Genomic DNA, 125,162 nt, shown 5'->3' with positions numbered 1-125,162 from the left:
GAAAATGATCCCCCTGGGTCAATAAACCTGCTAGGTACCTCCATATTTTTTAAAAAAATATACTAACCCAAACTCACAAGGATCTTCCCCGATGGCTCAGTGGGTGAAGAATCTGCCTGCAATGTAGGAGACCTGGGTTCGATCCCTGAGTCAGGAAGATCCCCTGGAGAAGGGAATAGCAGCTACCTACTCTAGTATTCCTGCCTGGAGAATCCCATGGATAGAGGAGCCTGGCAGGCTATACTCCAAAGGGTCCCAACAAGTCACACATGATGGAGTAACAATATTTGGGTTTGGAAACTCACAAAGACCTATACTTTTAATTGTGGTTGTGGGCTGTTTCTTAGGTAGGCTATTCTATGCATGTTCAAGGGTGAAAAATGATGTAATTTTATCTGAAGCCATTTTGAAAAAGGGTCTTACTGTGAAATACCCCAGGAGTAGCCCACTTTCTATAATGGATACAATGAAGCTGTTACACCTTTTTTAGTTTGTCTTAGTTTTCCTGAGGTTTATAGATTGCTGGGAGCCAGTGTGAGGAACTCCGCCCGTGGCAAAGGTCATGAGGAAGGAGGCTCGGCATACGCAAAGGCAGGATCGAGCCTCAGGAGACACCCTGTTCCCGAGCATCTACCCCCAAAAACCAGAGTCTGCCTGCTTTACTGTGTTATGCTTTCCACCTACTCTTCTGACATTAACAGGGGGCTGTCCCCTCACCACCTTTTTCTGGAAAAAGTTAATTTAGAGCTTTTAGATAATAAATCTCCTGGGCATAATATGAGTGTTTCAATCCAAAAACCCCTCTGATGGCTTTCTAGCCTGCCTGCTGGACTCTTACAGCTGCACATGTGATTATTTGTGGCCTCCTAACCGCGAGACGCACAGAAAGCTTAAAACATCCTAGGAATGTAGGGGCTTCCAAGGAGTCAAAATCATTAGAATAGGACTGATGAAGGGTTCCATTTGTTGCTGCAAAGTTTTCATGTCTTTTATTTGTAGATATAGTTGGTATATAGAAAAAACAGGTAGTAGCCCTGGTATTTACTTTGCCGACTAAGGTCCGTCTAGTCAAGGCTATGGTTTTTCCTGTGGTCATGTATGGATGTGAGAGTTGGACTGTGAAGAAGGCTGAGTGCCGAAGAATTGATGCTTTTGAACTGTGGTGTTGGAGAAGACTCTTGAGGGTCCCTTGGACTGCAAGGAGATCCAACCAATCCATTTTGAAGGAGATCAACCCTGGGATTTCTTTGAAAGGAATGATGCTAAAGCTGAAGCTCCAGTACTTTGGTCACCTCATGCGAAGATTTGACTCATTGGAAAAGACTGATGCTAGGAGAGACTGGGGGCAGGAGGAGAAGGGGACGACCCAGGATGAGATGGCTGGATGGCATCATGGACTCGATGGACGTGAGTCTGAGTGAACTCCGGGAGATGGCGATGGACAGAGAGGCCTGGCGTGCTGTGATTCCTGGGGTCACAAAGAGTCGGACATGACTGAGCGACTGAACTGAACTGAAGCCCTGGTATTAGCAACATTAGACCTTTAAGTTAAGTACTTTCTTTGTTATAACCCACTGCACCTTTGTTCTACAGGAATGTAACTTTATTTAGTGTTTTGAGGGTGATGAAGATTAAGGAAAAACACTTCAGGGGAAAATGAGTTTTCTTGTTGATAGACATTTATCTAGGAAGAGAACCATATAAATGTTAACAGGCCTCTTGGCCAGAAGATAATGTAAACCACCTGAGACCTTTTATATACAGGGAGGTATGCAAAAGGAAAGCCTAGTCTCAATAAGGGTCAGGACTGCTGCCCCTGCATAACTGCATATTCCATTATTTCTTTATGTACAACTTGGGGTATATAAGCTGCTTTCGAAAATAAAGTTGTGGGTCTGGCACCGATGCTTGGCTCCCCCATGTTGTTCTTTTCTCCCTTTTCTGGCTGAATTCCCATCTGGAGCATGAAGGCTCACCGTGTCTACTTATTTGCCCTGGCTTCTAAGACCCACGCGAGAGGGAGCCCAAGGCAGGGCACCCTCTGCTATTCAAGAGGGCGTCGGTGGCCTACGTAGACGATGCAAGTTCCTTGTCTTGGAACTTTATTGGTTTTCCATGAAAACCTAGTTATTCAGCCTCTTTTCTCCACTTATTTTCCTACTACACTATTTCTTTCTAATCTCCCTCCATATCTTTAATTAAGCAATTAATTCCTCAAACGCCGACTCTGTCCCCGCTTCGAATTCCCTGGATCCACCGGGGCTGGACCCTGGCAATAGATCACTAACAAGGCCTTCAAGGATTGGATTTCAGGGCAGATTTAATGGCGATCCCTATAGTCCATAGGGTTGCAAAGAATCACATGTGACTAAGCGACTGAACCATGCTGAGATACTGGATTGCAAAAGTTCAAATGTCTGGGGAGAGAAAGGCCTGTCAGAACCAGGTTGGTTTTGGGTGGTGGAGTGTGGTGAGCTCATGGATCAGCTGGGTGAGCAGTGAGAGGTAATAAAGCAGGAGGTCCAGGGAGGGAGGTGAGGTTCAAATACAGTACTGATCTGTCTTCAGGTTTGCCCAAGGTTGGCCCTTTTCAGATTATGCCCCATCAACCAAAAAGAAAGCAAATGAGTGAGCAAGTTTATACAAAATATAGATTAAAAAACATCCTTAAGGAGGATTTCAAATACAGGTTTACTTAAGCTTGTGATTTCTAAGCAAATATCTGTTCTTAGGATGAAAATTTGCTATGTAGTAAAGAAAAACAGTGTTTTTCTTTTTATCTTTTAATATAGTGAGGAAACAGAGCATGATGACTTTATATATCTCTCCATTTCCCAGGCAACATTCTGAGCATCTCCACGTCTTTGTGTCCCCCAAACCCCTACTCTTTTTCCTTCATAGAAGCAGCAGCAGCAACTTTGCACATGGTTTTTGGGAGGAACAGATGAAAGCCACTGACCACATATGAGAAACCAAGGTTCCTATGTTACAGGCAAGGTGAACACACAAAAAGGAGGCAGTATTTTACAGAATAGCTAAAGAAATATCAATAAGAAATGAATACAGCCTGTGAGATTTGTTGCTTATATTACCTCCTCACAATACAAGGTTCCTATAGTTGACTGAATTTGTGTCTGTGGAGTTCTAGACTTACTCAAACATCTCTGTACTTGAATTTTGAGCCTAGAATCATGTTGAAAATTTTAGGGGAAGTATATAATTTAAACTAGTATCTATATGTATGAAGAGAAGAGAATGGGAACTCACTCCAGTATTTTTGCCTGGAGAATCCCACAGACAGAGGAACCTGATGAGCTACAGTCCATAGGGTCACAAACAGTTGGATACAACTGAAGTGACTTAGCATGCATACAAAGATAATAGGAGAAACAGTGAGATACATATCAAACTAATTTTCACTGATGGCTTAAACAGTTAACATTAAAGTATATTTAGATATTACAGTTTAAAAATAACTTTTTTGGTTAGGTAATTTAGTTTATAGTATCTTTAAAATAGTACCTATTGTTAAACTCCCCATAGCCTTTTATTTTAATCTTTATAATTTCTTTTTGTTGTTAGAAAACTGAGCGGATCTTGAAAATTCTCTTCACAAGAAAGAAGTTTTGTAATTGTGTATGGTAATAGATGTTAACCGAACTATTGTGGTAATCATTCTGTAACATATACACAAATATTGAATCATTATGTTATATAACCTAGAACTAATATAATATTATGTCAATTGTATGTCAATTAAAAATGAATGAATAACCACTGCCAAACAGAATAAAACAAAACTTTCTTGTCTTTTATAATTTTTCTAAAGATCACTTTGTAAATATGCCTTGCTTTGTGAGTTTTCCAGTAAGCATAAAAGGGTGTCATTAATGTCTCCATTTGGTTTATAGCAGTCTCAATTTATTTAAATGCTCTTCACTGTGATTTAGAAGATGGAGCTGATTCTTCTGGTTTTGCAGGATGATAGGAATTATGGGAACCACTCACTTTAGAACTTTTCTTGCATAAACATGCTGCGATCATAAAAGGTAAAGGATAAGAATAATGTAGTTATTGCTTCTATTTTGTTATCGTGAATAACCTATAAACCAATACATTCACTGCTGACAAGGAGAACAATTTCCAGTCAGTGGAGTTTAAGAGACATAATTTTCCAACCCAGTTGTTTTAATTGAAAACTGAAAGCACAAAACTTTTTCTAGTCTTTTCTGAGGCTTTGGTTTCTTTTACTTCAGCACATTTGGGGCTTCTCTCTTTTCTCTGCTTTCCTCAGAGGAACTTCCTCTCCAGAGTCTTCTCCTGGGGAAATAATTGTAATAAGGAGGAAGGCGACTGTGTGGACAAAAATATGGATGGAATTGAAAATGGTGGTTCCACGTTGGAGGGGGGTAAGGCCTGTATGGAAACCTAATGTAGACTCGGGGCCATCGTGGTGGGAAAAAATGGAGGGGACACCTGGGTGTCCTGGTGATGAGCTGGATCCTTGTGGCTGGGTTCCTTGTGGCAGGGGGAGGGGTGAGTGTAACGATCTCGCAGTCTGTAGGGTTTGCATTATTTTGTGAGTCTCCAGGAGGAGTGACCACTTCTTCTTGTCCTGTGGGGAGAAAAGTGCATGTCAGGAAATAGGCCTGATGACAGGAGCAGAGGGGAGAGTCTTCAGGTGTCACGGAGGAGAAAGAATGGAAGGGAGAATTCTAGAGTCTCCCTAAAGCATGTTTGAGAGAACTGTCTAGGTCGGTAAAATGAGACATGGACACTCCTTGTGACCCAGAAATTCCATGCTGGAGAATTTACCCATGAGAAATGAGTTCGTATGTCTACAGAAGGTTAGTTCAAGAATTTTTGTTTTTTAAGCAGCTTTTTTTTTGGCCACACTGTGGGGTATGTGGGATCTTAGTTCTCTGACCAAGGATCAAACCGGTTCCCCCTGCAGGGGAAGTGCAGAGTCTTAACCACGAGACCACCAAGGAAATCCGCATAGCACTCTTATTCATATTAACCTAAACCTTGAAACCATCAGTGGGCTCCCTGGTGGCTTGGATGGTAAAGAATACACCTGCAATGTGGGAGACTTGGGTTGGAAAGATCCCCTGGAGGAGGGCATGGCAACCCACTCGAATATTCTGCCTGGAGAATCCCATGGACAGAGGAGCTTGGTGGGCTATGGTACAAAGGATCACAAAGAGTTGTGCATGACTGAAGCAACTAAGTACATACACACAGAAACCATCAATAGGTGAGGATAAATAAACTATGTATTTATACAATAAAATACTACTCAGTAATAAAGACCAAGAATTATGAATACAACAACATGGATGTATCCTATGATGCTATGTTGAGCCAAAGAAGTTAGACACAAAAGAGTATGTAGTGTAAGATTCCATTTATATCAAGTTCAAGAACAAGCAAAATTATGTTAATCTATGAAAGATGTTCAAGCTGGATTTAGAATAGGCAGAGGAATCAGAGATCAAATTGCCAACATCTGCTGGATCATTGAAAAAGCAAGAGAGTTCTAGAAAAACATCTACTTCTGCTTTATTGACTATGCCAAAGCCTTTGAGTGTGTGGATCACAACAAACTGTGGAAAGTTCTTAAAGAGATGGGAATACCAGACCACCTGACCTGCCTTCTGAGAAATCTGTGTGCAGGTTAAGAGGAAACAGTTAGAACTGGACATGGAACAGCAGACTGGTTCCAAATTGGGAAAGGAGTATGTCAAGGCTGTATACTGTCACCCAGGTTATTTAACTTCTATGCAGAGTACATCATGCGAAATGTCAGGATAGTTGAAGCACAAGCTGGAACCAAGATTTCTGGGAGAAATATCATTAACCTCAGATATGTAGGTGACACTACCCTTATGGCAAAAAGTGAAGAAGAACTAAAGAGCCTCTTGGTGAAAGTGAAAGAGGCAAGTGAAAAAGCTGGCTTAAAACTCAACATTCAGAAAACTAAGATCATGGCATCTGGTCCCATCACTTCATGGCAAATAGATGGGGAAACAATGGAAACAGTGAGAGATTTTATTTTTGAGGGCTCCCAAATCACTGCAGATGGTGACTGCAGCCATGAAATTAAAAGAAGCTTATTCCTTGGAAGGAAAGTTATGACCAACCTAGACAGCATATTAAAAAGCAGAGACAGTACTTTGTCAGCAAAGGTCCATCTAGTCAAAGCTATGGTTTTTCCACTAGTCATGTATGGGTGTGAGAGTTGGACTATAAAGAAATTTGAGTACCAAAGAGCTGATGCTTTTAACTGTGGTGTTGGAGAAGACTCTTGAGAGTCCCTTAGACTGCAAAGAGATCCAACCAGTCCATCCTAAAGGAAGTCAGTCCTGAATATTCATTGCTAGGACTGACCCTGAAGCTGAAACTTCAATACTTTGGCTACCTGATGCAAAGAGCTGACTCATTGGAAAAGACCCTAATGCTGTGAAAGATTAAAGGTGGGAGGAGAAAGGGACAACAGAGGATGAGAGGGTTGGATGGCATCACCAATGTGATGCACATGAGTCTGGGCAGGCTCTGGGAGTTGGTGATGGACAGGGAGGCCTGGCATGCTGAAGTTCATGGGTTGCACAGAGTCGGACATGACTGAGCAACTGAACTGAACTGAATGGTTTAAAAAAAGTGAAAAACAGCTTAGGGTTACGTGTAGGTGTTATTTAGTGGAGAAAGGAATCAGTGAATTCTTTCAATCTTGATCTGGGTGATTGTTACATGAATATGGAGATATGCACACACATTTATATTTATACACATACATATAAATATACACAAAAATATATGTGTACACATGATTATATGCACATATGCATATATGTAAAAAGTGATTCATCTGCACTTTTAAGATGTGTGCCTTTTATTGTGCATAAATTATAAATAAAAAAGAAAATTTGGTGGAAAAAAATGTAATGTTAAGAAAAGTAACTGTCCCCACAAAGGCTATTAATCCAAAAGACTTGCTTCACTTCCCCAGCAGTGAAACTGCTCCCTGAAGAGGACAGAGGGAGAGTCTATAGGCAGCAGAGAAATGAGCACTGAGGACCAGATGACAAGTTTCCGAGAAGAAATTTGGATCAATATCCAGTGTCAAGGTCTTTCCTCTAGCTGTATGATTTAATCAAATTGGCTATGAAATAGCAAGATTTCCTTTAGAAAATTATCCCTTCTTTCCTTTAGAAACTTGCCAATACAAGTCTGGAAAGGGCAGCTGAGTGTGAATGATGGAAAAAATGAATTCCTCACAAGACTGTTGTTAGACATTCAACTCTTTCATTCACTGGCCAGTGAAAAATCAGATTTCATCCAAGAGTTTCTACAAAGTGACACAGTGGAGGATGTAAGGAGAAGGTGTAGGGAAGAGGCTGGAGAGTCAGCCGCTGGCCAGTTGAATGTTGAATAAACAACAAGCCAGTCTTTCCATAGCTGTAAAATGGGGAAGGCCTCTCAAAGAGAAAAAGAGACAAGTGCCTATGTGGACACAGGGTGACTGTGAGCATAACTTTGGCTCTTGACTTTCCAGGGTTGGTCTTTTTGAAGGCTGGCTGTACTTAAGTTTCTTGGAAATATCTTTATAATAATCACCCCTATTATTTTGTTAATCCAATTTGAATGGGTGAATTAAATACTGACTCTTTCTCCCAGATCCACTCAGGCTACTGAGTATTAAAATGTTATGATTGAAACTGGATTAAGACATTTCAAACTACAGAAGATGGCTTAATGCCATATCACTCATTCTTTCCTCCTATACAATCAGATTAGTTATGAACCTTTTTAACATAAAACCTTTCTGCTGAGAGTCCACTTGCTAGAGAGGAAGCTAGCCTTATTCTTGAGCTCCATTGGGACATTTTGCTATCAGATCAGGTTTAGCTAGGTCTTGGGCTCTGCCACTCGGTAAATTGGATTCTAGCTTTTAAAACATCCACCCTTTGTGCTCATTTTACTTCTTAAAACTGAGGCTACTCACCAAATCCTCCTGACAATGGGTTATTAGAGTTGTTAGTGTTTGCCTGACTCTGGGATGTCTAGTGTTTTTTAAAATAAAAAAAAAATTTTTTTATTTTGTTTTTTTTTGACCTTGCCATGTAGCATGTGAGATCTTAATTCCTTGACCAAGGATTGAACTCATGCATTCTACTTTGGAAACTCAGAGTCTTAACCACTGGACCACCAGAGAAGTCCCTGGTTTGTCCAATATTAGTCAATGCTCTCTTCTTCCAGGAATTTCTGAGGACTCAAGGTCAAGATATATGTTTGTGCCAGTAACTAGCTCACACAAAACCACATTCTCCCAGCAGACTAGACACATGGTGACTATTTCAGGTTCCTGGTTGGCTAGCTCAAGTGGTGTAACATATGGGAAATTTAGGGACATATTTGGGGAACTGTCCCAGGATTTTGTGAGTGGGTCGATGCCATTCATGGTCTTGAAAGAGTTAATACTGCTCCTGAATTCTTCTGTCTGTCCATGTTCTGATCCATTCTCTTTGTCTTCTAAACCTTCCATAGTCTCTTCAAAGCCCCTTCAACATTCTCATTCTTCTTAATTCAACTCTCCTGACCTTTCTAAGCAGATTATTTTGCTTCATATTTCAGAGGGAAAACTTCAGTGATCTGCCACGCACTTCTTTGTTTCTACTTCTCTCACTTCAAAGAGAAGTCTACACACTGACTCCCTTTTCCCCCACCCATTTAATCCATAGGAATCTGACTCTGTTTCTGCCATCCCACAAAGAAGTATTAGTGTTGTCTCATGCACTCTGCTTTGGAAACTCAGAGTCTTAACTACTGGACCACCAGAGAGATCCCTGGTTTGTCCAGTATTAGTCAAGGCTCTCTTCTGACAAATGTTGACAACTACTTTGACAGCAATCATCAATGGTCCTGGGCTTTTAAAAAGTTGGTTCCAGATGCCAAGAACATCATTTGAATCAAGATTTCTGGGAGAAAATATCAATAACCTCAGATATGCAGATGACACCACCCTTATGGCAGAAAGTGAAGAGGAACTCAAAAGCCTCTTCATGAAAGTGAAAGTGGAGAGTGAAAAAGTTGGCCTACAGCTCAACATTCAGAAAACGAAGATCATGGCATCTTGTCCCATCACTTCATGGGAAATAGATGGGGAAACAGTGTCAGACTTTATTTTTTTGGGCTCCAAAATCACTGCAGATGGTGATTGCAGCCATGAAATTAAAAGACGCTTACTCCTTGGAAGAAAAGTTATGACCAACCTAGATAGCATATTCAAAAGCAGAGACATTACTTTGCCAACTAAGGTCCGTTTAGTCAAGGCTATGGTTTTTCCTGTGGTCATGTATGGATGTGAGAGTTGGACTGTGAAGAAGGCTGAGCGCCAAAGAATTGATGCTTTTGAAGTGTGGTGTTGGAGAAGACTCTTGAGAGTCCCTTGAACTGCAAGGAGATCCAACCAGTCCATTCTGAAGATCAGCCCTGGGATTTCTTTGGAAGGAATGATGCTAAAGTTGAAACTCCAGTACTTTGGCCACCTCATGTGAAGAGCTGACTCATTGGAAAAGACTGTGATGCTGGGAGGGATTGGGGGCAGGAGGAGAAGGGGATGACAGAGGATGAGATGGCTGGATGACATCACTGACTCGATGGACGTGAATCTGAGTGAACTCTGGGAGTTGGTGATGGACAGGGAGGCCTGGCGTGCTGCGATTCCTGGGGTCGCAAAGAGTCGGACACGACTGAGTGACTGAACTGAACTGAACTTGCCTGGTTTATCTCTATGCAGATTTCACGTCTCATTTCCTCAAGGAGGTCTTCCCTCTCCTGAGGCTGCCTTAAGGCCTTTAGCAATATGCTTCCATAACACCCATGAGTCCACTTTCACCAGATTTACCGGTTATGTGATTAGTATTCCGTGGTTATATTCCTCCTCCACTGATGTACCTGCGAGCTCATCGTGCATACCTGGTCTCCTGATCTCTAGCACTGTGCCTACAGGGGACTCGATCAGACTGAGAGAGATCTGTTTCCATAACTGCAAAAGTTATCACTTTCCTACTTCTCAGGGATAATGTGATTATTAACAAGCAAATATTTCTCACTCTGTAGCATACTGACAGGACACCAAAGATACTGAATATCGAAAATGAGAGCTCTTCTGTAACCGTAATTAGACTGAAGTCAGTCAAATATTTAAATGCAGATTGGAAACATTTTGAGAGGCAGAATAGCATAGTGTTTAAAAGCACAGGATCCCTTAAGAGAACAGACTGTATGATTTCAGTACCTTTAGACCATGAAATTTTTGCATCCTGTTTTACACTCCTGGATATGTTCCAGTCTCTCCTGGTTTACAGACTATGGGAACTTGAATAGAATTTGTATTCTGCTGTTGTGTGAAAATTGTATAAATCATAATTATGTTGAATTTGTTCATAATGCTTTTCAGGTCCACCACCTCCTTCTGCTTTTCTGTCTATTATTCTATTAATTTTTGAGAGTTTGCTATTTTAACTCCAACTAAAAATCTTAATTTATCTACTTAAAAAATAATTGTAATATACAATGGAACTATATGTAACTTTGTTCTGCATTTTCCAAGTCACTTGTAAATGTTATCATACTTTCATAATTTTTAAAAACAGCATAGAATCCCTGAGCTCTATGACTTATATGAGCTCTGCCATTTAATAATTGTGTGACTACTGACAGCTTCCATAACTTAATTGACAGCTTCCTCCAAGTCTGCCTTTCCTTATTTGTTAAAATGGAGAAAATAATGCTACTTATTGGCTTGCTGTAGTGTCTAAAATAAGATATGTAAAGTGCTCAGACATGGATGTGAGAGTTGGACTGTAAAGAAAACTGAGCACTGAAGAATTGATGCTTTTGAACTGTGGTATTGGAAAAGACTCTTGAGAGTCCCTTGGACAGCAAGGAGATCCAGCCAGTCAATCCTAAAGGAGATCAACCTTGAATATTCATTGGAAGGACTGATGCTGAAACTGAAGCTATGATACTTTGGCCACCTGATGCGAAGTGCCAACTCATTGGAAAAGACCCTGATGCTGGGAAAGATTGAAGGTGGGAGGAGAAGGGGATGACAGAGGATGAGATGGTTGAATGGCATCACCAACTCAATGGACATGAGTTTGAGTAAACCCTGGGAGTTGGGGATGGACAGGCAGGCCTGTTGTGCTGCAGTCCATGGGTTGCAAAGAGTTGGACACCACTGAGCAACTGAACTGAACTGAACTGAGCTACTAGGTTATTGAACCTCCATGAAGATGAGGAGGACTGTTGACTCTACTGGTCATTGAAAGTGAAAGTGAAAGTCTCTCAGTTGTGTCTGACTCTCTGTGACCCCATGGACTATACAGTTCATGGAAATCTCCAGGCCAAAATACTGGAATGGGTATTATTTCCCTTCTCCTGGGGATCTTCCCAACCCAGGGATCAAACCTAGGTCTCCCTCATTGCAGGCGGATTCTTTACCAGCTGAGTCACAAGGTGAGCCCAATAATACTGGAATGGGTAGCCTTTCTATTCTCCAGCAGATCTTCCCAACCCAGGAATCAAAACAAGGTCTCCCGCATTGCAGGAGAATTCTCTACCAACTGTACTATCCAGGAAGCCCCTATTGGTCATTGCTATAAACAGTCCTTTGCTTAGTGTGAGTACTTATGCCCAGTACATAACAGATGAGTTGAATGAGTGGCCAGGCAGGCAGGTGTGGATTGTATTAATGGATGTTGAGTTCATTTCTGTAGACTTTTGCAAGTCTAAGTGAATCTTTCATTCTAGTCTCAGAAAAATATTTAAAAAAAATTTTTTTTTTGGTTACATGGCATGTGGGATCTTATTTCCCAGGCCAGAAATCAGATCTATGTTCCCTGCAGTGGAAATGTGGAGTCTTACCACTGGACTGCCAAGGAAGTCCTGCCAAACCCATAAAATTTGCAAAAAAATTTACATTCAGAATTAGAGGATAATAAAATAATCAAGCCAAACTATTGCTGGAGTTTGGACATCAATTTTAAGTGGGTTTATTATAGTCTAGACATGAAATTCATAGTACGCCAACTAGTACTTTAAAGAAAGTAAGGATGAGATGACCTCTTTTTAGAAAATATAATTACCTGTAGTCTGTGGTTGTTTGGGCAGACAATAGCTGTTTTGTAGTGAGCTACCCTGATTTTTAAGAGAAGTAAGCTTTATACTTGATGTATAAGTATGCAGTTCTTCTTTTATACATTCTCAGGCGCCTTCAGAGGTGAACCAAAAAGAAATATAAGCCCTGTGATTAACTTGCTCACAATAACTGCAACTTAATTCACTTCATAGACTCACAGAATGACTAGCTATTTTGGTCAAGTCCCTAATTTTACAGATAAAGACTTTGGAGCCCACTTCACACAAGTTCACACAGGCCTCTTTCAGTCCTATGCTGTGAGTCTAGTCGACTCAACAGTGTACAGGTTACTGTGTTAGGAGCTGCGGCAAAGGCAGAGATGAAGAAACAGGACCTATGGGGAGATGCTGCAAACACATGGATCTATAATACAGAGCATAACGCAGTAAGTACCGTGGGCGATGTGCGAATTGCTGTAAGAATTCAAAAATGGCAGATAGAGGGAGTTTGCAATTTTAAAGCTACATATCCTAAGAAAACTGTTGTGAAGGTAGCACCATAGTGACACTAAACGACATCATATGAAGCAGAATTGTAATATCAGATGAAAGCAGGGGAGGGGCTAGCCACAGCTGCTGCAATGGAGATGAGAGAGGATGGTGTGAGTTCGGGGACCCACACACGATCCTGTCTGGCAGAGCCAGGACAGGTATAAGCAAGTGATGACCTGGAGCCAGGCTGCCTGGAGAGAGTGAAGCTGCATCCGAAGGACTCTGAGGCCAGTCTGAGGGACAGTGGGGAAGAGGGAGCCCAAAACAGAAACCACATTTTAGCAGTGCTTAAAAAAAGTGAATAAACCTCTAATTTCCTTATAACTTCTTTAGCTATGTGTTTATAGGGTTTCCTGAAGAGTGGTTCACTTTCTGGAACCACCAGCTCCATTGGACCTGCTCCTCTCCACTCTGTTATGAGCTATGGTGCATGGGCTCAGCGAACTGGTTGGGGGATGACTAGGGTCTACTAGGGTCTGGCTGCACCCCTGCAAAGTTCCAGGGCCACATGAAAGGAGTGGAGGGCTCAGTATGACTCATGGGGCTCTCCTCCTTTTCTTGCCTGTCCCCAGGGTTTGCAAACCAATTCTCTGGCTCAGGCCACCTGGAAATTTTGTAGTGGGGGAAAAGGAAAGAGAAAGGAGCGGTGGAGAAATTGAATCTCATAGAATCTCAAAGCAAGAAGTCTAGGCTCACCTCCGCAGCACCAGGACACAACTGACTGCTTTGGACACAACTTTAATCACAACTGTGATTAAAGCATTAACAAACAGAAAGTGAACACCCACCATGTGCAAATTACCACGTTATTGGGAAATCAAAGAGGTAGACATTGCTGTAATTCATGGGGGATATTGTTAGCTCCACAACAATAATAACTAGTATTCATATACTGCTTGAAGTTTGAAGAGCTTTTCTTGCAGGATAGCTCATTTCGTCCTAACAACCCCCATAATATTGGATGTCATTCATGCTGTCACTTTACACAAGAGGAAATGCATTTCAGAGCAGTTAAGTGCATCTAAAGTTATATAGCTAAGACTGAGACTCAGACCAATATCTTCCGATGATAAAAATTCAGTGTCGTTCTCTTTAACCACACAGGCTGATGGAAGCTGACGTAAATATTTCCAGTTCATGGATATGCATAATCATGGAGCCAAATTCATTCTTTTTACACAGCTTATTAATTAGTGGACCCACAGGGGAATAAAAGCAAAACCCTTACCTTCTGCCACAGTTACCACCAACCAGCAGACCAATAGCCAGTAGGAGAAGCAGGGTCTGTGAGCCATGGCTTCTACCCTGAGCAGTCACTGCCTCGAACCCAACGTGGCTTTAAAGGGGGTGGGTGAGTCACCCACAGCTTGATTCAGGGAGTTGTATTTGCATAATGGACCACAGCCATCAGGGCCTGTGGTGTGAGGGTAAGAAGTCAGCAAGGAAATACCAGACAGTATTTATCAACCAGAGCCTCTTATAATGCCGGCCAAACATCATCTATCCACCCTTGACTGGAGTTGGATTATGGACAATCACTCCCTCGCTATACTTCTAATTCCTTCAAATCTTTTTCTGTTAGTGTCTTCTCTTTACTTGTGTGCATAGGTCTCCTCAGCAAGAGAAAGGATCTGTCCAGGTAGTATTCCACACTCTTTCCTTCCGTATAGCTTACCTCACAAAGCCAAACAGGATGGGGAGGGGGTTATCCAAAGGCTCAGGGACTGAAGCGGTTTGACGAGGCTGTTCACAGATTTCAGATCAGGGATTATGTCTCTTCTGCTTTGGTTCAGGAGGCAAGAGCAACAGTTGAAAAACTGTCTTCTCTAGTAGCCGTCATGGTGGTTGTCTAAACAGACACGAAAATTTTGGGAGATTAACTTAGTTAGTTGTCCTTTCAGGACTCCCTCTGATTCATCAAATTGCCCCAAAGATGCCCAGTTTGTTTCCTGTCAGCTCCTGGAGGAATGGGAGGGGATGGTCACAAGTGATTAAAAGCATGGACCCTCCCTAGCGATGATCATACTAAGTAAGTCAGAAAGACAATATCATATGAAATCCACGTGGGATCTAAAATATGGCACAAATGAGCTTATCTATGAAACAGAACAGACTCACAAACACACAGAACACATCTGCAGTTGCCGAGGGAATGTGGGGCATTGGGGGAGAGATGGATTGGGAGTTTGGGATTAGCAGATACAAACTTATATATAGAATGGATAAACAACAAGGTCCTACTGTGTAGCACAGGGAACTATGTTCAATATCCCGTGATAAACCATAATGGAAAAAAATATGAAAAATGATGTGCCGGGGTCCAGCCCCGGTGGATCCAGGGTGATTCGAAGGTGGGGACGGAGTCGGCGTCTTTGGAAAAATACATATTTAATCACAGATATAGAGAGATTAGAAATGGATAGTGCAGTAGGAAGATTTGTGGAGAAAAAGAGGCTGAATAACTTGGATTACGTGGAATAGCATCCATGCTCCAGATGGGAATTCAGCCAGAAAAATGGGAGCAAGAAAGAAGCGACATGGGGGAATCAGTCTTTCCGGAAACTGATCCGATTTCTTTATTTTTGGGTTTGCTTATATACCTTTTGTTACACATAGGGATGAATACAGAGTTACGCGGGAGTCAGCAGTCCTGACCTTTATCAAAATCAGGTGCTTCACATAAATGTATAAAAAAGGAACATCATCTTCTGGCCATGAGTGAGACCTGCTGACATTTTATGATCCTTTCTTTCTGATAACCAAAAAACTTATTTCTTCCAAGGGTGTTTTTTCTTAAACCAAGCACCGCCCTCCAAATAAAGTTACATTCCTATAGGGTGAGGGTGTAGTGAGTTACAATCAAGAAAGGAATTTATTTAACCCAAGGTTAACATGATTAGTCTTAAAGGTTAATACTTATTTCTCCTATATGCTTAAAGGTTAATACTTATTTCTCCTATATGTTAGTTATATTCATTATAAGGGTAGGGAACATGGAGATTTAGCAGCAAACATCAGCCCAACAAATGAAAATTCTTTCACCAATGCTCCCCTTAAGATCTATTTAGTCTTAAGATATGATAAAGTTACATTCTTACATAGCAAGGACACAGTGATATATAACAAAGTACAGTGATCTATTACAAAAGAGAAAATCCATTAGCTCAAAAAGTCTAGTATTGCTAACATCAAAAACTACTGTATTTCCTTTTCTATATTCCAAATACATTGATTAATATATTCCCAGGTGCCTAAGGGTATGGAGGCCTGGCAGCAATCATTGACTCAACAAGAAGAAAAAGCCCTATGCTAATTAAGACTCTCCAAATACTCCAAAACTCTGTGCTGTTTATGGTTGAGAGGTAGTAAACAATCATGTGGCAGGAGTATGGATAATCCTGTCATACAAGCTAGTCTGTCAGCAGAGAGGTTTGACCTGAGACATCCTTGTCCTACCCAGAGCAGGGAATTAGCAGCAATTATTGACACAACCAATGAAAAACCCTTCCCCAATATAATTCCTAACCAACCCATTATACTAATAATTTCTAACTCCCCAAAAGATTTTGCCTTTAGTAAGTCTAAAACATCTTGTGCCTCTCAGGTTGGGAGGCTGTAAACAATCACATGTGGCCGGACGAACCTATACAGGCGGGCTAGATAACCTTCAGAGGAGTCCGTAAGCTGAAACACTCTTGTCACGCCCAGGAATTTTTATTGCCTTGGAGCTGCAGGTTTACTCCTTCTCCGAGAGAAACGGTTATGGGGGAGAGCCCCCCGTAAAGTCAGAGGTGTAGGTGAGAGCATAAAACAGACTCTGGTTTTGGGGTTAGATGCTCGGGAACAGGGGGTTTCCTGAGGCTTGATCACGCCTTTGCGTATGCCAAGCCTCCTTCCTCATGACCTCTGCCATGGGCGGAGTTCCTCACGCTGGCCCCTGGCAATGATGTATATAGGTGTATAATTGAGTCACTTTGCTGTATAGTAGAAATTAACACATTGTAAATAAACTATACTTAAATAAAATAAAGGTTAAAAAAAGGTATGGACTTCAGAGTCAGGAAAAACTGGCTCCAGCTCTGATTCCTTTTCTTACTAGGTGGGTGACTTGAAGCCTCAGGGATAAAATGGGGCTTGTAGCATTTCCCTCTGAGGATTGTTGTGACGAATAAAAGAGGTAATTGACACAGAGCTCCAACCACAGTGTTTAATTGAAGGCTAATTGCTTAACAATATTGTGGTGGTTTTTGCCATACATTGACATGAATCAGCCATGGGTGTACATCCTGAACCCCTCTCCCACCTCCCTCCTCAGCTCATCCCAAATAAATTAATTAATTAGTTTAAAAATTACTTAATTATAAGGAAAGTTCAGCTGGCATAAAGAGGTTTGAGAACAAACAACACAGAACAGGTTTGGGGACCAAAACAACTCAGGTAGTTGGAGCAGACATACACGAAGGCGCTACAGAGAAGCTTCTGGTTTCAAATGTTCAACATGCTGCAGGCACCCACCAGACTGTTCTGTATAAAGACTGGAAGCTTCCATTAAGCTGCTGAACTGTCTAAGAGAACATCTTCTACTGTGCCAATATAGATATTGATAATGTTTACTGAGCATCTATTATGTGTCTAATAGGCACTGTGCTAAGCATGTAGCTTGCATTGTATAACTGAATGTCCATAATCTGTGAGGCAAATATTATCATCTTTACCTACATGGCAACCAAGGCCCAGAGAAGTACTCAAGCAATGTATCCAAAGTTGCACCACTGAGGGGTGGCAGAGCTGAGATTTTTAAGTTGGTGTGAATCCAAAGCCTGTCTCCCCTCTTCCTGCCCACAATGGCTCTGCAAACAAATATTAAATAAAAGGTGTAAGCAGTGGCCACAGGACTGGAAAATGTCACTTTTCATTCCAATCCCAAAGAAAGGCAATGCCAAAGAAGGCTCAAACTACCGCACAATTGCATTCATCTCACACGCTAGTAAAGTAACCCTCATAATTCTGCAAGCCAGACTTCAGCAGTACGTGAACTGTGAACTTCCAGATGTTCAAGCTGGGTTTAGAAAAGGCAGAGGAACCAGAGATCAAATTGCCAACATCCGCTGGATCATGGAAAAAGCAAGAGAGTTCCAGAAAAACATCTATTTCTGCTTTATTGACTCTGCCAAAGCCTTTGACTCTGTGGATCACAATAAACTGTGGAAAATTCTGAAAGAGATGGGAATACCAGACCACCTGACCTGCCTCTTGACAAACCTATATACAGGTCAGGAAGCAACAGTTAGAACTGGACATGGAACAACAGACTGGTTCCAAATAGGAAAAGGAGTACATCAAGGCTGTATATGGTTACCCTGCTTATTTAACTTATATGCAGAGTACATCATGAGAAACACTGGGCTGGAAGAAGCACAAGCTGGAGTCAAGATTGCCAGGAGAAATATCAATAACCTCAGATATGCAGATGACACCACCCTTATGGCAGAAAGTGAAGAGGAACTAAAAAGCCTCCTGATGAAAGTGAAAGAGGAGAGTGAAAAAGTTGGCTTAAAGCTCAACATTCAGAAAATGAAGATCATGGCATCTGGTCCCATCACTTCATGGGAAATAGATGGGGAAACAGTGGAAACAGTGTCAGACATTATTTTTTGGGGCTCCAAAATCACTGCAGATGGTGACTGAAGCCATGAAATTAAAAGACACTTACTCCTTGGAAGGAAAGTTATGACCAACCTAGATAGCATATTCAAAAGCAGAGACATTACTTTGCCAACAAAGGTCCGTCTTGTGGTCATGTATGGATGTGAGAGTTGGACTGTGAAGAAGGCTGAGCGCCAAAGAATTGATGCTTTTGAACTGCTGTGGTGTTGGAGAAGACTCTTGAGAGTCCCTTGAACTGCAAGGAGATCCAACCAGTCCATCCTAAAGGAGATCAGTCCTGGGTGTTCATTGGATGGACTGATGCTGAAGCTGAAACTCCCGTACTTTGGCCACCTCATGCGAAGAGTTGACTCATTGGAAAAGACCCTGATGCTGGGAGGGGTTGGGGGCAGGAGGAGAAGGGGACGACAGAGGATGAGATGGCTGGATGGCATCACCAACTCGATGGATATGAGTTTGAGTGAACTCTGGGAGTTGATGACGGACAGGGAGGCCTGGCGTGCTGCAATTCATGGGGTCGCAAAGAGTCGGACGTGACTGAGCTGAACTGAACTGAACTGAACAAGAATAAAAATACAAAAGTGAAAAAAAATAAAAAAGAAAGGGAGCTGTTGTGGTTGTAGCTGAATTACAGTGACTTCAATTCTTTGTTCTCTTAGGAGCTTATACTTGCCAACTCATTCTATCGCTCAAAGACCTAATGGTTGAGCAGAACATTTGCAGAAAGAATAAAACAGAACACAGTCCCTGGCTTCAAAAGGCTGGAATCTATGAGGGAGACTGTGCAAACTGAGAACCAAAGTAAATAAGAATGTAAACACTCACCAACCAGAAGAATGGTAAATTCTACAGACTTGATGATAAACCTAGGCAAAAATTCTAGAAATAGATGGTTCAGTCAATGATGCATCAGCAATTTGGAAAGGAAGCAGGGACAAGCTTAGTGCCTGAGATTCCACGGTTCAGTTCTGTTGACCACATGTCCTGTGCCACGTCTAGGGCTGGTATAGGTGCTCGGGCTAAAGATGGAGTTCCTGCTGTCATGGAATGTCTAGTCTGGCAGGGACATTAAATATTAATTAAGGAGTGACAAGAAAGGGTTTGAGTGTTAAGATGAAAAAAGCCCTGGGAGCTGCAAAGCAGAGACACTCATAACTTTATGCCAATGGGTGTGTATTACATATGCTATTAATACTTTGTATTCTGTATTAGAATCACATTGCCATGCGGATCTAACAAAATTAGATCCACATACTCTGTGTAACTACTGCCAGTGTTGTGTTATGGATTTACTGCAAACTATTTAGCCAAACATTTTGTATGATGGACATTTGTATTATTTCTTTTGCTCCTCTTTCTTTTTGTATTGGATTTCTGATGACCTTTCATTTGAAATATTGATGAAAATAAGTAACAAAAGCAAAATGGTAATAGAATTTTTTTTTTCTGTTTGCATTTGTTGTCCTGAAGTTTATGAAGTAAAGAAATAAAACTTCAAAAGGAACAAAAATGTTTAAAGTTTCATACAATTCTTTTTTTTTTTTTTGGCTATACTGAGCAGCATGCAGGATCTTAGTTCCCTGACCAAGGATGGAACCCATGCCTCCTGCCTTGGAAGCATGGAGTCTTAACCACTGGACTGCCTGGGAAGTCCCTCATCGAATTTTTATTTGACAGAAAATCCTAACATATCTTTTAAAAAAACTTTTATTATTTATTTATTTGGCTGAGCGGGGTCTTTAAAAAAAAAGTATTTATTTTTGGCTTCCTTTAGGTCTTCCTTGCTGCCTGTGGGCTTTTCTCTAGTTGTAGGGGTCTACTCTTTAGTTATGCCGGGCCGGTTTCTCATTGCAGTGGCTTCTCTTGTTGGCAACCACAGGCTCTAGGGTGCCCAGGCTCCAGAATTTCTGGCTCCCGAGCTCTAGAGCATGGCAGTTATGGCACACGGGCTTAGTTGCTCCATCGTATGTGGGATCTTCCAGGACCAGGGATCAAACCTGTGTCTCCTTCATTAGCAGGTAGATTCTTTTTCTCAGAGAGCTACCAGGGAAGCCTTACATTGGATTTTTTTTTTTAATTTTTATTTTTACTTTATTTTACTTTACAATACTGTATTGGTTTTGCCATACATTGATATGAATCCACTTAGTTGCGGCCTGTGGGAACTAGTTCCCTGACCAGGAATCTAACCCAGGTGGCCTGCATTGGGAGTGGGGAGTTTTAGCAGCTGGACCAACCAGGAAGTCCCTGTAACATATCTTTACTGCTGGTCTTTATTTGCATGTTATTATTCAGACCATACAAGTTGAGAGCTGCTGGATGTCTGTCCGCGGCTTTGAGGGGTGCTCGGCAGAGCCCCCTATCACACGCTCAAGGACCCCAGCACGACTGCTTGAGGATGATCAGCAGCACCTAGCCTCACTCACCTCCGCAGTCCTGATGGGATGAAGTCCCTGTTTTGCTGCCAGGCCTTAGACAACCAAAGGCGTGACAGACGTCCAATAAGGCTGGTTTCCTGCGGCAGAAACCGCTGAAGCTGTCTGGGGGCAGGCGTTCCCCTTTCCTGGCCGTGTGAATAAGCCGGGAAGCTGCCATCAGGGCCGCCGTGAGTCAGGATTACGGATAACTTGGGGAGAGTGATGGGTACTGGCCTGCCCCCTGAATCAGGCCGAGGGAGTTAGGGCTAGCGCTGCGAGGCTCATTTCCTGGAGGCCCGGGGGTGGATCAGCGTGTTGTGTCAGGAGCACTGAGGCACACACTCCTTCCGGGAATCTATGGGTTTCTGTGGTTGGCGCCAACGTGGAGCAGACTGTATGACTCTCCTGCTAGGCTTGCTAAAGGCGTCTTCGGCTGGGATTTCTCCTAAAAGGGATTGCAGGCACCAGAGACATATCTCCAACTTCACCGCTTTGCAGATCTGGAGACTGAGATGAGACCTGGAGAAGTTTCCTAAAGTCATCTCAGTGATTTAACAACAGAACATCCTGGCCATGGGTGGAGTGATGCCCACCATGTGAGGGCTCTCATTTACCAATGGTCTGAAGCAGTATCAAACCAGTGGGATAAATCAGGGTGCTAGTCTCTGCCTTGACACCCATTAGCTGTGAGACCCTGGACCTGTCAGCCTGACTGACGCAGTTTCATCTGTATAACATAGCATTTGCTGCGTCCTGTGCATCACTGTTCTAATTATTGTGCATACATCAAGCCATTTAATTCTCAGAATAACCCAATGAGGAAGGTAATATTGTGAACCCCACTTAAAGATGAGAAAATTGAGGCACAGAGAGGTCAATTCATGCGACTACTAAGTGGCAGAGCCTTGATATGAACATAGGCAGCTAGGCTCTAGAATTCATGCTCTAATTGTTGTGCTAGGTACACTCTGACCCCCTGGTTGTCAGCTTATTGTTATAAAGGCTCTGTGAAAGTATCCTGAAAATTCAGGCATGCACGGTAGGACAAAAGTTGGTTGTTAACATAATTTTTTTTTCAAGGCTTAAATAAATAAAAAGAGGTAGAAGGAGAACTTACAGATTAAAAGAGATTTAAGACACATAAACAATGACAACATTTGGACCTTATTTGGGTCCTACTTCAAATAAACAAATTGTTAAAGAAAATACAACTAGGGAAATGTAAACACTGGATATTTGATGATATTAAATAATTATTGTAAATATGATGGTGATAAATGATTTTAACAAAAAGATAAAGATGGATTCAGAGATAGTTGCTGAAATATTCACAGGTTATATGTTGTCTGGGATTTACTTCAAAATAATCAGAGGATGGGGAGTATAGATGAAGCAAGATTGTCCATGTTTAATAATGATTTAAGCCTGGTGAAGGGTGTATCTGGGTTTATGTCAAAGCCCCATGGACCTACTTTGCAGGGCTGATGGGAAGAATGACAACTGATAGGGAGGGAGAGAGGGGGTTGGATGCTCTTTCGGAGATTCCCCTTCTAAGGTACCACTGATTTCAGGGTGACCCCAGTGCTTCCTACATGGCAGACTCTTAGTGGATTCTTCTGGCTTGCATGAATGCGTGAGCATATGGATGAATGAATGTGAATGAATCTGGCCCACGATGAGTTGGAGAACCAGTCTGTCACAAGATCAGAAACAGTATCTAATTTCTAGGTCAAATAGAATGATGAAATTATTCTGTATGTTTCCCAGTTAAGCAAATTGCACATTTAAAGGCATCTTTATCTATCACTATCATAAGGACCAAAATACTCCTACACCTTCCCGCCTTATCCTGGTAGACAAACCACATGAGAAGATGTACTAAAACCTCCACTCTGAAGCCATATCCCCACTATTCACACCTCACAGAGACAACACTGCTCTGAGTTCCCCTGCTGTTATCTTTTGCTTGCCCTGCCCAACATCTGTCCCAGTGCTCCTGATTAGCCTAAGTTCCCTGGCTTCAGGACTTCCTACACTTGCAAATCACATTGCTTTTGTATGGCCACAGAAATTGGTTTAGGGTTGGGCATTTGACTCAAGCCAAATCAACTGAGGCCCAGTCAAAACCAATCCTGGAACTTTTGTATAAGTGACTGGAAAAGAGGCACATAAATTTTGCATTTGGACTTGAAGTTGGGAGAGACATACCTACACAAACAGAGAGTCTGCTCAATAAAACCGATTGGAGAGATAGCAGATTCAGACATCATTTGATCCCCTGGATCCAGCTATACCTGAGGCCATACCCAGTGCCCTGCATGTGGTATGGTAAGACTGATTCTAAAGTATTACCAGCACAGTCATTATGGTAGCAAATCACCTAGAGAATAAAGATTCTAGTCTAGTGTTGCTTGTTAAATGGAAAGAAGAGCTATTAATTTTTATATTCTTGTATTTGCTTACAAGCTATAGAAGTAGACAGGGAGTAGAAAATTATGTCAGTTCCGGTGGTTGGGTAAGGTAAGGCATTTGAAGAAATTAAGATGATTCTTTTTATCATTCCATGCATTCTTCCTGAGAGCTGAGAGAAGCCAGGTGACTAGACAGGCTTCCCCGCAGGGGGAAGCTGTGGATACCTGAGTGTCTTGGCTACGAATGCGGTCAGGTGACTTCATCCTGTGTGCTCAGCCGCCCTGTTTATGCCTGGCAGTAGCATCAGACAGATCCAGGTTGCGGTGATGAATCACTATGGGCTTTCCCCAGCTTCAGACACAGGGTGCGTACAAATTTTATCCTTCAACCTTAAACTGCCCCAGTTTGAGCTCCTGAATGGAATGAGTGAAGTCTGGCCTTTAGGTGTTTTCAATGAGCAATTCAGTATTTAGTGAATTGAAATCTCTGGGTTGTAGATTGGGGTTGATAACAATGTATCTCTTTGTAGAACTGAGGAGAATATGTATCATGATACAAGCTGTAAGACCAAGGGGCAAGTTACCCAAGTTTAATTTCCTACTCTATAAAATGAGAATAATAATAGTGCCTACCTCACAGGGTTGTTGTGAGTTTAAATGAGTTAATGCCATTTAAACACTTTCAATGGAAATTGGGGCTATGTAAATATTAACTATAATTACTCTTGAAAAATAATAACTTTCTGTTTCAGACAAACGTTTCTTCTAGAACCTACATATCATATCTGAAACAAAACTAAGAAAAGGCAGAACGAGAGGATTTATGAAAATTGTGACTTGTGAGCGTGTGCAATACCTCTCACACAGCAGTACTTTGAAGTCCTGTTTTTTAATTTTCTGAGATATTGAGGCAGTTGGAAAGCTGAATGGGAAGGTTCTCAACAGGCAATGAAGGGGGTTTTCTTTAGGTTTCTGCTAGGTGGCTAGTCATGGGCAAGCTAATTAAAATCTTGTCATCATACTTACCCAGACAATGGTTTCTATAACTTGCAGTAGTTAAGCTGGCAGGGGTTTGAGAGAGTTCTTTGAAATATTCAGGAATTACAGGAAATGGTAATACTTTAAGACTTGTATCTAACATTCACCAATGTCTGCAGGAGATGATGAGGGTAATGGTAACAAGCAGCTACTAGTTTTTTCAGAAATGGTGTGGTTTTGATTTAAATTTGTAGAATGCTGTTAAAACTTGTTCTTTCCTCCCCTCTCCTCTCTCTCCTCCCCACACTTCTTTCTCTTCCCACTCCCTCTACCCTACAGGAATTATCTTCTTCCTTCTCTATAGAACCAGCCACTTTAAACATTTTATTTACTTGTTTAGGCTGCGTTGGGGCTTATTTGCGGCCCTCAGGCTCTCTGCTGCAGTGTGCGGGCTTCTCTGTAGTTGCTGCATGTGGGATCTTAGTTCTCTGACCAGGGATGGAACTCATGTACCCTGCATTGGAAGGTGAATTCTTAACCACTGGACCACAAGGGAAGTCCAATAATTAACCACTTTTTAACAATTTGCCACATATCCTTCTATTCCTTTTTCTATGTATTTACACACACACACACTTAAAAATTGTTTTGCAGGTGGGTTTAAAAATTTTTTTATAAATGGGATAATATTTTGAGTTGCCTTCTTAATTATTTCTTTTTCTTTTCTTCACATGCCAATTCATATAGATGGATCTCTTTCTTTTGAATTGTTGCTTACTATTGCCTTGTATGGGTGCACCATAGTTTTATTTATCGATTCACTGCCTGATGGAATTTGAGTTCCTTTCCATTTTGTGGTCTTATAAACAATCCTCCCATAGGGCACCTGCAGAGTGCATTTGCCGTAAGGTACATTTAAAAGTAGCTTGCTGAAATTGTTTTTAGATTTAAATTGTAGAATTCATCTTCATTTCATTCTAGTTTTCTGGTCCCTATGGCACTTTGTGGGCTGGATCCTTTGGATAGCCACATTTTATTGCTGGCTAAAATCATTTCATATCCTTTCAACAAGGATATATCCAGATAATGGTGAAGGCCACAGAAAGGTGAAACGTACATCTCAATGAGGCATTCCCTACTCTTAAGACCTACCCACAAGTGTCAGAGAGAGTGTGGCAGCCAAAACATTTTTTTTAAATGCTCAGGATTTCAGAGGTAGTTCCCTTCAGCTGTATAGGCTGGCAACGCTTTGTACCATTATAAAGTCTACCTCTTTTATAAGCACTGGTACCCTTTACTTCTAATTAAATTGTATGTTGAGTACACTTTGCTGGCAAGTCTGCAGCTGGTGCCTGTCTCTACAAGGTGCTCATCTCCAGTATTTGTGGTTAGTGTCCTGCACTAACAGAGTATGCTTCACTATCTCTGTTTAATAAATCATGTCCGCTTTAAAAAGCATGAGACCTAGATTTGCTGAGGCAGATGTGATCTTCTGTATTTTTTTTCAACAGCATAAGCTCTACCACAAGGATTTGGGAAATTTATTATCTGACACAAATCTGTTGGAGACTCCTTGGCTGTCAGCTGACCACAAATCATGGAGCCAAGGTTAAGTTCAAAGTATCTATCTAGTACGTGACTGGATACTATGAGACAGTGCTAACTCTAATTAGCCAGTTCAGAGTGAGATGAGGTGCTCGACCTAGAATGTAGATCAACACGTAGTTTCAGTGGGACTTGCCTGGTGGTCCAGTGGTTAAGACTCCATGCTATCAATGCAAGGGGTATGGGTCAATCCCTGGTTGGGGAACAAAGATCTCTCATGCTCTGGCCAAAAAATAAACAAGTATATCCTAAAAACACATTGCTTTATTCATGGAGAAAATCTCACTATGAAAGTATGTTGACTAAATAGTGGGCTTGGCGATGTAGTTGAGTTCTTTTCTTATGTGAACTCCTTTACTTGGGCACTGGTCTCTGAGCCATATGATGAGTAGCCCTGTCTCAAGGGCTTTATGAAATGGAATGAATGAGTGAATGAGACATATCTAAGGTGGATTAAGTGATCTTTTCAGAGTTGACGTGGGAGGATGTGATTAAATAAAACTTTCCTGACTTTCAGTGGGACGATGTTCCTTGCTTGTCCTTGAGCTGCCACGGAGAGGGAAGGTTTGTTTAAGGCACAAACAGATCGCCTGGCTGCTGCTGCGTGTACTACTCTTATTCCCTATCAAGACCATTTCTCCCCCCTTGAGCTCTGCCCTTCTTCCGGGTTCTTATCTCCTTTCCCCATTATCCTGCCATAGGATTTAAAGAAAGAAAAACAACACGTGGAAAGCTCATTGTATGGTCTGTGTTTTACAACCAGTTAAATATAATTCTCATCAATTATATTGATGAGGAAGGTATATTGTCTACTTCGTAAATGCTCATAGAGGTTCAGTAATTTGGCCCGGGTCCCATCTGTTGCAAACTGGCAGGCTTGAGACTTGAACCCGGGTCTCTTTGATTCTCCCCAGGTGGTTTGGTTCCCTACTCTTACTTCTGAGGAGGCTGCTAATAGAGTCCCAGTCCTGTGACAGAAGTTTATAAGTGTCTACGTCGACACACTCGAGTTCCATTTTGGAGCTTGGAGGCTCCATACGTTTCATAGTCACCTACTTTAATCGCCACGGTCTGGCCACTTTGCTTCTTTTGTGTCATATACGTGTGCATCCCTGTAGACTGCGTATGCCTTCACCTTGTCATCTTTGCATCCCTCACAATACTGTATGGGGCTTTGAAAGCAGCACACGCAATGGGTTATGATGTTAAATTGGCTAGTCTATAAGTTTCTTTCTGTGCCTAAAAAGTGCAAGTGAAAGTCACTCAGTCATGTCTGACTCTGCGACCCCATGGACTACACAGTCCATGGAATTCACCAGGCCAGAATACTGGAGTGAGTAGACGTTCTATTCTCCAGGGGATCTTCCTGACCCAGGGATCCAACCCAGGTCTCCCGTGTTGCAGGCAGATTCTTTAGCAGCTGAGCCACCAGCTGAAGTAAATATTAAATGAAGGAGACCGAGACTCAAACACTGAAACTTTACGATGTTGTGGTATGAATTCTATTGCACATGTGCTTCTACTATTAATAATGAGGCAGTGCACAGTGAGGAGAAAGGCACCAGGAAGCCCTTTCTCCTGAACTGCACTCCTTGGCATTCTCAGATTACTGCTGTTGGAACTTCCTACTAGTCTCTGACCTTGAGGACAGGAACTGGTGTTTTCTCTGTTGGTTATCTAGAGCCTAGTGTATTTTCTGGCATTCAGTTCCTGAAACTTGAAAAATATGCGTTGACTGTGCTAAGTTCTCAGCATTTCCTCTTAAACTGCTGTTACTGGTGCTTGTTATGGACCCCCATGCGGTTCTTATTACAGGTTGTATCTGGCTGCTGCTCCTGGGTTCCCTGGTCCTGATCCAATGTTTTCTTTTGCCAGTTTCATCTCTTCCAGCTCCTGCTTTGCACAGGGTATATTTCTGTGATTGGAAGTACAGCTGGGAGGAAGGTAAGGGATGTGGGAGCATGGGCATCGTTGTTTCTCCTGAGTGTTAGGAGTGCGGTGAAATGAAGTTGGAGGAAGCAAAGTCTGGAGGTAATCAGGTGTAAGCCTCCAAGAGTCATTTCAGTGTAGCATGGAATTGTGACAACATGTATGAAACTCTGTCTACTAGGGAAGCTCATGAAAGATTCAGGTTTACTGGAGGCTGGTTATATAGGCACTCTTTGCCTAAAACATTGTCAAATTCCAGACTCCCAGAGGAAAGCAGGTGTTCTTCACAAACCGCATTGTGTCTACAAACTCTTAAGACACAGAGAAGCCTTATCAGTTAAGGAATGATGGAAATCCTCCTGAAATCCAAATTCCCAGATGCTAGCCAAGAGTCAATTCTACAATCAGGCCTTTCTAAGGACAGCAGTCTCAGGCTTGCTGTGTTAATCCCTTTTTTCAGACGCCTTAGCTTCTGATTTGTGGGTGGGGTTGGTAAAACCTTGGTAAAGCGTCTGCCTGCAATGCAGGAGACCCGGGTTCGATTCCTGGGTCGGGAAGATCCCCTGGAGAAGGAAATGGCAATCCACTCCAGCACTCTTGCCTGGAAAATCCCATGGACGGAGGAGCCTGATAGGCTACAGTCCACGGGGTCGCAAAGAGTCAGACACGACTGAGCGACTTCACTTTCACTTTACAGATCTTACAGGATGTAGGAGTGGCTCCCATCTTATCTCCATTTAATTCACCACCCTGGCTCCTGCAAAATTTAGACAGAGGCTGCAGGATGACAGAAGACTAAAGCAAATTCAACCAAGGAGTAGCCCTGACAACGGCCGAGTGCCAGCTGTGACATCTTGCTAGAGTCGATTAACATGGCTCTGGGTGCACGGTAGGTGACCCAGTGATCAGCTGGGTGCCTGCTTTACCATCCCTATTGAAAACAAACAAACAAACAGGATCAGAAAACAGATCATATTAACATGGAACTAACAAAAAGCAACATTAACAGCCCAGGTTATAGCTCTCTTGTTTCTGTTATAATTGAAAGAGACCTAGACCATGTAGACATTCTACAGAAAATCATTATATTGATAGATTATGTTAATCGAATGGGATGAGCAAGCTGTGACTAGTAAATCTGAAGCCTCGATAAAGTAAAGTATGCTCTAGAGGGTGAGAAACTCATGAAATTCAGGGGTCTGCCACACCAGAAAACGTCTACTTCTGTCTTATTGACTATGCCAAAGCCTTCGATTGTGTGGATCATGACAAACTGTGGAAAATTCTTAAAGAGATGGGAATACCAGATCACCTTACCTGCCTCCTGTGAAACCTGTATGCAGGTCAAGAAGAAACAGTTAGGACTGGACATGGAACAAGGGACTGGTTCCAAATTGGGAAAAGAGTATGTCAAAACTGTATACTGTCACCCTGTTTATTTGACTCATACGCAGAGTACATCATGTGAAATGCAGGGCTGGATGAAGTACAACCTGGAATCAACATTGCCAGGAGAAAATGTTGGGTTGGATGAAGCACAAGCTGGAATCAACATTGCCAGGAGAAATATCAACCTCAGATATGCAGGTGATACCACCCTATGGCAGAAAGTGAAGGGGAACTAAACAGCCTCTTGATGAAAGTGAAAGAGGAGAGTGAAAAAGCTGGCTTAAAACTCAGCATTCAGAAAACTAAGATCATGGCATCTAGTCCCATCACTTCATGGCAAATAGATGGGGAAACAGTGGAAACAGTGAGAGACTTTATTTTTGAGGGCTCCCAAATCACTGCAGATGGTGACTGCAGCCATGAAATTAAGACTCTTGCTCCTTGGAAGAAAAGCTATGACCAGCCTATATAGCATATTAAAAAGCAGAGAAATTACTTTACTGACAAAGGTCAGTACAGACAAAGCTATGGTTTTTCCAGTAGTCATGTATGGATGGGAGAGTTGGACCATAAAGAAAGCTGAGTGCCAAAGAATTGATGCTTTTGAACTGTGGTGTTGGAGAAGACTATTGAGTCCCTTGGACTGCAAGGATATCAAACCAGTCAATCCTAAAGGAAATCAGTCCTGGATATTCATTGGAAGGACTGATGCTGAATCTGAAGCTCCAATACTTGGGCCACCTGATGCTAAGAACTGACTCGTTGGAAAAGACCCTGATGCTGGGAAAGATTGAAGGCAGGAGGAGAAGGGGATGACTGAGGATGAGATGGTTGGATGGCATCACCGACTCGATGGACTTGAGTTTGAGCAAGCTCTGGGAGTTGGTGATGGACAGGGAAGCCTGGCATGCTGCAGTCCATGGCGTTGCAAAGAGTCAGACACGATTTAGTGGCTGAACTCAACCATACAAGGAAAATTTGAGGCGGGGGGTGGAGAGTCCAGTGACCAGAGGCACGCCTGACCATCCCCTCTGAATAAAAGAAAAATTAGTAGTACAACTTCTATCTCTCACTATGTGAAGTGTGAATGTGAAAGTTGCTCAGTCTTGACCAACTCTTTGCAACTCCATGGACTGTAGCCTGACAGGCTCCTCTGTCCATGGGATTCTCCAGGGAAGAATACTGGCTGTTCCCTTCTCCAGATCTTCCCAACCCAGGGATTGAACCCAGGTCTCCTGCATTGCAGGTGGATTCCTTAACAGCTGAGCCACCAGGGAAGTGAAGTGAAGTCACTCAGTCGTGTCCGACTCTGCGATCCCATGGACTATAGCCTACCAGATTCTCCCGTCCATGGGATTTTCCAGGCAAGAATACTGGAGTGGGTTGCCATTTCCTTCTCCAGGAGATCTTCCCAACCCAGGGATTGAACCCGGGTCTCCCACATTGTAGGCAGACGCTTTACTGTCTGAGCCACCAGGGAAGCCCCCCACTATGAATAAGGAAGCACGATGCTTAATAAGCATCTCTAGGTTCTGATGGTAGCACATTTCAAATCTAAGAATACTGCCCTTGCCTATATATTGGTGACATGAAGGCTGCCAGTTTTGAGTGAGGCTGAAAGGAGAGGGCTGAAAGGGGTCTATGGCAGATGCATACTGTGGTGGAAGCAGGCCTGCCACCTGGGTTACCTAATCTAGCAGACTCTAAAAGACAGCAGAGTTATTGGTGGAGGGGAAAAAAGGCAAAATTAAAGCAAAACCACTGTATATATACTCTTGATTTTTCTCTGCTCATTTTATTGAACAACTGAGTGAAAACCACATAGAGCACATTACTAGAAAAAAATTTTATTTTTCAAATACATAACGGATTTTTATCAATTATTTCTTTTATATTCTTAAGACTAAATATATATATTAATAATTTCATCTTTTCTCAAATTAACGACAATGGTATAATTGTGATTATCTTTTAGCAACCAAAGTCTATTTCCAGAGGTTTGAACTTGATATGAGAAAAACACTGTATCAAGTCCATTGTACCTGATTTGGTGCTGAGGTTGGACTGGTGTAATGGTTTGCTCCAGGATCCAGAGGCTATTGTAAGCTTGAAAGCAAAGTGAAACCCTTAGGTTGACCTTGGCTGCTTGAGGATCCTCTGGATGGGGGTGAAGGGTGCCTAGTTCTGTTTTGCACAGGACGGCTCATCCTCAGGCTAAGCTGGAATCTCTGGGAACAGTGTGTGTGTGTGTTTAGTTGCTCAGTCGTGTCTGACTCTTCGCGATCTCATGGACTATAGCCCACTAGGCCCCTCTGTCCATGGGATTCTCTGGGCAAGAATACTGGAGTGGGTTGCCATTTCCTTCTCCAGGGGATCTTCGTGACCCAGGGATTGAACCCAGGTCTCCTGCATTGCAGGCAGATTCTTTACATCTGAGCTAGGGAACTGAGGTATGTACACGTTCAGGCATTTGCCTGGATGGAAGGTGGGGAGGACTCTACTCATGTCACATTTCTACTGGCAATCCTTTCTCCATAAGGGCAAATGGGCAGCTCTGGATTCTTGACGATACCAATACTTTGCCCACAGCTCACTCTTCCTCAATGACACTAAGACCAATGAAAATGAAGACAAAATCTTAGTTCACTGTGAACACAGAACACCAGTAATAAAAGTGACTGTGGTAACTGTGATGACAGTGGCAGAAACTGGGAACTGACTCTTGGAAAGGTCTACTGGGCTTGATTTATTTTAAGCGGCCAGGAGAGATCTAGAATTTGGACATGCAGTGTTTGGATCTATCCTTTTATTTTTCTCCACTGCCCACTGACTTTAGAAACCTAAGATCATACCCAAGCTTCCATTAGCGTGTCCAGCATGAATGGAAAATTAAATAACTCAAATAAATAAAGGGTAGCTAAAGAACACTTTAAAGGTAGTAAAAACATAGCACCTCACTGATTTCTTAGCATAATGCTAATCTTTCAAATGTGGGTAAAATCCCATTTAGTGGGAAGATTTGGAATCTTACATAAAAATACAACATGCATTATATATTTCTTGAATATAAAAAATTCAAGCGACTGTATCCTTACTGATATTAATATAACACAAATGAAATTATAATGAATGTTTTAACACAAAATGCAGTTCATTTCTAGTTAACATATTGAAATAACTGATATTCAAATTCTAACTATTATAGCACAGACATATGAATGGAGCTTATGTATATACATATGCTTCAAAGTAGCATTTGCTTTGGGGCTAGTACTTTTTATTCTAATGCACAGTATTTATGACTCATTTCAGTTGTTATTTTACTAAGAAATCAGGAGATAAATTTCTGACTCTTGGATCAGTCAGAAAATAACTAAAAGTTATTCATCTGTAAATTCAGTAAGAAGTTATTCTAAAATTGTTACTTATCTATTTCTCTAAATGAAATCTCAGATAGCAATCTTGTCTCCTAATTAAAGGAAAATATTATAACCCTCTTTCTAATTCCTATTTTAACTAGAAGAGCCACATCATTATTTTAAATGGTTTCTTCTGTATTTTTTACCTTAAAAAATGTTAGTAATACTACTTTCTGTAAAATACAAAACAGCATTAAAAGTATCCAGTTACTACTGGCATTAAGATTTTGAAGATATACCTTTACGATGAAATAACAGTCATGAAACAAAATGTTCAGAAGAACTGTCAGTAACCATTTAAAAATCAGATTTATGATCCTCTTTAAAAATATGTTAAAGCAATGCTGGTTTACATCAAAGTGCTCCTAGTGAGGAGAATGATGTACCGTATTGAAAAAATAAGACCTCATCAGGGGTTTTAACTTGGCTCCGAACAACCTGAAGAGCCAAAAGATCTGCACCATATGTTGTTCTCAAGGTTACTACCATGGGATGCCTTGTAAAAACATCTTTTGGTATTACTGATAATAAAAGCACCTTGAATTGGATTCTAGATGGACATGTGTTATAAGCAAAGATACTCCTTTGAAGCCAAAAATCTGATCCTGCTGAAGTGTCCACTTTCGACTAAAAGCTTAATGTAGCTGATCTAAAATCATTTCCTTAGTCCTACAGAATTTTCTTGATCTCTTAACATTTTAAAATAGTGACCTGGCACTAGTTCAGGTCTCAAAGTGTTCATCATTCGGTAGTGTCTGACTCTTTGTGACCCTGTGAACTGTAGCCTGCCAGGCTCTTCTGTCCGTGGAATTTTCTGGGCAAGAATACTGGAGTGGGTTGCCATTTCCTTCTCCAGGGGATCTTCCTAACCCAGGGATTGAACCCAGGTCTCCTGCAATGTGGGTAGATTCTTCATCTCTGAGCCAGCAGGGGAGCCCATATAGTTTAGGCCTATAAAAACATAACTCTCACAAATTACTCCAAAACATGATAACTAGCACAAAATTTTTATGTATCTTAAAAAAAAAAGCCTTTGGATAATAACTCTAGTGCATCAGGCTGCAGAGGACCCAAAGGGCACTCTAAATGATGGAATGATGGACATTATTTAATGATGGTAAATGAGAATTATTTCCTTAAAAGCCAATATCAATTTTACCAATTTTAAGTAGAACATAACATGAGATTATTTCATGAAATATAGTTTTGTTCTATGCTCTCCTGACACCAGTCCCAACAGAAAGCTTCCAGTCTTTTTGCTGTTTCTTGACTGATGAGACATTCATCCTTTAATTCCCTGATTGTCTTCCTCAATGCTTTTTGGAAACGTTTTTCTCGGTCTAGAACATTCTGCAGACTTTTCTTGGTATCCTCTAGCTCGCTGATCACATGATCTAATTTATGCTTAAGTTTCTTCGGGCTGTCCATCACACTGTAGCTGTGTTCCTAAAAACATAAACACCAAGTTATTAAACCAGACAGACAAGCAGTTAGATAAAAAATTGTAACTAGGCCTCAGTTATTTCTCCAAATACTATGCTTAGAGAACATTTTTAAGTTGGTGATAGTAAGAGGTTCAAAGACCACAGGGAGAGGACAGGGATATTTCAGGTGCCTAGAGTCCCCATCGTTGTCTAAGGTCTGGCATACACAAGGAGGGCAGAATCCTGGGGGGAAGGCACTTCTCACCTGGAGGTAGGCATCTGCTTATGAACAAACAGCATGACACTCACAACGACCATAACAGTTTTGGTCCCTAAGTGTGGGCTGCTAAGTTTAAGTTTTACCTATCAAACAAACTTACGTTTTTAACCTTTTAATGGAATTGCTTTATTTGATGAATATTTCACTTTATAAGGGATGACAGGAAAGCACTGAAGCAGGTCCTCAGGCTGGGTGTGATGGATTTAGAGAGGACTCTGGTCTTGCATTTATAAAGAGATAATTTAAGCACTCAGTACTTATTTTGGTTATGGTATGTTTGTTGGGTATTTTTTCATTCGAAAACACCACTGACATAATTTTGAAAAGCTGTTACTTAAAATTAGTGAAGATGACTTTGCTTTCAGCTTTGTGAAAATTAGTGAAAATGACTTTGCTTTCAGCCAAGATGAAATAAGAGACTGGATTGACAAAAGAAACCCAGGACTTCCCTGGTGGTAAAAGGCTATCTGCCGGCTAAGGCAGGAGACTGGGCAGACTTCACATGCTGTGCAGCAACTAAGCCCGTGTGTCACAACCACTGAGCCTGTACTCTAGGGCCTGCAAGCTGCAGCTACTGAAGCCCAAGTGCCTTAGAGCCTGTGTTCTGCAACAAGAGAGAAGCCACCTCAGTGAGGCCAGTGCACTGCAACGAAGAGCAGCCCCTGCTCACTGCAACTAGAGAAGGCCTGTGTATGGCGACGAAGATGCAGTCAGACCTCAACACACAGCCAAAAGGTATTAAAACAGTTTTGCACATAAGGACATCAGGCAAGGAAGGCAGAGACTGCAGAGAGATGGGAAACAAAGAGATGAGCCTTATGACTGCCCAACTTACTGCCTGGAGAGAGTTCTAGGCATCAGTGCAAGGAGAGGAAACCCAGGCAGAGCTGGTTGGTCAGAGTTGAGGAGGCAGTGCAAAGTATTTGGGGAGACCAAGGTGGCTACAGTTTACAGAACAAAGTATCGATAGGAGAGAGGAGAACCTGGAGACCTTTGGAAGCTCCCTGTCAAGTATTGCCCTGAGTAAGATCAGACTACGTGTGTAGGGAACTGCTCAAGGCTGAGGAAAGAGTGGCCAGAAAAGATCAGGAGTACCCTGAGCTCACAGATTTCACTCCCACCAGCCAGACCAGATTCATGGGGAACTGAGAAGAGTACACAGAAGAGTCTTGCCTCAGTGGTGGAGAACAAATAGCCTGAGAATTTCTGGTCCTGCCTAAAAAAAGCAAAACCTGAAAGGACCAAATTGTTTCCAAATAACTATACCTCATAACAATGCTCAAGCATATAGGACACAAAAATATCCAGCATCCAGTGAAGCAAAATCCACAGTAAGTGGCACACAAAATTTACCAGGCATGCAAAACAGCAGAAAATATGAGCCATAACAACAGAGAAACCAGTCCATAGAAACTAACCCAGAACTAGCAAATGTTAGAATCAGTAGACAAGGAAATTAATGAAATTATTAAAATTGTATCATATATGTTAGAAAGTTAAGCAGAGACATGAAAGACATAAAAAAGAATCAAACAGGACACCTGGACTTAAAAATTACTATGTGTGAAGTGAAAAATATATTAAAGAGAACTAATGGCAAATTTGGAGAAGGCAATGGCATCCCACTCCAGTACTCTTGCCTGGAAAATCCCATGGACAGAGGAGCCTGGTAGGCTGCAGTCTGTGGGGTCGCTAAGAGTCGGACACGACTGAGCGACTTCACTTTTACTTTTCACTTTCATGCATTGGAGAAGGAAATGGCAACCCACTCCAGTGTTCTTGCCTGGAGGATCCCAGGGACGGGGGAGCCTGGTGGGCTGCCATCTATGGGGTCACATAGAGTCGGACACGACTGAAGCGACTTAGCAGCAGCAGCAATGGCAGATTAGAAATTTCAGAAGATTGGTGAAGGTGAAGATACAGCAATAGGAACTATCCAGAATGGACTACAGAGAGAAAAGGGAGTATTTAAAACACAAAAAAATGAACGGCATGAGTGAGAGGTGGCACAACTTCTGACAGCCCAATATACGTGTAATTAGACTCCCCAAAGGAAAAGGAAGAAAAGTTGAGGAAGAAAGAAATATCTGAAGAAATCATGACTGAAATTTTTCCTAGTTTGATAAAAGCTATAAACTCACAGATAAAGAAACAATAAATCCCAAGCATAAGAAACATAAACAAAGCTAAACTATGGTATAATCAAATTATTTAAAACCATTAGCAAAGAAAAATTTTTAGCAAAGGAAAAAGATAAGAATGATAGATTTTTGATTAGCAAGCATGCATATGAGAATATAGTGGAGCAACATCTTAAGAAAACTAACAACAACAAACTCCCAAACTGTCAACCCAGAATTTGTCAATATCTTTCAAAAATGAAGACTAAATGATTGTTCAGAATTTTCCAGACTAAATAATGACTATTTAGAAGACTAAGTAATGATTTTATAAAAGCTGAAAGAATTTATCACCAGCATAGCTGCACTGTAAGGAGTATTAAAGTTAAGTCCCTCAGACAGAATGATACCTGATGGAAATATGGATTTACACAAAGGAATGAAAAGCCCTGCAGTGGCAACTATATGGGTAGCATTTACCTTTTTTTCTTATTATTTAAATCTTTTTAAAAGATAATTTACTGCTTAAACAAAAATAATATCAATGTAGTATGTGGTTCGTAGCATATGTATGACAGCTGTAGCAAAAAGGTTAGAGAAGAGAAATAAAAGTATACTATGGTAAGATAAGTATACTATACACTAAGTGGAATAATACCACTTATCATGTAGCCTGTGGTAAGTTAAACATGGATGTTATACACCCAAAAGCAACTAACAGTTATGGTGAATGAATCAAAAAAAGGAGGTAAGATGGAATTATAAAAAAATTTAATTAATTGAAAAGAAGACAAAAAAAGAAAAAAATGAGAACAAAGACTAAATGGAATAGGAAATAAGTATGATGACAGATTTAAACCAAACCATATCCTATTAGATAATTTGATATAAAGTAATATAATCATATTATTATAATGATGCTAAAGCTGAAACGCCAGTACTTTGGCCACCTCATGTGAAAAGTTGACTCATTGGAAAAGACTCTGATGCTGGGAGGGATTGGGGGCAGGAGGAGAAGGGGACGGCAGAGGATGAGATGGCTGGATGGCATCACGGACTCGATGGACGTGAGTCTGAGTGAACTCTGGGAGTTGGTGATGGACAGGGAGGCCTGGCGTGCTGCGATTCATGGGGTCGCAAAGAGTCGGACATGACTGAGCGACTGAACTGAACTGAACTGAACTGAATTGAGTTTAAATAATCCAAATAAAAGGCAGAAATTATATATAGAAAAGATTAGTGATTATAAATAACCAAGTTATATTAAAAAAAATCAAGAACCAAAAGTACACGCCGCCAAGAAAAAACACATCTTAAAAACAAAAAGAAACAAATATGTTGAAACTAAGTTTCAACTAGGATAACACTAGTAACAGATAACTACGGTGGGTATATTACTATCAGACAAAGTAGATTTCAGAGCAGAGAATATTACCAGGGATAAAGAAGGCCATTTCTTAATAATAAAGGGGTCAATTTATTAAGACATAAGAATTTTCTTTTCCAATGGGTTTGAATAATTTGATTATGATGTAGCCTAGTTTAGTTTTCTTCATGTTTCTTGTGCTTGGGATTGCTGAGCTTTTTATCTGTGGGTTTATAGTTTTTATCAAACCTGGAAAAATTTTGGCCATGATTTCTTCAAATATTCCTTTCAACTCTTCTTCCTTTTCCTTTGGAGAGTCTAATTACATGTACATTGGGCTGTCTGAAGTTGTGCCACTTCTCAATGATGCTCTGTTCATGTTTTTCATTTTTAAAATATTCCCTTTTCTCTCTGTAGTCCATTCTGGATAGTTCCCATTGCTATATCTTCACCTTAACTAATCTTTTCTTCTGAAATATCTAACATGCCATTCAGTTCAGTTCAGTCACTCAGTTGTGTCCGACTCTCTGCGACCCATGGACTGCAGCATGCCAGGCCTCCCTGTCCATCGCCAACTCCCAAAATTTACTCAAATTCATGTCCATTGAGTTGGCGATGCCTTCCAACCATCTCATCCTCTGTTGTCCCCTTTTCCTCCTGCCTACAAACACGCCATTAATTCTCTCCAATATATTTTTCAGTTCACACACTGTAAGTTTTTTCTAATTCTTAGTTTTGCTTATATGAGATGATAGATGTTCATCTAAACTTGCTTACATCATGAAGTGATGATCGCTTCATGATGAATGTAAACTAAATCATTATTTTACACTTTAAACTTATACAGTGATGTATGTCAATTATAGCTCACTAAAACTGAAAGAATAAAACAGAAAGGTACTTCCTCAGTCTGATAAAGGGCAATTATGAAAAATCCACAGTTAACATCATATGAATATCTTCAATGGTGAAAGACTGATGCCTTCCTCCTAAAATCAGGAGCAAAGCATAAAGATCAGTTCTCAGTACTTCTACTCTGCATAACTTTGGAGGTTCAAGGTAGTGCAATAAAGCAAGAAAAAGAAATGAAAGGTATTTACATTGGAAAAGAAGAATTAAAACTGTTTTTAATGATAGACATCATGATTATCTTTGTAGAAAACCTGACAGCCTTTACAAAAAAGCTTTGATAATTAATGTGTGAGTTTAGCAAGTTTTACAGATGGAAGATTCATATACAAAGGTCAATTTATTTCCATATACTAACAGTAATTAAAACAATGCCATTTATAATAGCATCCAAACATACAAAGTACTTAGGGATAAACCTGACAAAAGAAATGAAAGACAGTACACTGAAAATGACAAAACCCTGCTAAGAAAATTTAAAAGTTTAAATATATGAAGTGATGGGCTGGAAGACTTAAAATAGTTTTATTAAGATGTCAATTCTTCCCAAATGGATCTGTAGGTTCAACAGAATCCCAGTCAAAACTCCAGCAAGAATTTTGTAGAAATTTATGAAAGTGATTCTAAAATTTATATAAAAAGGCAAAGGACCAAGACTATCCAAAACAACTTTGAAAAAGAACAAAGTTGGAAGATTTAACATTGATAAACACTGCCTGATTTTAAGCATTATTATAAAACTATAGTAATTAAGATAGTAAAACAGATCTGGATTCTAGGCTTGATTCTAACATGAAAAAGCAATCAGATGAATAAATAAATGCAAGCTTCAATACTGTGTGTATGATAGTCCTTCAAGAAAACCTAAAGACATAGTTATTTTTAAAATTAGATATTTCCACATAGAACCTACAATACCAATAACTAAAGGGAGGAATTATTTATTGTATTTTATTGGTTGACATTACTTTGCTAACAAAGGTCCATCTAGTCAAAGCTATGGTTTTTCCAGTAGTCATGTATGGATATGAGTTGAACCATAAAGAAAGCTAAGCACTGAAGAATTGATGCTTTTGAATTATGGTGTTGAAGAAGACTCTTGAGAGTCCCTTGAACTGCAAGGAAATCAAACCAGTCAACCCTAAAGGAAATCAGTCCTGAATATTCACTGGAAGGACTGATGTTGAAGCTGAAGCTCCAATACTTTGGCCACCTGATGTGAAGAACTGACTCACTGGAAAAGACCCTGATGCTGGCAAAGACTGAAGGCAGGAGGAGAAGGGGACGACAGAGGATGAGACAGTTGGATGGCATCACTAACTTGATGGACATGAGTTTGAGCAAGCTCTGGGAGTTGGTGATGGACAGGTGTACTGGTATGCTGCAGTCCATGGGGTCACAAAGAGTCGGACACAACTCAGCAACTGGACTAAACTGAACTGACTGGTTGAAATATTTTTGTGAAAGCATTCTTTGAATTAAATATGTATATATAAATTATAATGGCCCTTGGAAGCAATATTACTTTTGGTTATTATATATTAAAAAAAAATCTCAAAAACCTGTAAGTCCTAGTTTTTCAGTAAGATTTTAAAAAGCTTAATCCGAAGGGAGAGGGCATGTTCATCTTTAAAATATCAACTTTAGCCCAGTAATTTTACTTACAAAAATGAACTGGGACTGGAATTCTTCAACACACGAGGAAGCATCAACAAGCTTGTGATTGTGGTTTGTAACTGGAAGGGCTTTGAGGGTGAAGTTTTTCCTATAATGAAGCTTTTCTCTTTTCCCCTGTTAAGAATAGTTAACTGTTAATCAATCATCGTAGATATTTCTGTCCTTTTGTAAACTTTTAAATTTCTTTTTTTGTAGTAAAATTATTATATATATTTTTAATAGAAATTGCTTTTAAAAGTCAGTAAAGTTTAAATTCACTGAGATTAGTTTAAAGGAACTTCCCTAAAATAACTTTAAAGTTTACCTGGAAACATGAATTTTCCTTAAAAAAGAATGATAGTGAGGGAAGATACATCCTACAAGGTATTAAAATATCCTACAAGGTAACAATATTTAAGATAGTGTACTATTCTTTTGGCTTCCCAGATGGTTCAGTAGTAAAGAATCTGCCTGCCAAGCAGGAGGCACAGGAGATATGGGTTCTAACCTTGGGTCAGAAGACTATTCTCTAAGAAAAATATGAGTAGATCATGTAGATAAAAGCCTTCAGGATAAAAAATGGCATTCTAAATAAGTGGAGAAAGGCTATAAATCATGAAAAATGAACTAATTATGAAAAAGTTATATTCTTTATGTACAGTAAATCACAATGAATTTCTATATAATGAAAATTCATGTAAGAATGAAAACAACGAGGAAGTAGAAAAATACATGGGAAATATTTATAAAATCTTAAATCAGACAGCACAAGAGAAAATATAGGACTACTTAAAAAAATGTATTTCACACAAAACAAACCAACACCATAATTAGAACTAAAGACAAAGAACAAAAAGTAACTGCAACATAGTTAAATGATTCATACCCTCAATATCTATTGTTGTTACAAAACAGCTTAGAAAAAGATAAAACTAGAAGACTTGAATAAGTTATTCACAAAAGAAGAAGTAAAACTGTCTAATGAACACAGGAAATAACGCACAAATGCACTAATATTCAAAGATGAATTAAAACAATAAGATGTCATCTATGCCTATCAATTTCAGCAAAGGTTAAAAACACAACTTACACTGAGGATTAGGATGGACGCTTTAATGCATAACTATTAGTATGGCAGTAGACTGATACAAACTTTATGATGGGCTTTTGGGAGGCTTGTATCAAAAGCAAAAGACTTAAAAATGTGTGTAATTTTTGGTCTAGCTATTTTATTTCCAGGAAATTAGTTTGGGGAAATGAGGATATGTACATAGATTCAGCTACAATAATGTTCATTCGAATGCTTTTTAAAACAGTGGAAGATGATAATCTATATACATTGGTAAGGATTGATTACAGAAAGTATTTATTGTCCATACATTGGATCAACCACTATATGGTTATTAAAAATGTACTGTAAAGATGACATCACTAAATATGAGAAAGGATATAGAATCATAGGAACTCTTATAAGCTGATGGTGGGGGTATAAGTTGGTAAAACCACTTTCAAAAACTATGGTGATATCTACTCAAGCTGATCCTAGGATTCAGCAATTCCACTTCTAACAGAAATGTACATATACTCTGTAGAAATGTGTATATTTAACTGCATCAAAAGGCATGGACAAAAATGTTTGTAGTTGCACCATTCATAATAGCTCCAAAGTGAAAATCCAAACGTTCATCAACAGTAGAATTGAAATTATAGTTTATTTATACAATGTGCTGAAGAACTGATGTTTTTGAACTATGGTGCTAGAGAAGACTCTTGAGAGTCTCTTGGACTGCAAGGAGATAAAACTAGTCACTCCTAAAGGAAATCAACCCTGAATATTCATTGGAAGGACTGATGCTGAAGCTGAAATTCCAATACTTTGGCCACCTGATATGAAGAGCTGACTCACTGGAAAAGACCCTGACGCTGGGAAAGATTGAGGGTAGGAGGAGAAGGGAGCAGCAAAAGATGAGATGACTGGATGGCATCACTCACTCAATGGACATGAGTTTGAGCAAACTCTGGGAAATGGTAAAGGACAGGGAAGCCTGGTGCACTGATGTTCATGAGGTCACATAAAGTTGGACATAGCACTGAACAACAACAAATACAATAGAATATTATAGTGCAAAGAAAATACATGGACTAGTACCACATGCTGCAATGTGGATGAATCACAAGAACAAAATGTTGAGTGAAAGCAGCCACAGAACAGAGTATGTACTATACGACTCCATTTACAATAATTGACAGTGATAAAAGTCAGGACAGTGGTAATTTTGAGGGTGTAGGGACTGGGAAAGAGCATCAGGGAAGCTTCTGGGGCACTGAAAACTTTCTCCATCTTGGTCTGAGAGGAGTTACATGAGTGTATTCACTTTGTGAAAGTCCAATGGTCTATACACTTATGATGTGTGCAATTTGTTAGATGTAGGTTGACTTCAGTATAAAGTTTAGTTAAAAAAATTGATATTCCATATAGGTTTCTCTTAAAAATGTGATCCATTGAGCTGCAACACAATCATGCAGGGTGCCTATTACAAAATGCAGATCCTAGACTCTTGAATCAAATTTTTTGGGAGAGGTGGTTAGAATTCTGCATTTTAAGCCAAGCTCCCTGGATAATATTTAGGTAGACTAAATTTGAAAGCCATTGTTATAGAAAAATATTTAACATCATGGAAAATATTATAATAGTTAAGAGTGAACTTTGGAGCTATAATACCTGGGTTTAAATCTAGCCTCTGCCATTTAACAGCACTGTGACTTGGGGAATGTATTCCAGCTTTCTGGGTCTAAATTTCTCAAGTAGTCAAATGAGAATAAGATTATTTAACTCTTATGGCAGTTTGGGGGACTAAAAGAGTCAAAATGTATGTAAAGTGCTTAGATTAGTGCCTGGCACACAGTAAGCACTGTATGAATGTTAAAAAAAGGGCAAAGCAAATAATAAAAAGGATATACAATATAATCCTATTTTGTAGGAATATATAAATAGAGATGTATTTATATACAAACATACACATACAAATGACAGAAAAGATCCACATAGAGTGTTAACAGTGTTACTTCTGGATTCTGTGATTTCCTTGTTATTAGGAAATAACTTTTGGAAGTTAGTAATTTATTGTTATTTGACTTACTATGTCCATATTTTTTAAGGTCCTCTTAACATTACAGATGACACCATGGTATCGGAAACAAACCCTTTAGAGCAAATTGCAGAAGATACTGTACATTTATTAACATCGAAGAAACTGAGTCAGTTTCCACTTTATAACTCAAGTACTGAGATACGAACATCTGCAAATGTGGCCAAGACCCCTATGGGAGTAGACATCTTCTGAACTACTTCCTCTGTTTCCAGCTGTCAGGAAGGAGATACCTTTCAATAGCGGTTCATTCCTATTGGTGTGGGAACCACAGGCTCTCCCTGAATTTTCCACATTGGAATCAATCTCTAGAGTTTCTGAAAGTGAGTACGCATTCGGGTATACAAAGTCAAGAGAGATACTCAGGGTGAAGCAGCTCATCCATGGCACTAAAATCACTGAGAAAAGCCACAGAATACAACTAGAGTTTCCTTAAACAATCCTTTTATTTTCTTTTTTTGACCTCTTCTTTCCTTCTCATCTTTTGGTTTTCTACCTTCCAGTTATACTTAGGTTTTAAGTGTGAATGTATGTGGCTCTCAAAGTATACTTTGTGTCTGTTGTGGCTCTGCTCTTGACTTTTGCTCCAGTGTGAGGTGCACTGCCAGCTTGGAACTTCAGTTCAACTCTAACATTCCTCCAATTTTTAGACCCAAATCTTGAGCTATACTAACTCAAGTTTGCTTCACCAAATCTTAGTAAGGTACAGATATTAACATTTCTGAGGGGCTACTGGTAAAACACTCTTACTATTCATTAGAAAAGCTTACACAGCAGTTTACAAATCTAAAAAAATCTTGAGAATGTTTTCAAATCAATAAGCAAACAATAAAAAATGGTAGCAAGTGTGTGAAGGTTCTTAAATAGTCCATAAACAGTGAGTAATGATGGTAAGCAGCATCTGATAAACAAACCTGTAAGTGAGATACGGAATCAAAAATGGAAGGTACGACTCCAGGTTTCAGTTTAATATTTGGAGAACTTCTGTCAAAATCTGTCTTCTTAAAGTGTCTTGAACATAACACATCTCCTTTTTTAGGCTCCCAAATGCCTGCAGCATTCACATCAAGTCTTTTCATTGCTAATACCCATTTTCTTTTGATGTTTTCATCTGTAGGGAATCTAGAAAAAAATACATATTTATGTTTAATTTAACACATATACTTGAATTAAAAAGCTGTGCCGAAATTGATTCTTTAACTGGTTTGTTATTACTTTTGAAACTGGAATATTTAGGAAACCACTGCGATTTACGGTTTTATAACTTTCAGTTTTAACACTCAGATTTCTGTACCAAACATGCTGCAGGCAAATAGCCCTCATTTAATTCTTTCTCATATTATAAAGAAGAAAAGCTTACAAAGACATTTAATACCTTAGAGTAAAATTTACACCTGAAGGTTTTTCTTCATCTATAGATGATGAAGAACATCACTTGGGCCTTTTCCTATCTGATGAATTTATCCCAGATGAACAGAGACATTTGTAGTTCCATTCTTCTATCAGCATCAAAAAGTTGTTTAGTACAACATTTAATACAAAACAAGGGTATAAATGCTTGGTGAATGAATGTAGAGAACACCTGCGGAGTTTGCAATTTTGGAGATCAGAACGATTTTGAGATCTGGAAGTTAGCCATATCTTTTCCAATTTTCCAAGCTGGTTCAAGTCTTTTTTGGAATAAAGTGGGGTACACATGTTCATTTTTGATGTCCTTATACTTAGCAAAGTAGCTGGCAGATCTTTCTCTGGCACATAGTAGTGCCTGGTACAAAAGCAACAAAATAAAACTTCAGCAAATGAATAATTATTAAACCTTATTGCTCCTTCTTTCCTATGCTGTCAGAAGAATGACTAAAATACTAAATTAAGACCATCCTAATTTATCTGGGGAGGCCTTCCAAATAGCTGTGAAAAGAAGAGAAGCGAAAAGCAAAGGAGAAAAGGAAAGATATAAGCATCTGAATGCAGAGTTCCAAATAATAGCTAGAAGAGATAAGAAAGCCTTCCTCAGCGATCAATGCAAAGAAATAGAGGAAAAGAACAGAATGGGAAAGACTAGAGATCTCTTCAAAAAAATTAGAGACACCAAGGGAAGATTTCATGCAAAGATGGGTTCGATAAAGGACAGAAATGGTATGGACCTAACAGAAGCAGAAGATATTAAGAAGAGGTGGCAAGAGTACACAGAACTATACAAAAAAGATCTTCATGACTCAGATAATCACAAAGGTGTGCTCACTCATCTAGAGCCAGACACCCTGGAATGTGAAGTCAAGTGGCCCTTAGAAAGCATCACTATGAACAAAGCTAGTGGAGGTGATGGAATTCCAGTGGAGCTATTTCAAATCCTAGAAAATGATCCTAAAAAAGTGCTGCAATCAATATGCCAGCCAATTTGGAAAACTCAGCAGTGGCCACTGGAAAAGGTCCGTTTTCATTCCAATCCCAAAGAAAGGCAATGCCAAAGAAGGCTCAAACTACCACACAATTGCACCCATCTCACATGCTAGTAAAGTAATGCTCAAAATTCTCCAAGCCAGGCTTCAGAAATACATGAACCATGAACTTCCAGATGTTCAAGCTGGTTTTAGAAAAGGCAGAGGAACCAGAGATCAAATTGCCAACACCTGCTGGATCATCAAAAAAGCAAGAGAGTTCCAGAAAAACATCTATTTCTGCTTTATTGACTATGCCAAAGCCTTTGACTGTGTGGATCACAATAAACTGTGGAAAATTCTGAAAGAGATGGGAATACCAGACCACCCGACCTGCCTCTTGAGAAATCTGTATGCAGGTCAGGAAGCAACAGTTAGAACTGGACATGGAACAACAGACTGGTTTCAAATCAGGAAAAGGAGTACATCAAGGCTGTACATTGTCTCCCTGCTTATTTAACTTATATGCAGAGTACATCCCGAGAAACGCTGGGCTGGAAGAAGCACAAGCTGGAATCAAGATTGCCAGGAGAAATATCAATAACCTCAGATATGCAGATGACACCACCCTTGTGGCAGAAAGTGCAGAGGAACTAAAAGCCTCTTGATGAAAGTAAAAAAGGAGAGTGAAAAAGTTGGCTTAAAGCTCAACATTCAGAAAACTAAGATCATGGCATCTGGTTCCATCACTTCATGGGAAATAGATAGGGAAACAGCGGAAACAGTGTCAGACTTTTTTGGGCTCCAAAATCACTGCAGATGGTGACACTGCAGCTACGAAATTAAAAGATGTTTACTCCTTGGAAAGAAAGTTATGACCAACCTAAATAGCATATTCAAAAGCAGAGACGTTACTTTGCCAACAAAGGTCCGTCTAGTCAAGGCTATGGTTTTTCCAGTGGTCATGTATGGAAATGAAAGTTGGACTGTGAAGAAAGCTGAGCACCAAAGAATTGATGCTTTTGAACTGCGGTGTTGGAGAAGACTCTTGAGAGTCCCTTGAACTGCAAGGAGATCCAACCAGTCCATTCTAAAGGAGATCAGTCCTGGGTGTTCATTGGAGGGACTGATGCTAAAGCTGAAACTCCAATAGTCTGGCCACCTCATCCGAAGAGTTGACTCACTGGAAAAGACTCTGATGCTGGGAGGGATTGGGGGCAGGAGGAGAATGGGACGACAGAGGATGAGATGGCTGGATGGCATCACTGACTCGATGGACATGAGTTTGAGCAAACTCCGGGAGTTGCTGATGGACAGGGAGGCCTGGCATGCTGCAGTTCATGGGGTTGCAAAGAGTCGGACACGACTTAGCGACGAAACTGAACTGAACTGATTTATCTGCAGTACAGCTAAACTTGGTCTGAAGTTGTAATTTATACCTTTTTCTCTGTAACATAAGCTTGATCTATTTTTAAACATCAATCTAAACATAAGCTCTATTTATTTCTCTGTTACATAAGCTTGATTTATTTCTAAAGGACAGAATATATTTGAGCAGAGATCCTTGATTTGGATTGTAAACTACAACACAATTTCTTTGAAGGTATGTTAAAATGCAAAATAGTAATATTAGCAAAAAGGTGTGATGATATTTTTGTTAACCTGTCTGTGATACCTTTGCAGGTATCTTAAGCTTCTGCACTAATTATAAAAACGTAAAACTGTTATTGTCACTTCAAATTTAACTAAAAAGGTTATTAAAAAAGAAGTTGAGAACTAAAGTTCAAAATCAAAGTTCTAGGCGGCATAGCTCAGGGGAAGAGCAACTGGCTGCAAAATTGAAGATTTAAGTAGACCTGTCTTTAGCTTTTTTTACCAGTCAAAAGTACTTGGCTTAACTACAGCAGACTCTTACACGTGAAATGTCAGTCCTTTTAACTTGGAATTTGGTAAACAGCGAGAGGCACATCCAACGGCCGAGCAACATTTCACCATGGTCTCAGCAACTCATAGGAGAACTGAAAGAAAATTAAGGGGGCAAGCGTCAGCAACTTCAAAGCTAAGGGGTACATATTTACCTTTCCCAGTACATTCCACGTAACATTACATGAGGTTAGAAAGCCAAGGGCAAATATTTTCTTCTAAAACCCGCAGCTCTCCTCATAAAATTTTCTAGAGGTTTGGCTCTTTAACAAGGCAGGTCATATTCAGCTAGGCCGTCTGTCAGTTTCAGGGGCGGGTACATTTCCCTCCCACCACTTCTTAAGAGGCACGTGTTCCCTCATCACCAGATCCTGGCACACTGATGCCTCCTAGAAAGCTCATTCTGAGCTCTCAGCTCAAGCGTTGCTTCCTCAGGGAAACCTTCCTTGACACCGGATTAAGTCAGATTCCCTCTGGTACTAGCTCTCTTGGAACACACTTCCCCTTCCTAGCACTTCTCCAAGCTGTAAACCTCATTTATTTCAGGGTGTCTGTGGACTCTCTTTCTCCTTCACCAGACTGAGTTCCCAGAACCGTTTTTGGTCACGTTCGTTTCCATGGCGTAGCTGGTGACTGGCACATAGTAAACGTTAATATACTACTGAAGGAATGAAGAGGAAGTAATGAACAAGGGGACAAAAAAGCATTTGGGTCGCTGACCAGCGCCTGGCTGCTCGGCCGTGGCCGCGAGCGCGCCAGGATTCGCTGCCAGCCGGCAGGCCAGGCAAGAGCTCCGCCCATTTCTCGAGGCTACGGCCGCTGCCGGGAGAGGGAGGGGCCTCCGTGTCACAGGTGTCGCTGAGGCCGGAGAGCGGCCCTTCCCCAAGGGCCACCGGAAGTTTCCGCACTGCTGCGGTTCTCCTCGCCCCGAACCGCGCCCAGGGTGTGGGCGGGTAGCGATGGAGGGAAAAGGGGAGGCAACCTAAGAATTATTACCGTTAGCGGTGAAGGCAGCGACTAACGACGACAACGGAGACTGTGCCTCCTTTCGCTTCCGCCCCGTGGTCCCGGGCGCCGGAAATCCGGCTGCCCCGGGTCACGTGCCCTGCCGCCATCTTGGCTCCGGAGGCCGCTGCAGCCGGGACGGGGTGGGCTAGAGCGGCGCTGCTTCTCTGGGAGTAGCTTTTGGCCTGGGGGAAGGGGTCGTGGAGTTTGAGGGGAGGTGGAGGCGATGGCTTCCTCGTCGCTGGAAGATGGCGCCCGCGGGCAAGCCCAAAGGCGGCGGGGCTGCGAGCACTATGACAGGGGATGTCTCCTGAAGGTGACGATTTCACTGGGCTCTTAAGCGCTTCCGCCGGGCTGGGGGTGGGGTGGGCCGGGACATGAAGCTTGGGCTTAAGTTTGTTGTCGGGCTAAGCTTTAGTCAGGAAAACTTCACCTCTGACTGGCTTATTGCCGTAAAGAGCATGTTTTGTCAAGGCGACCACTGGCTCCACGTTTGTGTTGTAGTTTGCAAGCAAAGTTCTTGGTTGGCAAAAACCTGGCCTTGCCCATCGGTTACCTTATCAGGGGGTTCATTTATTTAGTGTTTTGGTGCTGGAAGTAGACAGAGGTAGCCCCGGGCCTGTGCTGGCTTTTCCCAGGATCACTTTCAGGTGTGTGATGAAATAATGGAAGGCGGGTAAGCGAGTGGAGACTCGGAATACACTTTGATCTCGTATAGTAAATAAGTTTTATAGCTTGCCAGCTTCATTTTAGCGTGAGTAGGCCTAAGTCTGCCAGGCAGAAAACGTAAGCGGAAGGAATGAACTATGTTATGGTAAGTCATGGCATAGGAAGTCTTCAGGAATGAGTGGATCTCAAAGTTCACAGTGTACTGGAAGGTATAATATAAGGTTAGCTTCCTGGCCTAGAGACTTTTTGAGGTACTAGTTAGGGTAAAGCTAAGTTGCTGTAACAAAAAGACCCAGTAGTAATGTGAGTTAAAGAATAAAAGTTTATTTCTCCTCGCCTCACGATTCAAGGTGAATGAATGATCTAGTTTGGTAATGAGGCCGTTTCACATGACCACTCCTTGGACAGATTTTCTCTATTGTGTTGTTAACCATGCTTTAGGGCATATAGTCATCAACTGGGCTGCTGCCATGTCCAGGTTTCATCTGGTGGAAAGGGAGAAGGGAGCGTGGGGGAAGAGGCATGCTTAGCTTCTTAATACGTACGCCCAGGAGAGGCACTGATTTTATTCTGTGCGTATTCTGTTGCTAAGAACTTAAGTCATTTGACCACAAGTAACAGCAAGGAAACAGTAGTATAGCTGGGCAGTCATATGTCCAGGAAGGAGAGAGTCGACTTTCTTGCCTTGGACAACTGGCAGTCTTTGCCAGTCTTGAAAACAAGGACTGTCTTTTACGTTTATTGTGTCCTCCAAACTTTAAGACACAGAGTTGATACGTGGTAAACTTAAGTGGACTAAAATATAATCATAGTATTTAATGCTTCAGCGTTAAAGTTGGTAAATGAATTTATCTGGAATGTCTTAAGTAGAAATTGCCTGCGTGCTACTTAATGCTGAGAATGAGTTTAGGGTATTGTGAGATTAACTTTTCAGTTTAGGGATGGCCGTCTTTCATAATTCTTGTTTTGAACTGCAAGGTTGTGTTCAACTTGATAGAGACCCAGATGTTGATGGGAAAACAGTGAAATGTTACGTGTAGTTATCAGTTTACCAAATGATCCATTGGTTGTAATCTTTGACCTTGTTCCAGGAGGAGGAGAAAGAAAGAAATTTCTTTTTGCATTATTTCAAACTTGCCTTGTCTTGCTGCTTATACCTTTTTTTTCTTTTTTTCCTCACCTGGGGATTAGGCACCTTGCTGTAACAAGCTTTATACTTGCCGATTGTGTCATGATAACAATGAAGATCATCAGCTAGATCGCTTTAAAGTAAAGGAAGTGCAGTGCATAAACTGTGAAAAAATTCAGCGTGTAAGATTTTATTACATATTTCTGTTTTTTTAAAACATGTACTAAGGTGGTTTTAAAAAGTTAATAAAGAATATTGCAATATGCAGTGTCTTGGGTTTAAATGTAGGAAAACATGTAAAGATAAAACTGCATGTACATTAAGAAAAAATCAACATTTAAATTAGTAATTCAAAATGTTTTGGTAAATTGTATATTTTTAGTTACTTTTTGTTTTTTTAGGCACAACAGACTTGTGAGGAATGTAGCACATTGTTTGGAGAATATTATTGCAGTGTATGCCATCTGTTTGACAAAGACAAGAAACAGTATCATTGTGAAAACTGTGGAATTTGTAGGTACTGTATGTAAAATGTTCTTTTTATTCCTAATATATCTTAGCAATAATAATTTTTAAAATCACCTTATTGGAATATAATTATATCAGGAATGGCTACTACCCACACCAGTATTCTTGCCTGAAGAATTCCATGGACAGAGGACTTTCAGAATTACATCTTATGGGATGCATTAATGTTAAATGTTCAGTTCAGTAACTTTGACAAATATATCTCCTAACCCTAACCATCATCACAAATCAAGGTTAAAAAAAAATTTCCATTGCCCTAAAAATTTCTTCATGCCTTCATCATTTAGCCCATCAACAGTTGTGTGTTCATTTAAAATTTAAATTTGGGGTAGAAATTATGCTTTTATATGAAGTGGCTTGTAGGAAGCTAAGGTAAAAAATTAGGGTAGATTTTTCCTTTTTGAAAATTATTTTAAAAATTTATCAAAAGTTTTGATAAAATCAGTATAGGCTTAAGAATTGGATAATACAGGAAAGTAGAAAGAATGAAAATAAAATAGTCTTTAGTCCAGCCACCCACTGACAAGCTGCTGTTGACATGTTGGCATATAGAAATTTTTTTCTTTCTAAAAATCCTAAAGTGTTACGTCCAGAAGCTTATATGTAACAAATGTATGTTTTAAAGTATACTAATACATCAAACCACTGTTTTTAAGAATTAGAATGTTAACCAGTGTTGGAGCTCCAAGTGTCCTATGTCAGTCCTTTCTCCTTGTTTCTATTGGAGAATTTTAAATCACTTTCCATTTTTATGTAGTGTTTTGTTTTTTGGCTGTGCCATGTGAGATCTTAGCTCCCTGACCAGGAATTGTACTTGTGCCCCTTGTGTTGGAAGCCTGGAGACTTAACCACTGGATCACCAGGGAGGTCCCTTAACGTGTTTTTAAGGAAGGATAACAAATATACCAAAAGATGTGACAATCATAAGCAAACCCCCTTTTCTAGTTTTTATGTCTAGAAATTTGACTTGGGTCTTTTTAAAATTTTTTACATCTGTAGAAGGAAATGACAGCCCACTCCAGTATTCTTGCCTGGAGAATCCCATGGATGGAGGAGCTTGGTGGGCTACAATCCACGGGTCGCAAAGAGTCGGAGGACACGACTGAGCGACTTCACTTTCACTTTCCTCTTTGGACACATGAAATGTAGTAATAATAATTGGTTTCATGTTCTTCTCTGTTAATTCTAACCTCTGTGTCAGTTTGGATTGATTTTGATTGTTCAATTACTTTTTTAGTTGATTTTCCTGTCTTTTGGGTGACTGGTCATTGTTGGGTACCAGACATTGTGATTTTTACCTTGTTGGGAACTTTTCATATTCCTGCTAATCTTCTTGAGCTTTATTTTGGGATATAGTTAAGTTACTTTGAACAGTTTGAAACTTCTGGGACTTGCTTTTATAATTTGTTAGATGGATCTGGAGGTGTGCTTATTCCAGGAGTAATTATTCCTTACCACTGAGGCAGTACCTTCCTGAGTAATCAGCCCAGGACCCAATGAATTCTAAGGTTTTCCAGTCCGGCTAAAGGGAGTAAACACTGATACTGACCGTATCTGAGTGCTGAACACTGTTCCTTCTAGTTCTCTTGAACGGTTCTCTCCCTGGCCTTGGGGGGTTTCTTCACATGCATGAGCTGATGTGTATCCTGCTAAATACTTGAGGGGCTCCCCCGTGCAGCTCTGTCCTCTCTGGTGCTCTGTCCTGTGAGCTGCAACAGTCTTGGGTTGCTTCGACTCTCAGCTCATCTTCTCCATCAGCAAGTCTTTTTGGCTCTGCTTTTGTTCCTCCAACTTGTCCTACTGCCTGAAAGTGCTCTAGGCAGTAAACTAGGGCAGTGTTAGGGCTCCCCTAATTTCTTTCCTGTATCTCGCAGGTCACTGTCTTTCATTGCTTGGTGTTCAGTGAAACTTGTTTCATATGTTTTGTTTGGGTTGTGTGGTGGTAGTTTTAGGTAAGAGGGTAGATCCAGTCTCTTGTTGGTTGTTCTGTCTTGGGCAGCAGTGGAGTCTCCTGCAGGGGTTTTACCTGTTGAATTGGACAGACTGATAGTAAATTTCATCTGAAAGAGAAAATATACAGAGCTGAGCAGATTTTGAAAAGGAAGAACAAGGGGATTGCCTTTCCATATAACCAAAACATGACAAAGTGAGAGTAATTTAAAAGGTATATTCTTTGTATAAGAATAGACAATAAAGGGAGAAACTGTGTGTGTGTGTGCACACACATTCACATATTTAACATACGAGTTTATAGCAAAAATGGCATTTCAGATCAGGAGAACAGGTACTAAGATAACTGATTATCCATTTGGGAAACAAAAAATTGATTACTAAAATTCTGTGTATTCATTAGAATATGGTTTTAGCATGTCGTAACAGAAATGCTAAATAACAAGTGGCTCAAAAAAGACATATATGTTTCTCAGGGAAAAGTCTGAACCATGTAGTTAAATAGAGCCCAGGTTTATCTTATTTTTGCCCTGCTATCCATAAGATTGGAGAAGGCAATGGCACCCCACTCCAGTAATCTGCCTGGAAAATCCCATGGACAGAGGAGCCTGGAAGGCTGCAGTCCATGGGGACACAACTGAGCGACTTCACTTTCACTTTCACTTTCATGCACTGGAGAAGGAAATGGCAACCCACTCCAGTGTTCTTGCCTGGAGAATCCCAGGGACGGGGGAGCCTGGTGGGCTGTCGTCAGTGGGGTCGCACAGAGTCGGACACGACTGAAGTGACTTAGCAGCAGCAGCATCCATAAGATGCTTCCTTGTCTACACAATTTAAAAGAACTCATATTCTTGTCAGTGGAAAGGGGGAAATAGGTGAAGGGAAGGTACACCCTTTTCTCCGAGGGGCACAAGACAGAATTTCATTTGTGTCTTCTGTTCACGCTTCCAGGGAAGTTGGGAAGTAGTTTTTATTCAGTACAGCCTTGTGCCCAGCTAATATTGTGCAGGAAGAGAATAAGAGAAGTTTGGGGACAACTAGCAGTCTCTCCTTTACTATACATAGTAGATTTCAAATCGATGAAAGAAAAATATAAAAATTATAAGCCATAGTATTAGAAGTATATAGGAGAGTATGTATATGAGCAATGGGTTTCAAAAGTTTTTTCAAAATAAGAGGCATACCCTGAGGAAACCAAAAATGAAAAAGACACATGTGTCCCATTGTTCATTGCAGCACTATTTACAATAGGTAGAACATGGAAGCAACGTAGATGTCTATCGACAGATGCATGGATAAGGAAGTTGTGGTACATATACACAGTGGAATATTCAGTTCAGTTGAGTTCAGTCAGTCAGTCAGTCATGTCCGACTCTTTGCGACCCCGTGAATCGCAGCACGCCAGGCCTCCCTGTCCATCACCAGCTCCTGGAGTTCACTCAGACTCGCGTCCATCGAGTCAGTGATGCCATCCAGCCATCTCATCCTCTGTTGTCCCCTTCTTCTGCCCCCAATCGCTCCCAGCATCAGAGTCTTTTCTAATGAGTCAACTCTTCGCATGAAGTGGCCAAGGTTCTGGAGTTTCAGCTTTAGCATCATTCCTTCCAAACAAATCCCAGGGCTGATCTCCTTCAGAATGGACTGGTTGGATCTCCTTGCAGTCCAGCGGACTCTCGAGTCTTCTCCAACACCGCAGTTCAAAAGCATCAGTTCTTCGGCACTCAGCCTTTTTCACAGTCCAACTCTCACATCCATACATGACCACTGGGAAAAACATAGCCTTGACTAGACGGAACTTTGTTGGCAAAGTAATGTCTTTGCTTTTGAATATGCTATCTAGGTTGGTCATAACTTTCCTTCCAAGGAGTAAGCGTCTTTTAATTTCATGGCTGCAGTCATCATCTGCAGTGATTTTGGAGCCCCCCAAAATAAAGTCTGACACTGTTTCCACGGTTTCCCCATCTATTTCCCATGGAGTGATGGGACCAGAGGCCATGATCTTCGTTTTCTGAATGTTGAGCTTTAAGCCAACTTTTTCACTCTCCACTTTCACTTTCATCAAGAGGCTTTTCAGTTCCTCTTCACTTTTCTGCCATAAGGGTGGTGTCATCTGCATATCTGAGGTGATTGATATTTCTCCTGGCAATCTTGATTCCAGCTTGTGCTTCTTCCAGCCCAGCGTTTCTCATGATGTACTCTGCATACAAGTTAAATAAGCAGGGTGATGATATACAGCCTTGACGTACTCCTTTTCCTATTTGGAACCAGTCTGTTGTTCCATGTCTAGTTCTAACTGTTGCTTCCTGACCTGCATATAGGTTTGTCAAGAGGCAGGTCAGGTGGTCTGGTATTCCCATCTCTTTCAGAATTTTCCAGTTTATTGTGATCCACACAGTCAAAGGTTTGGCATAGTCAGTAAAGCAGAAATAGATGTTTTTCTGGAACTCTCTTGCTTTTTCCATGATCCAGCGGATGTTGGCAAATTGATCTCTGGTTCCTCTGCCTTTTCTAAAACCAGCTTGAACATCTGGAAGTTCATGGTTCACGTATTGCTGAAGCCTGTCTTAGAGAATTTTGAGCATTACTTTACTAGCGTGTGAGATGAGTGCAATTGTGCGGAAGTTTGAACATTCTTTGGCATTGCCTTTCTTTGGGATTGGAATGAAAACGGACCTTTTCCAGTCCTGTGGCCACTGGTGAGTTTTCCAAATTTGCTGGCATATTGAGTGCAGCACTTTCACAGCATCATCTTCAGGATTTGAAATAGCTCAACTGGAATTCCATCACCTCCACTAGCTTTGTTCATAGTGATGCTTTCTAAGGGCCACTTGTCTTCACATTCCAGGATGTCTGGCTCTAGGTGAGTGATCACACCATTGTGATTATCTTGGTCGTGAAGATCTTTTTTGTATAGTTCTGTGTATTCCTGCCACCTCTTCTTAATATCTTCTGCTTCTGTTAGGTCCATACCATTTCTGACATTTATCGAACCTATCTTTGCATGAAATCTTCCCTTGGTGTCTCTGGTTTTCTTGAAGAGGTCTCTAGTCTTTCCCATTCTGTTGTTTTCCTCTATTTCTTTGCATTGATCACTGAAGAAGGCTTTCTTATTTCTTCTTGCTGTTCTTTGGAACTCTGCATTCAGATGCTTATATCTTTCCTTTTCTCCTTTGCCTTTTGCTTCTCTTCTTTTCACAGCTATTATTAAGGCCTCCTCAGACAGCCATTTTGCTTTTTTGCATTTCTTTTCCATGGGGATGATCTTGATCCCTGTCTCCTGTACAGTGTCACGAACCTTATTCCATAGTTCATCAGGCACTCTATCTATCAGATCTAGGCCCTTAAATCTATTTCTCACTTCCACTGTATAATCATAAGGGATTTGATTTAGGTTATACCTGAATGGTCTAGTGGTTTTCCCTACTTTCTTCAATTTAAGTCTGAATTTGGCAATAAGGAGTTCATGATCTGAGCCACAGTCAGCTCAGATAATGATAATGGAATATTTTCAGCCATAAAAGGAACGCATTTGAGTCCTAATGAGGTGGATGAACCTAGAACCTATTACACAGAGTGAAGTGAGAAAGAGAAAATACCATATTGCAATGCATATATATGGAAAAATGGTAATGAACAATTTATTTACAGGGCAACAGTGGAGAAACAGACATAGAGAGTAGACTTATGGAAATGGGGAGAGGGTGAGATGTATGGAAAGAATAACATGAAAACTTAATTACATATGTAAAATAGATAGCAATGAGAATTTGCTATATGGCTAAAGAAACTCAAATAGGGGCTCTGTATCAACCTAGAGTGGTGGGATGGGGAAGGAGTTGGGATGGAGGTTCAAAAGGGAGGGGACATATGTATACCTGTGGCTGATTCATGTTGAGGTTTGACAGAAAACAGCAAAATTCTATAAAGCAATTATCCTTCAAAAATAAATAAAAATATTAATAATAAAAAAGGGGCAGAAGCATAAGCCATAAGTTGAAATATCATGTCTTTTTATTACCTAGGAATTAAAATGAAAATATGATAAAGGATATAAAAAAGATAGTTGACATACCAAAAAAGTAATTTTAATATATACAACTGAAAAAGATTAATATCCAGGATGTATAAAAGTGTTGCTCTCAGTTGTGTCTGACTCTCTGTGACCCCGTGGACTGTAGCCCACACAGCTCCTGTGTCCATGGGATTCTCCAGGCAAGAATACTGGAGTGGGTTGCCATGCCCTCCTCTAGGGGATTTTCCTGACCCCGGGATCAAACCCAGGTCTCCTGCATTGCACATGGATTCTTTACCATCTGAGCCACCAGGGAAGCCAGCATGTATAAAGAACTTTAATTAGGTTCCTCAAAAAACTAAAAGTAGAAGTACCATATGATACCATGTGTAGTTCCATTCTTGGGGTGCTATGTGTGTGTGTGCACTTGCGTGCTCAGTCTTGTTCGACTCTGCAACCCCGTGGACTCTAGCCTGCCAGGCTCCTCTGTCCATGGGATTTTCCAGGTAGGATGGGTTGCCATTTCCTTCTCTAGGGGATCTTCCTGACCCAGGGATTGAACCCGAGTCTCTTGTGTCTCCTGCCTTGGCAGGCAGATTCTTTACTCCTGCGCCACCTGGGAAGCCCCCACTCTTGTGTACATATCCAAAAAAAGTGAAAACACTAATTCAAAAAGGTACATTTGTTCAGGAGTTTATAATAGCATCATTTACAGTAGCCAATATATGGAAGCGAAGCAAGTGTTCACCAACAGATGAATAAAGAAGATGTGTACACACACACACTGTCTTCTCTCTCACACACACTCTGGAATATTACTCAGCAAAGTAAGGAATGAAATTCTGCCATTTTCAGTATTGTGGGTAGACCTAAAGAGTATTATGCTTAGTGAAGGAACTCACAGAGACAAATGCTGTATATTATCACTTATATGTGGGATCTTTTTAAAAAAATTAGTGAATATATATAACAAAATATAAACAGGCTTAGTTATAGAAAACAAACTAGTGGATACTAGTGGGGAGAGAGAAGCAGAGAGGGCAAGATATAGAGGTACGGGATTAAGAGATACCAGCTACTATCTAGGAAATAGATAAGCTGCAAGAATATATTGTGCTTCCCAGGTGGTGCTAAGTGGTAAATAATCCTCTTGCCAGTGCAGGAGATGTGAGAGACGTGGGTTCGATCCCTGGGTTGGGAAGATCCTTTGAGTAGGAAATGGCAACCCTCTCCAGTATTTTTGCCTGGAAAATTCTGTGGGCAGAGGAGCCTGGTGGGCTATAGTCCATGGGGTCACAAAGAATTGGACAGGACTGACTATAGTGAGTTGCCATAAGGAAGCACAGCGTGCTTCCCAGGTGGTGCAGCACAGGGCAACAGTAGCCATTATTTTGCAATAATTTTAAATGGAGTCTAATGTATAAAAATACTGAATCACTATGCTACATCCTTGAAACTAATATAATATTGTAAATCAAGTATATACTTGAGTTAAAGAGCTTCTTTAAAATTATAAAAGACAAATACCCTATTAAGAAAAATGAACTGAGCACGTGAACAGACAATCCACAAGAGAAGTCCAAATGGCTCATAAATAGTAAAATATGCTCTGTGTATCATCATTTGAGAAATTCAAATTAAAGTGATGTTTTTATTTGTCATATAGGTAACCAGTGTTGGCTAGGGTGTGGGGAACATGGGTGCTGTTACACATTGGGGGGAGTATAAATCAGTACTGTCTTTGGAGGTCAGTTTGATAGTATCAGAACTGATGATGCACTGCCCTCTGACCCTACAGTTCCACTTCTAGGAATTTTGTGAAAAATCACCAATATGTAGTTGACTGATATCTGTAAGAGGTATTTATTGTATCATTGCATTGGCTAAAGATAGTAAGTTTTATCAATAAAAGAATATTAAAAAATTAAGATATATCCATATCATTTAATATTATGTAACTCTGAAGAAGAATAAAGTGGTTCTGTATGTTCTTACATAGAGTACTCTCCAAGGAATACTGTTAAGTGAAGAAGAAGTTGCAAAACAGGATAGAATCCATTTGTGTAAAAAATAAAACTCAAAGTGTGTGTATCTGTATGTATGTGTATATGCAGTTTTATGGAAGAAAAGAATACTTGGAAAGATAGATACCATTCTGTTTGTAGTGCTTGCATTTGGGGAGTGATGTTGGGGAGGTAGGGATTCACCTCATATTCTTCAGTGTGGTTTGAACTTTGTTTATAGTGAATCTGAACTTATATATAATAAGTAACTATGTAATAAAAACATATGTAATCTTTTGTTTTCACATTATTTTTTTAGAATTGGTCCAAAGGAAGATTATTTCCACTGTTTGAAATGTAACTTATGCCTTGCAGTGAATCTCCAAGGGAAGCACAAGGTACGTACTTCAGTTTGTATGATTTAAAAAGTATTACATTTGAAAACAGCTAAAATCCTAATTTGTTTAAAAGCATGCTAACTTTCAGATGTTACTGAGTATTGTCATGTTACTTTTATTTTTAAGCAGTATTAAGTAAATGTTCTAAAGTACAGACCTTAGAATATTTGATCTACAGTTCCCTTTTCTTCTCTATAGTGTGTAAGAATACTTAACAACAGTTATTAGTATAACGTAGACAGCCTCTAAATTAGCCTGTGGATTCTTATCATTGGAACTGGTTTTGAGAATAGCTTTTAAAATGTATGGTACAGGAGAAATACAGAGCAGTGTAACCTTTTGTTAATATAGCATTCCTAGATAATTCAGTATTCCTTTTCAATAAAAATATTTTTAACTTGGATGTAGAATTTTGACCTATTGCTTGACCTATTTATATCATGGTCTTAGGTCTTTTAAAAATTACTTTTCATTATTTAGGAGAAAATCTAATAAGCTATCGCTTATAGTACTGATTCTATCCAAGAATTGAGAGAATGGAGAATCTGATGAGGGTGTTTTTAAAAAGATACTAGATAATGAAAAAGTGAAAATTAGTCACATAGTTGTGTCCTACTCTGTGTTCCCATGGACTGTTAGCTTGCCCAGCTCTGTCTGTGGGATTTCCCAGGCAAGAATACTGGAGTGGGTTGCTATTTCCTTCTCCAGGGGATCTTCCCGACCCAGGAATCGAACCTGGGTCTCCCGCATTGCAGGCAGATTCTTTACCAGCTGAGCCATGAGGGAAGCCCTGCTAGATCCTAGCTAGCCTAAGATACTGAGGTAGGAAGAGAAGCTGAGGTGAATAATGACAATAGGGAGTACAGTGACAAGTGTAAGGGAGAGAGAATGGGGGCTGAATGAAGACGACTCCTGAGGATTTTAGTCCTGGCTTTAAGTACTTTATTAATAGACTGTAGGAGATGGCAAAAGATTGGATCTGGTTTTACAGACTTGAGTTTAGGCTGATTAACTATGCTGTGTTGCCGTTAGATATGCTGTGTTGTCTTTAGAAAACTATATACTCAGTTTCTCTTGTGGTATTTTTGTTTTATTTCTCAGTTATTTTTTTATTGTCTCTGTTAGTAAGTGGTAGGATCATCTACTCAGGTGTTTGCTAAAAAGCCTGGGTATCATTTATGGCTTGATGCTTTTTCTTACCTCTTCACACCTAATCAGACCTTGTCTTGTCAAGTTAAGAACTCAGGAGCACACATATATTTCCATTTCTTGATAGCATGTAATTTGGGGAGTTATTTAGCTTCTCTAGATCTCAAAGGGATTTCCCAGGTTGTGCAGTGGTAAAGAACCCGCCTGCCAGTGCTCGAGATGTGGGTTCAATCCCTGGGTCAGGAAGATCCCCTGGAGAAGGAAATGGCAACCTACTCCAGTATTCTTGCCTGGAAAATTTTATGGACAGAGGAGCCTGGTGGGCCACAGTCCATGGAGTTACAAAGCCTTGGACATGACTGAGCACGCTTGAATGCATGCACAGGCCTCAAATACCTCATCTGTAAAATGGGGTAAATAATTGTATGTGTTTCAGTGTTGTGGAAATTAATTGAGAATAACAGGTAATGAACTTGACATAGGGCATGTAGTAAAATCTCTTTAATATGAACTATTACTATTTATTTATCTGTAAAATGAAAATAATTTGAATAATTAAGATGTATTAGGCAATTTTATTGTTTCAGGTAATGTGTAAAGCCTGAAATAGTTGTGAGAGTTAACTGTTCAGTTCTTGTCTGACATATAAGAAACATATTAATGTTCATTATTACATTTAGTAAGTTGGTATTGTTTCCTTTGTTTTTTGTTATTAATGCTGTGGTTATATAATTAACATCTAGTTAAGCTTTTGGTAATTTTAATTTTGCTTTTAAACAGTGTATTGAAAATGTTTCCCGGCAGGATTGTCCGATATGTTTGGAGGTGAGCTTAAAATATTTTTTGCTTTGGAAATAGCCCCTTTTGAATTTAAAATACTGGGTATTTATATTGTATTCATGTAATTAACCACCAACTTTATTTGCTTTTACAGGACATTCACACATCTCGTATTGTTGCTCGCGTCTTGCCATGTGGACATCTTTTACATAAGTAAAGCAACTTTGGTTTTTTTCCTCAAAAATGTTTGGAAATGGTGGAGATACTTTTTGCTTTATTAAAATAATTTTATATTTTCTTTCAGAACGTGTTATGAAGGCATGTTGAAAGAGTAAGTGTTTGATGGGATTATAAAAAATTGTTACTGTAAGATGTCTGTTTTTGTTTTTTGTTTTTTTTGCAGGCGAGTGGGGAAGGGAATGGACAAGACTCCCAGTTACTTATACCATATTTGGATATGGTGGATATTTCCTTTGAGATGGGTAGGGTAGATGAGTACTGTTAAATTGGGCAAAGCATGTTGGGAGAGAAACACTGGACTTTGCCTTAGTCCTCATGTTTCTATTATGTCATATCTCATTTGCAGTTTGAGACAGATACCTTTCATTCCCTGGCTACTAATTGGGAAGCTTGGTGTCTGCTGAGACAGTCATACCATTGTAAAAATAAAAATGCTGAGACATGTTGCCCAAAATTATTAGCTGTTGTATTAGTCCACTATGATGAGCTGCAAAAAAATCTAAAACTCATACCAAGATTTATCTAATGCTAATTTTGTTGTGGGGAAAGGATGCTAAAGTGAGATGCAGATAGTTAGAGGAAATTGTGTAAATGTATTTTGGTCCTGCAAACTGATGAGCAGAAATTTTAATTTAAGAGCCAGATAAAAGGGAACATTTTCAGAATTTTTAGAAAGAAAATAGCATGATCTGAATAATTTTTAAGGAATACAATCTCTTCTTTGCCTGAATATATTAAGAAATTGAGGCTGTTTAGCTAAAAAGCAGTTTAATTGGTTTTTAAAATATATTGTGTATATTCTACAAAGAATATTAAGAAATTCCTCCCCATTTGATAGAACTGAGGAAAAAGAAGTAGGTTTAAAAAATACCCTATGATACAGGATTTAAATGAAAAGGTTTGTGAGATGGTCTTGAAGTATAGAATAATGCTTGTTTTAGATGGTTTATATACCAGTTAGCTCGAGTTGATATACTCTCCATTTAATACTGGGAAAATGACTCTTTTATATCTCTCCTAGAGGCTACAGATGTCCATTGTGTATGCACTCTGCTTTAGATATGAGTAGGCACTGGAGACAACTGGATGATGAGGTAGCACAGACTCCTATGCCCTCAGAATATCAGAACATGACTGTGGATGTGAGTAGAATCAATGCCTAAAAAGACTTTTCAGGTTGCTTGCTGATGCTCGTGTTTATTTTTGTCCTTTTGCTCAAATCTGTCTAAAAAGTACTATTTCAGCATAGATGTCACTGTGATGATTAATGGGAGGAACCAAATAACCTTTAAATTTTAGTTATTCTGAACTCAGAGGAAAAAAGAAAATCTAAGAATATCTTTGTGCAGTACTTGCCAACACTAGATGGCAGGCAAAAACTTCATTCTAAATTATTTACTTATTACTTAACAGAGTCAATTGATAATAACTGAGTAGAGGTAGATTATTGGTCTGCTATTTTATTTTGATTATGTTTTAATTATTTTAAATTTTATTTAAGGCAAACATGTTTACTTTTTTTTTGAAGATTGCTTTTTGGTTTTTAATGTTTGCTTTTTATTCTAAGACTTTTTAATTTGGTCTTAGCCTGCAGTCTGAAATGTAAGAAGTATTTCTGTGCCTTTAGTCTTATGGAGAATGATCATCTTTTCTCCATTAGTTGAGATGTGCTGCTGTCTAGTCTCAGCATAGCATATTCATTTACAGATTAGAATTGGAAAGTAGATAGCTTTCTGGTGCTTTAATAATTTTTGGACATAAAAATTTTCAAAAATCTTCAGTTCAGATATTTCTACACAAAAAGATAAAAACCCCTTAACAAAGCCAAATAAAAATCACTTTCTGTGTAATTTATACTGGAGCATTTCATAATTTGTGTGGATAATTGTTAGGTCGATGAAAGATCATTTTTGTAATACTGATAGTTGTGTTATGTTTTACTAGAGGCTACAGCATGCTGTATTCTGTTTAGATCATTTTTTAAAGCAGCAGCTTTATTGGGATATAATTCACATACCGTACAACTCGTCCATCTAAATTGGACAGACAGTTCAGTGCCTTTTAGTGTATTCTTGAAGATATAACCACCATCAGTTTTAAAATATTTTCTCCACCCTGAAAGGAAACTCTGTAACCATTAGCAGTCATTCCTTAATCCTCTCAGTCTAGGCAGTGAGTACCTTCTCCATTTAGATCATATTCTTAATTAATTTTCAGGAGGATTTCCCAGGCGATCCAGTGGTTAAGACTTTGCCTTCCAGTGCAAGGGGTCGGGGAGAGTCAGACATGACTGAGCGACTTCACTTTCACTTTTCCTTTCATGCATTGGAGAAAGAAATGGGAACTCACTCCAGTACTCTTGCCTGGAAAATCGCATGGATGGAGGAGCCTGGTGGGCTGCCGTCTATGGGGTCACACAGAGTCAGACACGACTGAAGCGACTTAGCAGCAGTAGCAGCAGCACCAGGGGGTGCAGGTTCAGTCCCTGGTTGAGGAACTGAGATCCCATATTCCTCATGGCCAGAACACCAAAACATAAACAATATTGTAACAGATTCAATAAAGGCTTTAAAAATGGTCCAAAGAAAAATCTCTAAAGGAAAAAGAAAAGGTTACTTTCCAAATTATAATTTAGAGAAAATTTGTATGTTTTCTACTTATTATGGTGTGGCTTTTCTAAAGTTAATACTTTTCTTACATAGTAATGTATTGATTTATTTTCATGTTAATACCCTTTTGTATTTTTCAAGATCTCAGTATGAGAAGAGACTAATTCCTAAGTGGCATCTTACTGTCATTTTAGGGACGAACCAAAAGCTTTTCTTTGTTCAACTTTAGAAAGTACTCTTTTGAACTTTAATTCATTCTTGAGGCATCTAAGACCAGGAACTTAATATATAACAAGCAAAAATATTATAAATATCTAAAAAAATTGTTGACTAAGATTGTCAGTGAAAAATAATGAAATTGTTGTTTTTAAGTGTTAATCTGATTGTTCCTCTGTTAATTTTTGTACTAGTACTATTTATGCTATTTGGGAACTTTTAAAATAAGACTTAGTGCAAATCCACATTTTCATTTTCTAAATTTCAGTTCAGTTCAGTTCAGTCGCTCAGTCGTGTCCGACTCTTTGTGACCCCATGAATCGCAGCACGCCAGGCCCCCCTGTCCATCACCAACTCCTGGAGTTCGCTCAGACTCACGTCCATTGAGTTGGTGATGCCATCCAGCCATCTCATCCTCTGTCGTCCCCTTCTCCTCCTGCCCCCAATCCCTCCCAGCATCAAAGTCTTTTCGAATGAGTCAGCTCTTTGCAAGAGGTGGCCAAAGTACTGGAGTTTCAGCTTTAGCATCATTCCTTCCGAAGAAATCCCAGTGCTGATCTTCAGAATGGACTGGTTGGATCTCCTTGCAGTTCATGGGACTCTCAAGAGTCTTCTCCAACACCACACTTCAAAAGCATCAATTCTTTGGTGCTCAGCTTTCTTCACAGTCCAACTCTCACATCCATACATGACCACTGGAAAAACCATAGCCTTGACTAGACGGACCTTTGTTGGCAAAGTAATGTCTCTGCTTTTGGATATGCTATCTAGGTTGGTCATAACTTTTCTTCCAAGGAGTAAGTGTCTTTTAATTTCGTGGCTGCAGTCACCATCTGTAGTGATTTTGGAGCCCAGAAAAATAAAGTCTGACCCTGTTTCCACTGTTTCCCCATCTATTTCCCATTTCTAAATTTAGAGCTACCTTAATAGCCTCTTAGAATTTCCAGTGAACAAATAAAAGGTATTCTATTTATGGAAATATTTAGACTTACATATGTATGTTTTCACATCTTCAGTATGGTTTTTTTAAATGATTTTTTGATGTGGACCAGTTTTAAGGTCTTCATTGAGTTGGTTACAACATTGCTTCTGTTTTATGTTTTGGTTTTATTTGGCTGTGAGGCATGTGGGATCTTAGTTCCTTGACCAGGGATCTAACCTGCACCCCCTGCATCGGAAGGCAAAATCTTAACCACTGGACTGCCAGGAAGATACCTCTTCAGTATGATTTTTGAAAAATTATTTTGAACAGACAGTACCACTTTCTGTTAATAAGGTTTAATTTACTTAATTCATCTCTTTTCAGATTCTCTGCAATGATTGCAATGGAAGATCGACAGTTCAGTTCCATATATTAGGCATGAAGTGTAATATTTGTGAATCCTACAATACCACTCAGGCTGGAAGATACAAAATTTCAATAGATCAGCAATGAACAGCCTATATTGCACTGGAAAAATAAGGATTTTCTGATAGAAAAAGGCTATCTTTTTGTCATAATGCGTCACAATCTATGCATTAGAGTTGATGTGTTTTGTATTAATTTCAGAACAGAAAAGCATATTATAAGACTAAGGATTCAGGGTCTCTTTATAGAATTATCATAGCTCTACATTGAATGAAAGGCACCACGCTTGTGTTTTGATTGGAGCTTTCTTTGGTGTCAGTTGTTTGGAAGTCAGTGATGTTTGCCACTGAAATTCACATCCGTAGACTTCTTAGACTTCTTGGAACTTTGTTTTAGGTGACACTGCATACAGAATTAATTTCTAGTTCTTGATAGAACTGTACTTAATTCTCAGTATTATCCTTGACTCTTTAAAGGCTGTGCTGTAATGAGGATATGTTCTATCTTACTGTTAAAATCTAATTACATATACTCTAGAATTTTTAAGACAGTCCTTCGGATCCTGTAAATGTGAATTTTGATGTAATAACTGCTAATAAAAATATATTGAAATAGTATTTTATAGAAAGTTTTTTCCAGTGCTGTTTATTTTTGGTTCAGAGCATTATAGTCTAATGATGTAAAAGAAATCCACTTTTCTTTGTTTTGAGGTATTCTTCCATAAGAGTAATTGGGAAAAATGTAAAATTACAGAACTCTCCTAAGCCTTAAGACAACATAGAAAAAAATTGTTTCAGTTGCCCATAATTATTTTTTCAAAGAATAATTTATTCATTCAGTCAGCAAGTATTTAGTGAGCACCTATTATGTGCTGAGTATACTTCTAGACAATATAGAGACAGCAGTGAACAGTAGAGATGAAAGCTCCTGCCCTCAGATTCTAATGTTCCTCATACTTGACTAGCTGTTTCCTTGTTTTTCTTATGTATGCAGTGGTTACCTTTGTTGTGAATGGGATGGGTTCTTTCTCTCAGTGCTTGAAAGTAGGTGTGGATGAGTCAAAGTGGCATAGAATGTAACTTTTTCAGGGACTCGTCATGGAATTGAATATACCTCTTAATTCAGAAACATGGTACACAAAAATATTTGATCCTGAACTTTTTTTTTTTTGCCTTTTCATACTGTTCATGGGAAAAAAGTTGCAGAGTTAGACACGACTGAGCAACTGAAATGAACTTTTTTACACCAGTATCTACTTAGTCTTGTTTATAAAAAGCTTTAGATGGGAAGTAAAATGTGTATATATCAATTGACAGGTATTTTATTAAACACCAATTATGTTTCCAACTTTGATCTAGTTGAATCTCCTGTGTATAAGGAAAATGGTCTCTTAAAAATGCTAAGATTTCTCATACATTTATTTCTTTTGTTGAAATCTCTTTGCCTGGCTAAGGCAGCAGCATTGATTTCTGGTTTTGGGCCCAGATCTTTATTCTATATTGTCTGCTTTTCTTGTCTTCTCTCCCTTGGTCCATTTCCTTGGCCTGGGCAGAGCATGAGTGCTGATCTTGATTTGGGGAAGGAATGGGATATATTTTTTTATTTTTCCTTTTTAAGGCACTAAGTGTTGGGTGATTTATTATATGCCATCACAGAATATGCCTTTTTGGCATAAAGATTATTTTGATCTGATTATTTTTGTGAAAGAGCTGTGTGGAAGCTCTGAAAACGCAATAGAAGTTAAGGTTTTTAAGGGAAAGTTAGATTTATAAGGGAAGTTTTCATTTGTAATGGTCTCCTCTGTACCATGAAGAGAAAGATAACTTGAAATCACAAGACTATCTTGTCAGTGGAGAATGTGTCCGCTTAGACCTGTATAACAAACCAGTAATGGGCTATCTTGTTAGGTATTACAAGTCAGTGTACAGATAAGGAAAGATTAGTTTTCCAGTTGTGTTACTTTTTATTTCTGTTATCTAATCTGCTAAACTTACTTAAATCATATGGATTAAAAAAATTTTTTTGGCTACACCTTGGAGCATATGAGACCTTAGTTCCCTGACCAGGGGTCAAACCTGTGCCCCATGCATTGGAAGATGGAGTCTTAACCCCTGCTGTTTGAGTAGCAGTGAGTATGTAATAGTAACAAAGCTCTGATTTGAACATCTGCTGTTTACAAGTCTTACGCATTAGCATTAATCGTCATGATAATTCTGTAGGGTACGTGTTGTCTTCATCCTATTGATGAGAAAGCTGAAGTTCAGAGATGAAATGCTTGAGTTAGTGAAAGGTACTCAGTGTTAGAGCTGGGAATCAGGTCCAAGTTTATTACCTCAAATCCACTGTATCATGCTGCCTTTAATTCGAACTTCCATTTTGCTGAACTATTGATAGCTAAGTCATGGAGGAACTCCTGAGTTGATAGACCTTCATTTTCAGATGTCTTTTTTTAACTAGATCTGATTAGTTATATCTTCAGTTCAGAATCCAGATTTGTCTGAAATAATGCAGAATTGATATGTAAAAGCTTGTTTATGACATCCAGTCATATGCATGAAGCAATTTTCAAATGCCTTTGGTTTCTTCAAGGGTTTGTCAATTCAGTGCTTAAAATCCTTCAACAGTTCTCATTGACAAGCAGAAATCCCTTAGTGTTCAGTATGTGATACTTAAAATGAAATATCTTAAAAATATGTTTTGGCTTGTCCTGATTCAAAAATAGCTATATTGTAGGAAATTGTAGGAAAGAGGAAAAGAAGGTTAAAAAAAAAAATCTTTCAGAGATTACTACTGTTAATGTTTTCTAATGGATAACTTCGTTCTTTTCTTGTTCATAGAGACTTTAGAAAGCTTGTAGGAATGAATGTTAAATGCCTAGTCTGATCTTGTGTATAGTAGAATTATTTGTCCTGAAAATAAGAATACCATGCTGCAGAATTTGTATGTATTATATTAAATACCAATAACTCAATATGTTTATGAATTTCTTGGTGCATAGAAGCTTGTTGGCCCCTTTTGTCATTGATAAAATGTGTATCAAGTTTTTTACTTTTTACCTCTTGCAGTTTCTAGTCTTCTCGTATATGGATTTCTGTATGATATTAACTTTAGTTCATGTTTGCAGTAGTACTGTTGTTTATGGTGTCATAGATTTTAATTTTGAACTCAGTTTTTTTTCCTAAAACCTATTTTCATATTGTACACATATTTAATTTTCTTTTAATTAGGAAATTTTGGTTGTAAACCAAAATAAATGCAAGTAGTAAAGAGCCAACATCCTATCTTGTAAGTTATTCAGTCTTTGTGTCCAACTCTTTGTGACCCAGTGGATTGCAGCACGCAAACTCTTCTGTCCTCCACTTTCTCCTGGAGTTCGCTCAAATTCATGTCCATTGAGTCGGTGATGCTGTCTAACCATTTCATCCTCTGCCACCTGTTTCTCCTTTTGCCTTCCATCTTTCCCAGCATCAGGGTCTTTTCCAATGAGTCAGCTCTTTGCATCAGGTGGCCAAAGTACAGGAGCTTCACCTTTAGCCCTTCCAATGAATATTCAGGACTGATTGCCTTTAGGATTGACTGGTTTGATCTTGCAGTCCAAGGGACTCTCAAGAGGCTTCTCCAGCACCACAGTTCAAAAGCATCAATTCTTCAGTGCTCAGCCTTCTATTATGGTCCAATTCTCACATCCGTACATGACTACTGGGAAGACCATAGCTTTGACTCTCCATACCTTTGTTTACAAAGTGATATCTCTGCTTTTTAATACACTGTCTAGGTTTGTTACAGCTTTCTTTCAAAGGAGCAGGTGTCTTTTAATTTCATGTCTGCAGTCACCATTCACAGTGATTTTGGAGCCCGAGAAAATGAAATGTCACTGCTTTTACTCTTTCCTCCTCTATTTGCCATAAATTGGTGGAACCTGATGCCATATGAAAGTGAAAGTCTCTCAGTTGTGTCAGACTCTGCAACCCCATGAACTATACAGTCCATGGAATTCTCCAGGCCAGAATAATGGAGTGGGTAGCCCTCCTCCAGGGGATCTTCCCAAGCCAGGGAGTGAACCCAGGTCTCCTGCATTGCAGGTGGATTCTTTACCAGCTGAGGCACCAGGGAAGCCCAAATCTTAGTTATTTCGAATGTTGAGTTTTAAGACAGCTTTTTAACTCTCCTCTTTCACCCTCATCAAGAAGCTCTTTAGTTCCTCTTTCTACTATTAGAGTGGGATCATCTACATAGCTGAGGTTATTGATATTTCTCCCTGCAATCTTGATTTCAGCCTGTGATTGACCCAGCCCAGCATTTCATATAATGTACTTTGCCTACAAGTAAAATAAGCAGGCTGACAGCATATAGCTTTGTCTTACTCCTTTTCCAGTTTTGAACCAGTCAGTTGTTCCTTGTCTGGTTCTGTTTATTCTTGATCTGCATATAGGTTTCTCAGGAGACAGGTAAGGTGGTCTGGTATTCCCATCTCTTTAATAAGAATTTTCCACAGTTTGTTGTGATCTATACAGCCAGAGGCTTTGGCACAGTCAATGAAGCAGAAGTAGATGTTTTTCTTAAACTCCCTTGCTTTCTCCATGATCCAGCAAATGTTGGCAATTTAATCTCTGGTTCCTCTGCCTTTTCTAAACACAGCTTATACATCTGGAAGTTCTTGGTAAACATACTGCTGAGCCTAGCTTGAAGTATTTTGAGCATAACCTTGCTAGCTGGTAGAAAGAGAGCAACTGTGTGATCGTTTGAACATTCTTTGGCGTTTCCCCATTTGGCTTGGGATGAAAATTGACCTTTTCCAGTCCTGTGGCCACTGCTGAATTTTCCAAGTTTGCTAACATTGCATGCAGTACTGTAACAGCAGCATATTTTAGGATTTTAAATAGCTTAGCTGGAATTCTGTCACTTCCACTAGCTTTGGTCATAGTAATGCTTCCTACAACACAAGAGAAGACTCTACACATGGATATCACCAGATGGTCAACACCGAAATCAGATTGATTATATTCTTTGCAGCCAAAGCTCTATACAGTCAACAAAAACAAGACCAGGAGCTGACTGTGGCTCAGATCATGAACTCCTTATTGCCAAATTCAGACTTAAATTGAACAAAGTAGGGAAAACCACTAGACCATTCAGGTATGACCTAAATCTAATCCCTTATGATTATACAGTGGAAGTGAGAAATAGATTTAAGGGTCTAGATCTGATAGCTAGAGTACCTAATGAACTATGGAATGAGGTTGGTGACACTGTACAGGAGACAGGGATCAAGACCATCCTCATGGAAAAGAAATGCAAAGAAGCAAAATGGCTGTCTGGGGAGGCCTTTCAAATAGCTGTGAAAAGAAGAGAGATGAAAAGCAAAGGAGGAAAGGAAAGATATAAGCATCTAAATGCAGAGTTCCAAAGAATAGCAAGAAGAGATAAGAAAGCCTTCTTCAGTGATCAATGCAAAGAAATAGAGGAAAAGAACAGAATGGGAAAGACTAGAGATCTCTTCAAGAAAATGAGAGATACCAAGGGAACATTTCATGCAAAGATGGGCTTGATAAAGGACAGAAATGGTATGGACCTAACAGAAGCAGAAGATATTAAGAAGAGGTGGCAAGAATACACAGAACTATACAAAAAAGATCTTCATGACCCAGATAATCACGATGGTGTGATCACTCACCTAGAGCCAGACATTGTGGAATGTGAAGTCAAGTGGCCCTTAGAAAGCATCACTATGAACAAAGCTAGTGGAGGTGATGGAATTCCAGTGGAGCTCTTTCAAATCCTGAAAGATGATGCTGTGAAAGTGCTGCACTCAATATGCCAGCAAATTTGGAAAACTCAGCAGTGGCCACAGGACAGGAAAAGGTCAGTTTTCATTCCAATCCCAAAGAAAGGCAATGCCAAAGAATGCTCAGACTACCTCACAATTGCACTCATCTCACATGCTAGTAAAGTAATGCTCAAAATTCTCCAAGCCAGGCTTCAGCAATAGGTGAACCGTGAACTTCCAGATGTTCAAGCTGGTTTTAGAAAAGGCAGAGGAACCAGAGATCAAAATGTCAACATCCGCTGGATCATGGAAAAAGCAAGAGAGTTCCAGAAAAACATCTATTTCTGCTTTATTGACTATGCCAAAGCCTTTGACTGTGTGGATCACAATAAACTGTGGAAAATTCTGAAAGAGATGGGAATACCAGACCACCTGACCTGCCTCTTGAGAAACCTATATGCAGGTCAGGAAGCAACAGTTAGAACTAGACATGGAACAACAGACTGGTTCCAAATTGGGAAAGGAGTATGTCAAGGCTGTATATTGTCCCCCTGCTTATTTAACTTCTACGCAGAGTACATCATGAGAAACGATGGGCTGGAAGAAGCACAAGCTGGAATCAAGATTGCCGGGAGAAATCAATAACCTCAGATATGCGGATGACAACACCCTTATGGCAGAGAGTGAAGAGGAATTAAAAAGCCTCTTGATGAAAGTGAAAGTGGAGAGTGAAAAAGTTGGCTTAAAGCTCAACGTTCAGAAAATGAAGATCATGGCATCTGGTCCCACCACTTCATGGGAAATAGATGGGGAAACAGTGGAAACAGTATCAGACTTTATTTTTTTGGGCTCCAAAATCACTGCAGATGATGACTGCAGCCATGAAATTAAAAGATGCTTACTCCTTGGAAGGAAAGTTATGACCAGCCTAGATAGCATATTCAAAAGCAGAGACATTACTTTGCTGACTAATGTCCGTCTAGTCAAGGCTATGGTTTTTCCTGTGGTCATGTATGAGAGTTGGACTGTGAAGAAGGCTGAGCACCAACGAATTGATGCTTTTGAACTGTTGTGTTGGAGAAGACTCTTGACAGTCCATTGGACTGCAAGGAGATCAGCCCTGGGATTTGTTTGGAAGGAATGATGCTGAAGCTGAAACTCCAGTACTCTGCCCACCTCATGCGAAGAGCTGACTCATTGGAAAAGACTCCGATGCTGGGAGGGATTGGGGGCAGGAGGAGAAGGGGACGACAGAGGATGAGATGGCTGGATGGCATCACTGACTCGATGGATTTGAGTCTGAGTGAACTCCGGGAGTTGGTGTTGGACACGGAGGCCTGGTATGCTGTGATTCATGGGGTCGCAAAGGGTCGGACACAACTGAGTGACTAAACTGAAACTGAACTGAATGCTTCTTAAGGTCTATTTGACCTACACCCCTTGATGTTTGGCTCTAGGTGAATGATCACACCATCATGGTTATCTGGGTCATTAAGACATTTTTTGCATAGTTCTGTGTATTCTTATCAGCTCTTTCTAATATTGTCTGCTTCTTTTAAGTACTTTCTGTTTCTGTCCTTTATCATGCCTATTTTTGCATGAAATGTTCTGTTGGTATCTCCAGTTTACTTGAAGAGATCTCTAGTCTTTCCCATTCTATTGTTTTCTTCTGTTTCTTTGCATTGTTCATTGAAGAAGGCCTTCTCTCTCCTAGTATTCTCTGGAACTCTTCATTCAGTTGGGTGTATCTTTCCCTTTCTCCTTTGCCTTTTGCTTCTCTTCTTTCCTTAGCTATTTGTAAAGTCTCAGAAAGCCACTTTGCCTTCTTGCATTTGTCTTGTTGGGATATTTTTTGGTTACTGCCCCCGGTACAATGTTACCAGCCTCTGTCTATGATTCTTCAGGCACTCTGTCTACTAGACCTAACCCCTGCATCTATTCGTCACTGCGAGATACTGGAGTGGGTTGCCATTTTTTCTCCAGGGGACCACGTTTTATCAGAACTCTTCACTATGACTTGTCCGTCTTCAGTGGCCCTGGCGTGGCATGGTTGGTAGCTTCATTAAGTTACATACACCCTTTCACAACAAGGCTGTGCTCTATGAAGGAGGAACTTGTAGCGAATGAGATCAATAACCTCTTCCTCTTATGAAAAAGTGGAAGTGAAAGTGTCGGTCACTCAGTTGTCCGATGGACTATACCTCTCTCTATGGGATTCTCTAGGCCAGAATACTGGAGTGGGCAGCCATTTCCCCCTCCATGGGATTTTCCTGACCCAGGGATCAAACCTGGGTTTCAAACATTGCAGGCAGTATCTTTACTGTCTGAGCCACCATTGGCCTGACCTCCAGGGATGCTGGGCTGTGATACCAGGCAAGACCTACCTTTCACTCTCATCTTGAGAGTGAAGCAGTGCTTACTACAGTATGTCTGTGCACGTTTTCTTTTTTTCAGTCAAATCATGTTGCTATTCTAGGCAAAGAACAGTACTGTTGGAATTTGTCTCCTTCTTTTGACTTTGTGAGTTTATGTACTTCTTGAGGCTATTTCATTGTGAAGATAAACACCTTTCAAGAAAAAATTGTGAAATCATAGCCTTTATAGCTGGAAGAGTGTATAGTCCAGCCCACTCTTATTTTGCTTGATCAAACTGAAGGCCAGCAAACTTCAGTTTACTTGCCCAAGCTTTCCATGAAGGCCTGCAAAGAAGTTTGTTATTTTCTGCATCAGTATCTCTTCTGAGGCTACGTATAATGTACATCATTGGATGCAGTAATGAATAGGGTTGTCCCCTTTGATAAACACCAACCCTAGACATATAGACCAGGAGAGACGATCTGGGTTGGGAGAAGGAAGACATGAGGAATATGGGAGAAGGACGGGAAACATGGAGGAATAAACAGCATCTTCTCTAAGCTGTACTTAACCAGTGTCATAGTGGGCATTGCAGTCTAGGTATATCCAAACAACTCAGGCGAGTCTGAAGTTTTGGGGAGGGGATCAGAAACAACTCTCGAGTTGTCTGATGTCTTGAATTGTATGTTGTGTGTTGCATGAGCAGCTGGATGGAAGAGAAATGGCTTGAACTTTGAAAGCAGAAGCACAGAAGTTCACGTTCTGTCAATCTAGCAGATACTTGCGTGTGACCTTGGGTCAGTTCTTCCCAGACATACTACTCTCTGTGTAATAGGGATGGTAATGACAGCCTCATAGGGGTTGTGTGGTGAGGTTTAAATAAGATAAAAAGTCTAAAACACTAAGAACAGTTCCTGTGTGTACTGGGCCTTCAGTAGGCATCCAGGCCCATATCCTTCCTGTTTGCAGTATTGAGATGATCCAGCATGTGCTCCCAGTGAACTGTAGTAATATCCCCACATCTCCTGTGACTGGAACCGAGTTGCTCTGTCCTCTCTGAGGGAGGGTTTTTTCCTCCTCTTCCCACCATACAGGTTTCACTTGCCAAGTAAACCATTCTTCAGATTTGGAACACTCAGTGACTGCTTAGCTGATTTATTGGTTGGTGCATGAAGCAGTCAGATTGTATGGGCCTTGAACTTGTTATAGGGGAAATCCATTCTCTTTGTAAAAGCAGCTGATTGATTTTAGTGAGGTTGTAATGAGGGACATTACTTTTGGGGTCATTGTAATATATTCTGATTTGTCAAAAAAACAAAAAGTCCTAAATTTAGAAGGAAAGAATCTTCTAAACTTCAGAATGATTTTATTGTGGTTAGGAGATTTGGATTGCTTCCTAATTTCTCTGCTTAGCTTGGGACAAATAATTTTCCTGGCAATCAGTCTTCTCCTAGCTAAAAGCAATAATGAAAGTGAAAGTGTTAGTCGCTCAGTTGTGTCTGACTTTGTGACCTTATGGACTGTGGCCTGCCAGGATCCTCTGTCCATGGGATTCTCCAGGCAGGAATACTAGAGTGGGTTCCCATTCCCTTCTGCAGGGGATCTTCCCAACCCAGGGATTGAACTTAGGTCTCCTGCATTACAGGCAGATTCTTTACTGACTTAGCTACAACCTAGTAAATAATTCTGGATACATTTATAGAAACAGCTCTCCCTGCCCTCCTTCCCCACAGTAGTCACAGTTATATCTTAGGCAGTAGAGCAGAGTGTTTAAGGACATAGACTGTGGAGACAGATGGCTGGGATTTGTATCCTGGCTCTGACATTTGTTTGCTATGTGACCCTGGGCAGCTTGTTTAACCTCTGTGTTTCATGGGTTATTTGTGGAGAGTAACCTTAATTCTGTAAAGGGTTTAAACAAAGATTGACTATATGATGATGTCCTTGATACTGGCTACCTCTTGAGATTCTCTGCCTGGCTTCCTTTTCCCTTTCCTATTTAATACCATTCAGCTAGACACCCTGATTGGATTTTCATTCTTTACTATTTTGCTCAAATTAAGCCACATAATTTTCCTCCCCTCTCTGATTTATGCTTTCACATCTGCCTACGATGATTGGCAGCCTTGGTACAAAGATGCTGGAGAAGCCTGCAGGGAGAATTAGCCCAGTGTACTTTCAAGTTTGTTTCCTGACAGCAGAGGGTGCCACAATGTTTCTGGTGATAGAAATGTTTTGTGCTGAATGATTTTTCTTCTACCTGGTACTTAAAATAAGAGCTTTCTCAGGATACTGACATTGAGGCCTTTTTAAAATCTATTATATAATAATGACACAAACCAACCTCAAGAGTGCACAATCTTGAATAGTTTTAAGGTTTAATTAAGCATGTCTATTACCACCATATTTCATATCTGTTTGTATTCCTTGGGGCAGGTTTGTACAGGTGGAATATTTTCAAGAGTGTACGGCCTGTGTTATCTGCAGCTGTGTCCCTATATGTTTTGGAAAGGGCAAGAGAGGAGGGAGGTGGAATGGTGAGCAGTAAGGGGGTGGAGGTGGAAGTCTGGGAGCAGGTAACACCAGTGCTGGAATGATGTAAATTTTGGTGCCAAGGGAAATCGGCAAGCTGAGTAGGGCCAGATGGACAAGCCCTCTGAGTGGGAAAGTACTGTTTGGCTTGCTAATAATTGGGAACTGATCAGAGCCAGAGAAACAAATGTGCATGCCAAGGGGGACCCGAAGTACGGCAGATTGAATTTCCTAAGATGGCTGCAACAAAAATCTTCGTTCCACATGCTCATTTCCCAGTGTGACATTGACACTCCTCTCATCAAGACAAGGGACCTAGTTTTCTCCCCTTGAACGTATGTGACTAGTGACTATGGTTGAAGTGACGTTTCCTGAACTAGGTAAAAAAGCTGATAGACTTGCTAGCTACCTGGGATATTGTAGGGATGCTCGCTCTTGGAACCTCACCACCATGCTATGGGGAAGCCTATGTGAGCCCATGAGAACCCACGTGTAGTTGTTCTGGCTGACAACCTCTGCAGACATCCCAGCCAACAGCCAGATTTAGGAATGAGGGAAACTTCTTGTAATTATGTGACAGACTGTAAGTGAGAACAGCTAAGTTCAACCTGGTCAAACCCCAGAACCATGAGAGATAAGAAAATAATTGTTTAAATACAAGTTTTGAGGTGATTTGTTACCCAACAAGGTCCTTCAGCCGGAGGATCTGGGATAAGAGAGTTAAGTCAAGGTTGAATATCCAAAGTGAAAGGTAAACAACGGAAAGGAGTGTGAGCATAGCAGAGGGATGAAGACGGAGGGAGGGTCGGGGTGGGTAATGAGGGAGTCTAATGAGGCATGATTGGTGAGGGGTCTGTGACCTGGCCGACTGCTTACCATCCTGCTCTTCTTGACAGTAAGCAGGTTGTAGCTGCCTGCACTCTCCTAACATCTTATTACGGAAAATGTAAAACATGTACAAGTGAAGCAGTTGAAGCCCATATTCACTGCCCAGTTTCACCATGACCCACTCGTGGCTGACTTTATGTCCTGACTTACCTTCCCCTTCACATTATTTTGAAGCAAATCTCCGTCATGATATACTGTGTGTGTGTGTTAGTTACTCAGGCATGTCTGACTCTTGGTGACCCCATGGACTGTAGACCGCCAAGCTCCTCTGTCCATGGGCTTTCCCAGGCAAGAATACTGGAGTGGATAGCCATTCCCTTCTCCAGGGGATCTTCCTGACCCAGGAATAGAAGCTGGGTCTCTTGCATTGTGGGCAGATTCTTTACCATCTGAGCCACAAGGGAAACTCAATATTATATTATCCCTACATATTTCAGATATAGCTCTAAAAGATAAGGACTTTTAAAAACATAACTGTAATACTTCTGTCATACCTAAAGCAATGAGAAAGGAACTGTGCTGTGCTTAATCGCTCAGTCGTGTCCAACTCTTTGTGACCCCATGGACTGTAGCCCTTCAGGTTCCTCTGTCCATGGGGATTCTCCAGGCAAGAATACTGGAGTGGGTTGCCATGCATTCCTCCAGGGGATCTTCTCAACTCAGGGATCAAACCCAGGTCTCCTGCATTGCAGGTGGATTCTTCACTGTCTGAGCCACCAGGGAAGCCCAAAGAAATAAGCAGTTATTCTCTAAATATCTCTTTTAATATATCAGTTTTTGTGTTTTAACCAGAATCTAAATAATATCAATAATAACAGTGCATGGGTGCATGCTAAGTTGCTTGATTTGTGTCCAACTCTGTGTGACCCTATGGACTATAACCTGCCAGGCTTCTTTATCCATGGGATTCTCCAGGCAAAAATACTGGAGTGGGTTGACATGCCCTCCTCCAGGGGATCTTCCCAGCCCAGGGATCAAACTTGTGTCTCTTGTGTCTCCTGCATTGGCAGGGGGGTTCTTTGCCACTAGTGCCACCTGTGAAGCCCCAATAATATCAGTACTGCCACAGAAATAAAATGCAATCTACATGTGAATTTTAAATTATGGTTAAACAAAAAGATTAGTAGGTTTTAGGCGTCTCTGGTGGCTCAGATGGTAAAGAATCTGCCTGCAGTGCAGGAGACCTGGGTTTGATCCCTGGAGAAGGGAATAGCAACCCACTCTAGTATTCTTGCCTGGAGAATCACATGGACAGAGGAGCCTGGTGGGCTACACTCCATGGGGTCTCAAAGAGTTGAACACGACTGAGCAACTAATGCTTCATTTAATCTAGAAGCTTGATCAGATTTAAGTTAAATTTTTGTCAAGACTACTTGAACGTTATGTTGTGTTTTTCCATTAGGGGACACATAATAGACAGTCAATGTTATGTCTTAGATCGGTATATATTAGGGCTTGAAGATTATTTTATTATTCATCTTTTGTTTATTCAGTTCAGTTCAGTTCAGTCGCTCAGTCGTGACCGACTCTTTGCCACCTCATGAACCACAGCATGCCAGGCCTCCCTGTCCATCACCAACTCCTGGAGTTTACCCAAATTCATGACCATTGAGATGGTGATGTCATCCAGCCATCTCATCCTCTGTTATCCCCTTCTCCTCCTGCCTTCAATCTTTCCCAACATCAGGGTCTTTTAAAATAAGTTAGCTCTTCGCATCAGGTGGCCAAAATACTGGAGTTTGAGTTTCAACATCAGTCCTTCCAATGAACACCCAGGACTGATTTCCTTTAGGATGGACTGGTTGGACTCTTTGCAGTCCAAGGGACTCTCAAGAGTCTTCTCCAACACCACAGTTCAAAAGCATCAATTCTTCTGCACTCAGCTTTCATTATAGTCCAACTCTCACATCCATACATGACTACTGGAAAAACCATAGCCTTGACTAGATGGATCTTTGTTGACAAAGTAATAGAGAGTTCCAGAAAAACATCTATTTCTGCTTTATTGACTATGCCAAAGCCTTTGTGTGGATCACAATAAACTGTGGAAAATTCTAAAAGAGATGGGAATAACAGACCACCTGACCTGCCTCTTGAGAAACCTATATGCAGATCAGGAAGCAACAGTTAGAAATGGACATGGAACAACAGACTGGTTCCAAATAGGAAAAGGAGTATGTCAAGGCTGTATATTGTCACCCTCCTTATTAACTTATATGCAGAGTACATCATGGGAAGCGCTGGGCTGGAAGAAGCACAAGCTGGAATCAAGATTGCCAGGAGATATATCAATAACTTCAGATATGCAGATGACACTACCCTTATGGTGGAAAGTGAAGAGGAACTAAAGAGACTCTTGAGGAGAGTGAAAAAGTTGTCTTAAAGCTCAACATTCAGAAAATGAAGATCATGGCATCTGGTCCCATCACTTCATGGGAAATAGATGGGGAAACAGTGGAAACAGTGTCAGACATTATTTTTTGGGGCTCCAAAATCACTGCAGATGGTGATTGCAGCCATGAAATTAAAAGATGCTTACTCCTTGGAAGGAAAGTTATGACCAACTTAGATAGCATATTCGAAAGCAGAGACATTACTTTGCCGACTAAGGTCCGTCTAGTCAAGGCTATGGTTTTTCCAGTGCTCATGTATGGATGTGAGAGTTGGACTGTGAAGAAAGCTGAGCGCCGAAGAATTGATGCTTTTGAACTGTGGTGTTAGAGAAGACTCTTGAGAGTCCCTTGGACTGCAAGGAGATCCAACCAGTCCATTCTAAGGGAGATCGGTCCTGGGTGTTCTTTGGAAGGATTGATGCTGAAGCTGAAACTCCAGTACTTTGGCTACCTCATGCAAAGAGTTGACTCATTGGAAAATCTGATGCTGGGAGGGATTGGGGGCAGGAGGAGAAGGGGACAACAGAGGATGAGATGGCTGGATGGCATCACTGACTCGATGGATGCAAGTCTGAGTGAACTCCGGGAGTTGGTGATAGACAGGGAGGTTCATGGGGTTGCAAAGAGTTGGTCACGACTGAGCGACTGAACTGAACTGAACTAATGTCTCTGCTTTTTAATATGCTGTCTAGGTTGGTTATAACTTTCCTTCCAAGGAGTAAGCATCTTTAAGTTTCATGGCTGCAATCACCATCTGCAGTGATTTTGGAGCCCAGAAAAATAAAGTTAGCCACTGTTTCCACTGTCTCTCCATCTGTTTCCCATGAAGTGATGCGAACGGATGCCATGATCTTCGTTTTCTGAATGTTGAGCTCTAAGCCAACTTTTTCACTCTTCTCTTTCATTTTTGTCAAGAGGCTCTTTAGTTCTTCTTCACTTTCTGCCATAAGGGTGGTGTCATCTGCATATCTGAGGTTATTGATATTTCTCCCGGCAATCTTGAGGCCTGGCATGCTGTGGTTTGTTTATTAGCCTGAACATAACTATAAGGAGAAAACTCCCCCTCAGTTTGGTAATGTAAATAACAATTGTGGGTTTTTTGTTTTTAAGCTATTGTTTTAAAATTGTATAAAAATCAGCAAGAATGTCTCTTTTTTCATGGTGAGTTTTCTATTCAGATCAAAGTTTTTCTTAAAATTACTTTTGTTCCTTATTATAAGAATAACACATATTCATGTTAGAAAATATGTAATAGTGGAAAGAAGAAGAGAGAAGAACAGTGGCCTTGAATTATATCACCCAAAGGCAACCCTGTGTACGTTTTGGTTTATTGCCTTACAGTCCTCTTCTTTAGGCATTAAACACCCCTTTTTGTAACCATAGTGTCATATATATTTGTGTCCTGCTCTTTTTCTTGTAATGGAACAAACATGCTTGTAGTAGTATAGTCTCTCTATAAACATCATTTAAAATTCTTGCACAATATTTGTTTATAGACATTAAGCATTTAGAGTGTTGCTGATATCTTTTCATTTTGTAAATGTGTGATGAAGAGTGATATATTTCACTCTTCTGTATTTGAGACTCCTTTGGAAATGCAATTTATTTCAAAAAGCTATGAAAAAGTTTATGTGCAATGTAGCATAACAAAATCAAATAAGAACTCCACAATCTAACTGTTCATTCAATCACCAAATATTTATTGAATTTCTGCTATGTCTCTATTTCAGACACTGGGATACAGTGGTAAACTAATAGACACAGTCTCTTCCTCTCATGCGGCTAATACAAGTCAGCCCTCTGTATCCATGAATTCTGCATTCAACCAACCACAGATAAAAAATATTTGGGGAAAAAAATTCCAGCAAGTTCCAAAGGCAAAGGTGACTTTGTTGCACACTGGCAACTATTTACATAGCGTTTACATTGAATTTGCTGGCTTCCCAGGTGGCTCAGTGGTAAAGAATCCATCTGCCAATGTAGGATTGAGGATTCATTCCCTGGGTCGGGAAGAGCCCTTGAAGATGGCAACCCACTCTAGTATTCTTGCCTGGGAAATCCCGTGCAAGGAGCCTGGCGGGCTACAGTACTTGGGCTCGCAAAAAAGAGTTGAACATGACTTAACAATTAAACAATAACAACAATGTAGCATTTGCATCGCATTAGTTATTACAAGTAATCTAGAGATAAGTTAAAGTATATGAGAGGATGTGTGTAGGTTATATACAAATACTATGCCACTTGATATAAAGGACTTGAATACCCATGAGTTTATGTATCCATGTAGTGGGGGTGGTGGTGGTGGTCTTGGAACCAACCCCTGCAGATACCAAGGGATGATCAACAGTTTCAGAGTGTGTATGGAAAGACAGACAATAAACAGGTAAATGCGATAATTTCAGACACTAATAAATATTGGGTTGGCTGAAAATGTCATTTGAGTTTTTCCGAATGAACTTTTTGACCAACCCAATACTGTGAAGAAAAGATAGCATGGAGGGGCTGCTCTAGAAACAGTAGCTGTTTATGGGGGTCTGGCTAGAGACTAAGTTTGGAATAGTTGGAAGTATGTGGAACAATGATGAAGCAGAAAATAGGATACCGAAGTGTGCAAACATTCTATTGGTAGAAGAGAGAACAAATATTTTAGAATTAAAAGAAGTGATCTAGGACTTCCTTGGTGGCATAAGGTGAAGGTGAAGTCGCTCAGTCGTGTCCGACTCTTTGCGACCCCGTGGACTGTAACCTACTAGGCTTCTCTGTCCATGGGATTCTCCAGGCAAGAATACTGGAGTGGATTGCCATTTCCTTCTCCAGGGATCTTCCCGACCCAGGGATCAAAGCCAGGTCTCCTGCATTGGAGGCAGACGCTTTAACCTCTGAGCCACCAGGGAAGCCCTTTTCCTTGGTGGCATAGTGGATAGGAATCTGCCTGCCAGTGCAAGGGAGACGAGTTTGGTCTCCAGTCTGGGAAGACCCACATGACACAAGGCAACAGCCTGTGCCCCACAGCTACTGAAGCCCATGTGCCTAGAGCCTTTGCTCTGCAACAAGAGAAGCCACCGCAATGAGAAGCCTGCTCTGCAATGAAGAGTAGCCCATGAAGAATAGCCCCTGCTTGCCTCAACTAGAGAAAACCCACACAAAAGCAATGAAGATCCAGTGCAGCCAAAAATGAATAAATATATATAAAAAAAGTTCCGAAAAGAGTCCTAAAGTGAGTCTGCTGGTTTAAATCTGCCAGCCATATAACAAGATTCTCAACATTATAAGCCATCAGGAAAATGAGAATCAAAACCACAATGAGACACTACTTTATGCTGTGATCAAAAGGATAAGTGTTGGTGTGTATGTGAAGAATTTGGAACCCTCATACATTGATGGTGGGAATGTGATATGGTGCTACTGCTTTGGAAAACAGACTGGCAATTGCCTAAACGTTTGAACATAGAGCTTACCATATTACCCAGCAATTTCACTCCTAGCTGTGTACCCAAGAGAAATGAAAACGTGTTACACAAAAACTTGTATATGAATGTTCACGGTGGCTTTATGCATATTAGCCAAAGGTTGAAAACAACCTAAATTATATCATTTGGATAAACAAAATGTGGCATAGCCAGGTAATGGAATATTATGCAACCATCAAGTGGAATGAAGTACTGATCAGCCCTATAATGTAGATGAACCTTGAAAACATTAAACTAGGTGGAAGAAGCCAAATCACAAAGGACCACATATAGCATGGTCCCATTTATATGAAATGTACAGAGTAGACAAATCCATAGAGATGGTAAGTAGATTGGTGATTGCAAGGGGCTGGGAATGTGTGGTATGGGAAGTGAGTCTTAGTGGCTATGGAACTTCTTTGTTTGTTTTGTCTTTGTGCTGTGGGCATGCTGGATTATATTTCCCTGACCAGGGATTGAATCTGTGCCCCCTGCAGTGGAAACATGGAGTCCTGTTTCCACTGGACTGCCAGGGAAATCCCCAAAACTTCTTTTGGGAGTGATAAAAATGTTCTAAAATTGATTGTGGTAAAAATTGTGCAACTTTGTGAACATACTAAAAACCATTGAGTCATACATTTAAAAGGGTAAATTTTATGAGTGAGTTCTATCTCATAAAATTTTATTATGTGAGTTCTATCTCATTAAAGCTGTTATTGAAAAAGATATGCTGATACCCAACTCAAAAATGTTTCCAGATGTTATGATATCTGGGATTTTCTTCAACATAATCCATTATTGAGGACTAAGGTTCTAGATGAAACAAGATCAGCCATAATTTGATAATTATTGGAACTGAGTTGTGTGTTTATTATACTATTGTCTCTGGGTTTTTATATATTTGATATTTTTCATAATTAGCATTAACAATGTACTTTTTATTTAAAGAACTGATTCTAGGGTAGTTATTTGCAGATCATAACCATGAGAATCAGAATGGCTTGGTTAATAGCCAGGTCTCTAGAGGTAGTTTTGATATATATATATATTTAAATTTAATTTTATATTAGAGTATGCTGCTGCTACTGCTGCTAAGTCGCTTCAGTCGTGTCCGACTCTGTGCGACCCCATAGAGGGCAGCCCACTAGGCTCCTCTGTCTCTGGGATTCTCCAGGCAAGAACACTGGAGTGGGTTGCCATTTCCTTCTCCAATGCATGAAAGTGAAAAGTGAAAGTGAAGTCGCTCAGTCGTGCCTGACTCTTAGCGACCCCATGGACTGCAGCCTACCAGGCTCCTCCGTCCATGGGATTTTCCAGGCAAGAGTACTGGAGTGGGGTGCCAGTGCCTTCTCCGATATTAGAGTATTGATTTAAAATGTTATGTTAGTTTCAGATATATAGTCAAGTGATTAATTTATACATATACATATATCCATCCTTTTCCAGATTCTTTTCCCGTATATGTCATTTCAGAATACTGAGTAGCATTCCCTGTGCTATACAGTAGGTGCTTGTTGATTATTTTATAAATAATAGTAGTGTATATTTGATAATCCTAAACTCCTATCTTATCCCTCTTGCCATGTTTCCCCTTTGGTAACTGTAAGTTTATTTTCTAAGTCTGTCAGTCTGTTTCTATTTTGTAAATAAATTCATTTGTATCATTTTTTTTAGATTCCACATATAAGTGATATCATATAATATTCATTTTTCTCTGAGTTACTTCGCTTAGCATGATCATCTCTGGGTCCATCCATGTTGCTGAAAACGGCATTATTTCATTCTTTTTTATGGCTGAGTAATATTCCATTGTATATATGTAGTGCATCTTCTTTATCCATTCCTCTGTTGATGGTCATTTAGGTTGTGTCCATGTCTTGGTCATTGTAAATAGTGCCTGATGAACACTGGGATGCATATATCTTTTTGTACTGTGGTTTTTATGGATATTTGCCCAGGAGTGGGATTGCTGGGTCATATAGTAGCTCTATTTTTAGTTTCTTAATAAACCTCTATACAGACTTTTATTTTCTTGGACTCCAAAATCACTGCAGAAGGTGAGTGACTGTAGCCATGAAATTAGAAGGCACTTGCTCCTTGGAAGAAAAGCTACAATCAACGTAGACAGCATATTAAAAAGCAGAGACATTACTTTGCCAACAAAGGTCCATCTAGCCAAAGCTATGGTTTTTCCAGTAGTCATATATGGATATGAGAGTTGGACTATAAAGAAAGCTGAGCACTGAAGAATTGATGCTTTTGAACTGTGGTGTTGGAGAAGACTCTTAAGAGTCTCTTGGACTGCAAGGACATCAAGCCAGTCAATCCAAAAGGAAACCAGTCCTTCCAATGAATATTCAGCTGAAGCTGAAATTCCAATACTTTGGCCATCTGATGCAGAGAACTGACTTCTTAGAAAAGACCCTGATGTTGGGAAAGATTGAAGGCAGGAGGAGAAGGGGATGACAGAGGATGAGATGGTTGGATGGCATGACTGACTAGATGGACATGAGTTTGAGCAAGCTGCAGGAGTTGGTGATGGACAGGAGTTGGTGATGGACAGGGAAGCCCGGTGTGCTGCAGTCCATGGGGTCTCAAAGAGTCGGACATGACTGAGTGACTGAAATGAACTGAACTGTTCTCCATAGTGGCTGAACCAATTTACACTCCCATGAACAGTGTAGCGGGGTTCCCTTTCCTCTACACCCTTTCTAGCATTTATTGTTTGTAGACTTTTTGATGGTGGCCATTCTGACTGGTGTGAGGTAATACATTAGAGTTTTGATTTGCATTTCTCTATTTATTAAAATGTTCAGTATCACTTAATGTGCTTTTTAGCCATCTGTATGTCTTTGGAGAAATGTCTATTTAGATCTGCCAATTTTTTAATTGGGTTGTTTGTTTGTTTAATATACAGCTTCATGAGCTGTTTGTATATTTTGAAGATTAACCCCTTGTCAGTTGCTCTGTTTGCAACTATTTTCTCCCAATCTTCATATTTTAGATCCTGGTTTTCCTCTCTTACTCTGGGAAAGCCATGTAACTTCTTTGTGCCTCAGTTTCACCATCTGTAAAATAGAGGCATAAAACACTCTCACCTAGGGATGTTGGAGGATTAAATGAGTTAATATTTACAAAGTGCTTGAAACACTAATACTTGGTAAGCATTATGTATATTTATCTTTTCATTAAAAAGAAGAAAGGGATATGGGTTGCAACCATCAAAAAGGGATATGGATTGCAACCCATTAAGTTTAATTTTATGACAGAGTTCAGTTTGGCAACATCATTGCCATCTTGGAACTTGGCTATCTCCTTCCGAAAACCCATTTTATTTGATTAAATTAATTAATTACTTAATTTTTGGCCATGCTACATGGCGTGTGGTATCCTAGTTCCCCAACTAGGGGTTGAACCTATGTCCCTTGCATTAGAAACATGAAGTCTTAACTACTGGACTGCCAGGAAAGTTACCCATTTCACTTTGTATTTCTGGTGTCTTGTGCAAAGGGATGGTGTTAGCACCTGTACCTCCATCCTCTTGCTTCCTTGAGTGCTGGCGAAGGAATGAAACACCAACACTGCAGAGTGGTTTGAATCTTTATATTTTAACCCTTGCTTCTTACAGCTGCTTTATTTTATATCCCTTGCACAACAACCTACAGGGCAAGCTGCCAAGCACTATGATTCAGAGAATACACAGTGCGCAGGCGCAGGGCGAGATAACCTTTACCTTGACTTATTTACTGCAGCTAAGACTTTGTTTTGGGGAACTTCCTTATCAACTTAGAATCCGTTTTGTCCCTGGGTCCGTTCCTTTTGAGGAATCAGAGAAACATCCTTGTGTGCAAGAAATGTTCTTTTCCCATGGGAACAAACAGAGGATTCTTAGCTGAACATCTCGTTTGCAAGAATATTCAGCCCTGGTTGAGAGTCTCGTTTGCAAGCACTTCTCAACTTTCCTTATACCTTGGTTCCCTACACTGAGTGTGGGTGTCCTCAGCGAAATGAAGTACGTTGGTATGGGGACAGGACCATTCACTCAAGTGAAACTCATTTTGATTGACCATGCCTAGTTGATCACAAACAAAATGAATTCTTTCCTCTTTTTAAAGAAAGAACTTTATCTCCCCTCCTCTCTCACTTTAAAATTGAGAATATGCTTTTGCTTTTGAAACTCATCTATGAGGAGACAAGTGCTGCTAACATGCCCCAAATGAAGTGCTGTTCAGATGCTGATACAGATCAGGAACGGATGGGAGGCTTGTCTTCCTTAGCCTGCTGTTCCCAGACTCTTAGCATCATTTGTCAGACGCTCTGGGAATGCGTTTACACAGACTGTGTTGAAACAGGTCCCCTCTGGCTGCCCTTCACTGCTGCCTTACACATACAGTTGACCCTGGCAGCCATTTTCCTGTCTGCCATGGAGTGGGAGGAGAGAGGAGATAAGTGTGCCGCTCAGCCTGTCATTATGTGAAGTGTTTTCTGCTTTGGTGCTTGAACATTCTCTCTTTGCCCTGAAAGCATGCAGTAGCTCCAGTTAGAGGGCCAGGTTCAAATTCCGCTTCTCTACATCAATAAGTACTTTTGGTGTCATACTTTTTTCTTGTCAGGAAAGATTTTCCACTGGCTTTTCTTCTGTGGCTGAAGTTGTGACTCTTGGTTCTGACTCTGGTCTTGGGTTGGGTCCATGAACGACCTCCATGGAGACGGTCTTTATTTTGCAGAAGCAGTTATCAACTTTTCCTTGCTATCCACAAAACCACCTCTCACCCAATTTCAACCCCTTGAACCCTAGACATGCATCCATTCCTTTAATTGTTCAGTAAGCATTATATCTACTACTGTGGGCAAGAATCCCTTAGAAGAAATGGAGTAGCCCTCATAATCAACAAAAGAGTCTGAGATGCAGTACTTGGGTGCAGTCTCAAAACCAACAGAAAGATCTCTGTTCATTTCCAAGGCAAACCATTCAGACTAACCCAAATCTATGTCCCAACCAGTAATGCTGAAGAAGCTGAAGTTGAAGAAGACCTGCAAGATCTTCTAGAACTAACACCCCCCAAAAGATGTCCTTTTCATTATAGGAGACTGGAATGCAAAAGTAGGAAGTCAAGAGATACCTGGAGTAACAGGCAAGAATGGCCTTGCAGTATGATATGAAGCAGGGCAAAGGCTAACAGAGTTTTGCCAAGAGAACACACTGGTCATAACAAACACCCTCTTCCAACAACACAAGAGAAGACTCTACACATGGACATCAACAGATGGTCAATACCAAAATCAGATTGATTATATTCTTTGCAAAGATGGAGAAGCTCTATCAGTACAGTTCAGTTCAGTTGCTCAGTCATGTCTGACTCTTTGCGACCCCATGAATTGCAGCACGCCAGGCCTCCCTGTCCATCATCAACTCCGAGTTCACCCAAACTCATGTCTATCGAGTCGGTGATGCCATCCAACAATCTCATCCTCTGTTGTCCCCTTCTCCTCCTGCCCCAGTCCCTCCCAGCATCAGAGTCTTTTCCAGTGAGTCAACTCTTTGTATGAGGTGGACAAAGTATTGGAATTCAGCTTTAGTATCAGTCCTTCCAAAGAACACCCAGGACTGATCTCCTTTAGAATGGACTGGTTGGATCTTCTTGCAGTCCAAGGGACTCTCAAGAGTCTTCTCCAACATCACAGTTCAAAAGCATCAATTCTTTGGTGCTCAGCTTTCTTTACAGTCCAACTCTCACATCCATACATGACCACTGGAAAAACCATAGTCTTGACTAGACAGAATTTGTTGACAAAGAAATGTCTCTGCTTTTGAATATGTTATCTAGGTTGGTCATAACTTTCCTTCCAAGGAGTAAGCGTCTTTTAATTTCATGGCTACAGTCACCATCTGCAGTGATTTTGGAGCCCCCCAAAATAATGTCTGACACTGTTTCCACGGTTTCCCCATCTATTTCCCATGAAGTGATGGGACCAGATGCCATGATCTTCATTTTCTGAATGTTGACTTTTAGCCCATTTTTTCACTCTTCTCTTTCACTTTCATCAGGAGCCTTTTTAGTTCTTCTTCACTTTCTGCCATTAGGGTAGTGTCATCTACATATCTGAGGTTATTGATATTTTTCCCAGTAATCTTGATTCCAGCTTGTGCTTCTTCCAGCCCAGCATTTCTCATGATGTACTCTGCATATAAGTTAAATAAGCAGGGTGACAAGATAGCATATTCAAAAGCAGAGACATTACTTTGCCGACTAAGGTCCGTCTAGTCAAGGCTATTGTTTTTCCAGTGGTCATGTATGGATGTGAGAGTTGGACTGTGAAGAAAGCTGAGCGCCAAAGAATTGATGCTTTTGAAGTGTGGTGTTGGAGAAGACTCTTGAGAGTCCCTTGGCCTGCAAGGAGATCCAACCAGTCCATTGTGAAGGAGATCAACCCTGGGATTTCTTTGGAAGGAATGATGCTAAAGCAGAAACTCCAGTACTTTGGCCACCTCATGTGAAGAGTTGACTCATTGGAAAAGACTCTGATGCTGGGAAGGATTGGCGGCAGGAGGAGAAAGGGACGGCCGAGGATGAGATGGCTGGATGGCATCATGGACTCGATGGACGCGACTCTGAGTGAACTCCGGGAGTTGGTGATGGACAGAGAGGCCTGGTGTGCTGCGATTCATGGGGCTGCAAAAAGTTGGACACGACTGAGCGACTGAACTGAACTGAACTGAACTGAATATACAGCCTTGACGTACTCCTTTTCCTATTTGGAACCAGTCTGTTGTTCCATGTCCAGTTCTAACTGTTGCTTCCTGACCTGCATATAGGTTTCTCAAGAGGCAGGTCAGGTGGTCTGGTATTCCCATCTCTTTCAGAATTTTCCACAGTTTATTGCAATCCACACAGTCAAAGGCTTAGGCATAGTCAATAAAGCAGAAGTAGATGTTTTTCTGGAACTCTCTTCCTTTTTCCATGATCCAGCAGATGTTGGCAGTTTTATCTCTGGCTCTTCTGCCTTTTCGAAAACGAGCTTGAACATCTGGAAGTTCACAGTTCATATGTGGCTGAAGCTTGGCTTGGAGAATTTTGAGCATTACTTTACTAGCGTGTGAGATGAGTGCAATTGTGCGGTAGTTTGAGCATTCTTTGGGACTGGAATGAAAACTGACTTTTTCTAATCCTGTGGCCACTGCTGAATTGTCCAAATTTGCTGGAATATTGAGTGCAGCACTTTCACAGCATCATCTTTCAGAATTTGAAAGAGCTCCACTGGAATTCCATCGCCTCCACTAGCTTTGTTCATAGTGATGCTTTCTAAGGCCCACTTGACTTCACATTCTAGGATGTCTGGCTCTAGGTGAGTGTTCACACCATCATGATTATCTTGGTCATCAAGATCTTTTTTGTACAGTTCTTCTGTGTATTCTTGCCACCTCTCTTAAGATCTTCTGCTTTTGTTAGGTCCATACTATTTCTTTCCTTTATCAAGCCCATCTTTGCATGAAAAGTTCCCTTGGTATCTCTAATTTTCTTGAAGAGATCTCTAGTCTTTCCTATTCTGTTGTTTTCCTCTATTTCTTTGCATTGATCACGGAGGAAGGCTTTCTTATCTATACAGTCAGCAAACAGAAGACTGGGAACTGAGTGGCTCAGATCATGAACTCCTTATTACCAAATTCAGACTTAAATTGAAGAAAGGAGGGAAAGCCATTAGGCCATTCAGGTATGACCTAAATAAAATCCCTTACAATTATACAGTGGAAGTGAGAAATAGATTCAAGGGATTAGATCTGATAGATAGAGTGCCTGAAGAACTATGGACAGAGGTTCATGACACTACAGGAGATAGGGATCAAGACCATTCCCAAGAAAAAGAAATGAAAAAAAGAAAAATGGTTGTCAGAGGAGGGCTTACAAATACCTGAGAAAAGAAGAGAGGCAAAAGGTAAAGGAGAAAAGTAAAGATATACTCATTTAATGCAGAGCTCCAAAGAATAGCAAGAAGCGATAAGAAAGCCTCCTTCAGTGATCACTGCAAAGAAATAGAGAAAAACAATAGAATGGGAAAGACTAGAGATCTCTTCAAGAAAATTAGAGATACCAAGGGAACATTTCATGCAGAGATGGGCATAATAAAGGACAGAAATGGTATGGACCTAACAGAAGCAGAAGATATTAAGAAGAGGTGGCAAGAATACACAGAAGAACTGCACAAAAAAGATCTTCATGACCAAGATAATCACGATGGTGTGATCACTCACCTAGAGCCTGACATCCTGGATTGTGAAGTCAAGTGGGCCTTAGAAAGCATCACAATGAATAAAGCTAGTGGAGGTGATGGAATTCCAGTTGAGCTATTTCAAATTCTGAAAGATGATGCTGTGAGAGTGCTGCACTCAATATGCCAGCCAATTTGGAAAACTCATCAGTGGCCACAGGACTGGAAAAGGTCCGTTTTCATTCCAGTCCCAAAGAAGGGCAATGCCAAAGAATGCTCAAACTACCACACAATTGCACTCATCTCACACACTAGTAAAATAATGCTCAAAATTATCCAAGCCAGGCTTCAGCAATATGTGAACCATGAACTTCCAGATGTTCAAGCTGGTTTTCAAAAAGGCAGAGGAACCAGAGATCAAATTGCCAACATCCGCTGGATCATGGCAAAAGCAAGAGAGTTCCAGAAAAACATCTATTTCTGCTTTATTGACTATGCCAAAGCCTTTGAGTGTGTGGATCACAACAAACTGTGGAAATTCTTAAAGAGAAGATGAGAGCACCTAACCTCTTGACCTGCCTCCTGTGAAATCTGTATGCAGGTCAAGAAGCAACAGTTAGAACTGGACATGGAACAACAGACTGGTTCCAAATGGAAAAAGGAGTATGTCAAGGCTGTATATTGTCACTCTGCTTATTTAACTTATATGCAGAGTACATCCTGCGAAATGCCAGACTGGATGAAGCACAAACTGGAATCAAGATTGCTGGGAGAAATATCAATAACCTCAGATTGGCAACCCAGTCCAGTGTTCTTGCCTGGAGAACCCCAGGGACGGGGAAGCCTGGTGGGCTGCCGTGTATGGGGTCGCACAGAGTCGGACACGACTGAAGTGACTTAGCAGCAGCAGCACACACATGACATCACCTTTATGGCAGAAAGCAAAGAAAAACTAAAGAGTCTCTTGATGAAAGTAAAGTGGAGAGTGAAAAATTTTGCTTAAAACTTGATATTCAGGACACTCAGATAATGGCATCCGGTCTCACTTCATGGCAAATAGATGGGGAAACATGCAAACAGCGGGAGACTTTTTTTTTGGAGGGGTTTCAAAATCACTGCAGATGGTGTTGCAGCCACGAAATTAAAAGACACTTGTTCCTTGGAAGAAAAGCTATGACCACCTAGACAGCATATTAAAAAGCAGAGACATTACTTGCTAACAAAGGTCCATCTAGTCAAAGCTATGGTTTTTCCTGAGTCATGTATAGATGTGAGAATTGGACTATTAAGAAAGCTGCGCCCTGAAGAATTCACGCTTTTGTGGTGTTGGAGAAGACTCTTGAGAGTCCCTTGGACTGCAAGGAGATCAACCGATAGTCAATCCTAAAGGAAATCAGTCCTGAACAGTCATTGGAAAGACTGATGCTGAAGGTGAAACTCCAATACTTTGGCCACCTGATGTGAAGAACTGACTCCTGATGCTGGGAAATATCGAAGGCAGGAGGAGAAGGGGATGAAATGATGGTTGGATGGCATCACCGACTTGACGGACATGAGTTTGGGCAAGCTTTGGTGATGGACAGGGAAGCATGCTGCAGTCCATGGGGGTCGCAAAGAGTTGGACACGACTGAGTAACTGAACTGAAGCATTTATTGGTTTTCACTATGTGTGGAATGCTGCACTCACAGCTTTGGGGCCTCCACCAAAATGAAGGAAGGAAGGAAGAAAGGAGGAAAAGTGGTTCTGGTCTTTGTGGAAAACCAAATTTCTAGTTGGAAAGCTAAAGTGTATATGCAAAAGTTCTCACAGCAAATTAGCAGTGTCTTTTTAGAAAATTGTCTTCCTTGCTTGTAACTCTTACATCTTCTATCAGGCATTGTAATTTTCAATGTGTAATAGAAACTTCCCCTGTATTCTATTCTACTTCTTTTCTTTATTTGAATTCTCCTCTATAAGAAGCAAAGGACTTAATTTTGATCCTTTTGTATCCTTCACCCACCCTGGCACACATGGCAAGCGTGTTTCCCTTCCATCTTTTCTTCCTTCCTTCCTCCTTCCCATTTCTCTCCCTCCCTCCCTCCTTTTCTTTCCTTCTGCCTTCCCTTTTTCCTTTCTTCCATCCTTCCTAGTATTTGGATTGTGATAAATATTTTACGTGAAGCATCGATATAGTTAGGGTTACTCTTTTCAGTTTATCTTCTTCATATTGACTCCCGGTTGCATCCTGGACAGCAGATGCAAAGGACTTGAAATGGAAACAAGTTTGGCATCTTCAGGGAGAGAGAAAGAGGGCAGAGTGGTTGGACCATGGTGACTAGAGTATGAGTGAAATGTATCTGAAGAGTTTGAATGGTGGCCAGTTTATGTAGGGCTTTGAATACTGTGTTAAGAAGTGCAGATATTTTTCCTGGTTCAGTGGAAAATGTTGGAAAGTTTAAAGTATGATAGTTCATCTAATTTATACTTTTAAAGAGTATTCTAATGGCTGCCCAGAGGATAGACAGTAGTGGAGCAAGTTGCATGGGGACCACTTACAAGACCGTTACAATTCAGGGATGAGATTAGAATGGCTTAATCAGGGTCATAGCAGAGGGTCACATGGTCAGTAAGTGGTGAATAGATACTCACTCATGTCTGATCCATTCCCCGACCAGCCTAGAGCAACAATTGAAGGCTGTGCAGGAACTCAGAGTGATGATGGAGAAGAGCAGTCTCCTGCTACAACTAGGGGAGAAGCTGCTGAGTTTGAGGCTGGCTCTCATTTTATTTCTCTGTTTTAACTCATGAGCATGCAGTTTCATTATAAAAAATTTGAAAAACCAGAGGGAATGTTTATTTCCAGAAAAATGTCAACAATCAAAATTTGAAAAAGAAGAAATGGAAAATTACTATTGATGAGAGTAAAAAGATAATTCAAATGTATTGAAAAGGACCAGGCACAGATGGTTTCAGAGCAATTATCTGATCTTTAAAGAATGAATAATTCCATTGTTTTTCAAGTGATTCCAGGTCATGTAAAAAGACAGATGTCTCTCCAAATGGTTTCATGAATCCATCATAACTATAATACTGAAACCTATGAAAGTCAGGAAAAATAGACAAATCTCATTTATGAATATAGATACAAAATTATAAGTAAAATATTAGCAAAAAAATCTGGTATAAGTCAAAGGAATAATACATTTTGATCAAATATTTTTATTTTAGGAATTTAAGGATAATCAATAGCAAGAAATCTGACAACATAATTTTATTATATCAGCATATCATGATTATTTTACTAGATATGGAAGAGTATTTATTTAATAAAAGTTAACTTTCAGTCCCAATTAAACTAGAAGTAACATGGAAACAGAAGAGAATTCTTTGAGGTAGTACATTTTGGCTGACAACCATTATTTGTCCTATTATTAAAAAATTAATCTTTCTTATATTTGTGATAAAATACAAGTATTTTGAACTTACTAACCAAGTTCAGGTTGCAAACACCTGGCAAGCTAACCAAATAAATTTCCAGAGAACTAGTTAGCCAGATAAGTTCTCCTTTTTAACTAACCACCAAACTCTTTTATGCTACAAAATGCTCAAGACATTCTCCTAATTACTATGATACAACTGTGGAGTGTTGTTTGCCTGAGAGCAGGACATCGTCTAGACAGAAGGTCAAGGGGATGAATGCAGCCTAATTTGATGACTGACTTTCCCCTGTGTTCCTGAGTCTTTTTTACACACTAATTAACAGTGTGACTGGTTATTTCCAGTTTATTGCAGATATAATTAAAATATAACTATGCACCAAAACCTGATAACCCTAAAATCAAATCATAACAGCTATTTCTATTAAAGTTTGGAACCGATTAGAGATGTCCACTGTCACCATTATAATTGATGCTAGTGATGTGGTGAGACAATATGCACCTGCATACTCAGTCGTGTCAGACTCTGTGCGACCCCATGAACTGTAGCCCACTGGACTCCTCTGTCCATGGGATTCTCCAGGCAAGAATACTGCAGTGGATCGCCATGCCCTCCTCCAGGGCATCTTCCCAGCCCAGGGATCGAACCCATGTCTCCTGCAATGGCAGGTGGATTCTTTACCTCTGAGCCACCTGGGAAGCCAGTGAGGCAATAATATACAGTAACTGGTGTAAATTTGGGGGAAGAAAAGAGTGAAAACCATCACTAAAAAAACCATTTAATTTTATATCGAAGTACAGCTGATTAACAGTGTTGTGATTGTTTCAGGTGGACAGCAAAGGTATTCAGCCATACATATACATGTATCCATTCTCGTCAAACTCCCCTTCCATCCAGGTTGCCACGTAACAGTGAACAGAGTTCCTTGTGCTGTACAATAGGTCCTTGTTGGTTGTCCATTTTAAATCTAGTAGTATGTACATGCTTATCCCAAACTTCCTATTTCTCCCCCCAGCAACCATAAGTTCATTCTCTAAATCTGTGAGCCTCTTTCTGGAGAACTATCACTTTTGCTGATGATACGGCTTTGTATGTAGAAGACCCATAATACCAGTAAGTAAAAACACACAAGAATTAATAAGAAAGTTTGGTTAGTTGACTGCTATAAGATTCTTATATAAAAATCAGTCATTTCCCCCATTTTAATAATAAGCACTGAGTAAGGAAAATAGAAAAATAGCATCTATACATAAGTGACAAAAACTACAAAATACTTAGGAATGAACTTTAAAGGAAAAGCATAGGAATACTATGAAGAAAATTATAAAATAATCTTATATGACCTAAAACAAGATATGAACAAATGGTTAAGACAAGGTTTTTAAATGAGAAGGAAATGTAATACAAATATCAATTTCCCCTAAAGTAGTATAAACTGATTAAATCTAGATTAGAATACCAAAGGGCATTAAGAGAAAAACTCTCTGGGACTGGACAAAATTATCTTAAAGTTTAGGAGTAAGAATAGGTGCATGATAATAGAGACAAATTTGAAAACGTAGACTAGCAAAGGAGGGACTCTAATCAGATGTTAGAACATCCTATAATGCCATTCAGGTCAAAACAATATGGCAATAGGAATAGGCAAATAGATAAAAATGGGTCAAAGAAAGAATACAAAAATATATCTTAGTGTCTAAGAGAATTTAAAATGCAAGAAACCAGTATTTTACTATGTTGGGATAAGTTAGAATTACTTCAGTTTAGTTCAGTTCAGTCGATCAGTTGTGTCCGACTCTTTGCAGCCTATTAAGTTGCAGCACGCAGGCCTCCCTGTCCATCACCAACTCCCGGAGTTCATTCAGACTCATGTTCATCAAGTCAGTGATGCCATTCAGCCATCTCATCCTCTGTCGTCCCCTTCTCCTCCTGCCCCCAATCCCTCCCAGCATCAGAGTCTTTTCCAATGAGTCAACTATTTGCATGAGGTAGCCAAAGTACTGGAGTTTCAGCTTTAGATCATTCCTTCCAAAGAAATCCCAGGGCTGATCTCCTTCAGGATGGACTGGTTGGATCTCCTTGCAGTCCAAGGGACTCTCAAGGGTCTTCTCCAACACCACAGTTCAAAAACATAATTCTTCGGTGCTCAGCTTTCTTCACAGTCCAACTCTCATATCCATACATGACCACTGGAAATACCATAGCCTTGACTAGATGGACCTTAGTCGGCAAAGTAATGTCTCTGCTTTTCAATATGCTATCTAGGTTGGTCATAATAGTAAATCTAGAAGAAGAGTAAGATTAGTAACCCTAGAAGAAAGATTTGACCCTTACATTCTACCATGTACAAATATAATTAAAAAAGTTTTTAGTATTGTAAATGAAGAAAAAAATACTGTAATGAAAATTCTGGGAATTTAAAAGATGTACCGTATATGTATATTTTTTTGCTTACATATTTTTGACTGCATTTATATATTTAATATAACTGCCTATTTTAAGAGCATTTTTTATTGATGGTTTCTTTTGCTGTGCAAAATTTTTTGAGTTTAATCAGGTCCCATTTGTTTATTTTTGTTTTTATTTCCATTACTCTAGGAGACAGATACAAAAAAAAAGAACTGCTGAAGTTTATGTCAAAGAGTGTTGTGTTTATATTTTCCTCTAGGACTTTTATAGTATCCAGCCTTACATTTATGTCTTTAATCCATTTTGAGTTTATCTTTGTATGTGATGTGAGAAAATGTTCTAATTTCATTCTTTTACTTGTAGTTTTCTACTTTTCCTAGCACCACTTACTGAAGAGACTACCTTTTCATCATTGTGTATTCTTGCCTCCTTTCTTGTAGATTAATTGACATATATGCATGGATTTATTCCTGGCCTCTTTATTCTGTTCCATTGATCTATGTGTCTGTTTTTGTATCAGTCCATGCTATTTTGATTACTGTAGCTTTATAGGATGGTCTGAAGTCATGGAATATGATACCTCTAGCTTTATTCTCTTTTTCTCAAGATTGCTTTGGAAATTCTGGGTCTTTTGTGGTTTCATCTAAATTATTCATTCTAGTTTTCTGGGATTATTCTAATTCTTTGAAAAATGTCATGAATATTTTGATAGGCATTGCATTAAATCTGTAGATTGCTTTGGGTAGTACAGTCATTTTAATAAAATTCTTCTAATCCACAAACTTGAGATATCTTTCCAATACATGTATGAATTTCTGTATTTATAAATTATAGACCATGATTTTACACCAATATATTCATTTCCAATCCAACATCACAGATGTAATCTAGTTTTTTTTCCCTTTCCATCCTCATTTAAAAGTTTAATTGTTTAAATTCCTTTTATACATATTTTTCATGTGAATTTTGAATAATATGTTTTCTAGTTTTCCCATTCACTTATTTGCCATCTTCAATCAGAGAGACTGGAAAGAAAATTTAAAATTAAATATTTATTGTTCAAAATGTACAAGCTTAATTAAGCACAGGAAATTTAAATGCTCAAATATTCAAATTGATTTTTTGTAAGTTTCTAGAATTCATGGTTCTGAAGTTATTAAAGCTTAAAATTTCATGAAGACTTCAGGAACATCCTTTTTTTATTTGATTAATCCTCCTTATGCACTCAATTTCTCATCTCTGCCATCATGCCCACTCCCATGTGATGCCCTGTTCCTTGGACCCATCATTCCTATGCCAGGCTACTCTTCCACAGGGATGCCCTGCTCACCCTGCTGGGACTCTGACTTCCTGTGTCTCAAGGTGGAGGTGACCTCTTACCCTGCCTGTCCTTCTAATCTTCCTAAGATGGCAGCTCCATCCCCTAGGCTACTGTGCCCACCCTCTCCCTAGTCCTGAGATGTTAATTCCTACATCTCTTAGAAGTGGGCTCATCTAATACATTTGGAACTGAATTGTTCAGGAAAGGAAGACAGGGGGAAAAATGGAAGTGAAAGGAAGAGGATGAAGAGGAATAATTTGTTTTTAGCCTTCTATCAGTTTATTCAAAGATGTAAATTTCCCTCTATGTACTATTTAGATGCATCTCATAGATTTTAATATATGATACTTTCATTGTCATTTAGTTATAAGTAGCTTCTAATGTTTTGTTTAACCCAAGCTTTATTAATTTATTTAAATAAGATGAGGCTTTCAATCAAGCTCTGTAAAATGAAAATCTAAAAGTCATTTTACTCTTTTTCCCTAGGAATGTTAAGTGCCAGTGATCCCCTTCTGGCTTAACAAAGAAAGTCAACAAGTATTTATATCTTTAAGATGCCATTTTAAATATTATCAGCAGGGCAACCCATTATAAAATAACTCAGCAGTGTTATAAGCCTCTCAGAGATGAGGAACTATTTCCCCAGGATATAACAACAGTTTCTGAAGTCTGGATGTCTTATAAATCTGTGTTAGATTAAAGGTGTCAGGTCAGTTTTATGATGCAGAGTATTCTGTGCTTCTCTGGCAGCTTCAGGGGGAAGTGGAAATATTTACTTCTTATTTTGCAAAAACTTTTCACCAGAGTTAAATGAGTCTCTCATTTTTCAAGGCTAAATGTTAAAAATATATGAAAAGAAAAAGAGACAGTTCTGAAAAGCACCCAAAGTCAGTTTGGAATAGGTTATATAAATTTCATATCTACTTTACTATTTTAATTTTAATCTGAGAATTAAGTGTTCTATACTTTTGTTCTTTTGTTTCCTACTTAAGCTATTAATTTCTGAAAATGATGACTTAAAAATTTCTAAGTAGACTAATTTATTTCATTGTTCCCTCAATTCTTGTTCTGTATATTTTAAAGTTTTATTACTAAGTACATATATGTTCATGAGCATTATATCAGGGCCCTAGTTCCCTGATGCGAATATGTGCTACCCTTATGTATCCTATATGTTGTTTTTCATATTATAGTGTTCTTTTTGTCTCATATTAAAATTGCTGTATTGAACTTCTTCTGGTTTATGTCTTTTGTTTAAATCTCCTGGTTTATATCCTGTTTAGATCTTATTATCTCTTTTAAAATATTAAAAAAATTTGACCCACCGTCTGACTCAAGATCTAAAATAGTAATGATTAAATCTGCCTAGTAATTCTCTCGGAGAAGGCAATGGCAACCCACTCCAGTACTCTTGCCTGGAAAATCCCATGGGCAGAGGAGCCTGGTAGGCTGCAGTCCATGGGGTTGTGAAAAGTCGGACATGACTGAGCGACTTCACTTTCACTTTTCGCTTTCATGCATTGGAGAAGGAAATGGCAACCCACTCCAGTGTTCTTGCCTGGAGAATCCCTGGGGCGGGGGAGCCTGGTGGGCTGCTGTCTATGGGGTCACACAGAGTCGGACACGACTGAAGCGACTTAGCAGCAGCAGCAGCAGCAGTACTTCTCTTCCCCACCTTCCTATCCCATTCACCTATTTCCCTCAAAGATAGTAGCTATATCATTACCTTGTTTTTAAAAATTATTTTATCACATGTACATAAACAAAATGTTTTTTATTATCTAATTTTGAACTTTAAAAAGTGTGTACACACTGCATGTAGTCTTATGGGACTTGCTTTTATCATTCAGCATCATGCTACTCATATTCATCTGTATTCTGTGTTACTGCAGTTCATTAATTTTTACTGCTATAAAGTATTTCACCATTTGAATATATCATCCTATCAAAGGATTTTAACTTTTTTTTTGCTGTTACAAGCAGTGCTGTCACAAACTCTTCCTGTACAAGAATTTCTTTTGGGCATATATACTTAGGAGTGATATTGCTAAAGCAAAAGTTATGCAAATATTCAACTTGGCAAGCTAATTTTATTTTGCCATCTATCTATCATTTATCTGTGCTGCATACAAAATGCTGTATGTAATAATCACTTTATTTTCAATCATTTCACATCATTTTGTTTTCAGTATGGCTCTTATAAGTAATAGTTGTTGGACTTTTTCCCCCACAATCTAAACCAAGAATTCAATTTATGTGACTTATTATTTAGAACTTCTTGCTGTTTTATTTGATGCTTTCAGTATTTTTTACTTTAGGCTTTCTGATGAGTATGCAGTATCTTATCATGGTTTTAGTTTAAATTTCCTAGTGGTTAATGATATTAAAGGGCTTCCCAGTTGGCTCTGGTGGCTCAGCTGGTAGACTCCATCTGCAATGCAGGAGACCTGGGTTTGATCCCTGGGTTGGGAAGATCCCCCTTGAGAAAGGAATGACTACCCACTCCCAGTATTTTGGCCTGGAGAATTCCATGGAGTTTATAGTCCATGGGGTTGCAAAGAGTTGGACATGACTGAGCAACTTTCAGGTGGCTCAGTGGTAAAGAATCCTTCTGCCAATGCAGGAGACTCAGGAGACACAGGTTTGATCCCTGGGTCAGGAAGATCCCCTGGAGAAGGAAATGGCAACCCATTCCATTATTCATGCCTAAAAAATTCCATGGACAGAGGAGCCTGGAGGGCTATAGTCTTTGGGGTTGCAGAGTCGGACATGACTGAGTGACTGAACACAATGCTATTAAACATCTTTTTATCTGTTTATTTGCCTCCTGTGTGTCTTCTTTGGTGAGATGTCTTTTCATGTATTTTGCCCATGTTCTAACTAAATCTGGTCTGATCTGACTCATGTGCTTCCTCATTCAGTCATGTCCGACTGTTTGTAACACCATTGACTATAGCCCACCAGGCTCCTCTGTCCATGAAATTTTTCAGGCAAGAAACACTGGAGTGGGTTGCCATTTCTTTCTCTAGGGATCTTCCCAACCCAGGGATTGAACCTGTGTCTTCTGAATCTTCTGCATTGCAGACAGATTCTTTACTTGGTGACCCATCTGGGAAGTCTCTAACTGAATATTTTTTTATTTTTGACATTTGAGTTTTCTTTATGTATCGTAGACACCTATTCTTTGTCAGACACATGATTTTCAAATATTTTCTTCTAATTTGTAGCTTACTTTTTCATCTTTTTAACTGTTTCTTTTATTTATTTAAAATAAAAACTGGGTGCTTCACACAGCAGAAGTTTTTTAAAGTTTAATGATGTACAATTTATCAATATTTTCCTTCATGGATTGTGCTTTTGGCTTGAAGTCTAAAAACTTGTCAGCTCTAGATTCCAAGGATTTCTTCAATTTTTTTTCCTAAAAGTTTTTGTAGTTTTATGTCTTATATTTAAGTCTGTGATTTATTTTGCTTAGTTTTTGTATAAGGTGTGAAAATTAGGCCATTATTTTGTCTGTGAATATCTAATTATTCCAGCACCATTTGATAAAACAACTGTCTTACCGCCATTGAGTGTTTTTGCACTTTTGTCAAAAATCCATTAGACATCTTTTTCTGCATCTATTCGCTGGATTGTGTGCTCTGGTCCATTAGTGTATGTATCTTATCTATATATACAATAGATCTTGCTGAAATGTTTATAAGAATTGCATTAAGTTTATCTTTTTGGGGAAAATTGACATCTTTACGATGTCAAGTTCTCCAGCCCGTGAACATATTATGTCTGTATATTTCTAGAGTTCTTCTTTGACTTCTTTCATTAGTGTTGTGTAGTTTATAGCATACAAATCCCAAGCATGGTTTGCTAGAGTTATACCTGAATCTTTAAGTTTTTGAATGATTGTCAGTGTTATCATATTTTAAAATTTTGGTGTCTATATGGTTGTGCTAGTGTGTATAGAAATAAAACCAATTTTCAATATTCTGTACTCTGTGATCTTGCTGAATAACATATTAGTTCAAGGTCTTTTAAAAAATTTTGTAGATTCCAATGAAGTTCTCTGAGTTCCTTTTCTTGCCTTATTGTAATAGTTAGAACTTCCAGCACTATGTTGAATAAAAATGGTCAGAGTGGACGTTTTTGGGTTATTCCTGATGTTAGGTAAAAGCATTCAGTCGGTTACCATTAAGTTTAATGTTAGCTATGGGGTTTTGTTAGATGTTCTTTATTAATTTGAAGGTGTTCCTCTCTGTAGCTATTTGTCTAAGAGTTTTGATCATGAATGAGTGTTGAATTTCATCAAATATCTATTATGCATTGATTGATATGCTAATAAGATTTTTCCTCTTAATCTGTTAATCTGCTGGTCCACACTGATTGATTTTTGAGTATTGAACCAGCCTGTTTACCTGGAGTAAAATCTACCTAAACATGTTGTATATGGGCTTCCCTGGTGGCTCAGATGGTAAAGAATCTGCCTGCAATGTGGGAGACTGGAGTTCAATTCCGTCATGAACTGTGACGGGACTGAACTGGGGTCAGAAAAATCCCCTGGAAAAGGGAACCCACTCCAGTAATCTTGCCTGGAGAATTCCATGGACAGAGGAGACTGATGGGCTCAGTCCATGGGGTCGCAAAGAGTTGGACACGATTGAGCAACTAACACAGCTCCATACACACACTCCCACATATCCACACACACACACACATGTTTTATAAATCTTTTTTGCATGTTAATTAATTATAAATGCTAATATTTTGTTAAGGACTTTCATGTCTATATTCATGAGCAAAATTTGTGTCTAGTATTTTTTTTTTTTTTGTACTAACTTTGTCTGGTTTGGCATTAGGATAATTCTTGCTTCCTAGAACAAAGAGTTTTCTCTTTTGTATTCCAGAAGAAATTGTATAGGTTTAGGGTAGAATTTTCTAAAAAATCTGGTGGAATTCTTCAGAAAATCCATCTGTTTTTTAAAATAGACTTTACTTTTAAGAGCAGTATTAAGTTCATTGTAATATTGTGCAGAAGTTCAGTTCAGTTCGGTTGCTCAGTCATGTCCGACTCTGCAACCTCATGGACAGCAACACACCAGCATCCCTGTTCATCACCAACTCCTGGAGTCTACCCAAACTCATGTTCATTGAGTCGGTGATGCCATCCAACCATCTCATCCTCTGTTGTCCCCTTCTCCTCCTGCCTTCAATCTTTTCCAGCATCAGGGTCTTTTCCAATGAGTCAGCTCTTGGCATCAGCAGCTGCTGCTGCTAAGTCGCTTCAGTTGTGTCTGACTCTGTGCGACCCCATAGATGGCAGCCCACCAGGCTCTCCCATCCCTGGGATTCTGAAGGCAAGAATACTGGAGTGGGTTGCCATTTCCTTCTCCAATGCATGAAAGTGAAAAGTCAAAGTGAAGTTGCTCAGTTGTGTCCGACTCTTAGTGACCTCATGGACTGCAGCCCACCAGTCTCCTCTGTCCATGGGATTTTCCAGGCAAGAGTACTGGAGTGGGGTGCCATTGGCCAAATAATTGGAGTTTCAGCTTCAACATCAGTCCTTCCAATGAACATTCAGGACTGATCTGCTTTAGGATGGACTGGTTGGACGTCCTTGCAGTCCAACGACTGCAAGACTCTCTCCAAGGACTCTCAAGAGTCTTCTCCAACACCGCAGTTCAGAAGCATCAATTCTTCAGTGCTCAGCTTTCTTTATAGTTCAACTCTCACATCCATACATGAGTACTGGAAAAATCATAGCCTTGCCTAGATGGACCTTTGTTGGCAAAGTAATGTCTCTGCTTTTGAATATGCTCTCTAGGTTGGTCATAACTTTCCTTCCAAGGAGTAAGCATCTTTTAATTCCATTGCCACAGTCACCATCTGCAGTGATTTTGGAGCCCAAAAAAATAAAGTCAGCTACTGTTTCCACTGTTTCCCCATCTATTTCCCATGAAGTGATGGGACCAGATGCCATGATCTTAGTTTTCTAAATGTTGAGCTTTAAGTCAATTTTTTCACTCTCCTCTTTCACTTTCATCAAGAGGCTCTTCAGTTCTTCACTTTCTGCCATAAGGATGGTGTCATCTGCATATCTGAAGTTATTGATATTTCTCCTGGCAATCTTGATTCCAGCTTGGGCTTCTTCCAGCTCAGTGTTTCTCATGATATACTCTGCATATAAGTTAAGTGAGCAGGGTGACAGTATATAGTCTTGACCTATTCTTTTTCCTATTTGGAACCAGTCTGTTGGTCCATGTCCAGTTCTAACTGTTGCTTCCTGATCTGCATACAGATTTCTCAAGAGGCAGGTCAGGTGGTCTGGTATTTCCTTCTCTTTCAGAATTTTCCACAGCTTATTGTGATCCACACAGTCAAAGGCTTTGGCATAGTCAATAAAGCAGAAATAGATGTTTTTCTGGAGCTTTCTTGCTTTTTCCATGATCCAGCAAATGTTGGCAATTTGATCTCTGGTTCCTTTGCCTTTTCTAAAACCAGCTTTAACATCTATATGTTCACAGTTCACGTATTGCTGAAGCCTGGCCTGGAGAATTTTGATCATTACTTTACTAGCATGTGAGATGAGTGCAATTGTGCAGTAATTTGAGCATTTTTTGGCATTGCCTTTCTTTGGGACTGGAATGAAAACTGACCTTCTTTTCAGGTCCTGTGGCCACTGCTGAGTTTTCCAAATTGGCTGGCATATTGAGTGCAGCACTTTCACAGCATCATCTTTCAGGATTTGAAACAGCTCAACTGGAATTCCATCACCTCCACTAGCTTTGTTCATAGTGATGATTCCTAAGGCCCACTTGACTTCACATTCCAGGATGTCTGGCTCTAGGTGAGTGATCATACCATTTCTTGATTATCTGGGTCATGAAGATCTTTTTTTGTACAGTTCTTTTGTGTATTCTTGCCACCTATTCTTAATATCTTCTGCTTCTGTTAGGTCCATACCATTTCTGTCCTTTATTGAGCCCATCTTTGCATGAAAAGTTCCCTTGGTATCTCTAAGTTTCTTGAAGAGCTGTCTAGTCTTTCCCATTCTGTTGTTTTCCTCTGTTTCTCTGCACTGATCACTGAAGAGGGCTTTCTTATTGCTCCTTGCTATTCTTTGGAACTCTGCATTCAAATGGATATATCTTTCCTTTTCTCCTTTGCTTTTCTCTTCTCTTCTTTTCACAGCTATTTGTAAGCCCTCCTCAGACAACCATTTTGCTTTTTTGCATTTCTTTTTCTTGGGGATGGTCTTGATCCCTGTCTCTTGCACAATGTCATGAACCTCCATCCATAGTTCATCAGGCACTTGTTTATCAGATCTAGTCCCTTAAATCTGTTTCTCACTTCCACTGTATTATCGTAAGGGATTTGATTTAGGTCATACCTGAATGGTCTAGTGGTTTTCTCTACTTTCTTCAATTTAAGTCTGAATTTGGCAACAGAATCCCATATACCCCCTGCCCTGTACATGTATAGCCTTCCCCATTATAACAATCTTCACCAAAGTAGTACATATGTTATAATTGACAAAGGTACATTGACACATCATTATCGCTCAGAGCCCATAGTTTGCATTAGGGTTCACTCATGTGTTGTACACTCTGTGGGTCTGGACAAATTAATAATGACATATACCCAAAACTATAGTTATCATTGCCCTAAAAATTTATATGACTCACCTCTTCATCCTTTCCTCCTCCTCAACTCCTGGCAATCCCTGATGTTTTTACTCTCTCCATAGTTTTACTTTTTCCAGGATGTCATATAGTTGAACTCATATAATATGTAGAATTTTCAGGCTGGGTTATTTCACTTAGTAATATGTATTTAAATTTCCTCCATGTCTTTTCATGGCTTATAGCTAATTTCTTTTTTAGCACTGAAAAATGTTCCATTGTCTACATGTATCATTCAGTTTTTGATGGATATCTTGATATCTTCCAAGTTTTGGCAATTATGAATAAAGCTGTCACAAACATCTGTGTATAGATTTTTGTGTGGATGTAAGTTATCAATTCCTTTGGATAAATACCAAAGAGTGTGATTGTTGGATCCTGTGGTAAGAGTGTGTTTAGTTTTACTAGGAACCACCAAACTGTTTCCCAAAGTAGTGATATTTCTTTTTTTTAAGTTTTGAAATTGTGAATTCAATTTCCTTAATAGTTATAGGGCTATTTAAATTATTTCTCTAATAGTGGATGAGTTGTGATTTCTTCTTTCTCTGACCCCTCCATTCTGCTATGAACCATTCACTGACTTTTTATTTTGGTTTTGTATTTTATAATTCTAAAATTTTCACTTTTTTTATCTTCTAATTTTTCACCAAGTCATATTTTTGCATTTCTTTTAGTTGTGTTAATAAATCTTTGATGAAACATTTTTACAATGGTTGTTTTAAAATCCAACATCTCTGTCACCTTATTTTTGGCATCTGCTGATTGATGTTTTTCATTCATTTTGAGATCTTTTTGGGTCTTGACATCATGAGCAATTTTCAATTGTAAGAAGACATTTTTGTGTTATGTCATGTGACTCAGGATCTTTTTCAAGCCTTCTGTTCTAGATGGTCTTTTTGACACTGCTGTGGATGCCACCGTATTGCTTCTAACTGGAGATGGGAGTCCAGTTCTCCATTTGGTCTCCATTGAGACCCAAGGTGCGGAGGAAGCTTCTCTTTACTGCTGGATGGTAGTGGGAGTTTTATCATCCGACATGGTCTCCACTGACACAATGGTGGGGTGTCTATGTTATTAGTGGGTGATGAGGAAAGTTTTGACTCTCCACTAGGAGATACTGCTGATACCGGTCCCTATGGGGAAGATGGGGATACCTTGTTACTGCCAGGTGGATGTGGAAGGTCTGACTCACTCACTGGCACAGTGTGGGAGAGGGCTTGTTATTGCCTGGCTCTCTAGTTGGCTTTCTAGCCCTGGTGGTGATGTTGGGATGCTTCATTACAACCTTGCAGGGATGGAAGTCTAGACTTCCCACTTTACATCTGCTTACGTCTGCTAGCATGGATGGTGGTGGGGCCACAGTATTTTCTGTCACATTTGGCTGGACTAGAGTGTCATTGTCTAAAAGTTTTCTTTCTTGCTCGATTGCCTCTTTCCTGGTCCTTTGGTAGAAAGAGCAAGCTTTTGTTTTATTTTTATTTACATATTTGTCTGTTCTCATTGGTGTTTTCAGGTTGCTGTCGTCTTTGACTCCAAATCTAGGGTATATGAGGCAAAAAGAAAACCCATGAAATTCACCACTGTGTCATTTTTTAGGTCATGAGGTCCCTCAAGGTAGCTGGTCTACCTTCTCTCCACATTTCAGTCATTTTATAAAATGTTCATTTTATATCTAATTTCCAGATTTTTAGTCATACTGACCAGAAAGAATAGAGAAAATGGAGACTCCCCAAAGTGGAGTCTAACATTTACATTTTACAGAGAAGTGAGCTGATATTGAAAGATGTTAATGAATAAATTTAAGGTCACACAGAAAGTGAGAGAGAGAGAGCAGGATCAGATTCAGGCTGTGAAATCCTGAATGTCAGAGTTGAGGAGTCATCCTTTTCTAGTATCTTTTCTAATACTTGAATCCTCTCTCTAACGTCCCTGTCAAGTGACGTGAAGCATCAAGTGTCAAAAGACCATGGAAAAAAATTATGTAACTCCTAACTTCCTGCTGCTTGTACCAAAACATGGACTCTTGCTGGGCAGCATAAATCTGTTTATTGTATGGGATAATAAATCCTGTTATTTGATGTTTTCGTAATTCCTACTCCTGTGAAAAGCACAATGTTGGTAATCAGTAGCTGCCAGTTGACCTTGGTGTTAAAGCCCAGTCTAGAGAGCTGTAGGCAAACACTGTCTGAGATGTATGAGAAAGCAAGTATGGTCAACCTCATCTTTTCTTCTGTATCTGTCTCTCCACAGTTCACTTGTCTTCTCCAGTGCAGAGGATATTGGTGGTACTCTGCTTAACTCCCTGAGGTGCCATTTTACTGTTTTTATTTGCCACCTGGGTTTCCTATGCTTTCCAAAGACAGTATTCATAGCCTTTCTCTGGACTCTCTGGCTCCCAGAGCCCAGTTTTCCTAAAAGGTATAAAGCTGAGAGTACATGGGAATTAGGTCTCCTGGGGTGACATTTAACTGATGACATTTGGGAGCAGACAATTCTGTGGTGAATCTTATATTTTGACTTCCTCTCTGGGAGCAGGCTGAAGCTACTCTCTGCAGGATTGTGCCCAGGAGGACATTGCTGCTTGGGTCTCCTTCCCTTTCCCCTCCCATCCCCGCTTCCTTCCTGGTTTCCCTTGGGAGCACTTCTTTAATAAATCATACAAATCCTTTTCTCAGGGTCTGCATCTGGGGAGTCTGACCAAAACAACCATTGAAGAAGTTTCAAGGTGGACACTTGTCCATCTGTTGTGTGAGGATGGTCACTGCTAGTTATTGTGGTCACTACTGAGGAAGAACAGGGAAGAGTCATGGCCAAGTTGCCTTGATCTTGTCGTTATGGAGACAAATGTGCCAGGCTTTGTCACAAGGCTGCTTTCCTCCAGGTATGATGTTGCTGTGGAAACACAGAGCCTGAAGCCTCCAAGAACATTCTGTGCTAATCCCAGCTGCTTTATCCATCTGCTTTGTGTCTCATTAGCAGACAGAGCCCAGAAAGACAGGAGGCTTTGACCATATCTCAGTTGAACCCAGTTTTCTAGAGAAGGGCCCCACCCCTGGACATTTTCCTGGGTGAGTGAGCATCTTGGGGGTATTTTTAGGTAATATTCGCTAAATTAGATGGAAGCAAAATCTTCCTGTGCTGTATGGTTTTCAAAATGATTACTGGGATTTGCACTTACTGCATATTTGTTTCAATCTACATTCAAGTGGGTCCGTCTTAGATGCAGTCTTATTTTGAGCTTGTAGATTCTTTTAGCATTAACTTCCCTGTTCCCAGAAATCAGAATAACTGTCCCAACTCACGGTTAATGATTCCTGTGGTCAAGAAAGCAAAAATTTAAGCATATAGTTATGGGATATGTTGTCTCTACATGATGATGGCACTGATGCTGGACTCTGACCACAGGTATCAATGTGGCCTGAGGCTGTCTCCCCGATGGATGACAATCCTATCGTGAGGACTCTAATCTCATGACCTCATCTAAACCTAATTATCTCCCAAAGGCTTCATTTCTACATACCATCACATTGTGGATTAGGGCTTCAGTATGTAAATTTTGGGGGGACACAACATTCAGTTTGTAGCAGATAGCTTTAGGTTGACTCGAGTTAAGGAGAGCATCATAAAAAAAGAGATCTCTTTAACTGTAAAAAGTTATTGACTTTGTCATTTAGAAATGGCAATGACTGTTACATTCATTATTATTGTTTCTGTTGTTAAAATCAAATTTTGCCAATAAATTAGATTCCCTGATAGCTCAGTTGGTAAAGAATCTGCCTGCAATGCAGGAGACCCTGGTTTGATTCCTGGGTTGGGAAGATCTGCTGGAGAAGGGATAGGCTTCCCACTCTAGTACTCTTGGGCTTCCTTTGTAGCTCAACTGGTAAAGAATCCATCTGCAATGGCAGAAAGTAAGATCCCCTGGAGAAGGAAAAGGCTACCCACTCCAGTATTCTGGCCTGGAGAATTCCATGGACTGTATAGTCCATGGGGTTGCAAAGAGTCAGACAGGACTGAGTGACTTTCACTCCTAGTTTCAAAGTTAATTCCTGACATTCTGTTGCCTACATTTCTTGGAGACATCAGCTAGATCTGAGAGTCCACATTAATTTTCAGAGAAATGAAGCAATATCAGTTAGGGTTCAGGTGGGAAAAGAAATCATTCTAGATATTTCAAACAGAGCAATATTTAATATGGGGAATAAGCTGCCTACAGAAATTGATGAGAGGAACGAAGACACCAAAGTCAAGAGGGCAATCACAGCTATGGTCCATCCAAAGGACCAAAGAGATTCTGATGCTTCCCAGTGGTCAGGAACTCATGGGAAACTACTGCTGGCCTCATAGCTTCTCTGTAGCCCTAAGGGGGTGAATTTCTAGGGAACATGGAAACTATTTATTAAACCCCCGTGTTTATGATGCCCACCATATCTGCTAAAGCTAGAAGAGGAAGAAGAGTAATTCTATCCCCATTCTGCCTTCTCTGGCTTGCTTGAGTGTTATAGACTAAACCATAGCCAGTACCCTGCTGGCAACTGAGTATGTGACATTTAGTTCCCAGTCTTTTAACCTTTGTGATTTAATGGAGAACAGAGAAGGGAATGCAGAGTGTACAGAGCCAATAGACAATATTTGGTGGTTGTTCATTTTATATGCCTAGTCTCCAACATCATAATTTTATTTCTTGGCACTTTTAATTGTGAATGGGATTGTGATGTTTGTGAATTGGATGTTTCTAACCAGGGTTCTGTAATTATACTTTTGCCCTTATGTGGTTTTATATACTGAATACAGAAAATTCATATTTATAAGCACCATGGATTGTTTGATTTTAGATCAACTGAAAGTCAGCATGTGTGTGTGCTGCATGATAAGTCGCTTCAGTTGTATCTGACTCTGTGTTACCCTGTGGACTGTAGTCCATCAGGTTCCTCTGTCCATGAAATTCTCCAGGCAAGAATACTAGAGTGGCTTGACATGTCCTCTTACAGGAGATCTTCCCAACCAAGGGATTGAACCCTGGGTCTCTTACAGTCTCCTGCATTGGCAGGTGGGTTCATTACCACTAGCACAACTGGGGAAGCTCCAAAGGCAGCGCATAATTAAAGCTGAAGACCTGAGACTCAGAGATTACACTTGTCATTCACCATCTGGGATGGTAGAATAACAACAGCAGTAGTGATACTGATCGAGACTTTCCTGGTGGTCCAGTGGTGAAAACTTCATGCTTTCACCTTAGCGGGTGCAAGTTTGATTGCACATGCAATGGGCATAGACAAAATGTAAAAAAAAAAAAAAGTGTTGATGATAATTATAGCTACTTCTTGTTTTTACTTAAGAAAGGCAATGCCAAAGAATGTTCAAACTACTGCACAATTGCACTCATCTCACATGCTAGTAAAGTAATGCTCAAAATTCTCCAAGCCAGGCTTCAGCAATACGTGAACCATGAACTTCCAGATGTTCAAGCTGGTTTTAGATAAGGCAGAGGAACCAGAAATCAGATTGCCAACATCTGGATCATCAAAAAAGCAAGAGTTCCAGAAAAACATCTATTTCTGCTTTATTGACTCTGCCAAAGCCTTTGACTGTGTGGATCACAATAAACTGTGGAAAATTCTGAAAGAGATGGGAATACCAGACCACCTCACCTGCCTCTTGAGAAACCTATATGCAGGTCAGGAAGCAACAGTTAGAACTGGACATGGAACAACAGACTGGTTCGAAATAGGAAAAGGAGTACAACAAGGCTGTATATTGTCACCCTCCTTATTTAACTTATATGCAGAGTACATCATGAGAAACGCTGGGCTGGAAGAAGTACAAGCTGGAATCAAGATTGCCGGGAGAAATATCAATAACCTCAGATATGCAGATGACACCACCCTTATGGCAGAAAGTGAAGAGGAGCTAAAAAGCCTCTTTCTTGAAGAAAGTGAAAGAGGAGAGTGAAAAAGTTGGCTTAAAGCTCAACATTCAGAAAACGAAGATCATGGCATCCAGTCCCATCACTTCATGGGAAATAGATGGGGAAACAATGGAAACAGTGTCAGACTTTATTTTTTGGGGCTCCAAAATCACTGCAGATGGTGATTGCAGCCATGAAATTAAAAGATGCTTACTCCTTGGAAGAAAAGTTATGATCAACCTAGATAGCATATTGAGAAACAGAGACATTACTTTGCCAACAAAGGTCTGTCTAGTCAAGGCTATTGTTTTTCCAGTGGTCATGTATGGATGTGAGAGTTGGACTGTGAAGAAAGCTGAGCGCCGAAGAATTGATGCTTTTGAACTGTGGTGCTGGAGAAGATTCTTGAGAGTCCCTTGGCCTGCAAGGAGATCCAACAAGTCCATTCTAAAGGAGACCAGCCCTGGCATTTCTTTGGAAGGAATGATGCTAAAGCTGAAACTCCAGTATTTTGGCCACCTGATGCAAAGAGTTGACTCATTGGAAAAGACTCTGATGCTGGGAGGGATTGGGGGCAGGAGGAGAAGGGGACGATAGAGGATGAGATGGCTGGATGGCATCACGGACTCGATGGACGTGAGTCTGGGTGAACTCTGGGAGATGGTGATGGACAGCGAGGCCTGGTGTGCTGCGATTCATGGGGTCGCAAAGAGTCAGACACGACTGAGTGACTGAACTGAACTGAACTGAACTGAACTAGGTGCTTTACATCTGCTAACTCACTGTCTCTCACCACAGTCATATGCAGTACTATTCCCATCTTACAGAGGAAAATACTGAAATATCCAGAGGTAAAATAAATTTCCCAGTTTCAAATAGCAGAACAGGATCTGAATCTCAAACTAGGTCTTAAGTTTTACAAAACACACAGAAATTCTGTTATACATGATTTTTATTCCTTTTTTACTTATTCTAAATTATTTTATTGCAGTCTACCAAATTATGAGTTTTCTCTGACTCTCCCTTCTGTTCACCATTGTATTCTATGATAAAATTAGTGGTTAAAGTTTATTGAGAGCTTTCTATGCTTCAGACCATGCTAAAGGATTTGCAGGTAATATATCACTTAATACACAAGACAGCTTTATGAGACCTGGAGAGGTTCAATAATCAATTTAGCATCACACAGTAAGGAAGTGGCGGAGCCTGGATTCAACCTGTAAAACTGCACTGACTGGCCAATTCAGTAGCCAACAGGAAATGTCATGACTGAGAACTTGAAGTATGGTAAGTCTGAATTATGATGTGCTTTAAATATAAAGTGCATACTGGATTTCAGAGACTGTACACTGTGGTGCATCTGGGAGATGCTGTGCTGTGAAATCAGACTCGAAACCTTGTTTCCAGCCTCAATCTCTTCCTAGGAGTTCATCTAAGAGTTATTGAGGCTACTCAATAGAGACTGGAGAAGACTGAGTGAAAGGGACTTGAGTTGGAGGTGGGGTGAGCTTGTGGGGGGTGGGACACTGAAAAGAGGGAATGCACTGCATTTCTTAAAAATGCCAATGGCATTTTGGGATTTACAGAACAAATCAGTCTTGCTGGAAAGATGTGTTGTAGTTGATTATTATTTACCACAAATCACTCACCCTGACTTGCCAAAATGGTAATTATGGAATGGATGCAAGACTGTTTCCTACAATGCAAGCAGATAGTACAGCTGAGTCTTAGAGGGGACTGAAACCAGGGCTCTGAAACCTACCAGAGACAAAGGAGGCCACTCTTTCTCTCTTGCCTACTGTGGCAACTCATTTTCTTTTTCTGCTTTGATGTCTTTTTTCTATGTTGACTGGCTTTTTCTGCCTCTCAGCATGTGTTGGAAAACCCTTGATTGACTGGAGTTGCTGGGTCCCCATTCAAATTTAGCTAAGCAGGAATCTGATTTGTTGGGCTTTGCTCAAAGATTCTCCTCTAGGCTGAACAATGAGTCAAAATAAGCAAATTAAATAATATGACTGCTACAGAAATGACTGCCTCTGTGCTTTTTACCTGCTCCTCTACCATACGTGGGTAACTTTCTTCACTGTCCTCCTCTCAGAATACTTTAAAGAATACTTTTATTGCTTCATAATCATGTCACAGCTCTTAACCTAGTAAAGCAATATAGTTAACTATTTTATTTAAGGATGTTCCCAATGCAGGTGTTCTGAGAAATTCTTTTGGGTTTGATCAATACAAATTCTGTTTATTGTTTCCATCTTTTATATATAAAACTCAATCAAAATAGGATAAACCCAAGGCGAAACACCCCAAGACACATATTCATCAAATTAACAAAGATCAAACACAAAGAACAAATATTAAAAGCAGCAAGGGAAAATCAACAAATAACACACAAGGGGATTCCCATAAGGATAACAGCTGATCTTTCAATAGAAACTCTTCAGGCCAGGAGGGAATGGCAAGACATACTTAAAGTGATGAAAGACAATCACCTACAGCCCAGATTACTGTACCCAGCAAGGATCTCATTCAAATACGAAGGAGAAATCAAAAGCTTTACAGACAAGCAAAAGCTGAGAGAATTCAGCACCACCAAACCAGCTCTCCAACAAATTCTAAAGGATATTCTCTAGGCAGGAAACACGAAAAGGGTGTATAAACCCGAACCCAAAACAATAAAGTAAATGGTAACGGGATCATACTTATCAATAATTACCTTAAATGTAAATGGGTTGAACGCCCCAACCAAAAGGCAAAGACTGGCCAAATGGATACAAAAACAAGACCCCTCTATATGCTGCTTACAAGAGACCCACCTCAAAACAAGGGACACATACAGACTGAAAGTGAAGGGCTGGAAAAAGATATACCACGCAAATAGAGACCAAAAGAAAGCAGGAGTGGCAATACTCATATCCGATAAAATAGACTTTAAAACAAAGGCTGTGAAAAGAGACAAAGAAGGCCACTACATAATGATCAAAGGATCAATCCAAGAAGAAGATATAACAATTATAAATATATATGCACCCAATATAGGAGCACCGCAATATGTAAGACAAATGCTAACAAGTATGAAAGGGGAAATCTACAATAACACAATAATAGTGGGAGACTTTAATACCCTACTCACACCTATGGACAGATCAACTAAACAGAAAATTAACAAAGAAACGCAAACTTTAAATGATACATTAGATCAGTTAGACCTAATTGATATCTATAGGACATTTCACCCCAAAACAATGAATTTCACCTTTTTTCACCTCATGGAAGCTTCTCCAGGATAGATCACATCCTGGGCCATAAATCTAAACTTGATAAATTCAAAAAAATCGAAATCATTCCAAGCATCTTTTCTGACCATAACGCATTAAGATTAGATCTCAATTACAGGAGAAAAACTATTAAAAATTCCAACATATGGAGGTTGAACAACACACTTCTGAATAACCAACAAATCACAGAAGAAATCAAAAAAGAAATCAAAATATGCATAGAAACTAATGAAAATGAAAACACAACAACCCAAAACCTGTGGGACACTATAAAAGCAGTGCTAAGAGGAAAGTTCATAGCAATACAGGCTTACCTCAAGATACAAGAAAAAAGCCAAATAAATAACCTAACTCTACACCTAAAGCAACTAGAAAAGGAAGAATTGGAGAACCCCAGAGTTAGTAGAAGGAAAGAAATCTTAAAAATTAGGGCAGAAATAAATGCAAAAGAAACAAAAGAGACCATAGCAAAAATCAACAAAGCCAAAAGCTGGTTCTTTGAAAGGATAAATAAAATTGATAAACCATTAGCCAGACTCATCAAGAAGCAAAGAGAGAAAAATCAAATCAATAAAATTAGAAATGAAAATGGAGAGATCACAACAGACAACACAGAAATACAAAGGATCATAAGAGACTACTGTCAGCAGTTGTATGCCAATAAAATGGACAACGTGGAAGAAATGGACAAATTCTTAGAAAAGTACAATTTTCCAAAACTGAACCAGGAAGAAATAGAAAATCTTAACAGACCCATCACAAGCACGGAAATTGAAACTATAATCAGAAATCTTCCAGCAAACAAAAGCCCAGGTCCAGACGGCTTCACAGCTGAATTCTACTAAAAATTTCGAGGAGAGCTAACACCTATCCTACTCAAACTCTTCCAGAAAATTGCAGAGGAAGGTAGACTTCCAAACTCATTCTATGAGGCCACCATCACCCTAATACCAAAACCTGACAAAGATGGCACAAAAAAAGAAAACTACAGGCCAATATCACTGATGAACATAGATGCAAAAATCCTTAACAAAATTCTAGCAATCAGAATCCAACAACACATTAAAAAGATCATACACCATGACCAAGTGGGCTTTATCCCAGGGATGCAAGGATTCTTCAATATCCGCAAATCAATCAATGTAATTCACCACATTAACAAATTGAAAAATAAAAACCATATGATTATCTCAATAGATGCAGAGAAGGCCTTTGACAAAATTCAACATCCATTTATGATAAAAACTCGCCAGAAAGCAGGAATAGAAGGAACATACCTCAACATAATAAAAGCTATATATACAAACCCACAGCAAACATTATCCTCAATGGTGAAAAACTGAAAGCATTTCCCCTACAGTCAGGAACAAGACAAGGGTACCCACTTTCACCGCTACTATTCAACATAGTTCTGGAAGTTTTGGCCACAGCAATCAGAGCAGAAAAAGAAATAAAAGGAATCCAAATTGGAAAAGAAGAAGTAAAACTCTCACTGTTTGCAGATGACATGATCCTCTACATGGAAAACCCTAAAGACTCTACCAGAAAATTACTAGAGCTCATCAATGAATATAGTAAAGTTGCAGGATATAAAATCAACACACAGAAATCCCTTGCATTCCTATACACTAATGATGAGAAAGTAGAAAAAGAAATAAAGGAAACAATTCCATTCACCATTTCAACGAAAAGAATAAAATACTTAGGAATATATCTACCTAAAGAAACTAAAGACCTATATATAGAAAACTATAAAACACCGATGAAAGAAATCAAAGAGGACACTAATAGATGGAGAAATATACCATGTTCATGGATCGGAAGAATCAATATAGTGAAAATGAGTATACTACCCAAAGCAATTTACAAATTCAATGCAATCCCTATCAAGCTACCAGCCATATTTTTCACAGAACTAGAACAAATAATTTCAAGATTTGTATGGAAATACAAAAAACCTCGAATTGCCAAAGCAATCTTGAGAAATAAGAATGGAACTGGAGGAATCAACTTGCCTGACTTCAGGCTCTACTACAAAGCCACAGTCATCAAAACAGTATGGTACTGGCACAAAGACAGACATATACATCAATGGAACAAAATAGAAAGCCCAGAGATAAATCCACACACATATGGACACCTTATCTTTGACAAAGGAGGCAAGAATATACAATGGAGTAAAGACAATCTCTTTAACAAGTGGTGCTGGGAAAACTGGTCAACCACTTGTAAAAGAATGAAACTAGATCACTTTCTGACACCGCACACAAAAATAAACTCCAAATGGATTAAAGATCTAAATGTAAGACCAGAAACTATAAAACTCCTAGAGGAGAACATAGGCAAAACACTCTCAGACATAAATCACAGCAGGATCCTCTATGATCCACCTCCCAGAATTCTGGAAATAAAAGCAAAAATAAACAAATGGGATCTAATTAAAATTAAAAGCTTCTGCACAACAAAGGAAAATATAAGCAAGGTGAAAAGACAGCCTTCTGAATGGGAGAAAATAATAGCAAATGAAGCAACTGACAAACAACTAATCTCAAAAATATACAAGCAACTCCTGCAGCTCAATTCCAGAAAAATAAACGACCCAATCAAAAAATGGGCCAAAGAACTAAATAGACATTTCTCCAAAGAAGACATATGGATGGCTAACAAACACATGAAAAGATGCTCAACATCACTCATTATCAGAGAAATGCAAATCAAAACCACAATGAGGTACCACTTCACACCAGTCAGAATGGCTGCGATCCAAAAATCTGCAAGCAATAAATGCTGGAGAGGGTGTGGAGAAAAGGGAACCCTCCTACACTGTTGGTGGGAATGCAAACTAGTACAGCCACTATGGAGAACAGTGTGGAGATTCCTTAAAAAATTGCAAATAGAACTCCCTTATGACCCAGCAATCCCACTGCTTGGCATACACACCGAGGAAACCAGAATTGAAACAGACACATGTACCCCAGTGTTCATCGCAGCACTGTTTATAATAGCCAGGACATGGAAACAACCTAGATGTCCATCAGCAGATGAATGGATAAGAAAGCTGTGGTACATATACACAATGGAGTATTACTCAGCCGTTAAAAAGAATTCATTTGATTCAGTTCTGATAAAATGGATGAAACTGGAGCCGATTATACAGAGTGAAGTAAGCCAGAAAGAAAAACACCAATACAGTATACTAACACATATATATGGAATTTAGAAAGATGGCAATGACGACCCTGTATGCAAGACAGGAAAAAAGACGCAGCTGTGTATAACGGACTTTTGGACTCAGAGGGAGAGGGAGAGGGTGGGATGATATGGGAGAATGGCATTCTATCATGTATACTATCATGTAAGAATTGAATCGCTAGTCTGTCTGACGCAGGATACAGCATGCTTGGGGCTGGTGCATGGGGATGACCCACAGAGATGTTATGGGGAGGGAGGTGGGAGGGGGGTTCATGTTTGGGAACACATGTAAGAATTAAAGATTTTAAAATTAAAAAAATAAAAAAATTAAACAATAAAAAAAAAAAAATTAAAAAATAAAAAAAAAAATTAAAAAAAAAAAGATAAAAAAAAAAAAAAACCCTCAATCAGACTCCATAGCTGTTTTCTATTTTCCCAGTATTCTTACATTCTGTTTACATATGAAGATGGTTTTAAGACATTTTATCAGTTTGTCTTTAGATAGCGTGCAGGAAGGCAAGGACTATGTTTTGCTCTGTACCTTCCTAATGCTGGTGCATAATTCACTTTCCATAAACATGTGTGAATAAAAGAAAGAATGAATGGCACTGCATTTTTTTTCCAAAAAGACAAAGAGTTTGTGTTTTTGTATTCCCAGTGATCCTTTTCTAACCTACCAGTATTGATTTTTAAAATAACTTGTGCTTTGGTCTGTCTTTCTTAGGTGCAGAAAATATTCACCTAATTTTTAAATACTCAGAATTCATTCATGTAAATGATGAGACTTGGTAGTTTCATTGCACATTCCCTCTGGAAGGACTTTTCTCAGTGGGGATTACCCCTATAGCTATGCTCTACAAATGGTTTCTCTGAAGGGAGCCTTTAAACTAGAGAACACTGATTCAATCCCCCTGTGGATCTCTGTCCTGGGAAAGGTTTCTGAACTGTATTATACAACCATCTGTTATGGTCTGGCCTGGCTACTCTAAGCCTTCTTCTCAGCCATGTTCCTGGGCATGATTATTCCCCAGAAAAATTCAGGACAGAGTGTCCAATTCAAAGTCTGCTGCCATAGGTTTAGCTACAGAAGTGGATGTTTTGACCTGTTTTCTGACTTCAGGATCAGATTCTCTGGACAATAGCCAAATGTCTGCTCCATGTTATGCTATGGCTCAGAAACTTAAGAGTAATATGGCACTCTTGCCAATTTTGGAGCTCTGAAGCCTCAACAGTAATTATTAAAAACTATTAACAGTCCAAATTCTTTGACAGTTTAGTGCCACAAAATTTAAGCTGAACCGCAGTTAATATCATCTCTCTTGCAAGCTTTGTGGTTAAAGAATGAGTTTAACTGCTTCACATATTATACGTAAATTAATCAGGTAGGAATTGCTATAGTATTACTATGAGAAATTGGCGTATTTTTTCCTCAAAGTAAGGAAATTTCCATCTAGAACAGTAAATTGAATTATTTTTCTGGTTTATACTAAACATACAATATTGATAATTGCCAGTGCTCATATACTGTTGAAAGAGGTGGCTCAATTGTTTAAATAGTGAAAAAATGGATACAGGTAGCATGTATTGAATGCTTTCTATGAGCTAGGAGTTTTATATACTTTATGTTGATTAACATTCCAACATCTGACTACAAGATTTCCCCCATTTTACAGATGAAGAAACTGATACCCTCAAGGCCTGGCATGCTGCGATTCATGGGCTTGCAAAGAGTTGGACACAACTGAGCGACTGAACTGAACTGAACTGAACAGTCAGTAAGTAGCATGGCTGGTGTTTGAACCTTCATTTATGTTTTAAAGCTTTTGCTCTAATTTCCTAAGTTATTTCCTTTGCCAGTTCTCCCCCTCTTTTTAATATTAAACTCCTCAAAAATTAAAATATAGAGATTATATATATATAAAGAAGTCTAAGGGTAAGTTTTTGGATATGATGAAGATAATTGCATACTTACAAAATATAATTCAAGCTACAATGAAAGGAGCTTCCACTGGATTTATGGCCAAAGTCATAGTGTTCCCAAGCTAGTTATGCATGTCCTGGGAACAGAGAAGGGCACATGGGTTCTTCTGCCCCCAACCCCTGCCGTGTCTCCATGCTGAGTCTCTTCTATGTCTCAAGGTCCCCCTCTCTTCACATCAGGCCCTGATTTCGACATAGGAGACTGTTGAGACTGCACATTCAGTTTCCTCTGTAGCTTTGCTGCCCTTACAGTTAAATCCTATACCTGAATTTCAGCACAGACTGTAGGATTTCTCTCCCTTTAAATCTTTTTGTTCAGTTTAGTTCAGTTCCTCAGTCGTGTCTGACTCTTTGTGACCCCATGGACTGCAGCATGCCAGGCTTCCCTGTCCATTACCAACTCCTGGAGCTTGCTGGTTTGATCTCTTTGTATTTTGGGGCTAGTTTTGGTAACAGCTATTGGTGTAGGCTTGATCCTTCCAAGATCCTTTGAGGAAATGTGTGAGATGTACCCTGGGATTATCTCCCTGAGGAACAGACAAGGGGAGAATTTATTTACTCCTTTTCATTCCCAGTTGGCCAAGAATTGCTTTTTGATGTTAACTCCTTCCCACTTCCAGATGCCTGTGGGATCAGGAGGGCTGGCCTGCAGCATCTTACGTGGGCTGAGAGTAGCAGAGAAGCCTGGGGGCAGGAAGTGGGCAGTGTGTTTGGGACAGCTGCGTCTGCATGTAGTCAGATCGCATCTGAGCACATTGATTACATCAGGAATGCCTGGAGTAAAAAGTGCACTGAGAGCATGTGATGCGCAGCACATGTGGTGTCAGAGGCAGATATGGTCTTGTTCTATGGCTCCAACATATCATCACACAGCTGCCAAACAATGATATATTTCTAAAGTCTGAATTGGTGGTTGGTGGTTTAGTCACTAAGTCACATCTGACTCTGCCACCCCATGAACTGTAGCCCACCAGGCTCCTCTGTCTATGAGATTTTCCAGGCAAGAATACTGGAGTGGGTAGCCGTTTCCTTCTCCAGGTCATCTTCCTCACCCAGGGATCAAACCTGGGTCTCCTGCATTGCAGGCGGATTCTTTACCAACCGAGCCACCAGGATTAGTTGGCATCAAATCACACTGTGAGTAGGCCTTTGTGATACCATCTTGGCTGGGGTAGTCTAGCTCTTTCTCAGTTCCTCCCTTGGAGCATTCACCAGTGTGGTACAGTAAGTCCCCTACATACAAATGAGTTCTGTTCTGAGAGCACGTTTGTAAATTGAAAAAAGCTGGCCCAGGAACCCAACTAACATAATAGGCTATATAGCACTGTACTGTAACAGGTTTATAATACTCTTCACACAAATAACACAAAAACAAACACAAAAATAAAGAAAATGTTGTTAATCTTACAGTACACTAGCTTGAAAAGTTTAGTAGTACCAGCTACATCACTGCTTTTGCAGTTACTTCCTGGACTTGAAATAAAGATATTGTACTACTGTCCTCTATGAGTGAGTGAGTGAGTGAGTGAGCGAAGTCACTCAGTTATGTCCAACTCTTTGCGACCCCATGGACTGTAGCCTACCAGGCTCCTCCATCCGTGGGATTTTCCAGGCAAGAATACTGGCGTGGGTTGCCATTTCCTCCTCCAAGAGATCTTCCCAACCCAGGGATTGAACCCAGGTCTCCGCATTGTAGGCAGACGCTTTACCATCTGAGCACCAGGGAAGTCCTCTATACAGAACTGTAAGTGCATAAAAGCACAACCACTTGCAGAGGACGCATGCATGAGACAGTGCATGCCAGGCATGTGAACTAACTTAAGTGATTGGACATGCAAATACACTTTGCATCTTTGAAAGTTAGCAACTTGAAGGTTCATAGGGGACTTTCTGTACAGGTTCAAGGTCACGTCGAACACACAAATATTTGGTTTGGTTCAGTTCAGTTCAGTCCACTTCAGTTCAGTCACTCAGTTGTGTCCGACTCTGCGACCCCATAAACTGCAGCATGCCAAGCTTTTCTGTCTATCACCAACTCCCACAGCTTGCTCAAATTCACGTCCATTGAGTTGGTGATGCCATCCAACCATCTCATCCTCTGTTGTCCCCTTCTCCTCTTGCCTTCAGTCTTTCCCAGCATCAGGGTCATTTCCAATGAGTCAGCTCTTCTTTGCATCAGGCGGCCAAAGTATTGGAGTTTCAGCTTCAGCATCAGTCCTTCCAATGAACACCCAGGACTGATCTCCTTTAGGATGGACTGGTTGGATCTCCTTGCAGTCCAAGGGACTCTCAAGAGTCCTCTCCAACACCACAGTTCAAACGCATCAATTCTTCAGCACTCAGCTTGCTTTATAGTCCAAAAATATCCAGTGCTCTATCTAAACTAAGACTTATGTACATTCCTGTGGCTAATGCCATGTACTTGATTTTGACATAAAACTTATGTGGTTGCTGATGCTTTCTGAGAAGTGGTATAAAGTGTGCTCCTGTCTGGGTCAGAAGAGGTAGACATAGACTTAATTGAACTCCAAGTTGTGAGAGAACCCAGAACAAAGATGTATGGCTCCAGTGATCGGGGTGACTTTCAGTCTGATCTACTTGGGGAACATTTTTTTTGTTTGTTTGTTTACAGTATCATTCTCTTGGCAGAGATACATGGGAAGGGATCAAAGTGGGAGAGTAAGTGTTGCTTGTAGTTGCTTCATGGGTGATTCTGTGACACCCTACCCATTTTCCACTGAGAACACTGAAGTGAGTTAATTTGCCCAGTAGTTATCTGGCATTTCACAGGAGGATTGGCATCTCTCACTGCTCCATCAGATGCCCACAACAATATCCAAGGCCAGGAGAGGCCATGTGGAATGAAGACGACTGCAGAAAAGCTCACGGAACACGGAGTGGTGGATTTGGTTAGGAAGTGGGCAGGATGCTTGCACAGACTTACACATTAGTCAGTTGAAAAAACCCTCAACTGCCTTCGTGGCCTCTTGGGCACAAGGTCTCCCCAGTCCTCACCACTAAAAGAATGCTTTCCTAAAGCTGATCTGGAAGCTGGCGGCAGGCCATTGTTCCACCGCAGACCATCTGCGTGCACTGGGAGTCCTGCCTGCCATGTACCCAGCTGGGGTGGCCTCCTGGGATGCTTCCCTTGGCAGGAGTGTCTTACAGCTGGGCTGATTATTAGTGAGTTTCTGAATTATTTATGTCAGTGCTTCCTTTCATTAGTGTGAATTATCATGAATTGGATATAATCAGAATGATTTAGGTCTGAGGAACAATAGTGAGGTGCCACTTTTAGTTTAATATTAAACTTGGACTTTGTTATTGCTCTTAAAGCTCCTACCAACATTGTTAGGAGAAGCCATTTGGTGTGTTGGAAGACCCTAAACTTGGAGTCTGGAGACCCTGGTTCCTGGACCTGCTCTCTTGCCCTGGACTCAGTCTGATAACACCTTGTGATCACCTGTTTAATGTCCTGATCCTTCAGTTGAGCTGAGGCCCAGGGAGCCTAGTGGTAGAACCAGAATGAAAAGCCAGGTGGCGGAGTTCCCTCTTTGTTCTTATCTAGGTGATCTCGTTGACATGTTGGGCATTTACTTGTCAGGTCATAAGCTAGAAGGCAGCTGTCTGCAAACTGGAAGAGAGTCCTCACCAGAAAATGACCATACTAGCACCCTGACTCAGACTTCAAAAGTGAAAGTAAAAATTGCTCAGTAGTGTCTGACTCTTTACTACTGCATGGTCTATACAGTCCATGGAATTCTCCAGGCCAGAATACTGGAGTGGGTAGCCTTTCCCTTCTCCAGGGGATCTTCCCAACCCAGGGATCGAACCCAGGTCTCCGGCATTGCAGGTAGGTTGTTTACCAGCTGAGCCACAAGGGAAGACCAAGAATACTGGAGTGGGTGGCCTATTCCTTCCCCAGCAGATCTTCCTGACCCAGGAATCAAACCGGGGTCTCCTGCATTGTAAAAACCAGGAGAAAGTCCGTATCTGCTGTGAAAGCCACCCAGTCTATGGTATTCTGTTATGGCAGCCTGGATAGACTAATATAGGGGCTAGACTAGAAAGGATTGACTATCAAAAGTGCAAGGCAACTTGTCTTAGCTTGAATTCTTCCAAAAACATCCTGAGATAAGGATTAGAGTAAAAGCAGTTTGTTTGGGAGGTGAGTCCAGAAAGCAATGCTGACAGTGTGGGGAAGTGAGACAGAGGAATATAGGAAAGCCAATATAGATTATTTCTATGGGCAGCTGAACTTAGTACTCCTGGGTTCACTCTGAAAAACAACGTGGAATATGTCTTGGAATGTCCCTATTTAAGGCCAGGAAAATTGTGATGCTCATATACCAACTCACCATTCCCACAAAGACATCAAGTTCCCAGCACTTCTGGCTGGCCTGGCATGTGCCAACCTGGCAGCAGGGGTCCTGGGTCAGAGAGAGCCACCAGGGAAAGATGTGTAGCAAGACATGCATGGGAACTGATTCAGGTCACCTCCAGGGTGGACTGAAGGGATGCAAATGCAGCATAGATGACATCTGCTACAGCAGAACTCTCACACTTTTAAAGTGGACACCGAACATCTTGGGGGGTCTTGTGAAAGTACAGAGTCTGTTTCCTAGGTCTAACTGGG

The 125,162-nt window shown here is 40.0% G+C and overlaps 3 protein-coding genes across 3 annotated transcripts; 1 reads left to right on the top strand and 2 right to left on the bottom strand.

The window, feature by feature from the left end:
• Window positions 1-4,247: 4,247 nt before the first annotated feature.
• On the bottom strand, window positions 4,248-13,991 carry ODAPH (odontogenesis associated phosphoprotein). The gene is made up of 3 exons (XM_052641783.1): window positions 13,925-13,991; window positions 4,476-4,615; window positions 4,248-4,331 (listed from the first exon to the last, which is right to left on the bottom strand). Exons 1-3 carry the CDS (start codon window positions 13,989-13,991, stop codon window positions 4,248-4,250), a joined length of 291 nt encoding a protein of 96 aa, XP_052497743.1.
• Window positions 13,992-33,702: 19,711 nt separating this feature from the next.
• THAP6 (THAP domain containing 6) lies at window positions 33,703-48,778 on the bottom strand. Its single transcript, XM_052641996.1, has 5 exons — window positions 48,713-48,778; window positions 47,709-47,811; window positions 44,330-44,537; window positions 40,276-40,401; window positions 33,703-33,957 (listed from the first exon to the last, which is right to left on the bottom strand). The coding sequence occupies exons 2-5, from the start codon at window positions 47,786-47,788 to the stop codon at window positions 33,703-33,705; spliced, it is 669 nt and encodes a 222-aa protein (XP_052497956.1). The 5' UTR covers window positions 47,789-47,811; window positions 48,713-48,778.
• RCHY1 (ring finger and CHY zinc finger domain containing 1) lies at window positions 48,592-66,340 on the top strand. Its single transcript, XM_052641995.1, has 9 exons — window positions 48,592-49,037; window positions 50,582-50,701; window positions 50,921-51,036; window positions 59,332-59,410; window positions 61,340-61,384; window positions 61,494-61,552; window positions 61,644-61,670; window positions 62,601-62,721; window positions 65,711-66,340. Exons 1-9 carry the CDS (start codon window positions 48,948-48,950, stop codon window positions 65,837-65,839), a joined length of 786 nt encoding a protein of 261 aa, XP_052497955.1. The 5' UTR covers window positions 48,592-48,947; the 3' UTR covers window positions 65,840-66,340.
• The last annotated feature ends 58,822 nt before the right edge of the window (window positions 66,341-125,162 follow it).

This window comes from Budorcas taxicolor, chromosome 6 (genome assembly GCF_023091745.1).
Source record: "Budorcas taxicolor isolate Tak-1 chromosome 6, Takin1.1, whole genome shotgun sequence".
Lineage (NCBI taxonomy): Eukaryota > Metazoa > Chordata > Mammalia > Artiodactyla > Bovidae > Budorcas > Budorcas taxicolor.
The sequence above is the reverse complement of the archived record's forward strand: the minus strand, read 5'-3'. Positions and strand labels throughout refer to the sequence as shown.

Excerpts from the sequence above, each read along its gene's own strand:
- ODAPH (XM_052641783.1), bottom strand. The coding sequence starts at position 13,991 with ATGGCTCACAGACCCTGCTTCTCCTACTGGCTATTGGTCTGCTGGTTG. Across the intron at positions 4,616-13,924 it reads GGTGGTAACTGTGGCAGAAG|GACAAGAAGAAGTGGTCACT; the intron begins GTAAGGGTTTTG and ends TTCTCCCCACAG. Across the intron at positions 4,332-4,475 it reads TCATCACCAGGACACCCAGG|TATTTCCCCAGGAGAAGACT; the intron begins TGTCCCCTCCAT and ends CCTTATTACAAT.
- THAP6 (XM_052641996.1), bottom strand. The coding sequence starts at position 47,788 with ATGGTGAAATGTTGCTCGGCCGTTGGATGTGCCTCTCGCTGTTTACCA. Across the intron at positions 40,402-44,329 it reads ATTCCGTATCTCACTTACAG|GGGAAAAGAGAAAAGCTTCA; the intron begins GTTTGTTTATCA and ends TATTCTTAACAG. Across the intron at positions 33,958-40,275 it reads TCCAGTCCCAGTTCATTTTT|GAACACAGCTACAGTGTGAT; the intron begins GTAAGTAAAATT and ends TTATGTTTTTAG.
- RCHY1 (XM_052641995.1), top strand. The coding sequence starts at position 48,948 with ATGGCTTCCTCGTCGCTGGAAGATGGCGCCCGCGGGCAAGCCCAAAGG. Across the intron at positions 49,038-50,581 it reads ACAGGGGATGTCTCCTGAAG|GCACCTTGCTGTAACAAGCT; the intron begins GTGACGATTTCA and ends CCTGGGGATTAG. Across the intron at positions 50,702-50,920 it reads ACTGTGAAAAAATTCAGCGT|GCACAACAGACTTGTGAGGA; the intron begins GTAAGATTTTAT and ends TTGTTTTTTTAG.